This window comes from Pelmatolapia mariae, linkage group LG9 (assembly GCF_036321145.2).
Source record: "Pelmatolapia mariae isolate MD_Pm_ZW linkage group LG9, Pm_UMD_F_2, whole genome shotgun sequence".
Classification (NCBI taxonomy): domain Eukaryota; kingdom Metazoa; phylum Chordata; class Actinopteri; order Cichliformes; family Cichlidae; genus Pelmatolapia; species Pelmatolapia mariae.
Genome location: NC_086235.1, coordinates 15940409 through 16071191, shown reverse-complemented (window position 1 = coordinate 16071191; position 130783 = coordinate 15940409). Strand labels below are relative to the sequence as shown.

At 41.2% G+C, this 130783-nt stretch overlaps 4 protein-coding genes and 1 long non-coding RNA gene across 5 annotated transcripts; 4 read left to right on the top strand and 1 right to left on the bottom strand.

The window, feature by feature from the left end:
- Window positions 1–12536: 12536 nt before the first annotated feature.
- otulina (OTU deubiquitinase with linear linkage specificity a) lies at window positions 12537–15173 on the top strand. The gene is made up of 3 exons (XM_063483831.1): window positions 12537–12717; window positions 12917–13038; window positions 14572–15173. Exons 1-3 carry the CDS (start codon window positions 12604–12606, stop codon window positions 14972–14974), a joined length of 639 nt encoding a protein of 212 aa, XP_063339901.1. The 5' UTR covers window positions 12537–12603; the 3' UTR covers window positions 14975–15173.
- Window positions 15174–16212: 1039 nt separating this feature from the next.
- Window positions 16213–38606, top strand: LOC134634508 (uncharacterized). Its single transcript, XM_063483750.1, has 11 exons — window positions 16213–16505; window positions 19183–19474; window positions 20156–20722; window positions 23757–23975; window positions 24216–24524; window positions 24910–24995; window positions 25128–25234; window positions 25350–25493; window positions 28787–28918; window positions 34078–34347; window positions 34821–38606. Exons 2-11 carry the CDS (start codon window positions 19323–19325, stop codon window positions 35028–35030), a joined length of 2196 nt encoding a protein of 731 aa, XP_063339820.1. The 5' UTR covers window positions 16213–16505; window positions 19183–19322; the 3' UTR covers window positions 35031–38606.
- Window positions 38607–39907: 1301 nt separating this feature from the next.
- ankha (ANKH inorganic pyrophosphate transport regulator a) lies at window positions 39908–52649 on the bottom strand. Its single transcript, XM_063483489.1, has 12 exons — window positions 51944–52649; window positions 50701–50917; window positions 50371–50489; window positions 50140–50223; window positions 49885–50055; window positions 49638–49772; window positions 48962–49054; window positions 48783–48875; window positions 43602–43731; window positions 43366–43489; window positions 43075–43174; window positions 39908–41297 (listed from the first exon to the last, which is right to left on the bottom strand). The coding sequence occupies exons 1-12, from the start codon at window positions 52037–52039 to the stop codon at window positions 41169–41171; spliced, it is 1491 nt and encodes a 496-aa protein (XP_063339559.1). The 5' UTR covers window positions 52040–52649; the 3' UTR covers window positions 39908–41168.
- Window positions 52650–71226: 18577 nt separating this feature from the next.
- Window positions 71227–73940, top strand: myca (MYC proto-oncogene, bHLH transcription factor a). Its single transcript, XM_063483472.1, has 3 exons — window positions 71227–71473; window positions 71816–72539; window positions 72898–73940. Exons 2-3 carry the CDS (start codon window positions 71849–71851, stop codon window positions 73509–73511), a joined length of 1305 nt encoding a protein of 434 aa, XP_063339542.1. The 5' UTR covers window positions 71227–71473; window positions 71816–71848; the 3' UTR covers window positions 73512–73940.
- Window positions 73941–74713: 773 nt separating this feature from the next.
- On the top strand, window positions 74714–112069 carry LOC134634833 (uncharacterized). Its single transcript, XR_010094888.1, has 3 exons — window positions 74714–74822; window positions 104619–104912; window positions 111637–112069. It is a non-coding gene; the product is annotated as an uncharacterized LOC134634833 (long non-coding RNA).
- The last annotated feature ends 18714 nt before the right edge of the window (window positions 112070–130783 follow it).

The window sequence follows — 130783 nt, the reverse complement described above, 5'->3', positions numbered from 1 at the left end:
TGAGAACAAAGGGGAGAGAACATGTTCACAGTGGTAAAATTGTCTACTTTTAGATTTCACTAGGCAAGTGCCTTGCTTGCCTCAATGGAAATTGCACTGATGTTTTTAACATGTGCCGTTCTGACTAGAGAAATGTTTTCAATTTCACAAAACAGCTATCCGACACACAATTATGTGCAAACCCTGCCTGTAATAAATCTGTAGCAGGACAGAAGGCTGAGCATGAGCCTGAAAATTATGCTCAGGGGGCTTTTTATGGGAATTTTCTTTTGTATACATACTGTAATTTCCTGTCACCACCTGTTTTGTTCTTGGTCTCCCCCTGTGCCATACCATTAAAAAACACCCTGGAAGTCCCCCTTGATGGCAGATAAATTATCTTATGATGTAGAAAAAAAAACATTCACCTAACTTGACAGTAACTAGCTTAGTAATGCTGATTATGCCAGCTCTAAATATTGCATTATATTTAAATTGGCTGGGGATATTAAAATAGAAATAGGACAGCAATTTTTTTCATTATAAATTTAAATGTACAATATTGAAGTTTAATGCATTATTTAGTTCAGTCTAGGCAAGTAAGTGTTTTATTACACATTAATACAAAACATACCACTTTCTTTAAAAGCACTTTAAAAACCAACAACGAGACTGTTCAAAGAGCTATGCAGTGAAACCAAACATTAAGGACAAACACAGGCCAAGATAAAAGATATGGGGACGCAAAGAAGTTAAATAAAAGAGTACATAAAAACTGAATTAAAGTCACAGTCAGCACTGGGTCAAAAGTCAGGAAGTAATTTTTTTTATAACTTTATTTAATACACTATTATATCTACATGGCAGAAACTCAATTCATTTAGGCATGTAAAAACGGTAAATAAGACCTGCTGAAGTTCACACTGTGTATCAGAAATGTTCAGGGGATGAAAGGTGATTTAAGCGACTTGGTTGTTGGTGCTGGCCGCTCTGACTATTTCAGAAACTGCTGATCTACTTCCCACACAACCATCTCAGGGTTTAAAGAGGATGGTATAAGAGAAAATATCCAGTGAGCGTAGGTTCTCTGGGCAAAAACGTTTCATTGACATCACAGGTCAATTTCAATTTCACAACCTTAAAACAGCTGCTAAATTATCTGCAGGGGGGGGGATTGGGGCCTATCCCAGCTACCATAGGGCGAGAGGCCAGTCTGTCGCAGGGCTAACACAGAGAGACAGACAACCATTTGCACTCACATTCACACCTACGGGCAATTTAGAATCACCAGCTAACCTGTACCAGGAGAAAACCCACGCAAACACATGCAAAGTCCACATAAAACAGCTCAGGCCTGATGGTGGAATTAAATTCAGGACCTTCTTGCTGTAAGGCAACAGTATTAACCACCGTGGCACTGTGCTGCTCTGCTGTTAAATTAAAAATTCTAGCTAACCTCCAGCTAACGGCAACTAGCATAGGCGAGTAGCAGTTATAAGCCACATTAGCTTATGTCTTTAGTGCAATTTATGCAGTTTAGATTGATTTTTGCCTATTTATTTCCCTGTTGGTTAACCTGTTTGTTATTGTACATATTTTAATTGAAATTAGGTCATTATGGAGAAAAAAATGTAACAAGCTAGCAGAGGGTAGTACCATCAGCGACCATTTTGGCTTTGTAAGTACAGTTTGCTCTATTTTTACACAAAATATTTAAACGATACTAATCATTGACAGTAAATACTCTGAGTAAATGTAATCACGTTGAAACAAATTTTTTTTGTTACACTATATTTTCTCCCGAATACTGTTGAGCTGAGTATTTTGTGTTTCAGGGTACAAGGTGCTGTCGAGTTCAGAGTTTTGAGCAACATACAAATATTTTTTTTAAAAACATCTCTGATTCTCCTTTCATCTTTTCAAAGTCGGAGTTATTGAGAGTGCCAAATAAAATCAAACTTGTCCTGACTCTCTCTCTTTGGGAGGTCATGGTCAAGTGCATCTTGAATCACCCCGAACAAACTTCCACATCAGAGGTGATGTAGAGTTATTTGACCCGTTTGACCTATTGTTAATGGAAGGGTGGATGAATGCATGTAACTGGCCATTTAAAGTGTTTTGATGAGAGAAGACGCTGTAAAAAAAAGAGTCGCGTATTTTAATACTTACCTCTTTATTTACATTTGCTTGGGGTCACCAGAGAAGAATACGTGTCAGGTTTGCTTCTCATCAAAGCTTCATGTGTTCGCCTCACCAAATAACAACAAGACAAGTGTAAAGAAGGAGAAATATATAAATAAACAGGGAGAAAGCCTTTTGAAACTAAACTCAAAAGTTTGATACAGCTTCCCTGTCCATGATGCCTTTGAAAAATGGGCAGGCTGCTGAAAAGAAAGTAGTAAATAAATAAATAATAATAATAAAAAGCACAGACAACATAAATTATTAACATTAGACTGAAAACTGATGTTCAAGATGCTTTTTCGTCTTCCTTTCAGCCCTCTCTCTCACTCCCTCTCCGCCCTTCATTTCAAAACGCTGGATGTATTTTTGAGTAGCGATGGCTGAGGTGTACGCAGCTCGAGCGAGTTATTTGATATTCTTTTGTTTTCCATCCGCGCCATTTTCATTGTCTTTGCCATTAACAATGTAATTGTGCAGATGCAGCTCCTGACCCATATCTGTTTTCTCGAGCTGTTTGTATTCTGCTGCTGATAAAAGTTTACTTTCCATCCTCTCTCTGCAGCAGCACCACACGGCTTTTGATTGAAGTCTAACGGCTCAGTTAAAAGGAGCTCTCATCATATATTATGGAGTAAATGTCGAGCTTTTTATCAGTCATGAATCGGTCGTGAATAGGGTATGAATGTGTCACGCTGACAGGTTTTGTTCTTATTTGTGCACAATTTTTAAGTTTTAACCACTTAAATCTTGTTGAATCAAGAACGCTGAATCCTATTGCTAAAGCCTGTCTGTTGTTGATGCTCTTCATACTTTTTGTAAAGGGAATCAAACTATGTTCAGACATCATAAACATTTGAAAGTGTTTTTTTATTAGCTGATCAAAGGAATGTATACAAAGGAATCTCCTCACACTCACAAAACTGTTCAAAAAATGATATGAATAAACTTGGAGCACCTTTATTAATGCTCTTTCAGTTTCAGCTTAGGATACTGTATGTCAGAATAAGACAAAATAGAAGATAAAAGTACAAAGAAAACAGCAAAATCAAAGGTTAAAATGTACAAAGCTGATCATCTTCATAAAACAACCTCTTTTTTATACGCTTGCCAGCCACTTTTACCTGTTCAACTGCTCATTTACGTAAATATTTAATCAGCCAGTCACATGGCATCAGTTAAATGCATTTAGACGTGTGGACATGATCAAGATAACTTGCTAAATTTCAAACTGAGCATCAGAAAGGGAAGGAAAGGTCATTTAAGTGCTTTTGAACGTGATGTGCTCCAGTAAAAATATCCAGTGAGTTGCATCTCTCTGGATGAAGATGCCATGTTGATGTCAGAGGAGAAGAGGTCAAACTGCTTCAAGCTGATAGGTTGGTAAGTCAAATAACCACTCGTTGTAACCAGAGTAACAAATAGTTATTTGAGTTTGTTACAAAAGTAACAAGTGGCATCTGGTGTGGTCTTCTGCAGCAGCAGCAGAACACCACACCAGATGCCACTCCAGTTAGCTAAGAACAGGAAACTGAGGTTACGATTCATTATGGGTCGCCAAACTGGAGAGTAACACATTGGAAAATCTTTCCTGGTCTAATGAGTCTTGATTTCTGCTGTCACATTCAGATGGTAGAGTCAGAATTTAGTGTAAGCACGAAAGCATGGATGCATCCTGCTTTATATCATCGTGTAGGGGATATTTTCTTGGCACATTTTGGGCCCCTTAGCACCAACTAAGCATTTTTAAAACTCTACGGCACATTGGATATGAAGCCAACCTATCTGCAGCAACTGTGTGATGCTCTAATGTCAATATGGACCAAAATCTCTGACAAATGTTGTCCAGCACCTTGTTGAATCTAAACAAGGTTTAGAAATTAAGACAGATCTAAAAAAAACAAAAGTGCCTGACCAGGTACTAGGATGGTGAAAAATAAGGTAGGTTTGGTGCCCCTGGTAACTGAGTATGCAATAAAGCTGAAACAGTTAGTCAAAAAACTAATAAATAAGTTATTGTAAAATGATTTTTGTAGATTTTTAAAAAACAAAAACTCCCATAATCTAACCTTTTTTTTCCAGCTTCCTTTCTAACTTTAGATTTTAGAAAAAGACCAAAGACCTAACTGATTACATGGATTAGTAATGTCTTCATTAAAAGTATATTAAAATGATACTTAAAAATTTAGTTTGAACATACTTACTTTAGTGTGGGTCAAGCTTCTGACATCTTTTATATTTTAAACTTTCCAAACTTAAGAGTTGACAAATATAATTCTGTACTGTATTTATGTTTTTTACCAACAAACACTTCTGAGCGTTTAGGATTTTATCGTAGATTGAGTTATAAGCGAACTCCTCTGAGTGTCTAATGAAGGATATTAAGCATAATAAGTGAAAATGCTTTTGCAGTGTTTCACAAACTCTCTCTCACATGCCCAAATTCATAAGCCAAAAAAAGTTCACGCTCTCCAATTTTTAGCATTTGTTAACAATAAAAAAATCATCTAAGTTGTGTTTTTTGGTAAAATATCATTTTGTTTTCCCTTCAAGTTTTACCCCCCCAGTCATCCACGCCCCACTAGTGGGGCCCCTGCACCCCACAGTTTGAGAACCACTGGCTTGGAGAAATACACAGTAAAACAAAAGGAAGACTCAACACGTATTTTGAAGAAAACTCTTGGAAAACCTACATTTGATTCTTTTCTTCTTTCTTTGCTAAGATCTAAGTGCAGAATACAGTAGTCAGAGGCCTTTGTGGTCTGTGATGTTTCTAGTAAAGACAGTCGCCCAGTAAAGACGAGTTTTGATCTCTGAATCTTTGTGAATTATTGTTTTTTATATATGAATATATATATTTATTTCTGAACCTGCAGAAGCTAGCAGGAGCAGCTGAGGTCTCCTTAAGAAGAATTTAAAGTAAAACTGTAAGTCCTGTTTTTGTATCTCAGTTTTTTGGGGAGGTTTTTTTTTTGTCTTCTGAGCAGATTCAAAGTGAAGACTCTTGACTGTCTGACTGGTTGAAATAAAACATTCCTGTTCAACCTGCAGCCACCTGAAATTGTCCTGAATGGGGAGAGGGAGCAGAAATATAATGACATGTCGGCGCTCCAAATGGATTATGTTTCAATATCAGTCAGGACACAGAAACAGAAAGGTGGAGGGAGAGAGTGCATGTGTTGGATGCAGATGGTTTTAAATTGCTGCCTTTGTTTTCCATCAGGCATGATGCATTCACTTTCCTTATCTTTCAGACAATGCGCGGTGGGCTGATGTTCTGGGTAAATGAACTGTCTGTATATCCCTCACCCTCCGCTCCTCCGCCTTCTTGTTTTCACTTCCTCCTCGGGGTTGAGATGTTGGTACACTGACTGTGAAGCCCGAGCTGCTCAGGCGTCTCCCACTTTGCTGCTCTGCACACCCAGATGCCTCTGGGGGTGCAATTACCAATCCTCACATGCAATCGAGGTTGGCCATGCATATGATCCCTTTTGCTTTCACTCTTGTTTCTGTTTTGGGTTTTTTTTCCACTGCCCTTTTTTTCAGCGTTATTAGCAATGACACAATGCGAGGTATTTGCAGGTAGAGGAGTTAATAGCCTGGTCTTTACAGAGACACCTGTCTGACTTGAGCAGCTGATTGCATCGGCCCATTTAACTTTCTAGCAGCCCGGGTTTTGAATGCATGTCTTTAGGCTGTGATGTCTCTGTTTTAGAGCGGGAGTGTGTTTGCAAAGTACCACGAGCAAACCTGGGGAGAAGCTGCAGCTGCGCGCCTGCTCACTCTGCTTCCCACCTGCTTCACACAAACACGATCTATAAAGAAAATGGTCAATAACGCTTCGATGAATAGTTCACATCCAGCTCTTTGATACAAGCTTTTAGACGTAAAAATACAAATACTGAATGCATCACTTTGAACAGAGTAAGCAGCCAAACACTTGGATATTTGGCAAAAATAAAATAAAATAAAACCTTTATGTGTAATATAGCTGAAGGCCCCAGCACTAACTCATTTTTGTTCCTGATTAAATACATAATGTTACTTTGACCTTGCATTATACTTTATTATACCTTTACAAACATTTTTGAAAGAATAGGTGAGTGTAAAGAGCTCACAATTCAAGTGTGGAGCTGTTTCAGGGTGCTGCTCTTGGAACAAGTCAGTTTGTGAAATTTCTTCCCTTCAGCTGTAAGTGGTGTTATTGTAAAGTGGAAGTGTTTAGGAACCACAGCAAATGGACACAAAACTGCAGATCACATAAAGTTACACAGCGGGATATGAGAGTGCTGAGGTGCATAAAGTTTTTGTGCATTAACATCAGCACAAAAATTGTGTGCAGGGAGCTTCATGGCGTGGTCAGGCAGCTCCTGTAGGTGTAACAAGTAGGTGATGCAGTACTTTTGAAAACAGAGTAATACATTCAACAGTATGCAGCAAAAAGAAAGTGGACTTACACCAATCAGGCATAAGATTATGAAGCGAGTAGGATATATTAGGGAGCAAGTGAACGTTTTGTCCTCTAAGCTGATGTATTAGAAACAAGAAAATGGGCCAGTTTAAGGATTTGAGCAAGTTTCACAAGAACCAAAAATGTGATGGCTAGACGACTAAGTCAGAGCAACTCCACTGCAGCTCCTGTGGGGTGTTCACAGTCTGCATTGGTCAGTATCGATGAAAAGTGGTCCAAGAAGGAAAAGTGATTAACCAGAGACAAGGTCATGGGCAGTTGAAGCTCAGTGGTGCAAGTGGTGAGCGAAGGATGGCCCGTCCGGTCCGATCCAACAAATTGTTCTGATAGAAACAATAGAAAGGTGTCAGAATAGACAGTGCATCAAAGGTTTTTGTGTATGAGGATGCACAGCTGGAGACCAGTCAGAGCGCCCATGCTGACCGCTGTGCAGCACCAAAAATACCAACAATGGTCATGTGAGCATTAGAATTGGAACAGGGAGTAATAGGCAGGTCAGTGCTGTTCTGGCAGCAAAAGGGGCACCAACACAATATTTGGCAGGTGGTCAAAATGTTGTGCCTGATTGGTGTAATCCTCCAAACTTTAAACAAATATATCCAATTTTCTTTGTTTGAAAAGTGAAGTTAATGTGCCAGCAGGGGGCGACTTCTGTAGGTGCAAAAAGAAGTTTGATTGATGACAAGATGTCCCTGCTACACACTCGGCCTATGACTTTAGTAAATACTAGTTTCACGTCCTTCTGAACATAACATGTTATCTGTTTTTTTTTAAATATGGACCCCACCAGAGTCCAAAAAACAATAAAAACAATAAAGTTGGGTATGCTTTAAGATGGGACTACAAAAAAAAGGTGAGTCTAAGGCTTCATGACATGACTTCACTAACTGGCGGATGATGTCACAGTGGCCATGTCCATCTTTCGTATACAGACTATAGCTCATATGCTTTGCTCCAAAAAATTCACTCATAATTTTACAATTTTAATGACACAGGTGATCTCTTTGAAAATGCTGTTACTCTGAATCTGGTGGCATTCATTTAGAAGTTGCTGGCATAAGTAGTAAGACAGATATTAAAGTGGACAAGTAACACTTTTTCTGAGCAGGTTTAATTGTGTAATAAGTCAAAATCAAATGAAATAAAACATTTGGTCACAAATTTAAATTGCTGTATCAGTTATACAGCAATTTCAACTGCGGACCAGACAACAAACGACGGAGGCTCCAGAAAAGTGCAATCAAACGATGAGTTTATTAACACAGGAGAAGAAACATCAGCATATGTCTTCTTCTGACAAAAATACAATGGATGCAGGTTTTATAGCAATGAGGATCACGCCCCCACATACACGTCAAGTACAGGTCAAAAATACATTGTTGACACAGTATATCTCTTATCTCAATGGGTTAGGACTATTTATATATATACTGTATGTAAATAAAGCACTTAAGATCTTGCCACCTTAATTATGTCTGTACAGTCTCTTAGAGCAGAAGCCATAGCAACGCTGAGGGCATGCATCCTTTGTCCTCTGACAGATGCCTTGGCAACTAAGGGAAAAAAAATAGTTTATTTCTCTAAACATCAGATTTTCTCCAGAAAAAGTCACGACTACACTAACCGGATCTTTCTTTTATTTAAAATGGATAAACTGGAATTTAATCCAAATCAAGATTTTTTCCTTTTTTTTAATGGAAAGAAATCACCAGATGTATGAGCACAAGCTTTTGCCTTTGCTTTCCATACTGAACACCACCCCCCCCCCCCCCCCCCCCCCCCCCATCTGTATACTGGAAACACTGGTGATTTGGATAACACATATACCATATTTATGCATAAAGAGTTTGGGGACTCATAGTATCCATTTAGCACTAGGAAATGTGCTGCAAACTTGTGACCTAATCTCATGACCAAACAGAAACGCCGCTCCATATGTTGCTTGAAATGGACGACCATGAGTTACACGCGGCAGATTAAAAAGTGAAACAGTTTCCCTTCTGTCAGGTAGTTTGTAAGCAGCACGTGAAAAGCCCCTCTGGCAAAGTGCAACTCTTCTGCGCATGGGTCATCGCAGCTTTAAGAGCTAGAGGAAAATGACTGGCCCTGCCCTCCATCATCCTCTCATCCCACTGACCTCTACGTAGGGTATAGTATACTTACAGCACACACAGAAGGGGAGAGGGAGAGAAAAGAGAATGATTGCATATCTGAAGGCATCAAGAGAGCGGATATGGATGGGAGAGGAGTGTGACATGGTCGGACACATCTTTGCTTTCTTATTAGTGAAGGCCTGCGCGGACACTTTGGGCCTTTTTTATGGGGCCATGATGAAACCCCTCTTCGTGCATCTGCAGAAAATGGCCAGGGGAAATCACAGATGAGAATCACTCAAAGACAGGCAGATGTCAACAGGCCCATAATGATAGCTGATGGCCCCAGAACACTCTCCCTTCTTCCCCTCTCAGCCTCACCTGCCCAAGTTGCACTATCCTAGAAAACATAATTAGAGGTAAAACAGAGAGACGGAAGCTTTAGCTCTCTGTTTTCTGTAACCAGTGCTCTTTGTTTTATACATCAGGGAGTCCTTTTTTTTCTCCCCCATTCCCAATCTCTCTTTCACTTCGTGGAGAAAAGGAGGAGGAGGAGGAGGAGGAGGAGAGCTCCCTCTGTGAGACGCCAAGGTGCTCCCAGTCCATTGTGCTGCTGGCTGTCAGGTTAAATTAGGGAGTACAGGCTCCGTGAGTGTAAAAAAATCAATACTTGATGGAAGATTGCTCCCCGGAAAATCTGTTTTGATTCCAGGATTAATTCTTGACCAAAGGCTCCTGCAAAATGACATGCCATTAGCCTGAAAATGAACACATTCTGCAGTGGAAATTGGATGGAAATGTGTCAGGTGATTGCCCCGGCTGGTTGTTTTGACTCTTTGAGCGAGGGGGACTGAAGGTGTGGCTGCCGCGAATGAGGCCTCCGGGCCGACTCCATTTCCAGAACAGAGACAACTCCACCGTGGCCTCAGAGTATTCTCAAGGCCATTGTTGTCCACGGCTGCAAATGCACTCCACCAAGGTGAAATGCATTTACCCGCTGTCCACTCTCTCCTGTGTTTTCCATAAAGCGTGGCATGAAGAATGAGAAAATCTGAAAATAAAACAAGGGGCTTGTTTTATTTTTCCCCCATTTCTCCCACTCTCTCTTCTCAACAGTGGGAAAAAGGGAGGTGAGATGCATTATGGATGAGTGAATAATGTGTTTGTCATGACGGATGACATTTCTTTCTTTGAAAACTTAAACAGGAAGCTGTAAAGATGCACCGGACTGTGATTCGAGCAGCAGCGTCTGAGTAGTTTCTCACACTCTGAAATTATGTTTTATTGTGAAATACACAAGATTCATTTATTTTGCATTTATATTGTTCCATATTTTGCTAAACAGCTGTTTTTTAAATGAAAAAAAGAAGAGGTGGGCAGATCGATCCAAATAATGATAGTATCGATACCAATGCTGATATTGGTATTAGTTCGATACTAACATGATAAGATCGATACTTTGTTTCTGTCCTTGAAGATCTTTTTTTAATAAAAATAAACCTTAAACAGACACTATGAAAAATGTCTGAACCATTTTGTGTTGAATGTCAGGTCTACTTTATTTATAGTATGTAGCACATTTACATTCACAGTTTTAAAAAGCATGAACGGCTGAAAGGTGTGTTTGTGGTAAATAATTATTGTGAACATTTTAAATCACAGGGAATTAGCGGTCAATCAAATGTGTTCACAATTTGCAAATGAATGATGATTCATCTGATAAATCATAACACACTGCTCTCACCTACATAAGCTGGTTTCCTAACTCAAAAGTGTCAATATTGGTACTGGTATTGGCAATAGTGCTCGGTATCAGATCGATACCAAAATTTGCAGTAATGCACAGCACTAATAAAAAGTCCTTTACAACAAGTCCTGAAGAGCTACATGGAAAATTACATTATTGTTTATTTTTCCTTCTTTGTGTTGTTCTGGTTTTTATATGATCTTGCTATATGCCACATATAAGCATATGCCACACCCAAGCCACGTTTTGATTTATTATTTGATTTAATTGGGATGCTGTAAGAATTTTCACTAATTGCTGCCTCTCCAAATAATCCTCTCGACAGTGCATAATTACAAACACTAAAGAAACGCCCAAACCCATATTTTTAATCCTTCCATTTTATCTTAAAAACCTTGCAATCAAACATGATGATGGTTTACATACTCAAGTATGTATAAGTATGTTGCAGTTATTAAGTAATAAAACAAAATAAGCAGTACTGACAGATGAAGCATCCTCTGTGTAATTATGATGATTTAAAAAAAAACCAGATAAAAATATAAAAAGAATTAGAGGACGAGAATAAAGCAAACAGACTGCAGGAAACCTGAGCTGTACCACAGTGATGATGGTGATGATGATGGTCTTGATGTAGTGTGTGGACCACACTCAGTTTTAAAGTAGGTCTTCAGCGCCCTCTGCAGGCTCAAACTGTCAGTGCCTGCTGGGTAAAATCACTAGGTGGCAGTGCGCACCCTAGGCTGTCATTTTACACATCAATACCACCGAAGAAGAGTGTTCTTTAAAGGGAAATTCCACCCTTAAAATAAGACCTTCTTGAACTGACTTTTGGTTCAGGTGTATGCATACAAACCATCACAGACAGGCTGTCAGTGAAGCAGAAGCTCAGAATCTTCCTTTGCACAAATTGTTTCCTTCAAGTAAAGCAAAGATGTAACTATGCAGAGCATGAATGTGAGATCAGAATAATTCATCTTATCTGTAACTTGCTTGGGATAGACTGGTGACCTATCCAGGGTGTGGATAGCTGTATTTTTTCTTTTCTTTTTTTCTTTTTCTAATTTTTACATTTATTTATTATTGGTTTTCATTATCTTGGAATTTTGTGTGTTTTGCGTTTTGTTGTTGTTGTTTTTTAACTTTTAGTTCTTAATTTTAAGATCACGCCCAGTTTGATCAATATACTTTAACTTTTTACTTTATGTCACAATCACCTGTGTCACTTTCTGACATGACATTTTAATGCAAGATGGACAAATAAACGTTTTCCTATTAATACATATACAAAGACTTGTATAAAATTTATCCTTTTATACTCTTCTTTTTTTATTGTTTTCTTACAGGTTATTGTGGTGGGGTTTTTTTTGTTTTTTTTTGTTTGTTTGTTTTTTTAATTTCCTCCCGCAGCTCCTGAATTTGGACACACATTGGCCCATGAACTAAAATTAGTTTGGCACTCCCAGAAGAGGCGGGCGGATTAATCCAGATATCGATAGCATTGATACCAACAATGGTATTGGTATTAGATTAGTGTGAAAGGATTAAAACTTTGTTTCTATCCTCTAAGCTTACTATGTAGCTCATTGAATTATGTTAAATTATTTCTTTTGGAAAAATATACATATACCTCAAACACACACTATGAAAATTGTCTGAACCTTTCTATATAGATTTTCATGTGTATTTTGTTTATAGCCTGTAGTACATAATCTATACAAGTTGAACCAAGGTGCTTCAGGGATGGGTACATTTACATTCCAGGTCTCCATATAACCCAGCTTCAAAATACATGAAGATCTGACAAGTGTTTTGCTATGTTAAGTAAGTACTGTAGAAAGTAAAAATCACAATGATTTAGCGGTCATTAAAATGATGATGATTATCTCATCATAAATCATGACACACTGCTCTACCCTACATAAGCCGCCTTTATAGATTAAAAGTATCGGTATCGGTAGCACTGCCGTTGAATTGCATGACTAACGGCTTTTTGTACTCCAGGCCAGAGGGTGGCGCGCACGCACATACAGTTTTCCACCGAGGATAAAGCGCGCTTGCCGTAGAAGAAGAAGCAGGAGATAGCTTAGATGCTAGTGCGTTTAAAACGGTGTTTTTGCTCTTAAATCGTCATGTCCTGGGTTAAAGCTCTGCCTTCGAGCGGAGAAGATGTCTTCGACGAGAGTGCGGACGAGCTTAGTTTACAGAGTAAGGAGTGGACCTCCAACATGAAGAAGCGACTGAAGGTAAAGTTAGCTCACATCAAAAACGGATCCTGAAATGTTCACTCACACCGGCTCTGCGTGCTAAACGTCCTGTGTGTGTGTGTGTGTGTGTGTGTGTGTGTGTGTGTGTGTGTGTGTGTGTGTGTGTGTGTGTGTGTGTGTGTGTGTGTGATGTGGTGTTCTGTCCTTCTGTGTTTAACTCGCTCATGTTTTCTCTCAGGACGGGTATGTGGACGGAGTTGATGCCGGTGAGGAGGCCTCGCTTCAGGTGGGATTCAACCTGGGCTTCAAGGAGGGAGCAGCTCAGACTGTGGCTGTGGGACGACTCAGAGGAATCGTCAGGTAAACCATCAATAACATCATACATCTGCACCGCATGTGACTTGTCACGTGATATTGTTTTCCTTACAATAACATCTAATAAGATGTCACATATTAAAGTGACATCATTTTAAAGGGGTTATACACGTGTCTATTTAAAACTTAATGATATACATGGTTTGGGCTCCTTGATTGCACATGTATCTCATCCAGCCATTGTCTTCTTCTTATCCAAAGTTGAGTTGCAATGAGAGTAGGTAGGGCTAAGCAGGGTATCCCTAGCTCCTAGTCCCCAGCCACAAGTCCCAGATCCTCCTGGGGGATTCTAAGGCATTCCAGGTCAGACAGATATGTAATCTGTCCAGCCCAGTGTATTCTGGGTCTACCCTGGAGTCTGCAGACTTTTTTTTTTTTTTTAATTTTAAATCTGTTGCCTTATTTTATAATTCGTGGAAACGAATTATAGTTTTGATTAAAAGTTTGATTAACTGTATTGCCCCATACACGGTGGCTTGAAGTTGTGATCATATGTCACTGTCACACCACTTACTGGTGACCTCCTGAAGTCAAGTATCAGTAGCTGCGTTTACATGGAACAGACTACTCTTATCATTGTCCACACACACAATTAAAGAGGACTCTTTTTTTTTTTTTTTTAAATAATTGGGTGGTTTACACATCTGATCAAACGATAGAGACCATACCTCCAGGTTCTCTTCCACCATCTCCCTCCTCTCATTACAGAGACTCCTGCCTGACCTCATCTATCAGTCCATCCACCAGTATTGCACAAATAAACATTAAATTAAAATGACAAAAATTGGCAGAGACTGGCTTGATGATCTCACGAAAATATCAAAAGAACATCCAAATCCAGGGACTCAATTCATGAATTCTGTGGAGGGAATTTTCACCCTAAGCTCACTGCCACGTTCAAGAAAAAAAGAGTTGAGGTGATTTGAGCTTTGTGGCATGGTGTGTTATCCTGCTGGGTAAACACAACAATTTAAATGTTGCTGGTATTAATAGGCCCAAAGTGTGCCAAGAAAATGACCCATGCTGTTACACAAGCAGCAGCCTGAACACTTGATAAAAGGTGGGCTTGACTCAAATAGGATGTGTATAAAGTAGCCAATAAGGCACCAACAGGAATGGACTCTGCCTATAATCATGTAGTTTAGAGTCAGTCATTGTCCCTGCCAATAGAAACTGTCCAATGAGAAATTTTTACAGAGTGATACTTACATTTTTCCCCCTCAGTTTCTAAAAAATCATGAGATTGTAATAAATAAAAGTTGTAAAAAAAACAAAAACATACAATATAGGTGCTCAATGAAGGAAAAATTAAGGATAAACAATCAAATATAACAGACAGCATCCACAGTGAAATCTCAGTAATTGAGAAGTCCTCGTTCATGCCACATGGAAATCCTCTCAGAGGTTTCAGCCTCATTCTTGCACAGAAACATCCTGAGTCTCTTTTGTACCGACTGTCATTGAAGTGTCCTTTGTGTGCCATTGAATGTGACTCTGTTGTTTCTTTGTGTCTCTCAGCGCTATATGGTGCTGGTGCCAGATCCAGCATCCGGAAAAGCCCGTCCCATCCTCTGTGACTGACCTTCTGCACAGGGTCACACAGCATGAAGACAAAATAGCGAACGGTATCAGGAACGCTCTGGAGAATCCTCCGCCCAGTGTGAGCGACGTCTCCGAGAGCATGGAGGACCTGGAGGTGGAACGGGCAGACCGGGGCTGCTGCGAGCAGCGCTGTGAAGAGTCGGACTGCTGTAGGAAGGGAGAGACAATGGACTTGGACTTTCCTCACAGGCCAGAAAGGATCTGCTCGGGGTCCACTGAGGAGCTGCTCCTCCTCATGCAGTCCTGCGTTGACGTGGTGTCAGAACTGGGAATGCCACAAGAGCTCATCGGCCACATAGAGGAACTGAGGAAGCTGTAGTGACTGAAAGGGTTCGAGTGATGACTGAAACTGTGACGCTAAACAGGCTTGGTGTGAAGTTCTTTCTCACAAAAAAAACATGAAGATGTATATAATGTTTTATATACTTATGGATTTTTATATTTTATCTAAGATATTTTAAAGTGTTTGGAAATAAACTGAAATTTCCTGCTGCATGTTTGGATCGTTGCCTCTAAAATGAAAATAGTCTATAGAACTCAGTTTTTAGGAAATAATTCAGTTAACTTTCAGTATCCCAGAATGTCTTAGCAAATGAAATGACAGAGATAGAGCCATCAGTATTGACCTCCATGTTTGTTGTTAGGTAGGGGTGTCAAACATATGGCTCCAGGGCCAGAAATGGCCTGCCGAAGTCCAGCCAGTTCTGAAAGAAGTCAAGATTGTGGACTTTTTCCTGTATTTTTATGATTTGACAGCCTTCTTACTGACAAAGACCTCACCCATGACCTGCCTAGCAATCAAAGTAATGGACAAACCATGACATTAATAGAAAAGCTCTCGTGTTTTCACCGTTTTCAGGTTGTTTTCTTTGAATTAACTGGATAGAGTGCAGCTAATGAGCTGCCAGTGCCTGTTCTGTAGTTTGATGTGTTTATTTCGTGCAATGTAATGCAGTAATGTAGAGCTGAAGGGTTTTCTTAATTTACTAAAACACCATTTCTTCATTGTGCGGTAAAAACTGAGAGACATTGTTAAAATCATTGCACTGGTTTTTTAAAGACCTCTCATAAAAGTAATGCATATAAAAGTTATATATATTACTGTGTATGTATGAGTTAAAAAAGGGTTTTTGTCTTGGCGTTTTCAAACAATTAAAGACTGAAGTGAAATTTAAATCAATTAAAAACAAAAAGCCAATAGGAAATAAACATAAAAACTAATAAGATATAAACCATAGCAACTCTGGTCCTGAGAGCTGTCGGCGATGCCTTTAATTGCATCTTGCCTCTGTAGTTCGAAAGCATAACCTTATCAAATCGGCTTTGATATGAAAACAAAAGTAGCACGTACTCACATTTAAACACGGTGAATGGTAAACGTTTGGCCTTTCTGCTTGAAAGACTTAAAACGTTAATTTTCTGTCAAACTTTTTGATGAGTGAAGACTAAAAAACGATTTGCACAAGTGTTCCGAAATTCCTACTTTCACCTGAATGCATCAAAAAAGAACTCTCGGCGCACACGAGCATGACGTCATGCGCTCGGACCAAGCCGTGACCCGCTGCTCCTGCTAAGCTAAGGAGGTTCGTACCAACAGATGGTCCGCGTCAAACGCTCCGAAAACCCGCTTTCCTATAAAATGTGCCGCATTAAGCGATAACGGCGCAGTCGTAGGAAGAGCTACCCACCGCGGCAGCAGCGTCTTCAGTGAGAGCCAGTCACTCTCCGGGAACGCATGCTTGTATTTTAAGTTTACCGCAGCTAGCTGGCTAGCTCGTCAGCTCACCAAAAGTGAAACAGGAACGAGACTGAAAGCTCCAGGAGTTTGACTTCAGCACAACCAAAACAAGGTGTGTTTTCATGACCTGACCTTGTCTTTTATTTGTACCAGTTAAGAAGTGTGCAGCCGTTATTATTAACGTTACTTTGCCGTGTTTGACAGGTGTAGCTGTGTTCATTTAATAAAGTCGTGTGGTTTAAAAAAAAAAGAAGAGAGAAATGCCCTCGCGACAGGAGTTTTTAGCCATATTGCTACTGCGTTGTTTTACTGTGCTTCATCACAGGCTGCCAAAAGGTGTTTTTGTATGAGGATCACACGTTTCCATACTGTAATGTATTCAGTCTGTAGTCCGAATGATTTTCAGTCGGACTGAATTATATACTGAATGATATTCAATCTCTAGCGAGTATAGAGAATCCCATATCAATATTTGTGTGTCATTCTTTTATGTTATATGTTATTGATTAGCTTGAAGACATGCCATGACTGTGCACCCCCAGCTGTGGACATTGGTCTTAGGGGCACACTGTTGGATCACATCACTTCTAAATGATAACAAACATCTATTTCTGCAAGAAAAGAAAGTGTTTACACATACTGGACAACATGGAGTGATGGTCAGAGGTTTGCATGCACTCATCATGTGCATAAATGTCACGTTAAATCTGGGCTTTTAATGATTTCTTTTTCCAAGGTGGAATGATTGTGCAAAAAAACAAAAACAAATCCAAGAATCGGGTGCTCAAAAGTATACATTCAGCCTCAAATATATGCATCGACCCCCATTAATATTTGGTAAACTGTCCCTTAACAAGTGGCACCTTAAGCGGATCTTTTTGGTGGCCATGAACAAGCGTTTGACTTAATTCTGGCTTGATTTGTGACGCTCCTCTTGTCAGAATTCGTAGAGTTCTTTTAAATTTGTTGATTTCCTGGCATAGACCTGTTGTAGTCCACGAATAGGATGGAGATGAGGTATTTGGGAAGCCCGTTCAGGAAGTTTAATGTTAGCCTGCTTTTTCCTATCTAAACGTATGTTTGGGATCATTGTCCTGCTGGAGCATCCGACTTGTGTCCAAGTTTCAACCGTCTAGTTTTTGAGCTGAGGTAGAGTTGAAGAATTTGGAGGTAGTCGTCCTACTTCATAATTCCATTCAGTTTGTGCAATTTACCACTGACATGAAAACAGCCCAGAGCGTGATACTATCACTGCCATGCTTGACACTGCCATGCTGGAAGCTTCACTTTTACTCCTCCACACATACCTCTTATCATTGTGGAGAAATACTCAATCCCTATCTCGCCTGGCCATCAAACATGTATCCAGAAGGCTTTTGGCTTGTCTACGTGGGCAGTTGCAAATTTCATTCAAGCTTGAAGGTGTCAATTTTGGAGCAGGAGCTTCATTCTTGGACGGCAGCATCTCAGTCCATGGCGATTTAAAACTCTTCACGGTGGAGAATGATGCTGGTTTTTCAGCAATTTCCAGTTCATGACAGGCTTGAGCCTTCATGGTTCCTGAACATCCAAATCAATTTCCCCTCATCTGAGGGAGTCCGTTTGGGTCGTCTTCCAGACCTTGGCAAAATGGTGACATATCTGAATAACTGGTACTTATGTACAACTGGTTGAAGTGATGATCTTGGAATCTGCGGTTGTTTAGAAATGGCTTCAAGAGACCTTCAGTTCCTTGGACTTTCCTGTTGTTCAGCGTATAGGTCAGCTCAATGAGTGCTGTCAAACAAATCCTCTTTATGATGACAAAGAGAAACTACCGATTGTAGTCAGTCATGATCATTAACCAGAAGTTAATGGGCCTTGGCCTTGCCAATTTAAAAGAAAAAAAGAAAGAAAATCCTAAATAAATTCAAACTTTTACATCCAATTCTTGTTTGTATTTTTTAAGTCATAAAGATCATTAAAAGCCAAAAATCATCATGACATTTGTGCTCATGATGAGTGTATTTTAACTTCTTTATGCGACGTAACAATATAGCTGCGATTGACCTAATAATATCTGTCAACAAATTCATCAGTCAGGGGATAATTCTGGGGTCTTTTTCTTGGCTCAGTCGGGGCCTTTAGGAGCACACTCATTGGTTCAGATATAATTAGCACAGAGTCTGCTACCTTAGGAAAGAGTGGCTTATTCATTTTCCTAATTTTTGGTGATTTTATAAACAAAAGTAAATTAAACCTCACTTAAAAAAATAAGAGTTGTTGTTTATTTATTTATTTTTATCACAGTCTGGCTGGGTGCCATCTTTTTTGCCTCATTGGGCAACATTTAAGGAGTCTTGAGCTTTTCCATATAGTTTATGCATGTAAACATGAATACTGTGGGGTAATCATGTTTGGTTATATCTCAGGGTTTTTCCATGTTGGATGTGACCTTTCGGGTCCACCTACAGTAAATACAATAAGTCTTTGTTGCCTTATTTAACAGAAATCTGTGTGTTGTTGTGTTTCCTGGATGTTTGAAAAACAAAATATTTATCGTGTTTGAGAAAATGAATCCCCGTTGAACATAAAAGCTTTATCCTTCATAATGGACAAAATCTGCATGTACCAAAATATTGTATTTTATTAAATAAAACAAATTGTGTAATTACAGTAGCGGGAACTTGTTACATAAGAAACTGTAACGTGTTAGATCACAGCCAGTGTGTTGATCACTCATTCTGTGCTTTTAGCTGTCAACACACTTTTTATAGGACATAAACATGGTTTCTCCCTTGCGTTAGCAGCAGCTTATCCCTCCGTCATCATCATGGAGTCCTGAAATCTTCAGGCTACGGCGACTCGCCAGGTCGCTTGTGGTTGCTTTGGACCAGAGGCCTCTTCAGCCTACAGCCTGTCCGACCTCCCAGGCTGAGGGAGCGAGCAGATGGGGAACTGGTGCTGTTGTCGCCATGAAAGTCCCTGCGGCAGTTTGGAGGAAAGAAGCGGTTTGCTGACCAGTGACTCGAAGGCCACCCAGTTCACAGGTTGTAAAGCTGTGGCTGGCAATTGCGGTCCTGAAGGAGATGATTGCATGAGGTGAGATGACTGGGAAAACACAGACAGGGAAACTCAAAGTCTGAGTGTGTGAAGGGTGCTGGGTGCTAATAAGACTTGGTGACCTAATCTGGTACAACAGACACACTTTCACAGGATTTCCCAGCAGTGTTTCGTTTCTCAGGTTCCTCCATAAGCAGCAGACCACAAACAATTTTAGAGCTGACTCAGAACACTTTCAGCTGAGACTTTTAAACGCTTGAAGAAAGCTTTGGAGTTTGCGGTAATATTGGATTTAAGCATCTAAAACACGCAGACAGTACGTGCATGTGTGGTCACAAAAGCACCATTAAATGCTGGAAAATGGGTGAAAACAAAATGACGATTAGATTTTCCCCTGTGGGTTGTGTAGGATGCACCATGTGACCCAATGACAGCACAAAACAGAGTACTGAGATCAGAAACGGGGTGAGGGGGACTTCCAAAGGTCTTAAAGTGTTTGTGGAAGTCAAAACATTTGTCATTTCATGAACTAATGGGTAATCAAAGAGATAATGTTTTGAACAAAGGTTATCTGCTTCCTCTCCACCTACAGGGTTGAAGGAATCCTGAAACCTTTCAACAGCGTCTTATCTTTGGTCACAAAACATTGTTTTTCTGGGCATGAAAAGGGTGTAGCTGAGGCTCTGTGGCATTGCTAATGAATACTGTGTTGTCACTTAGGGATGAGGAGCAGAAGATGAGTCCTGAGACCGGAGAGCAGGAGCCTAATAACACTCAGGAAAATGGACCCTTGAAGCAGGAAGTCATTCAAATAGAGATGCCTCCGCCCTGCAACATGTCTGAAGAAAACGCCACCGGAGTACAAGATACAGAGGAATCTCCTGCTCACAGTCGTCAACTTGCAACGCAGTGCGCTTCGGGGTCTGTCCAGGATGAGCACACCAAAGCTGATTCTGAGGTTTTAAAAGCACCAGAGATAGAAGAAAACCCCCCCACGCAGGACAAAATCCCAGATGGCACCTCTCTGACACCTGAGGTGGTCTGCTTTGAAAAAACTCCGCATACTGAGGCAAACACAACAGTAGAGCAAACTGCAGCGAGCACAACTCATCATGACGAAGAAGAAAAAGTGACTGTTGAAGCTGCAGCTAAACCATCAGGGGAGTTTTCTGAAAATCACCAAGTGTCATCAGTGTTAAACATGCTGCTGGCTGCAGCAGCCCCGGCAGCCCAGCTGTCATCTGTGTCTGTGGGAAAGCAGGAGCCTGAACCTGAGCCTCTGACATGGTGAGTTACATGAAATTAACCTGTATGCTTAGAATTCAGCTTCCCTTTTATAATGATTTTAATATTTATTCTGAAGAGCTGGATAGAAAGTTCCAGTGCCAGTGTCATATGTTGTCTGTATTTCTTTTAGAAGAAAATATGAACTTCTTAAAGCGCTTCTTTCTTGGTAGTGTGCACATAATGGTGTGCTCGTTTTACCATGACAGGTTTCCTGCATTAAAAATATAACGCCTTACTTAAAAGTACCACGATATCTTAGCACCTGTATAATGTTGAATACTGTAAGACTCCCTCTAACAGCTCCAGTGTCTAAAATTAAAATATTGTGACACAAATGCGACACGTTCTTCTACACGTGGTGGTTGTTTAATCAAGTTTCGGCAACACCAAACATTTATTTTGCTTTTAGTGGTTGGACACATTGATATGGCAGTGTATTGTATCACTTCCCTTTGCCATACAGGTGTTGATACATTGCTGCCAAATGTAGTTCGTTTTGCTAAAACAGGAAGCTGCTCTAAACGTCTATCAACAGCTTGACTTACCGGAGGATCTGCTTTATGACATAGCTCTGCCAATGCTGTAAATTCCTTTCATACCAAGCAGATTAGTTTGTCTATTCTTTTTTTTAATTTTAGTTTAATATGAATTTAATGAATTGTGATGTCAAGTGTCCAATTTCGTCACACCTAGCAGTGGTGTTTTGAGTAATCCTGCAACAGAAAGACAAACTGAACCGCTCCTTTGGAGGTAAGGATTGAGGATAAACTAAGTGACTGGTTTTTATATAGCCCTTTTCTACTTGAGCACTAAGAAAGCAGTTTATACAACATGTCTCATAACCCATTCGCACTCCAGAAGATGTATCAGGATCAACGTGTGGTTGAGTATCTTGCCCAAGGATACTTTAGCATGCAGTCCACAAACCTTCCAATTAGTAGTACTGTACTACCACCTGAACACAGCCTCCAAGTGATTAGGAGTTATAATGAAGAAGAAGGCAGACAAAGTACAAAGATCTTTACTTGAATTAACACACTGTTTAGAGTGAATATTATCATTACATATATTACAGTGAATAAACACATTGTTACTCCTCTCAGCTCTGAAAAGCTGATGGGGTATTGAGATCACCCTGCCAGGCAGGCGGGTGGCTGCGAAGCGTGGACACAAAAGTTTATGAATGCAGTAACTGGAGAAGGAGGCAACATAGTATTTCGAAACTGATACCACAGATGCTATTTAAATCTCAGACGAGTGTGAATCCCGGACATTGGAGTCAGAGGTCAACTTTTCAGATTTTTCAAATTTATACCATAGGTGCATTTATTAGGAGGCTGAGGGTAGCACTGACAACCGCTGGTATTTTTTTTTTCTTCTGATGTGTTGTTACACATATGTCTTGCAATATATAAAGTATTGTAGAATCACTGGGGATCAAAGTACTGTGATAGTATTGTGAGTTACTCTATGACTCCATACCCTGCTTGCTGCAGTCTTATTTTGGTGGTTTACTCAATTATAATAATCCAGATGAAACAGCTTGGCCTCCTTAAAAATGGTTTAAAGACAGAAGACTGTCTTATTGTTTCTAGAGGATTGTAACATTTTCTAATCACATCTGTGTCTGGTTTGGACAGCTGCTAATTTCTTTTCTTTCTTTTTTTGTCATTTAAGTTTTTATTTGTTTTTATAACAAACAAAGGAATAACAAATCTTAAACATAAAGCAGCCAAGCCAGCGCTTACCATACCATTCATGCATCTGATCGTCCCGGTGTTGCAAGAGAGAAAGCAGTCCCAGGATTTCTTGAAGTTTTCTGTATTGTTATTTAGCTTGGCCAGCAGGTGTTCATATGACACTTTCGCCAGCAGGAATTCCAACCAGTTTTTAATATCTGGAATAGAAGTGGTATTACATAATCTGTATAATCTGTGTCCACTCCCACCTGTATCACTGTATTTTGGTGTTTTAATATTAGCTATTACTGTCCGATTCCCCCAGTAGGCATAGTCTTGGTAGACATGGGTATCACCATGCCCAGCCACTTTCTTATGTGTTATAATTCTATTTTCCAAAATGGGGAAACGTATTTACAGTCCCAGATTGCATGTATAAAGGTTCCTGGTTCTGCTTGACACTTCCAACATAAATAATTGGTAAGTAGACCCATTCTACGAAGGCTAGATGGAGTAAAATAAAATCTGTACTATCTTATAATGACTCTTTAATGTTTCCTATTATGTGACAGTATCTTTAACCATTCATCATCATTATTTGTACAGCCAAGGTCCCTCTGCCAGATAATCCTGAGACCTTTACAGACATCTGTTTGTATGCTATTAAATAATTTGTGAAATGCGGATGCCTTGTGTTTGATACTGAGTAGATCCATACATTTTTGTATTCAGTTAAAAGTATGTATGAAATTGTCTTTAATAATGGAGCATCTAATTTGTAAGTATTTCCAAAAGTTATCTTTTTGTTTTTTAACGTTATATCTAAGCATGAGTTCTGAAAAAAATTTAAAAAAAAACACCCCGCCTGTGTATATACATCACCTATATTGTGTGTCCCCTTCATAAGTCACTTTCCAGTATGCAGTTTATTCCCAACACAGATAAAAAGGTTGAACCATAATGAGGAGTACGGCTGTTTAAAATGTGACATGGCATGCATCCCGTGTCTCTTTTCTTTCTTTGTGTTTGCTTCTTGTCCTAAGTTCACCATCTCTTTAATCATTGACCTCCTTTTTTTTTCTTTGTAGATCTGTGGTTGCATTAGACCATCAAACTGTTACAGAATCACTGATCAGGGCCGTTTTATGACCATGCTGTTAACGCTCTATAGGCCTTGACTTACTACTTTTGGTTTTTCAAGTATGACATATGGTGATAAGGGCTTCTATGGATAGCTTTATTACTGAACATTATTACACATGTACGACTGTTGTGTAATCACTTGCTTTTACATTTGTGCAAGCAATAGTCCTTTTTTATTTTTTTTTTTACCTTTCTTATTGCTGTCTGCTCAGTGCCGGGACAGATGATTCAAACAGCAGGGAGCCCAGTCCTGAAGACCCACAAAGCCGTGATGTCTCCCAGTTGTCTTCTGGATTGGAGCCCTCGGAACTCGACCACAGCGGTGAGGGACAGGACTCTGCCAGCTCAGTGAAGGAGCCAGAAACCACAGCTCCAGCAGACGCCAGAGAGAGGCCAGTGGGTTCAGAGTTTGCGATAACAAAACAAACAAGGTATTTGTTTACGTGAACTCTGGACTTGTGGCGGCAGAGTGGCACTGTGGCCACTAGGGGGCGAACTCTTACCATTGCATCTTCGATGACAGTCAGCCCTCATCATTCCTGCAGTTTTCATACAGCTAAATGTGTGCTTTACATTTCTAAATACGACTTAAGTTGCACATTTGCAAGTTTGAGTTTAAGACATGAATGGTAAACTTGGCTTTATACACAAAACATGCATTTTCTTTTCAGCTTGCCGTTAGATGAAGATAAAAGGTCAGATGTGGAGCGTACACCTTCAGTGTCAGAGGACCTCGCGTCTGTGGAGAAAACCAAGCAGGAACCAATGTTAGTGCAGGATAACGATGAAGATCTCCCCAAGGTCAAGGGGAACGATGAAGAGATAAAAGAGGAGAAGGTAGAGGCAGAGAGCGTGCCCACTGAGGCCGAGACTGAACCTGTGAAAGATGCTGAAGGAGAGGAGGTTACAGGAAAAAAGGAGCAGCTGGCAGAGAGCGCAACCAAGAATGTTATGGCTGAGGCCACGGAGAAGGAAGACAGGTCTGTAAAGATCACCTCTGTTCACTTTATAGTCCTGAATTGAATCACAGCATCTGTTGAAAGAATAAAGGAGGGAGGTAAAACCACTTTTACCCAAGAAACAGATGGGATTATGAGACAAAAATGTTGCAAAATACACACAAATTATGTGTTTGGTATTTATAGTCAAGTTTGTTATGTTTGTTTATTTTTTTTTGCAAATGTCACAGAAAAATGAAATCTGGATTTACACTTGAGGTGCAAGTATTTTTAGTGAGATTAAGTTGTCCCTGTCCCAGTTGGGATTGACTTAAAATTGCTCAATATGGAGATCCAGGACCAGGCTTTGGATACACAAAAATAACTTGCTGTTTGATTAAAAATAAGTGTTTCTGTTTTATCATAGTGAAGAAGATTTGTACAGAGGCGAAGAGGAGCTGTCTCCGTCACAGAATAATAAACCTGGACCACCGCCCGAGCTGGAGACAAAACGTCAGTACATCCTCCGCTTCTATTGCATCAGTGATTTTCAACAAGTGCAGCTTTTGTCTGTCATTTGAAATCTGGACAATAGTCTTTTTGTTCTGCCCATCGTCTCACCTTTCTCTGCTATCCCTCGCTCAGTTTTAAAGGTGGAGGACAGATGCAGTTTGTCACCGGCGGTGAATATTCTGTTGTACAGTGAGAGGGAGTGGAAGGGAAATACTCCTAAAAGCGCTCTCATTAAAAAGGTTGGTGCCTGAAGTTTCTCAGAAGAATCATTTCAGGTTAAATCCAGTTCTTATTTATTTATTTTTACATTAATGGCTAGGATGTTTCCTCTAATGTCCCCGTGTGTTGGTGCAGGGTTATAAGGAGATGTCCCAGAGCTTTGCCAGCGTACGAAGAGTCAGGGGGGACAACTACTGTGCCCTCAGAGCCACGCTGTTCCAAGTGTTGTCCCACAGCACCCAGCTGCCTGCGTGGCTGCAGAATGAGGACGTCATCATGGTAAATTTTCACTTCTGCATCTTTTTATCGTTCAGAGCTCATGCTGAAACCAGCCCCAGCATGGCCAAGAGTTGAAACCACTGCTGTCAGCGACTGCTGTAAGAAATTGCAGCTTCCACATTTTGTCCACCCGCCATGCTCTGTGCAACTGTTCAAACCTGTTTGTGTGAGAGCCGGTTCTCCAAAGGCAACAAAGCAGAACTGACTTTACACTGGGCACAGCAGCAGTGGAAAAGAGGAATTAGAAAAGTACCATGTACCGTAAACCTCAGTCACACAGGCGCAGGTTGGCGACTCCATGACAACCATTGGTTGCTAAGGAAAAATTGCTGTTCCCCAATGAAAACTAAATGACAATCTGAATTTCAATCATTTAGCAGTTCCTGGAAGTCACAAGGATTTACCAGGGGATCCCATGTCACTTTGGCTTTAGGTACTATGTTAGTGCTGATTACGGTGATAATTGGCTGCTTTGAGATTCAACATGTTGTGCGTTCAGAGATGCGCTTTCACATCTCTTGCTTGTAACGAGTGGTTATTAAAGTTACTGTTCGGAGGAGTCTGGCCATTCTCCTCTGACATCAACAAAGCATTTTTCACCCAGAGATCAGTGTCTGTTAATCCAAGAGATGGTTCTGTGGGAAAATCCCAACAGATCAGCAGTTTCTGAAATACTTATACCAGCCTGTCTGGCACCAGAAACTACGCCACCTTCAAAGTTTCCCCATTCTGATGCCTATTTTGGACTTCAGCAGGTCGTCTTGATCATGTCTAAGTGCATTGAGTTGCTTTCATGTGATTGGCTGATGAGATATTTTTCTTAACAAGTGGCTGTACCTCATGAAATGGCAGGTAAGCGTATGTAGTTTGCCTGCCATGTCACTGTACCTCAAAGCAGCCACTCATAATACATAACTTTAACTGCTGATGAAGTTTAGATTAATTACTTATCAAATTTGCCCCTCATAAAAGTAAAGGGGAAATTGGCTATAGACCAAAACTAGGTTTCCTTATGCGCAATACTGAGATTGATTATGTAAAATGGTTGTTCAAAGACTGGAGAAATTGTGGTTTTATTATTCTTTTAAGCTTACGTGGCTTTCCAAGAACTTTGGTTGTAATTTAACTAACAAGCTGAATAAACAAATTTAAGTTCAGCCGAGGTAATCCTGCTACAGTCTGAGGAGAAGTGAATGTGAACTTTAATCAAGGGGTTAAAGTGCACAAAAAGTGTTGAAATGCATAATGTAAGAATTATTACAAAACAAAGGAGCACAATAATCTGTCTCCAATATGTTGTTTTAGTAAATGCTGGAAGCTAAAATTGTATTATTTTTTTCTTTTTGGAGACATAGCATTCAGCCTCAGGGCTTTGAGGGTAATAAAAACCACCTATACCTATAAGCACCTCTAAGGGTAGAGCTCAGTATACACCAGGAAGTGGCTTCATTTGTCATCCCTAGGGTTTGTATGGGTATAATGTCATACATGACTTAACCATCATGACGTGAGTTAACCATCCATCCTACACAGCAGCAGAATGGGTTTTTGGGGTGTGACTACTCCTGCAAGCTTGACTGGTACACATATAGTTAAAGGTATGTTATTTAAAAGAAAAAAAGGATACTGTACTCATAAATATACATAGAACTGTGTGTAATTACACCTTCCAACAACTTGATGCGTTCTCATAAACATATAATTAATCGATAAAAAATACATAAAAGTGGGCATTTCCCTTCTGACATCTTCCTTCTTACCCATGGTGTTTTACATTTGGGGCTAGAGACCGGCCACATAAGTATTGTGCCAAAAGCAGAGAAGTAGAGATGTCTCAGGCCTTAGTGTGCTCTGAAAGGATTTATATTTATATTTACATTTATATTTGTTCCTGGATCTTCAGACTCAAGGCATGGAGCATCATACCTCTTTTATTTTCAGAGAAGGGGCCCCCTTCAGCAAAGAACTGAAAAACTGAAGGAAAGGGACAAATTTCTGTCCTCTTCCTCCTCACCTCAAGCTTCATCTCCTGAACTGAAGTCAGAGCTCTAACACACAAAAAGAGTTTATTCACTAAGTGTCAGGATCCAGCAATGTTGACACCAGCTAAAAGTACCTAACTGCAGCTAACAGAGGCTTACCGGAGTAAATAGCACCTAACGGAGGCTAACACTAGCTAATAGCAGCAAAAACAGCAGCCCTTACTGGCAGAAACTTCAGCATATCCTCAACAACTCGCCTCATTATCACTGTTGTTGGTCAGAAGTGAGCTTGTCTGATTCATGGAGTCCTTGCAGGACTCATTTCACAAAGTGCAAGAGCCTCTTGCAGAGTAAATAAAGGTGGATGCATCTCACCGGGCATTGATAGCTGAGGTAAAAATAGAACAGCCTTCTACAGATGGGCAAAAACCTCCAAGGTGGCTCCGTATCCAGTGTTTTGTTTTATTGTTGTTGTTGTTTTTGCCTGTTTTTATTACAAAAGACTTTGTGGTTTTTGACCTGTGAAAGGTGCTGTATAAATAAAGTTTACTTACTTACTAGTAGAAACAGGCTGGCTGGCCGTGCCCGTTACCGGGTACAGTCTAAATGTAATTTTTTTTTTTTTTTTAATCTGTCTTGGCTAACTAAAACTTATTTGTCCTACAGCAGCCACCATAGCTAAGATTATACACTGTAGTTATTCTGTCTTCCTTCTCTCTCCCCAAGCGGTCGCGGGAAATGGCCGCCCCACCCTGAGCCTGGTTTTGCCGGAGGTTTCTTCCTGTTAAAAGGGAGTTTTTCCTTCCCACTGTCGCCAAAGTGCTTGCTTATAGGGCGTCATATGATTGTTGGGTTTTTGTCTGTATGTATTATTGTAGGGTGCACCTTACAATATAATGCACCTTGAGGCGACTGTTGTTGTGATTTGGCGCCACATAAATAAGATTGCATTGAAGTGAATTGGGAGGAATAAGAAAACAAACCTCGGTTGACTGCAATCTGCAATATACCTAATCCAACAGTGAAAATTTTACACAGTGTAACTTTAAGAATGTATCATCTTAGTTAACAGTTTTCAATTTTCTGCGACTTGTGTCCATTTTATAAACAAAAAATGCGTTTTATGCTGACAACATAGTCGCTGACTCCTTGGTCTGAGAAGTCACGTTGCTAATATCGAATGGTTAATTATATACAGCTGTTGGTAGAAAAGAACCAAAAATTTACTGCAGAAGTGATCATCGCCCTGTCAGTGGTTTGGTTCTTGTAAACACTGTTAATGTTACATAATGTAATTGTTTGTGTTTACAGCTGCCGAAACAACTGGAGGCTCAGGATGGGCTGATAAGTCAGTGGACATTTCCTGGAGTGTGCCTGCAGAGAGACGGGACAGGAGATGCCGTCCAGCAGCTTAAAGGCTACATGGAGCTTCTCCGTAACACGGTACTGGCTGCAGACCTTCACAGAAACTCGCACACAGCAAGAAAGTATTTCGAAAACACAAGCGTAAACCACAGCGCTATTTTTATGCCATTTGTGGACACTCGAGGGTATTGATATTCACCCATGAAGGGTTGGCTGATTTCTACCATATGTTAAAGGGAGGTAGTTTTCTAAAGGATGTGTGGCTTCTTTTTCCCTGTGTGTCATTAAAGCAGCCTGGTAATGCTCTGAGGGGATTTAGAGGAATAGCAGGAACTGAACTGATAAAAGCACTTTAACAGTCTGAGGCTTGGTGTTGAATTTATAGTCAGTCGCTGCCTGGTAGGATGAGGAATTCTGGTGTTTACAGACCTCTGTTGTGTTACGAGATGTAGCTGTAGCTGTGTATCTGACAGTATAATCTGTGGTCTGTCTCGTAGTCTGCGCAGTTTGTGTCATGTACATTTAAGTGTATAGGGGAAAGACACTCAATACAGCAGCTTTGCGATAGATAAAAATGGTGAAAAAAAAAATGGTGATATCTGATTCTGTAGTGTGTATCATCATAAAGGAAATAACCAACAAAAGATCCTTTTTGACCAGATCAGCCTGGGGACCAACGTCAAGAACTGATCAGTAACTACAAGCGTAACTAGACCCATTTCCTAACATCGTTTCTTCAAAGTCTGGATGCTTATGATAATGTGCTGATTCTGAGGTAAAATCATGAGTAGTTATTTGGTGCCACTATAAAAGTAAAATTTACTTAGGTCATCTAATGTTGGCAAAGCAAACCTGTTGTGCAAAGAGACGGGTTTGCTTGACCAACCTTTTTCTCTTAAATTTGCCACTTTAATATAGAAACTTTCCCCCTTGCAGGCCCCGCCCTGTATTTTTTTTTCTACCTTCAGCGGCCCGTCGTAAACAAATGAATGTGTCATTATGCAAATAAATAAATGTTTTCAGCCAAGATATGTCAAGTGACAGAGTGCGTGCAACACAGTAATCAATTTGCTCATTGACAAAGACTCATTCAGACTGATGGTGGCTACATGCTGACATTCTGCCTGCATTTATGAATTAGAAAGCAGTTATTTGCAAACCTGCAAAAATCTCTCTGAGAGCGACTGCAGTCAGTCCAAGTCAGACTGTGACTGTTTGCACAAAGGTTGCATTCCCTTTAGGTGCAATCGGCTTGTGATCAAAGGTGCTCATGAGTGTGCAACACCCTCAAGCTCTGAGCAACCATTTAGTCACCACAAGTTGCAGTCAGCTACAGAATGTGAAAAAAATTCAATACACTCACCAATCAGAGGCAAGGAGGATGCTTTTTACCCATGTTACTGAGCCGTTGGTGTGCTCTGAATTAATATGTAGTATTTGAGTTTAACTTAAGTAAACTTTAACTGTCCGGTGTTGGATTGCTTTTTGGTTGAGCTGAAGTTTGCTTAGATAATGTTATCTGCTTGAGATGAGTCCTCTTCTTCATTGTTTCCCCAGAGTTTTTTAATTATTATTATTATTATTTTTTTTTTTTATAAAATTTTGACATTCTGGTGCCAGTTTAGCTTAGTGGATGAGCAAGTAATCATCTGCCACATGACCAGAGTGCAGCAGTGTGTTCGCTGCTCCACTATCCAACAAAGGTGAAAATGCCCCAAATTTTTCTGGTCTGTACGTGACTTACTCGACCTTCTGAGCCACAGCCACCCTGATACAGAAACCTGAAGGACATACACACATTTTAATAAATGTGAAACTGCAGGGAAAAAGGGGTTCCTAGTGCAATTTGAAGAAAATTCAAAGATCAGATTGTTTGGAGTCCAACTACAAGTGACAGGCTCATCGGGTGTGTGTGTGTTACCCAGAGATCATTACTAACATGCTGAACATTTGCAATAAGAACCGTTCTCCTTGGCAGGTGCAGACAGCAAGTGTTAAATAGTAACAGTAATTATATGAAATGGAAAAATGTTGAGTGTAAAGTAATGCATTGTCATAAAGGGCATCAAGCTTTTTTATCCTTAACACTTAACATCCAGGTCCTGGACTATCGTCAGCTTACACTTTGGTGACTAAGTGTGCCTTTGTTCCACTGACTCTCAATGCTATCTTCTTGCTGCTTGTCAGATTGACTGTTGATATTTGACCTGTTGCCTACTGGCAGGTGATGTAATCTCCTTTGTAACAAAACATTCAAACAGCTGTCTCCTGATGGCTTCAGGGCACTAGACATGTTCCCACTATTCTTGTGCAATAAACCCTCTATTGTTGTGTCGGGTTTGGAAACACAATCACACAATCTGACCAATGATGTACGTCATATTTCTTGGCGATTTCCAGTGGGGAAAAAAGGGACAGTAAAACGTCAACAAGTAAGTCCAACTGAAGTCTTTGTATGATACTGTCTGACTGTTGTTCCTTCATTCCACAGTTTCACCCAACTATACTGGCACCATGATTCTCGTTTGCTTTGTTTACAGCTGTACACTGCTGACCGGTTTTATTAAAAAAAAAAAAAAAAAAAAGAAGCAGCAAACAAAAAAAACCACTCAAAACAGAACCATTGTAGAAACCTCAAAAGAAAGAAAATGTCCCAATATTCCTGTCAGGAAATCATGACTGGTCCTAGATTTAGTGTTCCATTGATCAGCCATCATGACACCTGTGTTTGTTCTTGAGTCATAATTGCATTGATATTAGGTTCTGTCTGGCCAAAAATGATTACGTACTATTATGGGAGGTGATAAGAGAAAGAGGAATTTTACAGTGCTTTTCTACTCTAGCACTTGAAGTCAGTTAAATTATGTGTTATTGATCTGGTCAGTGAAGTGGCAGAGGGGGTTGTTAATTAGTTTCAGCTGCTTTAGAGTTCATGAAATTACCAAGAGGCATTACCAGTGCCTCTTGGTAATGTTTTGGGGGTAAGACAACCCCCCCAAAATTTTTCCCCTCCTCATCTTCTCTTAGTTTTTTCCACTTGTTTTGCATTTTTCAAGGTGTCACTACTGGTACCATGAGGCGATACCTGGACCCTACAGAGGTTGCACAGTAGTTCTAACTCTTGCAGGATGGCACATCAATACGTGCCATTGCCAGAAGTTTTTTGTGTCTCCCAGCACAGTGTCAAGAGCATGAAAGAGGTTCTATGAGACAGACAGTTACTCTAGGAGAGCTGGACCGGGCTGTAGAAGGCCCTTAACCCATCAGCAGGATCTGTTTCTTCTTGTTTATGCAAGGACAAATAGAATTAGCCTTGCCAGAGCTAGAGCAATGACCTCCAGCAGGCCACCCATGTGGGTTTCTGACCACGTGGCTGAAACAGACTTCATGAGGGTGGCATGAGGGCCCAACGTCATCTAGTGGGCCCTGAGCTTACTGCCTAGCACCGTAAAGCACGATTGGCATTGGCCATAGAATACCAAAATTGGCACACTGGCCTGCTGTGCTTTTCACAGATGAGTGCTGGTTCACCCTGAGCACATGTGACAGACGTGAAAGCGTTTGGAGAATCCCAGGCATGCATGCAAACCCATGGGGGTCACACAAATTACTCAGTACCATTTTAAGCTACAGCAATGAAATTTTGGCAAAACCGACTAGCTTGACACATCATTTTTTCACTTCAGTTTTCGGGGACTCTTTGAATTTAGCGCTCTGTAGCTTGATACTTCTTATTTCCATCAAACAACATGGCATCCTTTTCTTCCTAACACATTACCCAGTCTGTACAAGTGTAGATTTTTCCCCATGGATGTTTGATGTGTTTTCAAAGTATTCCTTTAACATTTTTGAGCAGTGCACTTCCATCTTACACACACTCTCTGATTGGCAGTTTTGAGGTTCAGCATCCTGACCAGCGACACTTCGACTGACTGGAGGATCTAGTTACCCCCAACCTTCCAAATAGCAAACACATCCCTGTACCTCCTTAACCACAGCTGCCCCATCCCAACAACTAGGGATGGACCGATCCGATATTACGTATCGGTCCGATACTGACCTAAATTACTGGATCGGATATCGGAGAGAGATAAAAAATGTAATCCGATTCATTAAATATCTCAAAAGCACCTCACAAAACTTGCGACCAGTGACTGTAGAAAAGGTCATTGCTTGCGACATGGCGTAACTCAGCTCATAACCCTAGCATGTTGGAGCAGTATGCGTCATGTGATAAAGCGGCTGTGGCGTGTGAGACCTCTCGGCTGGTAACTGTGCAGGGGCGGGTCTAGCAAAGTTTTGCCAGGGGGGCCGATAGGGCATGAACAGGGAAAAGGGGGCACAAAGACATACTTTTCTTTCTTATTCTCATTTAAAATGTCTAACTTTTAATAAATAATTAAGTGAATTAATAATAATTAAATTAATAATAATAAATAATAAATATCTGAATCTTACACCCAAAGTTTTAATCCGACGTAAAATGTATAGAAGTCCATTACTGTATATAGTAACTATTAAGTCTAATATATATACCCTAGTAAGCTACAGTACTTTTTCCTTTGGGAACCATCTGTGCAGTCTGCAATTCTGTTAAAGAAAGATGTTGAATCTATTTAATTATTGTAGAAAAATAATTGATTTCTGTGCATTTTATTTATTTATTTTTTTTACACGTGCATTAAATTAAAGTTGATTACGTCGATTAAGCATCACGAGGCAGAGGGTGGTTCCCTATTTTTTTTTTTTTTTTTGTTGGCAACCCTATTAGTTAGGTTGTTTAATATTTCTGCTAAGTACTCTTTAAAATACCAGAATAGGGAGGATGGTGTGGGTTTAAGTTTATTAGCTCAGTATTGCTGAACTATGAAATATTTTGGGTGCAGTGTATTTTTTGCATACAGGTTTATCAGAATAGCTTTAGTGTTTTTTTGGGGGGGTTTTTAAACATGAGTATGAACTTATACAAAATGCAGCAAGATATTAAAAAAACAGTTTTATTGATTAAAAAATACACTATATCGGATTCATATCGGTATCGGCAGATATCCAAATTTATGATATCGGTATCGGACATAAAAAAGTGGAATCGTGCCATCTCTACCAACAACCTGCCCTCATTATCTGAGCTTTAAGTTCCATAACCTGAAATTATGTCTGAAAAAAGCAGTAAATTCTCTTGTATAGCCAGCTGTTTTAGTCCTCTTCAGTGACTGATACACTTTATTTGTCTCCAGTGGCAGGCAGCGGTGGACTGTGCCACCGACGCTGAGCGTCAGCAGCTCTGTGAGCGAGTGTTTCAGGGTGGAAAAGAGGAGCTCGGTCTGCTGGAGGCTCTCAAGCTGCTGATGCTGAGCAGAGCGGCAGAGCTGCACAGCTGCATGCAGGGCGGTGAAGACGTCCCCCTCTTCTGCTGGCTGCTGTTCGCGCGGGACTCCTCCGACTGTCCACGCTCTTTCCTCTCCAACCACCTCAGCCACGTTGGCCTGACCGCAGGTCTGGAGCAGGTGGGAAGCGTCTCTGTTGTTTTTGACAACTTTATGGTAAAAGGTTGCTGGGAATTTTCTTCCCACTGAGTAAACATCTGTCGCACTCAGTAACAAAAACAACAATTAGGGCTGAACATCACGAGGCGGGTGTGTTAACATTTTTGTCATGTGAGAGCCGAATAGTAAAACATGCCGGCGCTTGCTCTGTTTTTTTGTCTTTTTTTTTTTTTCTGCTTGTTTTGAGCGATGGTGGCGCTGCACCATTGGCCCCGGGGCGGAGGTGGTTTTCAACTGCTGAGCGTTTTAATTGTTATTTTCATTTTTTGAATAAAAGATTTTACAAGCTCTGCTTCTAAAGAGAGACTCCACCCGTAAATGTTTTGTGCTGAAGCAGCTGATCAAACATGGAGCTGTTTGAAAAGTCTGCTGGAGTTCCTCTGTAACCGTGCAATTATCCCCCCCCCTCCCTTTGCGTTTTCTCTCTTGGGCAGGTGGAGATGTTCCTGCTGGGCTACGCCCTGCAGTGTACCATTCAAGTTTACAGACTGTACAAGGCAGACACAGAGGAGTTTGTCACCTACTACCCGGACGACCATAGGGACGACTGGGAATCTGTGTGCCTCGTCACAGAGGATGATCGCCACTACAATGTGCCCGTTGTAGAAGCTGCAGAAACACAAAAGGAGCTCGCCTCCAGCTGATTGCCACTGCAGAAAAACCTCCTGCCATACAAACACCCCTCAGGTTGATCAAGATTTATCAATTAAAGGTATAGTTTTGGGAAGTGTGCTTATTAATTGACAGCCAGCAGTAAGTTTGCTTAGCTTACTACAAAGATTGGAAGTAAAGGTTACAAACATACAACTACCAGCACTTTTACTTGTTTTTTTTGTTTGTTTTTTTTTTAAACTTTATCCACACAGAAATCAATGACACATTATGATTTTCTTCTTCTCTGGACTCCAGTCTAGACAGAGGTGCCTCGCTAACCTTTCTCTATTTCCTTATCTATTAACCTTTTGTGGTAATCAATGATTTTATCCTCTTGCTAAATCAGTAACAGGTTATATAATTGGCTTCAGAAATTTTAAGCCAGGCTTTTGTTAAATTTCACATGTAAATTTCACGTAACAGAGACTAAGCCAGCAAAAACACACCCATGCTGTTGAGGAGAGCAGAACAGGTTAGACAGACACACATGCATCAGCACGAATCAGCTGCTGCAGCTGTGCCGAGCATGGATCACATCTGTCTGGACTGTTAGATGAAAAAGGGATCACAGATCTGTTGCTTTAAATTATGAGCGATCTTTATCACTGTGCACACACTCCACTAGAAGTAGAGGTAAATGCACGTTAACAGCCCAGTCTCAGTTTTAATCTCCATCATAAAAAAGCTGTTTAAATATCAGCAGGAAAGAGAAACAACACAAACTCTTCTGTTGTGATCGCTAGTTGGCTTAAATTAAGATGCTTCTGAAGGAAAGGTGCTGGTGGGAGGACGTTCTTACCTTTGGAATGAGTGGTAACCTGAAACCTGCAGACCTCCACAAGAGACTGATGATTTTTGTTTTGGGCCTTTTATTGGAGACGTTCCTGGCTAGTCATCAATTCTAAAAGGCAAAAAAATCACTCAGAAAACTTTTAGAATTGAGCAGACCTTAAATCAGGGATGTCAAACTCATTTTAAGTGGGCCGGACAGATGAAAATCTCCTTTGTGTCAGCGTGAAGAAGTTTAACTACACATTAAATCTCAAAATAAGAAGAAGTGCGATTTCAACACTGCGTCTCAAAAGAAATGCTGCTGCAGCAGACAAAAGAAATCTGGGATTTGATTACAAAAAATAAATGTTACAAATTACAGAAAAGTTCTGGTAGCTCATTGCCCAGACTGTCCTGCAATTATGAAGCATACGTTTTTATTTTTAATTTGTATAAAATGCCCTATTTTATTTATCAATTTTGCTGTGGACACGCTGTAAAAAAGGAGAAACTTCTCTAGTAGATGGTGCAGCTTTTCTGTCATTTAATTGGTTATCCATTACTCAATTACTATCGTGCAGTATGTGTGGCTGTGGATCTTAATCAGTAGGAAAAGCAGTAAAACACACAAAAAAAAACAGTCCAATATAAGTCCACGATTTCTTACATTGTCTAAAGATATCCAGTTGGCCAGATTGGAGTCTTTGCCAGGCCGATTCCAGCTCCCGGGACTAAATTTGTCAAGTTAAAAATTTGACATTCTGCAAACATTTTGCATGTATTTTAGGATCTACATGAAAAAGTCGATCACATTCCGCGTTAATGAAAAGGTCCTGTTTTCATCCATGCAAGCACACCCCGGTGCAGAATGTGGTTAAACCTGGCTTTAGCTGCTTGTTTAACCAGCTGTTTCAGCACCTGACGGGGGGGGGGCAACATTTAAATAACTAGTCAACTGGTACTGTTTGACAAATATTATGGTCTGCTGTGTAGTAGGGCCCATTCAATAAGTTTTTGCTGCAGTTTTAGTGAGTTACTGCCTGAATGTCGCACTGATTACGGAGCGTATCCGTCTATGCACTGCACCCATACAGTCTGTATGTGGAGCTTTCTGGATAACCTTGCGAGCATTAGCTGACACGTTGACACATCTGGCCCCAAAAACCAAAGTGCTTAAGGCCATTAAGCAAACGTAACATCACAGTGACTGTGTCCATCTTCTGTATACAGTCTATGCTTTTGGCAGAGAACTGCTAGCTGTCCCCCCCCCTTACAGTCCTTATGCTAAGCTAAGCTGACTGCCTCCTGCTTCACATATCTAACTCAGCAAATAAGCACGTCCCAAAAATCTTGGCCTATTCCTTTAAAAAACAAAAAACAAAAAAAACACACAACAAAATGCTGATTCAAGACCACGTACAAGATTTGGTTTACATGTTCTTGTACACACTGTACTGTATACACAGTTTTCTATTTGGATATGTGTACATATCGGATATCCTGTGATTATCTCAGATAGACGCAGATTCCTTTGCAGGGTGTCATTTTGGAAGGAAAAAAAGCAAATTTTCTCAGAAGTCTTTTTTTTTTTTTTAATGTAAAATTTTGAGTGAAGCTGCCAACAGCGCCAAAAACTTTAGGTGATGGTATTTACACTGGATGTTGGGCACTTTGAGTATTAATTTATTGTTTTGTTTTTTAAAACAAGTGTGACCGTCTAAATTCATTAAGTGAAGCAGCTGAATTAGTCAATGAAGGGTTGGACGATTTATCAGGTTCAATACCAGATGACGATCAGAAGATTACTCGCATCCTCTGTGTCAGAGGTGTGATTTGTGGCAGTCTGTGTGTGCATGTGTGTTTGACTTTGTGTGTATGTGTGTGTTAAACTCAATGTGTAACATGCTGCCTTTTAACCAAGCTGTTCTGAAGGGAAGAAATGTGCCAATGTTGCTGCTAACACTGGCAACAGACCCAACCACCAGCCGCTGGACTCATAAAAGGCTCGCTTGGTCCTCCATGTTGCCTTAGAAATAATGCACAGTAAGAATGAATGTTGGATATTGGTGATAAGAGGCCATTTATGTCTTAATTCCAGAGCAGGTAAAGGTGATTAACGAAAAGAAAATGTTATGCCATTTGCAGGAATGTTCTTGCACTGTCAAAAGTTTTGGACAGCATTTAAATAAAATGATTTTTTTTGGGGGGGTGGGGGTAAAGTTCTGGATTGAGGTCTGTAGACAAAATAAAACAGTGTAAAAACGTTCTTAAAGTGGATCTTTCCTCTTTGTCTTATGTATACTATTACAATAGTGGATGCTCATTTAAAATAGGGCCAGTGTGCTCGGCGTATGCACAAGTAATCGTTTTCATCCCATTTAAGAGTTTTCTTTTTTCTAATCTTGGCTGCATGATGTCAGTGAGGGAGAGGATATCTCTAATATGGTCATCTCACAAGCTCCACCCACAAGTTTGCAAGGGGCAGCCAATTAGAATAAAGTTGTGTTAAACAGGATGAGGATGAGTTTAAAAGCATCTTAAACTGGGGCTTTATGCAGCTCATCCTCTGTGCGAAACAGGCCATCTCTTTAAGGCTTCCATATTTTAACTCTTCACCCTCGGATACCTTCTTGGGGTCACCCTTGTTTCTCTTTCCTGAACTGGTGTCTGACCTGCTTCCAGAACAAAATGACTGGCTACGCATCAGAGGTCTAGGTATACCCTTGGAAAAACCTGGAAATTACTCTTCTTAACTACGAAGCCACATCTTTGTAGATATATACTGAGTTGTCAACACTGGCCATCTAGGGCAGCGGTCCCCAACCTTTTTTGCGCCACGGACCGGCCTTTAAGGTGTCGCGGATAAATACAACAAAATAAAACTAGTACCGGTACCGAAAAAAAGATTTATTCATAACACACGTGAAAAGACCCAGGAAAACCGAGTTAACGATTAAAAACGATAACAAAATAACGCTGAAAACCGATAAAAACCATACATTTCACACCCGAGCCTCAACTCTCGCGGCCCGGTACCAAACGACTCACAGACCGGTACCGGCCCGGGGGTTGGGGACCGCTGATCTAGGGTACTGGGGGAGGTCATCAGATGTCTTTATTTCAAAAAAAAGAGTAAAAGCCCCCTTTCTTCTGATTGGTTGCCCTTCGCCTGACTTCCTGGTGCTTGTGAGCACTGCTTCCTTCGCTTGCCAGCGTTTTTATTTTGTTAATACCAAATTCAGATGTGGAAAAGAACAAAAACATTAGTTTGTAATCACAAAAATTTTGCAAGTTTGGTCAAATTTGTCAACAGAGCCCGCACGATGAGACTTGCACAGATTTATGAAAACAGTGTTTGTATTTTAATACATGTTTTAAACTTATTAAATCTCACCCCTGACACGAATGTCATATAATGAATTTAAAAAAAATCTAAGCTGAAACAGTCCAAAATCCACTATAAATTCAGTTCCCTTTAGTTTTTAAAGCCAAAAATAAAACAATACAGCACTAAAAAAAAAAATTCTGCCATAACCGAACTTGTAACCAATAAATGACATTTTCTCGGATCCATTCATACACGCTCTCTGACGGAGTATAATGCAGATTTAACAATGGTTACCTGCTTATTGTGGGAGAGAACAGTAGGTTTAACTTTCACTCACTGGTTGTGTGAAACTGCTTTTATATTTCTATTAGCGGGCGTTCATGTGGGGACAAAGGCTGAAACGTCAGCTCAGTTTGAAAACTTTTGTTCTCTGAAAATACTGACGCCAATCTAGTGAGTGAAACTTTACTCTGCCGTCACAGAGTCACCGTCTGGACTCTGGTCACTGAAAACTGAGCTCTGAAGTTTTATTCTGCTACTGAATAAAAACATTTTCCATCGACAAGTTAAAATTTCAGGTCAATTATCTCGAAATATAGAGATTTGAATCAAAATTTTTCCTGGGAATTATTGTTCAAATGTATTTTTTCTGTGGCAGAAATGAGCTTCCATACAAAACAGTCTCCCACGCACTCTGTTTGGCTTTCCTAAAGGAATAAACACAAGATTAAAATTTATTTCACAACCAAAATGGCATTTTTAATTAAAACCCTCCAAACTTGCAGAGTAGTGGGAATATTTTACAAAACCAAATTTTCTGACTATATAACATGGACTTGTTTACACATTTGACAAGTGAAAGGCTGCTGGTTTGATTCCAGCTGAAGACACAAATCCCCTTGGGGTTGTATCAGGAGGGGCATCTGGTGCAAAACCGTCAATTTAAACATGTGGTGCGACCCTGCTCCCGAGGAAGTGGCAAAAAGGTAGCTTTTATATGGAAACCCCCTTTATTAAACTTTAGCAACACACAAGAGAAGAAAAAAAATATATAATTTTTGAAGTTTTTAAACCCTCATTGATTACTTGTACATAGCCCAAGCTTCAAATAAGTACAGTGTATCGATACTGTGAGCACCCACCACTGTGTACATGACAAATGTATAACAGATCCACTTCAGGGGGAGAAAAATAAACATGATTTTGCAGTGGTATCTGTTAGACTCAAAGAAACAAGAAGGTAAAGCCAGTTCCAGGTAAGCATGAAGATTATTAATAAAGCAATTTATTTGCCAAATAAGAATGCCTTTACAGTATATACAGTACATATGACAGCCTGAATACCACCAGGAAAATGCTGGGCAAAACAAAAGTGGATTGACTCCCAGACTGCATGGAAAGAGAACAATCATAACTATTTTTTTGGTGTTTTGGTTCGTTTTGAAACACGCAGTGATATATAACGAGGGATTCCTGACCCCCCTGGGCAATTAAATATACACGATGCATTACCTATATAAAACAACAATAATCTGTACACCGTTGTATGGAAAATACGATTGCACAACCCAACAAGTCCCACAGTATGTCTATATCTGAATCCAAGCAAGGCCTTGCTGCTTAATCGTCGATTAAAGAACATAAAGAACTCTTTTTTTGGCAACTCCACCACCACTCGACAGACGCTTCCATTCTCGCTGCTGAGGAGGAAGAGCTCTCCCGTGTCGATTTCCCTTGTTTACCAACACATGAAAATGATTATTACGCCCCGCAGATTATGAGCACTGAAGATCGGAAGACGCTAACGGTATTTACATTGATGGATGAACACGTGGAGGTGCATGGCTTTCTTTACAGTGTGCGCATTAATGGTGAGGTGGTCGACGTGAAGAAGAAGACCTCAGTTCTGTCGAGGGGACCTCTGAAACCAAAACCATACTCGGGGTCCCCTCTCTCCTCTCCTCCAGCACCGTATGTCCCACATTGAGCTCGGCTTTACCTTCCTCCTCCTCCTCTGCTCCCTCGGATCTCACTCCTGTTCCTCCTCGTCCTCCTCCTGGAGCTCCTCGATGGCATCCATCTGATTCCTGGAGCACACCTCGCTCATGGGGGCCGAGTTCTCGCCCTCCACCACCAGCTCGTTGGACATCTCGTTTTTCTGTGGACAAAGCAGACGGGGGAAATGGAAACTAAAAATCATTGCTGTGCTGAATCAAACGAGTAAAAATGAAGCCACTGTGAGTCCAGAGGTTACAAAATCCATCCAGCAGCACCTCTAAAGTCTCTAATTAACACCTTACATTTCTGTTTAATCTGGATAACAACCGTGTAAAACAGCAGTTTGCAGGTTTGTGCCTGATTATTTCTTGGCTGAGCACAATGATTTCACCATGAAGCTGCCTGGCTCAAACACCAGGAGGGCACAGGGTTTTAGCCAAGAAACACCACGGCCTTCTGGCTATGATCTCAGCCTGTTATATGTTATCCAATTAGGTGTTTTTGTGCGGATCAATGAGCTGTAAGGTGTTAATCAGAGAGCTTTAGCCGTACTTGTAGGCAGATTTAGTTTCCTTTAAACAGGGAAAGACCAACTTTCCTTCATGTCTTCATGCAAAGCCAGGCTGACTACTGATTCATAATGAGTAGAAAAATATGATGCACCATTCATGAAAGACATACATATATATTCCTTTAAAATAAAAAGCAAAGCTGGAGATTGTTTATTTGCCTAAAATGGATTAGGATGGATCATATTTTTTTATTCTAGAATTCTGCTAGAGGAGCTTTGCATAACTTACAGCTCAAAATAATCCTTCATAATAATCATGCTGTGCAGCCCCTTAGTTCGACCTGTCTGCAACAAGTCGTTTTAGCTCCTCCTCCTTTGTGCAAGCTTTCTACTGCTTGGCTGCTCCTTGTAAACAGAAACATTAAACAGTGGCCGGGAGTTCTGTACCTGAGGTGACTGTATTAGACCTCGGTCACAAAGGCCTACAAACCGTGACCCTCGGTGACCTTCGTTACTATGGAAAAAATTACCTGACAGGTCACAAATCACAAAGAGTGCTTCTGCACTAAAAACCTCCTTGGACTGCTTTGGTAGTGAAACCATTCACCTTCAAATTAAAAGCTGAGCTTGACCTGCAAGCAGTAAACTTTTATTTTGAAAGCGAACTTTCTGTTTCCAATTTGTATTGGACTTCACAGTTTCAATTTAATTTGTTGCTTTAAATTAAAAACAAATCACAACAAGGCTCTTTATATTATAAGGTAATGCAATTTTCAAAATTAGAGATAAAATCCAAACAATCAGATGATCCCTTATGACCAATCACTCATCATCCTGTTAATACTCTGGTTTAACAGGAGGGCAGTGCGTTTGCAGACGTGTTGCTATCTTCCCAACAAACCACGGGCCACTCTGGTGTTTTAGTGACCAAAGCAATGACAAGGAGGATATATTTTTTTTTGTGCAGCGCCGTCTTTGCCAGAAGCCACTTGCCAACTGGTCTGGGAATACAACTTGTGGTTGCTAACTAATCTCTAGGAGTGCAAGACTGAAGCCTGAGGGATGGCCACTGTCACTGACCTCACAGAGATCAGTCTGAAGCCTGAGCTTGTGGTTCACCAACATGTTATTTCAAACTTTGGCCAAGTTTCATGTGAGCATCCACCAGTAATCCAACAGTAATGAGAGAAAGCTAGGAGAAGCATAGCAGGTCCACTTTAAGCCCATGCACAGGGATAAATAAAAATGCCCGAGCCTTCTCCTCACATGTGTGTTTTGACGGAAGGATAATGACTAAACAGGAAAATTATAATTAGTGAGGAACACACCGTCTGTTCACAGACCCATAAAGAGCAAAAAAAGAAAAAGAAAAGCAAAAAGAGGTGTGTACTCATGTTTAGAATGACCTCAGTCCAGGTGTTCTCACCTGTTGTCGATAAACATAGCAGGCTGCTATAGCAACCATTGTGGACTCCCCTATGAAACCAGCGAGGAGGGATCCGACCCCGAGCGTGGCCCCGTGAACCCTGAAACACACACAAAAAAGGAGCAGATTAAGTTTTGAACACCTTGAATTAAACATGGACCAGTGCAGACGTGAATTTGCCCATCAGGAGTAAAAAGTGAGAAACCGCAGCTAAGTATTGCATAACGGTAATCCTGACTCGCAGCGCTGACCTCTGTGAACCTCTCAGTGCTCTCTGAGGTGGCAGCTTACCCCATATAAGGCAGCACAACTAGACTGGTGATGAGGACAATGATGCGCAGAACGGAGCTGGGGGCCAGCACAAAGGTCTTTTTCAGGGTCATGAGCCATCCAGTCAAATGAGCCCGAACAGTCACTGCAAACACACAGAAAACAGAAACACTGCCTCACTTGTCCGAAGGAAACACCAGTACAAACCACAGCTGGAAGCAAAAATGAAGCTGAAAGAGAAAAAAGGTACGTCTTACCTGGCAGGGGAAAAAAGGAGAAAATCCTGAGTGGGACCACGCACAGCTTAGCGAAACTATCCTCCACTCCAATTACATCAACCAGGATCTTCTCTGACACATGAGGACTCCAAAACACCACAAAGCAAAGCTGTGCAGGAAACGAACAAAGACTAAATTAATTTATCCCCCGCTATGCCTCATTAGATTTCACTAGTTCATTAGCTCGAGGGGCTTCGGACCAGACGCGGGCCCCTTTGAAGCTCCCACAAAACAAGCAAGCGAGCGAACGCATGATGGACGGCGTTACAGTTCCTAGAAGGCGTTTCTGAAGCACGTGCAACATTACTGTAGCCATCTCAAAGCAATTACCCTGCGAGCGGAGCATTAATAGTGTTAAACAGGACAGCAAACTGATCTGAACATGAATAATACATCGCTTTGTTTCGAATTGTAAAAACAGTTTCTCTGCACGCCGCACTTGGACTTAGATCAGAGGGGCTCTTCTATAAAGAGAGATTAATGAGTGAGGGAGGTATGTTGAGCCTAAAGCCAGGGTTTTCAGTGTCACAACACAAGCGCTCTCTTTAATGTGGCAGGTCATCACAGCTAATGCTGAACACATACCGTGGTCTGGGAACAGGTCGTGTGTGTTCAGTGATTCTTTCAGCTTAAAGCATGCCTTAAAGGTCATGCAGATTGCAACATGCAACCAGTTGAGCTGAATCCAAGTCACGCCAGAAGGATGCTGCACAGTGCAGCAAAATGCACTGCACAGTCAAATGAATTCACATGCAGAAAATAAAGATTTTTATGCTCAGTTCCTCCCCTTTTATGTGAGCGTGCTCAGAGCCCGAAACAGGAAGACTGGGTTAACAGAGAAAGCTGATAACAGGCTATCACGCCCGTGGTTATTGCTGACTGGGTTTTTTATGTTTTGTCTAAAAAGTCTGACCTTGTCAAATTTGCTTCCTAGCTCACCCCTCTGGAGTTCCCGGAGATGCATTCAAGTTTTGACTAAGTAACAGCCACTCTCCATTTGTTACCAACTACAAATACTTGCCGTCCTCCAGCTGTTTTTCAGGATTCCTGAAATGTCTCAACTTGGAACAAAACACTGATGATCTGATCATCTGACAACCAGCATGTAAATAAAATGCAACACTCGATCACCTGGTGTCATATTTAATCATCCTCACTTGCTCCTCGTTCACCTCTACTTGCTTTCCTGCTGCTTTGTGTAACTACTTCCTGTCACATGCTATCATCAGAGCCCTCTCTGAAACCTGAATGAGTGGAGAACAGACTATTAATTCTACATGGCATTCCAGCTTCCTCGTACACAAATTTGGCCTTGCTGGGTGAGGCGGTGATGCACACTTTGAAACAGTTGACAAATGGAAAGCAGAATGATATAGTCACACACAATAAATATCTCCAGTAGGGCTCAATCCCCACAGAGTTCACCCACAGGTGAAAACTGTCAATCTAATTCAGGGTCATGGGAAGTGACTCGAGCCTTCTGATGTGAGGTGCACTCTGGACAGGTTGCCAGATTGTCACAGACCTAACACACTAGCTTAGAGTGATTTTTCCCATCTTATCACTCTAAACTAGTCTCAACAGATAAATGTAAAATGCAACACCAGCTGAAAAAACCCCACCTGTTACTGCTCTAGTTTTCATCGCTCTGTAAACCTGCCTCTAGCTCAGCACCCATCGACCCAGATTCTCTCGTTCAGGTCTCTCTTATGCCATCTAATCTGAAAATGAATGATGACTAATCCCACCGTCACGGAGATGCAGCGAACTCTGGGTTTAAACTCCAGTCCTGTGTGGTGCACTCTGTGGAACCAGAAGTTTCAATATTACATTATTAATACTACATAGCCAGGATGTTAAACATGCAGTGCAGCGGATGGCTGTGAAAACTGAAGAAGGAGGGAGGATGACTTTTTTTTTTCCCTCCTAACTTAATGAATAAAAAAGGTACTCATTGTTACTTCTTCTTACCAAAACTAGTGTTTACTCTTTTTAGGCACTGAAAATTACACCTCCACATTCAGAAGAATTACACAGTAAATGTTGTGAAATTACACCCCAAGTTGCCGACTGGATTATAAAGTCCTAACTTTTTACACACGAAAGGGGCTCAGTCTGGAGACTTTTAAATTAAAGTTATAAGGCAACAATTTTATAATTTAGTTAGGTTCTGTGGTCAATGATAATTGCTCTCAGTCAGCAGCATTTGACTCAGCTCACTTATGGTAAGGAACGAGTAAAAAGTCACTTTTCTGTTCACTGACATGTTGAATGGAGCCTTTCAGAGTCAGTCATGATATTTGTCCCTACACACCTTCACAAAAATTAAAAATTAAAAACTGTCAAAAGTGCAAGATTGAATTGATTTTCTTGCCCAGTAAAAACACTTCAAATAGTAAAAAAACAAAACAACAAAACCCCCACACAACAACACCTGATGTTCCAGCAGTTGTGATCGCTCAAACCTGCCACTAGCTCAGCACCCACCTACCCAGATTCTCCCACTCAGGTCTTTCTCATGCCGGCTAATCTGAAAATGAATGACGACTAATCCCACCATCACCGCAACCAGTCCACTTTATTTAAATCACTGTTTATCTATGCATCACTTTAAGCCTGTGGCTCACCATCATGGTGCTTTTCTTTGATTAATGGCTGTTTGGGTTTGTGCCCCACATTAAAAAAAATAAATAAATAAAATAAGAGTGAAGGAGACATAGTAAGACACAATGCTCTGCAGTATATTCAGCATCGCAGGAAGTTTCTGATCCTCTGAACCAAAGTTTGGGTGAGGATTACTTCTTTTGATGATTTCACCTGGCGTCGCCTCACCAGTTATCATTACTTTAGCTAAAGAAATTTTGAGGCGAGCAATTTATCTGGCCCGAGCGAAGCCGCCAATCTCCCCTGACTCAACCGTGGTTACTTTAAACAAGGTGAGACACCCCAGCAAGGTCTGTTTGCATAAGATGAAATTATCCGTTACGTAAGGTTAGTCACTCCCCTCCTCAGATACGCCTCGTCTACCTCCTCCCGTTGTTTTCACTGTGCTGCGATTCCTGCATGCGTAATTAAAACAAGTCCGAGCATGAGGGCTTGTTTTTGACAAAGCACAACAGGCCGTACCTATCTGCCTGTGGTGCTGTGCCAAGCACACACCCTCACATAGATGTTTACAGCTCTGGGATTCCACATCTGGTGTGCCATTCTTCTCCTCCTCCTTCTCCTCCTTAAAAAAAGACCCAACCTTTGCCACAAACTTCCTGTTTTTCTTATTCAAGCTGTTAGGACAGCTAACTGAAGAAAAAGCTCATTCTCACTCGTCGCATTAATACCGAACAGAAGGCGAATATGAGCAGGAAGAGCGTTCTTGCTGATTTAAAGGCATTTAAAGGCCTTTAAATCAGGCACTGTCCAAACATTTAGCAGAGAAACAAAAACAGTGCGCAGCAGCGTGCATAATGACGCAGGAGCACTCATTATTTAGCAGAAAAACATACCTGCAAGGGGCTTTTGAAATGTGTTCTATGACATGTTTTATGTGAATGCCCATTTTGTGATGCTCTTAAAACTTGGGTGGGACTGGGGCAAAAAAATAAATAAATATAGGCCCTTAGCCTGCTCACAAATTCCACCCTAATGTGTATCCCTGCAACCTGAAACCAAGACGGCACAGCAAAGGAAGAGTACATATGAGTCATTAAAAAGTCGATCACGCTGAACCTTAGTGTAGAGCTGGATCCCAAACAGGGTTAGAGACATGCAAAAGCCATGTTGAACATGTTTCTGCATAACACTGAACCGGTTTTGTTGGTCATGTTGGTCTGACTGACAGCATCTTTAACCCGTGATGAGGCAAGATTAAAAGTAGGCAAACAAGGCAGGCGGCTGCCAAGACTTTTTCCTTTAGGGCAAAAAAACAAAGAAAACCCCCCCAAAAAAAAACAAACAAAAAAAAACAACACGCAAAGGTTAGTGATGTTTGCACCTTCACATTCAAGATTAGTCTTTGAAAGACAAACATCAGGAAATGCTGCCATACAGATTTGCATGTTTTCTGTGTGTGAAACAGGAATACCTGGCTTGGGCTAGGAGCTTTTTTTTTTTTTTGCAGGGCAGCACAGTAATGATCAGCTAACAGGAGAGGTCAGATCAGCAAACAGCACCTCACACACTGGAACTCAATACAAGCTATCAGTTAGAAATGTGAGGCAACATGTTTGAGTAATAGTGGGACTAAATTACAGCAACGCCTGCAGAGCAACTAGGTGCTTTTTTTGTTTCTGAGCTACAAACAACAAAAAAAGGACGTGTTAAATCGCTTCAACATAATCCGGTATGGTGTGCAAAAATCAAAAGTCGCCTTTCTTTTCTTTATATTTTGAGAGGAAAATGAGAAATAGCTGCAGCCATTAATTGAAACATGTGCAAACACACGTGGAAAAACAGTATATAAGATTCTAATGAACTCTCTTTAGCATACCTTGGTCTTTTCTGAGACCATTTCTGATGAGGCTTTAGTAACCATAGATGGATCAACTGGAGGGTCAGATGTAGATCTTGTGTCAGGCCTTCACTAGATTTTTTCCCCCACATTAGACGACACTTCCTTTGTCCTTCATGTGTCCAATTTTCTCAAATTTTGGCACAACACACCAACACATGCAGAGCTTTCAGCTTATAGCTGTTTGTGAACCTTCTTGTTTGTGGAAAAAAAAATTCTGTCCAACTGTGTCATCTTTGCCATTTTTCATATATTTAAGTTAAAGCACCGGAATAAATGATGTTTCGTGACAAGCTGCTAGTAACAAAATCTAGCATTGGTTGTTTGCCAAGCGGTCTGTTATGTTTAGACACAACAAGTTTGTTGAGTTTGGTGCCTTTTCCTGTTTGACTGATTTATAGCTAAGCGTCAAGTGGCTTAACATTCCTGTGAAAATGGTCAGGTACAAGGACTGGACTGAAAAATATAAAAAAAAAAAAAAAAAAAAAAAATGCAGCCAATGTCCAAAAAAACAAACAAACAAAAAACCTTCAGAAAGCCTGGCAAAATTACAAGTCTGGCTCCTTGGAAGCAAATTATGATGAAGTGAGGGGTGGCTCAAGACTCTGCACTGTGCCCCCCGCATAAAAAAAGAAAGAAAGAGCGCGAGATCTTACCGTGAGTGACAGCGCCAGACAGCAGAATGTAAACTTCTTAATATGCGACTTGGTGACAAGGCTGCCAGCGTTCAGCTTGTTGCTGGGATTGTTCTACCAGTGAGAGAAGCTCATTAGTGTTCTAGACAAAAAGCAGACTTATTTCTACTGTAAACACTAGCAGGGACAGTCTGAGTTACCTTGTCAAAGGCTGGGTACACTGCTCTCAGTTCAGTCAGCCAACCGTAGGGCATGTGGCCTACCGGGTATGTGGCTGTGAGCACAGCAACGGCCTGGAATGACAAAGACACGACAGCTAGAAGTCATCAGCACATCGGCGCTAGTGCTGAAAATACCACCCGCGCCACACACACGGCTAAATTAATGATAGAGGCCTAACAATAGCCGACACGAGAGGAGCACATGCGTCTCTCACTTTCCCAGCAGCGTTCGTGTTTTGAAAAAGTTTACGACCGGCTTGAGCTTGTTATTGTGTCCCGAACAACAATGAGCAGCGAACAGTACAGCCATGGAGGAATGTTTTCACTCAGTGTTATGAAGCCCTGAGTTTCACATGTACATGGTGAATCACCCAAACCACTGGCAGCCAGTGTTGTCAATGATTTCCAGTTCATTCTGGTAAACAGCTTTGTATTGTCTCTAGTAGTTGGGGATCTCTGTAAGCCAGAAAGCTCCAGAGGGAGTTTGTTAGCTTTACATCTGCAGTAACTTGAGGGGGGGGATTAGACTGCGAAAGTCTCTCTTTACGATCCTGTGAAAGCATCACAACAATTAGCATAGAATAGCACCATATGAAGCAGTTTGCAGCAGGTTCGTAATTAAAAGAAATACAATAAACATGAGTGATACGCTCACCTCTGTGGCATCAGTGGTGCCCTTGAGGTCACGAGACACAAAGAGGTTGACGATGGGTCGACTGATGCGCTGAGTGGCCAGGATGAGGGCGAGAGGCCACCAGAAACTCAGCATCTTTTTGATGGTGGCGTCGCCCTGCAGGGACAGAGAGAGGAGACGTGCTTGAGACTAGTTTTATTATTACAAAACATGCAAGAAAAAAAAAAGAAAAAAAAAAAAAGAAAGAAAGAAAAAGGTCAGCACATACCCCCACGTCAAGCCCGCTGGAGTCCGGGATGTTGTCGTGGATGTTGCAGTAGTAACCCAGCCCGACGATGCTGAAACGAACCAAAGCACCCATATACAGCGAAAGTATCGGGATGAGTAAGGGCTCCACACATTCCAGGTTACTGTGCAGGAGAATGGCCACGAAGACGATCTGCGGGAGAGGAGAGGGATCACGTAACACGCTCACGGGTGAATTAAAGTTTGATTGAAAGCGAACGCGGGTGTGTCTCGTCACCTGAGCCACGACGTCAGAGATGGATGCAGAGCCGACGATAACGCTGTACTTGTGCTTGAGAAGGATCCCTGCGTGAATCCATGCCTTCAAACAATATTGAGAGGTCAGCCCAAGACACAAAGCGGCATTTTGCCCATTTTTCTGATCGCAGCCGGGCCGTATATTAGTGTGTTGTAGAAAACAGAACAGAGTTGATTAAAACCCGCCTGGTACGTTTAAACCCATGCTTACCATTGCATCCAACAAAGGGAACGCAGCCAGGTACAAGAAGGCCTTCCTTGTCTTGTGCCCCACAGATTCATCCACATGGTGGAGCTTATTAATAATGTAGTATCCTAAATCTGTGTATGCTGCAGGAGAAAAGGGGAAGGGGGCCACAGGTGGGTGAGAAGAGGTTAATGAGACGATTTCTTCCCACGCTCGATTGTTTTGTGAAAGCTGCAGTAATGAAGTCTTTAGGTCTGGCGCGTACAGACACACAAACACCAAAACGTCGCATTTTTAGGATGCGGTTTAAGCACAGTGTGTCATCAGGCATCCACAAACAACCCTTAAACACACCTATCAAGATATGCAGGATGAATGCGATGGCCCCGGCCGCCACCATGCAGAACACAGCCTTCCTCCGGTCCCGCTTGCTGTTGACAAACACCAAGCCCACATTCTTGAAGTCGCTCATTGGGCCGGTGAAGAACTTCATCAGGGAGTAGGCCAGACCGTAGCTGGCCAGCATTTCCACTGCATCCTCTTTGACTGTGGCTATGCCCCTGTTGAGGGCCTGGAAAAAATATGGCATGGAGGGAGGGAGGGGAGAGGAAGAGGTGAGACAGCACGTGAGGCATGACCAGCCCGCATGAGCGTGACTTGGTCTAACTTTATCTCTAGCCAGACAGCACCACAGCCCTTAACCGTCCTTCAATTTAAAAAAAAAATAATAAGTAAAACACACAACAAAACAAAGGAATATGTGCCTGTCCTTTACAAGCGATCACACACAGTCACCCTGAGATAACACAACTACAGCTGCTTTCTCTTTTTGCAGGACTCTGTGCTATTTACAGAGCCATTACATAAGCTTAATCCTGACATCTCCAAGCCTCTATGTGTGTGTGTGTGTGTTTTTAATTCTCACACTATCTGCACAGGCTCTCTGGGGTAAAAAGCAGCCATGAGATCAGTCATTTGGCTAAGAAAGAACAGGAAATGTCCAGACAGGAAATATGACAATTAAAGGAAAATGCTGGGTGCGTTTTAATCCGTTCTCTATCATCTGCAAGTGGATCAGATTGATTGATAAATGACAGGAAAGGAGCGTGCTGTTAATAACACTGACAGCTCAGTGCGTTTCACGGCAGCAATGGCGACCTTGTTTTTTTTTCCAGAATAAAAAAGGAAGAAGAAGAAAAAAACATCAGGCCCTTCGTATGAGTGAGAAATCCGCCCCTTTTGCTAAATAATGTACATAAACCTAATGGATGTCTCGACAGTCACATACACGGCACCCCTCACGGCTAAGCTAGCCGCAGTTGAAGCCCCAAACCAGCCGTTTTGGGGGGCTAAACGAGACTCGAAATGACTGGTGTCAGCTCGGGAAAGCGGTGTCGGTGTTTTCTGGAGCCATTAAAAAAAAAGGCTAAATAAATAAAAGATGCTAGTTGGCACACCGAAGCACTCTCCCCCTCACAGCGGCGGAGTAATAAAACGGCCGTTAGCCGCCGCTAGCGAAGCCAAAGCTGCGGTGCCGTGAGTCTTCCTACCCCCCTCCCCTCCCGTAACCTGAAAACAAGCCAGCCGAAGCCGTTACCTGTTCTCCGAGGTCGATGGCAACATTGGTGATAGCCAAAGGCACCAAAAAGCGGATGAGAGGCCAGTAAGGACTGAGAGATGGAAACTCCACCATAGTACAAGCCGGGATGACAGAGCGAGGGGCATCTGCCTCGGTCTTGATTGATGAGGAGGAAAAAGCAGAAGATTAGCGGCGAGGAGAGGCAGTCGGAGCACCTGTGTTTCTGCCGTTGGAGGGGGGGTTAAGTGGGGCAGCGGCGGCGGGAGGAGCCGGGGCGCTCCGGTAGCGGCTGCGCTTCACGAGGCTGTGGTGCTGCTGAGAGGATCCGAAGGTCAATGGAAATCTCACACCGGCGCATCTTCCTCGCAAATCATCATCATCGAGGGGGTGGAGAGGAGAGGGGGGACGAGAGGTGACATCAAACAAAAAAAAAAAGGAGGGGACTGGGACTAACCGAGGTGGAGATTAGGATTTTTTTTAAAAAAAGAAGAAGGAGACGCGATAATCCGGAGCAGCTCGGCTGGATTATCAGTTTCCGACAGCGTCGTGTTTGATTTCACTGCGCCTGTGCTGGGGCAGTCCGGCTGCTTTTCGACCCTCCCAGAGGCTGCAACCCACTGCTGCCCGCACGTGGGCCTGGCATCCCGGCCGTGACGTCACCGCCGAGTATAAATCTGGCTTTTTATGACGGCGGAGCACGCGACACACAGGAGAGCCAGCAGCAGGGGGTGGTTCGGTAGAGATGAATAATCAGTTCACAACCGTAAAAGAAAGTAAATCTAACTGGACCCTGGAGGGCAATCACATAGTAAAGCAATCATATACACCTACGCATGTCAGGTGTATCTCCACGAGGGGAGTTTGGTCTCATAAATCCTTCTATGTTGCACATTAAACCTGCTTTGAAGACACTTAAGTTTACGCAGCATAAACGGGTAAACGTACAAAGACATACACTGCCACCTGCTGGACAAAGACATTTTAATGCGCAACTGGATGAACAGGGGTGTACCAACAGCATTCTCATGGGGTGCCACTGGCTCACTGTGCAATATATGGGATGATAATATTAATCGAATATGGTGTTTGCAAACGTAGTCAACATTTGATTCAATTGAATGCACAATCCAGTAACTAATTAGCAATTTGTTAGTTGTATGACCTGTTGTAGTGTCTAAATATGATTCAAAACGAATAATCACATATAAATTCAATATAATACACTCACTTTCAGAGTGGACCCTTTAGTTACCAAACGTGAGTCCAAGCTTGATCATGTTCAGCAGAATTTTACGAACAAGTCAACAAACAATTTGTGACAAAACTGATAAGAGGGGAAACATTGCTCTAAACCAGGGGTGTGAAACTTAAGGCTCAGGAACCAGAATAGACTCAGCTAATAGTCCAGTCCAGCCCACTGGATCGCTCTGGAAAATGTGAAGAAGAAGAAGAAGAAGAACCCGTCTCGAATGCCGGTGGTACTATACCAAAGTCATTAATTGATTGATTCTTTGAATCAACAAAAACTTTATATATTCTCTGCTCAGTCTGAGCAATGAACTATTAGAACTTTATCTGTAGCTTTAAATTAAAAAAATCTCTCACTGCAGGATTAAAGCAATAAAAATATGAATGAGTCAATATTTGTTATCCAATAAAATATTGCATATGGTTCTGTGTGATGAATACTTTTACACTCTCTCTATATATATATATACAGGGTGGGCCATTTATATGGATACACCGTAATAACATGGGAATGGTTGGTGATATTAAAGTCCTGTTTGTGGCACATTAGTATATGTGAGGGGGCACACTGAACTTTATTCTTTCATGAGTTATTTACAAGTTTCTCTTTGTTCACAGCCATTGACATGTCGAAGAGGTTAACACGTGAGGAGCGGATCGAAATCGTGTTGATATCTGGTGAACGCAGTAACCGGGTCATTGCAGCAGATTTCAATGCAAGACACCCTACGAGACCACCCATCTCCCATGCTACAGTTAGCAAACTGCTTGCTAAGTTTCGTGAAACTGGTTCAGTGTTGGATTTGCCAAAATGTGGACGCAAGAAAACTGTCACTAATGAAGAAACATCAGTGGCTGTCCTAGCTTCATTCAGCAAGAGCCCACAGCGTAGCACTCGCCGCATGTCACTGGAGAGTGGCATTAGTCGAACATCCCTTCGGCGGATATTAGCTACTCACAAATGGCACCCTTACAAACTCCAGCTACTGCAGCATCTCAACGAGGATGACCCAGATCGGCGCACAGAATTTGCAGAATGGGCAAAACAAAAATTGGAACAGGACCCTCAGTTCACGCAGAAGATTTTGTTCAGTGATGAGGCAAACTTTTATGTGAATGGTGAAGTTAACAAACAAAACCACCGCTATTGGTCTGACACTAACCCACATTGGATGGATCCCTCCAAGACTGTTGGAACAACAAAAGTGATGGTTTGGTGTGGTATATGGGGTACAACGATAGTGGGTCCATTCTTCATCAATGGAAACCTCAAGGCCACTGGATATTTGAAACTGCTACATGATGATGTGTTTCCCTCTTTATGCACTGAAGCTGGCATGTTCCCTGAGTTTTTCCATCAAGATGGTGCACCACCACATTATGGGTGCCAGGTCCGAGCATTCCTAGATGAACAGTTTGCTGGAAAGTGGATTGGTCGTCGTGGGCCAGTTGAATGGCCCCCAAGGTCTCCCGATCTGACCCCCTTAGACTTTTATCTTTGGGGTCATCTGAAGGCAATTGTCTATGGTGTGAAGATACGAGATGTGCAGCACCTGAAACTACGGATACTGGATGCCTGTGCTGGCATTTCTCCTGCGGTGTTGCTATCAGTGTGTGAAGAGTGGGAGAAGAGGGTTGCATTGACAATCCAACACAATGGGCAGCACATTGAACACATTTTATAAGTGGTCAGAAACTTGTAAATAACTCATGAAAGAATAAAGTTACGTTGAAACCAAGCACACCATTGTTTTTCTTGTGACATTACCAATAAGTTTGATGTGTCACATGGCCCTCTTCCTATTGAAAAAACAAAAGTTGTATCCAAGATGGCCGACTTTTAAATGGCCACCATGGTCACCAACCATCTTGAGGAGTTTGCCCCCTCACATATACTAATGTGCCACAAACAGGACTTTAATATCACCAACCATTCCCATGTTATTACAGTGTATCCATATAAATGGCCCACCCTGTATATATATATAGAGAGAGACAGAGACAGAGGCAGAGATAATTTAAAATAATATCCCACTCACCCTGTGGGGTGGTCTTTATTCTTCAAGCTCGGCTCCTCTACCTGAGGCCTGGGAGCTGGTCAGGTCCTATGACTGCACTTTTTTGGACAGAGATCTCCGATGTGTTCATGGGATCTGCTGGAGCCAGTTCTCAGGGGCGTCTTGCCTGGTGCAGGAATGTCTTAAAGACATAAAGACCTGGATGGCCTCTAACTTTCTGCTCCTTAATTCAGATAAAACTGAGGTCATTGTATTCGGCCCTGAAAATGTTAGAAATATGGTATCTAACCAGATTCTTACTCTGGATGGCATTACCTTGGCCTCCAGTAACACTGTGAGGAACCTTGGAGTGATTTTTGACCAGCATATGTCCTTCAATGCAGATATTAAAGAAATATGTAAGACTGCTTTCTTCCATTTGCGCAACATCTCTAAAGTTAGAAATATCCTGTCTCAGAGTGATGCTGAAAAACTAGTTCATGCATTTATTACTTCCAGGCTGGACTACTGTAATTCATTATTATCAGGAAGTCCTAAAAACTCCCTGAAAAGCCTTCAGCTAATCCAAAATGCTGCAGCAAGAGTACTGACAGGGACTAGAAAGAGAGAACATATTTCTCCTGTATTGGCTTCCCTTCATTGGCTTCCTGTTAAATCCAGAATTGAATTCAAAATCTGCTCCTCACATACAAGGCCTTAAATAATCAGGCCCCATCTTATCTTAATGACCTTGTAGTACCATATCACCCTATTAGAGCACTTCGCTCTCGTACTGCAGGCTTACTTGTTGTTCCTAGAGTATTTAAAAGTAGAATGGGAGGCAGAGCCTTCAGTTTTCAGGCCCCTCTTCTGTGGAACCAGCTTCCAGTTTGGATTTGGGAGACAGACACTATCTCTACTTTTAAGATTAGGCTTAAAACTTTCCTTTTTGCTAAAGCATATAGTTAGGGCTGGATCAGGTGACCCTGAATCCTCCCTTAGTTATGTTGCAATAGACGTAGGCTGCCGGGGGATTCCCATGATGCATTGAGTTTTTCCTTTCCAGTCACCTTTTTCACTCACTATGTGTAAACAGACCTCTCTGCATTGAGTCGTATCTGTTATTAATCTCTGTCTCTCTTCCACAGCATGTCTTTATCCTGTCTTCCTTCTCTCACCCCAACCAGTCGCAGCAGATGGCCGCCCCTCCCTGAGCCTGGTTCTGCCGGAGGTTTCTTCCTGTTAAAAGGGAGTTTTTCCTTCCCACTGTCGCCAAAGTGCTTGCTCATAGGGGTTCATTTGATTGTTGGTTTTTTCTCCGTATGTATTATTGTAGGGTCTACCTACAATATAAAGTGCCTTGAGGCGACTGTTGTTGTGATTTGGCGCTATATAAATAAAATTGAATTGAACTGAATTGTGTGATAGACCTCAGCCTCTATGAATCTTGTGCTCAGAGCTTGTTCCTGTGCTGCCATGATTAGTGCCTCTGTGCTGTCTTTCAGTCCAGCTTTGTCCAGCCACTGGTTGGATTTCTGGATGCCAGCCACTTACTCTATCTGCTGGTGGTACATACCATGCAGGGGCCTGTCCTTCCATCATGGTTCTTCTCATTGTTCCTCTTCTTTCTCAGGTTTCTGCTGCCTGAAGTATTCTCTAAGCAGGCGGTCTGTTGTGGCCATCTTCGTGATGTACTCAAGTATGTTCGGCTGTTCGTCTCATCCTGGACGGTCGTTTTGACACTGACTAATCCTTGGCCACCTTACTTCCGCTAAGCTTACAGTCTCAGGAAGGTGGACTTGGGGTGACGGTGACAAAAACACAGGCCAGACAGTCTCTGCAATCCCTTTAAAAGTAAAGGCTCCTGATAAGGGGGAGACATTTCACTTTATCATATTAATATATTACTCCATATTAAGCTGTCAAATGTGGTTACTTTTTATTTACACACAGTGTCTTAGTATTTATATTAACAGAGTCAGCTTCACTATAATCAGTCCTTTAATTAACTGGGAAAACCTGTAACACAAAGAAAAAAAATCTATTTTTGCCACTTTAATCCAGGACACATACAGTTAAAAGGAACAGGCCTGTGCGATGTGATGCTTTTTTCAGCATGGAAACAGAACCAAACCTTGAGGTCACCTAGCTTTGGTTTAAGGTTTTCAATCATAGTTAATTAGACTTGCTCTCATTGTCTTTTTAAATTCCTCAGTTTTCTTGCTTACTTTGTTTAACCTGTAATGTCAAGACTCGTGACTGAAGCCCTGCCTGAGTAATCCTCAGTCAAAGAACACAAAAGTTGTTTGTGCCTTTGATTGGTGCCTGAGGGAGGCTCTGCGGTGGTTCTAAGAGTTGACACAGCCATTTACAAGCAGACATGCCATTCCCATGCAGCCGTAACTAGAGTCAGATGTTTGCTCATATCTGCAAGTGCACTTTGTATTTGGATTATGTCATTACGTCCAGTTCTGTCCACGTGATTCTTCGTGATGATAAAACAAATCTGTGGGTTTTTATTTGATAAAACAGTAAAGAAATGTATTCCCAACTTTGTACTCTGACTCATTAAGTGGGTGGGATAACAAAGGACAGAGTGGTCACCAGGTAAGTCTGAGAATGTGTTTGAGTATTACTTTGTGAATGCTGCAACCAGGCCTGGACTGAGACAAAAAAATCAGCCCTGGCATTTTTGGTCCAGGTGGCCCACCATGATCAGTCAAAAAGAAAAAAAAATTAACTAGCTAGCAACAACACCTTTTTGTGACTGCCAGGGCTTTATATCAGCTGTTCCTGGTACTACTGTTAACAGTGCAGCAGCTAAGATGATGATTCATTTGACACATTTTGCTCAATCTAGTTTCTAATTTTCTAGTTTCTTTTTCTATTTCTCTCTCAGCGTTTCAGCTCCACATTTTCACTTTTGTTTGTCTGTCTTTATCAGCCACTTCTCCCACACTGTTCAACAAGGTGCATGACCGCACAGGGATAGTGGGGGAGGGGCTGGTCAAGTTAAGAGATTTGACTGGGCAACCATACTCTGATTAGTAACTCTATAGTACTGTGATAAACTCTAGGTGCACCGATTTATTGAACCGTGCAAACACACATGAAAATACAGTATGTAAGGTAAGAAAAACAGCGTTTTTACCATTTTAAGGTGTGTGAAAGTCAATATTTTGTTTGTCCAACTTTATTCTTCAACACAGCCTGAACTCTCTTAGTCAAGCTTTCTTGTCATTTCTTTAAGTAGGCTTCAGGAATAGTTCTCCAGGCTTCTTGAAGGACATACAAAGCTCTTCTTTTTGGATGTTTGCTGCCTTTTATTCTCTTCTCTGTCAACATGATCCCACACTGCTTCAATAATGTTGAGGTCCGGGCTCTGGGGAGGTCAATCAGTGACTGATAGTGTCTCATTGTATGTTTTTCTATCTTGGTATGGGTTCACTGTATTGGCAGTGTATTTGGGATTATTGTCATACCGATTGTCAACTGTTGTCAACCAGCTGTTTGCCAGATGGTTTTGCATGGTGGTTCAAAATCTGATGGTACTTTCTTGCTTTCATAATTCTTGGTGTTGGATCAGATCTCCAAATCATGACAGAGCCTCCACTGTGTTTTACAGATGGCCGTAGACACTCACCATTTGAACTCTTTTACTTTAACTGAGTCATTACGCTTCCACTGAGATAATTTGTGATGAGGCTTTGGTGAACATTAGAATAATCAAATAAAGGGCCAGATACATTCATTAGGCCTGACACCTTTTTGCTTGTCCTCCATTTGTTTAGTTTCCTCAAACTTTTTAAGGACTCACTGCACTACATGCTGAGATATGCTAAGTTTTTACTTATATCTTTTTGGGAATCACCATGTTGGTGCAGAAATACTAACTTATTCCTGTCAAACTGTGTTTTCTTTTTCATTTTTCCATATATTCAACTAAAGAAACTGGAAGAAACTGTGTGTTTTGTGACAGGCTGTTAGTAACAAAGTGCCTAAAGAGACAATGCATACATACACAATAAATAGGTTCTTTCCTAAGTTGCCTGTTATGTGTTGACACAATACTGGTTCATCTCTTGAGTTAGGTGGTTCTTTTTATGCTTGAATGATTCATAGGTCTGTGTGCAGTGGTTTTACAAACAAGAAAAACACTCCTGTGAAACTGGCCGAGTACAAGGGCTGAAAATGAGTGAAAAAGCAACCATTGTCCAAAGAAAACCTTTGAAGGATCTTCAGAAAGCTGGAGAACTAAAAGTCTGGCTCACTGAAAATGAACTATAAATAAATAATGGGTGACTCAAGACTTTTGCACATTACTGTGTATGAAAATACTGGACCTGGTTTCATTTAGTTCAGGCTGTGGTTTGTTGCTGAACAATTTGGTGACTTTTGATGTGATCTCTGATATTGACATGAAGACAGTCCTTTGACATTTATGTACCTCCTGCGACATTAATTCTGTTGCTTGGTAGCTCCTGTGTACATATAAGGGTGATAAAGTTTATTTATATAGCACTTTTCAAAACAAACATTATAGAAAGCTTTACACCCACACACAGTGCAACAAAGTACATAGTCATGTGTAAAAAAGGCAGGCATGGGAAGTGCAAAGGAAAATAAATAAATGTAAAATTATGGGTGCACTGTAAACATAATAGAACTATGCAAGAATCAGAAGAAATACATTTTCCATACTTAACACTCATTGGTTTTTGAGATTTTGTGCAGTATGACGCTCCGAGCACAAGTGACTAATACACTTTTTTGGGCTCTTTTCACACATAAACCTTATATTTCTTTGCTATCAAACCAAATCAAAGTCACCTAAGATGAATTTTAATGTATATTTACAGGAAAGAATTTAGTTGTGGTGCATTGAATCGATGTGTCTGGGTTTTAACCTCCTAATGAGCTTAGATCAGTTAGGAAGAGGAGTAAATGAATGGACGGATGGATGGTAAAGTTAAAGTTCGCCCTCTAGTGGCCACATTTGGAGCAGATGAACTGTTCTGAACACTGACCTGACTGAAATTGTTTAAGTCTTGGTCCCACACTCAACTTATTTTATTGTTTTGCATATATTAGTTTAATAACTTTTATTATTTATTATTATCATTTATTTTAGTCTTTATAACTTATTTTGAATTCGCTAAACTCTCTATAAGTGGGTTTAAACTACCTTATTGTACCTTGTTATTTGCTAGGAAAATATGAAATGGGTGCAGCGATTCGCTATGGTCACCTATATTATTCAACACAGCCTGAACTCGCTTAGATAAGCTTTCTTGTCTTGATTATACTTTTCTGCTTTCATATTTCCATCAATTTTGATAAATTTTTCATGTAAAATTGTCCCCTTGTCTGTGTTAATGCTGACCTGGCTGAATGGAAAGATCCATAGTATCGTATTTTGTCTCTATATAATCTTTTAATACAAGATATACTTAACTACATGAGCTATCTTGTGCATGTGATGTTCTGATTGTGATTCTGTAACTATGGTGGGTCTCTGTAAATGACTCTGTGCTTGTTATTCTTTATTAAAAGTTACACAGACTGGTGTTGCTCTCTTTTGTTAAACCTTAAAGACACATGAGCACAAACTGTTGTTGTTGTTGTTGTTTAGAATAGTTTTTCAGCTAATAGCTTTTTGGGAATCACCTTGTTGGTGAAGAAATACTTTAGTGCCTAAAGATTCAATTTGAAACTTTGAAACAAGAAAAACATTCCCTAGAAAATGTCCGGTACAAGGACTGGACTGAAAATGAGTGAAAAAGAAGCCAATGTCCAAAGAAAAAGAAGGCCTGGAGAACTATTTCTCACAATCACCTTAAAAAAAAAATAACAAGAAAGTCCAGCTTCACAGCAGCAAAATATAAATGAGGGTTTGAGGGGTGGCTCAAGACTTTTACACAGTACTGTATACAGCATGAAAAATGTAGCTTCAAATCTATGATAAAGTCTAAGCGTGGCAATGGAAACCCGAGCTTCATCCAACTTCACCAAAATATCTAAATTTAGTATGGAAAAAAATCAGCTGCTGTTGAATGTACAGCGGGCATTAACGTCACTGCATGTTAGTCATGCACTGAAATACACAGAGGGGAACTACATGTTTGACAAAGATAACTGAGAAATGGGTAAACAGTGTCAGCTCTCTCAATCACTACTGGAAAATTAAGGTTCATCACTCACCTCTCTCTTCCTCCTCCCCTGTGTTTACATGCCTTTAATCTTTCTTGCAATTCATCACCTTCTGACTTTGTGTGCGTGTGAAAACTAAACCAAACAAGCAAAATGTGATAGCTGGGATCTTTATCACACCTTTATTCACAACCCACATGAACAACAACTTCACCTCCCTCCAGAGAAGAAGTTAAAGCTCCATATGAGGAATTTTGTCAAGCTAGCAGACCCGGTTTTCACTAAAGGTTGCGCACTCATTGAAATGCAGAAATGACCCATTGTCATGTATGCTGCATCCACCTTGCCTAGAGGTAAAAAAGCCATAAAGTGCAAAGAGCAGGGAAGCTTGCATTATTCAGACCTTTATAGCTGTAGAAAATGTCACGCTTTTATAAATCCTATCACACAACAAAGCTAAAGCTGCTGCAATGATTTGCAAGAATGTTACTGAGGTGCAAATTGCACAATGCGGTTTCGGGTGCCATCTGATTGCACCAGTCTTGTTCGTCAGACAAGAGAGTGAGCAGTCATGAATGCTCACTGGTGTTTCACTCACTATAGTTAAAGAACGCTGCACTCTGGCAGCAGTTTTGATTTTAGATCATTTAGCAGGAGTCTAAGGAGCTTGGAAAGAAAGCAACTGGACTTCTTTAAGTTACGTGAAGTTGCCTCACCCCAAGAGGCTTCCTCAGTTCTAAAACCAAAAGGTTGAGAGTCCCAGATATTTAAACTCTGGTGGGAGCCAATATGTAAAGAAAGGCGTGGGTCATTACCGCCAGAGGTTTCTAGTGAAACCACTGCGATACCTTGCCTCATGCTGTCAGATGACCTCGATGTACGTGGAGGGTGGAGGCGCCTGAGAAGGGACTCTCCACCTTTTGGTTTTAAAACTGAAGAAGCCTCTTGGATGAGAGGTGAAACATCTCCACAAAACTTAAAGAACTCCAGTTGCTTTCTTTCCAAGCTCATTACACCGGGCCCTGACCTGGATGACTGAGAACCTACACAGACATATTTTAGCAGGACTCTTAAATGCGTATTCCCCTCATTTTGATTCACAGATCTGTTAGACTCACAAGTTAAACAAGAAAAAAAAACATTGTCTTTTTGCTTCCATGCACACTTATTCTTTCTTACTCTTAATACCTGGGTCAATTATCCAGAGCAGGTGAAGATGAGATTTAGGGGTGATTTGTGACAGGATAGCAGCAAGATGGTAGTGAGATCTGCTTTGATGTACAGGAGCATGACCTTGAAGGTCGCAGAGCTGAGGATGTTGAGATTTCTATTGAGAGTGACCAGGATGGATAAGATTAGAAATGAGTAGATCAGAGGGACAGCTCAGGCTGAGCGATTTGGAGACAAAGACAGACGAGGCTGAGATGGTTCGGACATGTACAGAGGAGGGATGGGGGATGTATTCAGTTTAATTCAGTTTTAATTTAGTGCTGTCAGCATTAATCTCGTTAAAATGATGTTAACACCATAACCGCATTAACGCGCCAAATCTCCGTTAGCGAATTAACGCGCATCGCCTGTGCGTGGGGCTGCGCGGCATCAACGCTAATGGAGATTTGCCGCGTTAATGCAGTTATGGTGTTAACGTCATTTTAACGAGATTAACGCTGACAGCACTATTTTAATTATATAACACCAAATCCCAACAACAGTCACCTCAAGGTGCTTTATATTGTAAGGTAAAGGCTGTACAATAACACAGAGAAAACCCCAACAATCACATGTGCCCCTACGATCAAGCACTTTGGTGACAGTGGGAAGGAAAAACTCCCTTTTAACAGGAAGAAACCTTCAGCAGAACCAGGATGTATAAAAATCCCTCAGATAAACACACTGACATCCTACATGGTGGTATGATTTATCTATTATTTATTTGCTTCTCGATTACTTTGTATTCATCTGTTGTCTGGGTTTGTTTTGAAAATGTCCATGTGAGGAATGATGGCTCACCTACCTGCACAACAAATCCACCTTCAGGTTACAAATAAAGTAACATGAACCTGCACAGGAGTTTGGGTCATCATTTTTTCCAGTGCAAAAGAAAGAAACAATGACTAAGCCACAAAAACACTGTGGTTTAGCTCTCGCAGGCTACGTCAATAACCATCCGCTGTCACTGTTAATAATTGATGACACAATTAGCTCTCTAGCTGTCTGACACATCTGCTGTCAACTCATTGTTGACTGCTTGGCTGGCAACCTGCTCTCACCAGCTAAGCTGCACGGATATCGATTTCCCGCCTCGTTCCGAATCATCATGCTGAATGGCATCCCGGCTGCATGAGAAGAGAAACACATGCTGGATTTATCAGCGCGTCTGCTGTTGGGTTTCTCCAGTTATTTGTGTCAGCCCGTCTCTTTTTAAATCTCTTAGTGCAGTTTTATGCGTAGCGCCGATCAGACTCCATCGGTGTTTCACATCTGTGGATTTTCCTTTGTGTAGAAAACAGCATTTTTGGTTTCCTGCAAAGTGACGATGACTTTTCTGTATTATACTACGTCACACAACCCCAAGATCCGATATAAAAGAGAAAACAGAACTGCTGTTAGATCCACATTGTGGACATTTTATACTCTGTCTTCACAGCCAATGTTAAACACACCAAGTATTCAGTGACCTTAAATTGTACGTAGGTGTGAGTAGCTTTCTGTGTTAGCTCTGCAGTAGACTGATGACCTGCCCGGAATAAGCTCCAGTCTGTGTGATCCCAAACTGGATAAGTGGAAGAAGATGGATGGATGGATAATGAACAAGTTGCATTCTTTAACTTTTACAACCATTTATTGTTCCAGCATTTTGATTTTGAGCTAGCTGTATTAAAGTTTTTATTGATTTTCATCATGAATCATGTAACCAAAACTGTAAAATGTAGGCAAGTGAAGTGAAGTCCAGGTAAAGGTTTATACTAAAGGAAATGCTCCAAGTTTCCATCAAAGCTTAAACTCCAGCAGATGTCAACATCGCCGCCTCTGCTGAACGCGCTGCACGTGAGAGTGAGCAGATCAGAAATGAGGTAAGCCCAGAAGAGCAGGATGTGGGTCACAAGAAGGAGACCAGTTCTCACGATTAATTCAACAGTTAGAGTAAATGAGGCGTCTGTGGCTAGCACCTGAGCCGCAGACACCTCCACTTATTATACTAGACTGTATATCTAATAGACCCAGGGCTCCCCAGCTTTATAAACAAATGGAAATATTTGCTGAAAGACTCGCAGACTCGTAAACATCGATGCCTGTTTTTTGTTGTTCGAGGCTTATGGCCGTGCGGTTGTTCTATCATTGACTTTCCGTGTGTTATTTTTGTGATCTTTTGCATGTAACCTCCCAAGGGACTGTAGGTGCAAATTAGCTTTACGCTAACTCTGATACAATGGATCAAATATAACCAGATAGATGAATAAATAAATAACCTGGCCACTGGAAGAATTGAAGAAGCACATTTTTTCACTCTGTGTACATAAAAGAGAAATCATATGAAAATATGAGAAATTTCTGGGAGGGCAGCATTGGACTGAATAAATTCATCAGGCAGGCTGGCTCTGTGACTGGCTGCACACCGGGCACTTTTGGAGATAAGGTTACTGAACAAACTGTCATCCATCATGGATAATCTTGACCACCCTCTGTCCCACTTACTGGACAGGTCACCAGAAAGCACCTTGTCTAACAGATACGAGGACAGATAGAGGAAAGCTTTCATACCTCATGCAGTAACTCTATAATGCGACACAGAATCATCTTGTATGTCAGCCCTGCACTCTCACAACATGTGAACACACATTATGATACCTTACTGCACTGTCCACTACGCTTCACACTGTTTTATAGAGAGCCACTTAATGCCATCTAATGTTTGCTATTCTATTTTTTGCTATATTTATTAAGCTATTAAGATTTTTAAGATCAGGTAACACCGTCTAAGGTCGTACCTTTAAAACTGGTGGGGATTGGGCTTGTGGACATCTCTTCCACGGTCTCCACACTGTAAAGACACCAGTGACTCTTGTAAAAAGCAGCTGAAGACATTTTTATAGACAAGCGTTTAATTAAATTGTTGTTTAAGTAGCATTCTGCTTTACACTGTTGTGATATCTTTTATTTGTTGTTTTATTGGGGAGAACTTTGTGATTTTTTTTCTAAAGGAATACAACTTCTGTGCTGTTGCAGTGTATTTCCTGGCTAAAGGCGACCTCTATAAATTCTGCTTGATGTTTGCTCACAGATTCACAGATGTTTGTCTGATTTACTAGTAAACACAATTCAGGATCTAAAGGCAGTGATTCCCCTGATATTAGCCATTATATTGCAGAGATGATACCCCAAGAAACCCACGTTTATACAAAGACAGGTACAGTGTACAAAAGAACCAATATTTATTCTGAACCTAAAGTGCATACCTGAGAATTTTGGTTTGGATTTATGTAATTTCTGTGACGTGAGGTGACAAACTCTTACAGCATAAATCTGACCAGAGATTTTCATCAATTGCTATGTTCAAATCTGACTCCCACTTCATTCTAGATTAAAAAAACCCCAAAAATAATACATTATTGATTTGTTGATTTTCAAATAAATCAAAAACCAGACAGACACAGAGAAACACGCAAGCATTTAGGCCCACATCCACACCTATGGCCAGTCACCATAATGTGCATGTGTTTGGTCTGTGTGAGCAAGCTGGAGACGAACCGTGCAGGCACATGGAGGATGATAATAATTAAAGAGCAAAATCTGGGTAATGAGCTGTTAGCACTTCATCTGCAATGTTATAGCTTCATTTCCTTAAGTGTGTTTTAGTTTCTTTGTAACGTAGAAAAACTGAGATGCATTATTGTCCTTGAGCCACTTAAGGTTATAGTCACCAGTTTGACCAGTTTAGTCCACTTAAGCTCAAAATGGGCTGATGTTGTTTACGTTACATCTATGTTTTTATGGTGACATTTTTATACTAAAAATAAGCAGATTTCTTAGTATTAAATTAATAGTAGATATGTTAAGGCTACAAAATAGACTCTCCAGACTCAAATTAACATAACCACCTCACTTTCAAAGAACTAGGGCTTGACCTGTGCGGATCTTCCATCCTCAAATTCAGACTCTTTTTGAGGAAAAGCGATTTTTATATATCAACCTTTTGCAGCTGGAGATGATGAAGAAATAGTTTATCAGTTTTTATGTGTTTCTCTGTATACTTTGATGGAGTTTAAAAATGAGTTACTGCTAGCTTAATTCACATGGTGTCAATAAAACCCCTTGGTCAGGGGGGGATCTAGAAGGGTGGCATGGGGTGGCATGTGCCACCCTAAAATGATCTCTTGGCACCTCTAGTGTCACCCTAGTTTTGCATATGACAGTGTTGTTTATTAAAATAAGATACCATTAACACTTTGAGTGCAGTTGCAGTTAACAGTGAATATAAATTCTACAAATGAATTTATTGCACAGTGTCCCCCCCCCCCCCCCCCCCCCCCCTCCACAATTAACAAATGGTTCAGCCCATAGCAGGATGGCTTTTTTCTTGTTTTCAGCAGCAACCCATGCCTATGATTGTGCCAGAGCACATTTCAACAACACCGCCCCATGTTGTGTAGCTTTCTGGATTTTATATGTATTAGGCTACATATTTATTTATTATACAGGCTACACAGTACATAAAGTCAAAATTCACATGTTTTATGTGGATTTTTATGTGAAACTAACATGTTTAATTATGTGGGCTAAAGAAAATAATTAAGTTATAGACTATATTTATATGAAAAGCATGTATACTGCATTTGAATCATTTTAACCATATGTAACCACCTGCATATGTGTTTGAAAAAAAAAAAGGCTTTGATTTTGCCACCCCATTTGATTTCTCTGCCACCCTAAGAAAATTTCTCTAGATCCGCCCCTGCCCTTGGTCATGTTTCTGTTGGTAAGATTTTGATGCAATATCAATGAGAAAGCATTAAGCATCATTGCTGTAAGCGTAGCATTTATTGGTATAATAAACAAGAACCGTCAGGCATTGTTTTTGCATTTAAGGTAGCAGAGTGGTAGTATGACTGTAAATGACTTGAAGTGCTGGAGTAAGCTATAGCTAAGAGCCTCTGCCTTCCCTTAGGCAGACAACCTTCTCGGTTATTTGAAACGCGTAACGCTTGTGTTGCAGGTTCTTGCCAGTTGTCCTAGCTTGAATGGATTCAGGTGTAGCTCAGAAGGTAGAGCAGGTCATCTACTAATGGGAAGGATGGTGGTTGGTGGTGTTGTGTGAATGTTAGATATGCTAAGCATAGAAAAAAGTTGCATAGACGGAATTAAGGTAGAGCAGAAAAACGCTATTTACCATTTTAGTTATGTTCTGATTTAAGCGCTTAGTATTTAAACCTGATATTCAGGTTTAGAAAAGGATATTAAAAAAAGAATGATATAAGGTGAATTTAAACATTTTCAGTTGAACATGACCTTCTACATAATCTTCATTTGTGTTTAAGCTGAACTTAATCATGTCAGCTTAAAGCAATGCGACTACCTGCTTTGGCTTTTTTAAAAACAAAACAAAACATATAATTATAATTATTTGTATTTCACTTTTAAGATTTAAACAGCTGAGTTTGTGGGTTGCCATGACTTGGTTAAGTGAATGCAACATTTCATTTTTTTAGAGTGAGTAGACAATGAAAAATTGTGCATATCTCTAAAAATCATAAGATCAATAAAAATGAGCACATATACTGAACGCACTGCCGTGCTCCTAGGAGGAAAACTCGTGTCAGATGTTTGAGTCTATTTATCAGTTTACCAAAGCCAAACTAGATTGGATTCTCTGCCCTCGCTGTCTAGATCCTCTGCAGGTTATTCCATGTCAGTCAGGGTCCGTGGAGGAAGTTTAACCAGAAAGAAAACACACACACACACACACACACACACACACACACACACACACACACACACACACACACACACACACACACACACACACAATCAATCAAAACCTCTCCTGAGCTTTCAGTTATCACAGGAAACCATTCCAGCCGCTCTCAAAGCTTCCCTCTGTGTCTCCATGCAGGCGCTCTCAAACACGGTAACACAAGAAACATCCGGAGCCGATAAACGCCACGACCATAACGCCTGAACCTGGTGGTTATGATCGCTATCCTCCACAAGCATCCCACAGCGGGGAAAGGAGAGGCGTGAGAGAACGGATGAAGAAATGAGTACGAAGGGAAGGACGGAGGGTGTAGTTTCAACTTGGGGATTTTCTTTGCTTTCCCCCTCCTCTTGTCTCCTTCTTCTTTGCTTATGTGGTTTCTTATACATTATTTAATGAAAAAGGAAAAAGTATACTCGTGTAAGTGATGCTGTGGGGTTATCTGTGCGATTCATTTAAATGTAAGGCCTCACAGTGACACAGCGTCCATGGCGATGTGTTTAATTAGCTAAGTGTAACTTAGATCAAAATGAAACGCTCAGAATTCAGTCCAGACGTTTCAGCTCCACGGCCCCGACTGATTTCAAACAAACTGAAAATAATTTGTTATGAAGGGGAAAAAGCTGCAGTGATGATGTCACTAAACACATAATCACAGATCGTTTTCATTAAAGAGGTCTTTTATGTTATAATCAACAGGACTCTGGTATATAAGAAGTGTTTAAAAAAGAGTAAAAGGGCCGTTTCCAGCGGTAACACTCAGAGCTGCTGTCCTGGATTGATAAAAGTATGTTTTTAAAAAGTGCAAATTGCACCATGTAATTCAATTTAATTAGATCTCCATTAACTGGGTCACATGAGCATCAAGAGCTGCGACCTTGGAGTTTTCAGAGTTATGATTTAAGGCAGGGGTGTCAAATATAAGGCCCGGGGGCCAGAATCAGCTCAGCAAAGACTCCAATCAGACCCATTGGACGGTTTTGGAAAATGTGATGAAAGACGTTAATTTGAGACTTTTTACTGCATTTTCATAAGTTTTACAGCTTTTCCACTTCCATTCACTATAACAGAGTAATAGATAAACAAAAAAAACACAGAAAAGTTACAGTTTTTTCATTATTTACTGTAAATGTTTTTTTTTGTTTTTTTTACAGAAACATGACTTAATTCCAATGACTAAAATAACTTTTTGTGTAAATTTGCACTTTATTTATTCACACTGACAGATTTCTTTCATTTACTGTAGCAGCATTTCTTCATCATGTAGAAAAGCGGAGACATACTGCGCTTCATTTTTTTGTAATAAAAAAGAAACAGAGAAGTGGAGTAAATGTGTAGGTAATCACATCTACTGCAAGACTTTAGCTGTTTCAGCCCAGTTTTAATCAAAGCAAAATGCAACAGTGTTTTAAAATTATTGTATTTTCAAGCACAAAATACCTTCACCGTTTATGCTTTTGTCGTTTCCTATAATTGCTGCTTGTGTCCACAGCCTCGTGTTTTAAAATGCTTCTTAATATCTGTCATGCGGGATGAAATCCACACTCTGCTTGAGTCCAACTCATTGCTTTAGCGATTTGTTTAGCAGGATGTCTGACAACAGTAAGAGAGAAAGAGGGAGGGAAAGCATTTTTAACCAATTAACTTTGTCAGAATGGCAGGAGCTGGTGTTGCCATTAAATATCAAATTGCAACCGACTTCGTCAAACACAGTGCATTGCTAATTAAATGTGCCATTTACTGCTTCTCCACGACTCTATTTTTTAATGAAGTGACCCACTAACCCCAATAAAGATCTGCACCAACCCACTGAATTGGGCTATTTTGTCCCTGACCCTTTTATAGTTTAACTCACTCGACCCTGTTTTTTTCCCCTTTCAACTGAATAATAAAAGCAAAATCTTAGTTCACGCATGATTGCAGGATTTGTGAGGTTTATGCTCACCTCTCTGAAGCTGTAACCCTCCACCCACCTAGCTGCTGTCTGCTCCTGCAACGCTTTAAACAGCAGAGGGCGCTCTAAGCCCGTAAATCTCCATCCACAGCTCCTGTTACAGCAGGATAGATCCATCCATCTGATTCCTTTAATTGCTTCCTTCCTGTTGTTAATTGGTGCCAATCTGTCCAAACTCAGCGCTGCATCACGCAGTCCGCAGGATTTGTATTGGACTTTTTCTCTGTGAGTCTGCGTGCGTGCGTGTGAGTGGGTGTGTATTAACTCGAACTCCAAGATTTTAATTCTTCACCGAGTCCTTGTTGTAATCAGCTGTTTGAACCGGTTCAGAGCTGTCAGTGTCTGCAGCTCCTGCTGCACCTGTGAGCTTTTATTGTGAAATCAAAAGGCACAAACTGCGCAAAAGTACGCGGCACTTGCCTCATTTTTACACATTTTTGCACATTTACAGTTTAAAAAAGCATTCCTGCTGTTATGTATTGTTTTGTTTTTTAAACAATATAATATAGTGTAAGGCCGTAATCCGGATCTGTGGACTGATTATTTAGGGATTGCCGTGTGTGCGCTATGACGCTCAGTGTTTGCGTATATTTCTGGCGCAGTAGTAGTAAAATAACTCAGCCCAATTATCTGCCACTACTACATGCATTAGTATTTTCTCTATGCAGTCAATGAAAGCACTACTCTACTCCACTCTGACCCCTCCCACTTGCAAAAAAAAATAGACCCATCTCAGAGAAAGAGGGCAGAAAATATGCAAAGATGCATCCACGGTGTACTTTGGACGCACGCGATTCTTATTTGACGCAAACGGCTGAATAATTGCGCTGATGGGCAGAGGCTGATATCGGGGGGTGCTGTGTGTTGTGTTGTAGTAGGAACACTCTCGCGGATGGATACAGACAGAGAGAGAGTGCGAGATGCGGTTTACTTTATCGCGCGGTGCTCAACTCTCAGCTGCGATTCTGACGGTGCTGATGACAGAGTGCGCGTCGCTCTTGCCGGCTCGCCTCTGCAGCCTTTTAACTTCACATGCATGCTTCACCCGCAGGCTGACAGACAGCCGCCGTACCGCCTCTGTGGAAGGATTTACTGTCACTGCCGCACTGGAATAACTTTGCTGCTCCCTCGTTTTTTTTTAATTTTTCCTCCTCTTTTTCTCTTTTTGCGCCACTCGGCTCGCTGTTTTTGCTCCCGTCTTTCGCCTACAGTTGAAAATCTGAAAGGTAAGGGTGGGGAGTGGGTTTGTGCAGCTTCGGTATGAGTGTGATGACTGGAACAGTTCAGTGAAAGTGTGATTTATTAATTTTTTTTTTCCTCACTCCGTCTCTTGCATTATTTAAATTACAATCCCAGTTAAGCACCTGCAGCAGTGGTGCATGCATGCATGCAAGGCGTGCACAGAGGGAGGGGGTGGGGGGGTGTCGATGTTGTCTTTTTTTTTTTTTTTTTTTTTTTTTGGAGGGAGTTGACCATGAAGCGGTTGCTTACACTCGGTGTTGCGGGCAGGGTCACGCTCTCTGCTCTCTGCTGTGAATCGACTAATCGCTCCGTTCTGTTTTCGCCAGCCTCGCCGTGAGGAGAGACGAACCAAACACACCATGCCGCGGAATCCAAGTTTGGCGAGTAAGAACTACGACTACGACTACCTGCAGCCCTATTTCTACTACGATGACGAGGAGGAGGATTTCTACCCTCAGCAGTTCCAGCCTCCGGCACCCAGCGAAGACATCTGGAAGAAATTTGAACTGCTGCCGACCCCTCCCCTCTCCCCGAGCCGCCGGCCGTCCCTGTCCAGCCTCGACCTTTCCATCGCGGATCAGCTGGAGATGGTGACCGAGTTCCTCGGGGATGACGTGGTCAACCAGAGCATCATCTGCGACTCCGACTACTCCCAGACCTTCCTCAAGTCCATCATCATCCAGGACTGCATGTGGAGCGGCTTTTCCGCCGCCGCCAAGCTGAAGAAGGTGGTGTCCGAGCGGCTCGCCTCCCTGCACGCCGCCCGGAAGGAGTCTGCGGCCGGTGACGGCGCAGAGCCCTCCGGCCCCGCGGCTGCTGCCGCCGCGGCTGCCGCCGCCGCTACTGCGGCTCTTCCTGCGTGGAAGCTGAACAGCAGCTACCTGCAAGACCTGAACACGTCTGCGTCGGAGTGCATCGACCCCTCGGTGGTTTTCCCGTATCCCGTAGCCGAGACGCCCAAGCAGAGCGCAGGGACCCCGCCTAGCAAGGATTTGGGACTGGACACGCCGCCTAACAGCAGCGGGAGCAGCAGCAGTTGTAGTGATTCAGGTGAGCTCTTATTCATTTATATATAATATATTGCCTGAGGAGGCACACCCCTCAGTGCAATTAGGGATTTTCTTTCTGTTGGCGGGGACATGCATGACATTATGACTGAAATGAGGCACATTCTTGCTTTTCCTTCACACGAATTGCAGGCAGGAAGGTGGATCCTGCTGCCACTCCACCCCATGTCATGCAGTAGACTGCTGTGAGATTAGCTGGAGGGAATGGCTGCATGTTAAGCAATCAACTGATGTGGCAGAGAGGGAAAGCCTGAATGGACTGCAGAGATGCTTTTAGAGGAGGATTACAACCCCGGTGTGGCAGCAGAGTGTGTGACTATGTTGTTTTTGCTCTTTTGCAGAGGAAGAGGATGAAGGCGATGATGAGGAGGAGGAGGAGGAAGAAGAGGACGAACAGGAGGAAGAGGAGGAAATCGACGTGGTCACTGTGGAAAAGAGGCAGGTGGTGAAACGGTGCGACTCCAGCCCGCTGGAGACAAGGCACCCCAGCCCACTCGTGCTGAAGAGGTGCCACGTCTCCACCCACCAGCATAATTACGCCGCCCATCCATCCATGAGGCACGAGCAGCCGGCTGTCAAGAGGCTGAAGCTGGAGAGCAGCGGTGGAGGTGCCAGCAGCCACAGCAGGGTCCTCAAACAGATCAGCAGCAACCGCAAGTGTTCCAGCCCGCGAACGTCGGACACGGAGGACTACGACAAGAGAAGGACTCATAACGTGCTGGAGCGCCAAAGGAGGAACGAGCTGAAGCTGAGCTTCTTCGCTCTGCGGGACGAGATCCCCGAGGTGGCCAACAACGAGAAGGCGGCTAAGGTGGTCATCCTGAAGAAGGCCACAGAGTGCATCTATAGCATGCAGTCGGACGAACAGAGACTCCTCTCTCTGAAAGAGCAGCTGAGGAGGAGAAGCGAACAGTTAAAGCAGAGACTCGCACACCTGCAGGGTTGCCGTGCTTAAACTTTGAATCATAAACTTTTTTTTTTCTCAAAATAAAAGTTCATTACTTGGGGGTTGGGGGGGGGGGGTTGGGTGTGTACAGTTGTTGCTGCATGCAGATGCAAAACGGATTAAGTTGTTTTGGAATCTGGTTTGATTACAATGTAAGAAGAAGAAAAAAAACTGCCTCATCTGATGAAGATATTTAAAAGTTTTATTTTATTAATAAAATGTTTAAAAAATGTGGCTCACTGTTGAAAGCCTGAACTAAAATATGGATTTTTATGTTGTGTTTTTTTTTTTTTGTTGTTTTTTTTGTACATAATTAATATTTCCTAAGAAAATGTATTTTTGGATTTCGATTGTCTGGATGTTCAGACCCACTGTTTGTTTTGTTTTTTTCATTATGTTCATAGATTCTTTTTCAAATATAAAACAAAAACCTGTTTCTTGAGCTTGTCTCTCATTCTTCACCACCATGACTAGCCACTCAGTCACACCTGAGTAGGGGGCATCCACATGAATACATTAGAAAGTGAGTGGTTAGGTAGAAAACTTATCTGAGCATTATAAAACTTTGAGTCACTCCTCTTCCTCTGACTGATGGAAGGTAAGGGTCAAAACGTAAATAAGAGTACACACCCTTAAATAAAGCAACACCAAGAGTGTGAAAGTCCTGCTGCAGTGAATTTTAAGTGAAATCTGCATAAATGATTTAAAAAAAAACGTTGATCACGTGTTTTGTGCAGAAAAGAGGGAATTCCTCTTAAGACTTAGAAGCCACCTCAGCTCCTTAATACGAGTCCTGGATGCTCGTGGAAGCGCACAGAAAGCTGGGAAACTGCATGTCATGTTTAAACGCAGGTATAGTGAAGCTGTGTTTTAGATGAGGGCTGGTGCATTAAACGGCACATCTGCGATCACATTTCTTAAAGTAGCACACTAATAAAAGTGTGGCACGGGAACTCAAAAGCTCGTTTATACTCTAAAACCACAGATATTTAATATATAGATATAAATATACGTTATATCTTTATATTTAAATGTAATATGAACTGTCTACGTTGGAATAACTGAATAACGTGGTGAAGTTTGTCTAGTTAGACCGTGGTAAAACCCCACCTGTTCCACCGTTGTCTCGAGCGGCTTTCCAGACTCGACGTGACGTCACACACGCCGTATCCCGAGCGCTCCCCCCCTCCACCTCTGAGCGCGTGGTCCTGGTCGCGAGCACATGGAAGTGAGGTTTGAGATTTGTGTCTGAGAGACGCGCGAGCGACTGTCGGGAAAACGGAATATAAAGTGAATTAAAGAAGCAGCCCGAGCAGCCCGGTAAGAGCTCCCCGCGCCCTGCGTCCATCTCTGCTTTTATATATTAAATGTTTATTGTTATTTTTTGAATTTAGGTGTGATAATAGAAGAAAGTAAATGTCATTCATTGTTCAGCCTGTCTTGTGAAAACTTAATTTAAAGGCGAACGGGATTTCTGGAGGTTTTAATTTGCTGTTAATGGGACAAAAACAAAAAACTATTGTTCTCTGGACAAGTGTTATTTTCGTCTGGTTTTTCTATTGTCTGTCCAACTCCTGCAGTTTTGGGGCTGTGGGATGTTTGAAGCACGTGTTCTGTGAGTCTATTGTTGTTTCAGGTGACCACACTGATCACATGCTTTGTTTACCTTGTTTGCTTGAGCTCACGTTTTGTACTTGTGAGCCTTTATTCTCCATGGAGTGCTTGCTTCCTGCGTGGCTTTATGTTTGCTGTCAGTTTGATGGTACAGTTGTTATGAAGGACAACAAAAGGCGTCTGTGATTGCTTCATGTATATAGGCGTGGGGGTCCTGGATTTAGGGGCTGTTTTGTGCATCAAGTGGAGAAGTTTCTGAGCCGTATTGTTTATGTTCCTGTTTGTGACTGCACATAAAGGCAGTTTTAGGCTGTGATGGTGGAGCAGCATGTCTGAGGCATGAGGTGCAGCCACGCTGAGACATAGGGAGGACCACAAAAGATGGGATTAGTGTGGATTCATTGTGTGGGCTTTCCCAAGTGGGCAGGGCTGTGTGTTGGGGTGTTGAAGACCTCATGCACCAACCCTGCTGCTGTCCAGAAAAACACCACATCCCTGTTAGAATAAAGGTCCTCGTATAATTTCTGTGTGTTATGCTTTGGGCATCAGCGCCCAGTGGCGTGGTTTTGGTGTGAAACGGGGTAAAAGTAGGCTAGATTTCACGAGTATTTGTCCTGCCTTGGTTAAAAATAACGGCCATTTTAAGCCACGTTCCTGTGGCTGTATTTCAGCGTGCAGTTCGAATCTGCCACACACACAGACGTTGAGGTTTAGCCCAGTTTTATTAAAACCCTGATGCCTTTTCACCTGCATATCACAAAAATGATGCCTAGTGGGTGTGTGAGGATTCAAATGGCTCACAGTATTTAAACTGGATCACACAGATGTGGTGTTTCAGAAATTTCACAACACTGCTGGCTTAACTCTGCGACAGTCTATCCTTGAGTTAAAGAGTATGACTCTTAAACGTTTGTAATAAGGCTACACTTGTCTTAAAGGAATACACTAGTCTTAAAGGGCACCTGTTGCACCCATTTTCATTTCTGTTTGTATTCTTCAGAGTCACAAAGAGTCACTTTTTATTTTCAGTTCAGAAAAACCCTTGTCTATCTCCTATTGGCCCTTTACAACTCATCACTGAACGCTCCATCTGAAACAAACTCCTTAAAATCCAACAGTTTTCTGATTGGCCAACTTCTGGAAGCCTACCGAGGGGCTGCTGCCAGAACTTTCTGATTGTCCTCTATCTGTAGTAGCTGCCCATATAAAGAAATCCATTATTTAAAGCACTACTGAGATTTTATTTTTCTTTAAAATACAACACAGTAGGTTTAACAGGAAAAATGGCCTTCCTTATTTCGTCTGTAGACTTCACAAAGTCATTTAGGAGCTCTTATATTTGTTCTGAAGACTTTAATCACACTTAAAATATAATCTGCTCCATAATTAAGAAACAGAGCGAGGGGGGAAATTAACTTTGTTCCCAGGCTGCAGCTCATTAAGATGCAGTTGTAACTTTGGACGCTGGTTAAAAATGTTTTGTGTGCATCACTAATGATCTTTTTTTCATCCTAGTGGTGCAGTGGCTCAACAAGGTTTGGTGTTTTTCAATCATTGCTATAACACAGGAGAGGAGCAACCTGGTTATCATCTGAGACTAAAGATTGTTTTTAATCACCATTTAATCTGAACTTGTTTATTTAAATTTATAAATGATTATAAAAATAGGGGGGGAAACTCAGTTTCATCACAAAGTCTTGTATTCTCTAACCTGCCTAATAATGATAAAGATCGTGAAGTTATAGTGTAATAAAGCTCAGAGAGTACTAATGTTTAAGAATAGATAGTAATAAAGTAGTGGGAGTAAAAAAAAAAACGTTAACATTTATGTTTCTCAAACAACTGAAAAATTGACTGAAACTGATCGAATAGACAACCAATCATTCATACCTGGGTGGGAGTGGGCTGTATATAATAAGCCACACCTGTTCAGCTGCTTGTGTCTGTCTGGGTTCTCAGCCATCCAAGTCATGGTAATCCAAGGAACATGGAAAGAAAAGTGGTGGGACTTTTTTAAAGCCCCTTTTCTATTAGTACCTACTCAGATTGACTTGCCACGGTTTTTAGGGTTTTACCATTAGGTCATATTACCTGGTACCAGGTACTAAATGAGTACCTGCACAGCCGGGTTCCAAAGCGTTGTGAGCAGGTACTAAAATATGATGTCATCAGACTACCACCGATGCCAATTGCAAGCCACAGATTGGCTGGTCAGTAGCAGCCCTCATTGAGTTCACGAAAATAAAAACTGCCATTTTTTAAACCGGGCAGCGAGGAAATGGCTACAAAAAACAGCAGCGAGGTTTGACGGAATGCCACAGACTGAACAGCAGGTATATCGTCCCCTCGATGTCCACCTTTGTTCTAGCATTCATGTTGCATACTAATTAAGTCACAGGACGCTCGGCCGCGTTGCTATAATGACGACCACGCACATTAGATGGTACTAGATTGTAATGGAAAACGAGTCGATCTGAGTAGGTACTAATGGAAAAGGGGCTTAAGTTTCCTGAAGACGTTTGACCTCTCATCTGAGAAACTTCTTTAGTTATAAGACCAAGAGAAGTAAGATGGCCTAAAAGAAGGTTGAAAGAAGTCATCTGTGTCCACTGTGAACGACCAGCCTTGAACAGGTTGCTTATGACACCAGCTGTCTGCCATCTACAGTCCAGTTTTTAGATCCCTTCCCAGGCGCCTTAACGCCCACTCACATCTTGCATCCACATGATCAGTAAGTCATATGATGGGGTGAGGCAAGGTCTCACACTGGTTTCACCCAAAACTCATACAATGAGGCACATGATTAATAGTGAGCCAAAGACCCTCTTAAGGGGCAACTTCCACTATGGCTCAAATATCTGGGACGCTCCACCATTTGATCTTAGAACTGAAGATGCTTCTCGAATGAGCGGTGAAACGTCTTCAGGAAACTTAAAAAAGTCTGGCCGCTTTTCTTTCCAAGCTCCTTGTTAAGACAAACATCTAAAGAGACAATCTCCATGAGGAGAATGGGCAGACTGATTGGAGCTGCAGAAGAGCATCTCTGAATGCAGAAAATGTCGATCATTGACGCAGATGGGCTACAGCAGCAGAAGACCACAATAGATGCCACTGTCAGCTAAGAGTTTAGATTTAACAAGGGCTCAAAATGGGACAATAAAAGACCGGAAAAATGATGCACAGTCGGATGAGTTTCAATTTCTGCTGCAGTGTTAGGATGGAAGGGTCAGAATTTAATGTAAGTCACATAAAATCATGGATCTACCCTGACTTGTATCAACAGTTCACGTTGCTGCTGCTGGTGTAATGGTGTGGGAGATATTTTCTTGCCACACTGAGTAAAGTTGCTTTCTTGAACATTACAGTGAGTTCACTGTCCTCAAATAACCTCCATAGTCACCAGATCTCAATCCATTACACCACCTTTGGGATGTGGTGCAGCAGGAGATTTGCATCATGGATGTGCAGCCGACAAATCTGTTGCAACTTTGTGATGCCGTCATGTCAACATGGACTAGAATCTGACGAATCTTTCCAGCAGCTTTTTGGATGAAGAAGGCAGTTCTGAAGGCAAAAGTGGGTCCAACCTGGTACTAGCAAGTCGTACCTAATGAACTGTCTAGGGAATGTATCTGCTGCAATATACATAAAGATCCAGCCTCAGAAACATGAAGCATAACTGCTGACATTTGTTTTAAAAGATGTGACCGCTGTTGAATATGAGTATCACCCCGAGGAAGTCAGATTCAAAAATATTTCCTATTCCTCGAGTAAGGAATGGAATTCCATTTGCATTGCTATAATTACATCAGCTCTTGGCTTGTCTGACACACTGAGACCTTGTACCTCTCACTGGAGCTGTTTTGCAGTAAACGGTGTGTGTGTTGGACTGTAACTTGGAGACCTGTGTGATTTCCAGCCAAACTCAAAGTGAGCCAAACTCCACCGCAGCAACTGCACACATACTTAGAGGCCCAGGGATGCACAGAGGTCTGCTGTTATGTAATCTGTGTTTTTCAGTCTTGGAAACTGGAACAGATTAAAGTAAAGCAGCTGATTCTCCTGAAAACTTTACTTTGCTGCCAGATTCGGCTTTTCTCTCACTTAACAGCATGGTTATTATCAGATGACATCACCTTCCTCTTTGGGAGTGTGCAGCCTTGTTTGCATTCTCTCTTTCTGTGCTGTCAGTGTGTTTTGATAGGCACCGAGACTGTTTAGAAATATGTTGATGAGAAATATGAGTCACGCACTAGATGCAGCATGGCCATCTATACAACCATCCATCTAACTGTAAAATAGTAAGTGATTTAGCCCATCTTACTGACGTTATCAGTGGTGCCAAGAACAGTGTTTTCAGACCACATTTTTTCAAATCTGTGGCGCCATTACTCATCCAAATGTAATGAGTGCATGAGTTTCCTTCCATTAGTTGTTAGTTATTGCTTGGTGATATTAATTGTGTGTTCACATGGACTTCTTAATGAACAATGATGCCTCATTGGTATTTGTTGCACCTATTTTTAATATTTGTCAGCATAGTTGAGGTGGCTAAGCTATCATTACAATACCATTTCTTTTCTGTGTTTTTTACTGCGTTGCAGCTTATCCTTCTCTGTATATAAAAGATGGAAGTGGCATCCGGGAAAAATGAAGCCAACATAGAAGTTCTTTAAACTGCGTTATTTTAATGTCAAACAGAAGGGCCACTCCTCAGATTTCAAGAAGGAGAGCTGCTCTTGTATAGACGTTTATGGGAAATGGCCATTGTGGCTCCCTTTCTCTGTGACCTCAGTGAATACTTTCGTGATGACTGTATGGATTCAGTTACTAGTTTTAGGTCTTTCTAAATACAACATAAAGTCCATTTTGTAAATTCTTAAATTAAAGACAGCTGGATTCTTCAGTGTATGGTCATTAGCTCACTGAATTAAAAGTACTGTGCTGCAGTGGTAAATGGAGTCTTCTTCACAAACTAAGGTTAATTATGGAGTTCCACAGGGTTCCATGCTAGGACCTTTTCTGTTTATATTGTAGATGTTTCCCTTAGGCAGTAATCATTCAAAGTTATAGCATATATTTTCATTACTATGCAGATTATACCCAGCTATCCGTCCATGAAGTCGGATAACACACACCAATTAGTTAAGCTGCAGAAATGTCTTAAAGATATAAAGGTTCATGGGAAGTCCCTCAGGAGCCTAAATCTATTGCAGCATAACTCCGGAAGGATTCAGGGTCACCTGATCCAGCCCTAACTATAAGCCTTCTCAAAAAGGAAAGTTTTAAGCCTAATTTTAAAAGCAGAGAGCGCATCTGTGTCCGAAATCCAGACCGGGAGCTGGTTTCAGCAATTACACTGTTAATTCTTGCAAATGACAAGGACACAGCTGTCCTGTCTTTACGCTGAGACATACTCTGTGACTGAGACGTTATAGTAAAAAGGAGGTCCGGTTTTAGTCATGCTGAACTGACCAGACTGAAAACTCATAGCAAACATACAGAAAACGTACTCTTAAATCCGTGCTCTGCACATTCTCCTGTGATTTGAACCATGACACAACATAATATATACAAAACATAGATCCACCAGGGTCACTACAGTTTTATCCAAATAAGTACAAAGTTTTACCACATCGATAGTAGTTTATTGGCCATCTTCTTAATAATTTTACTGTTGCTTGGAGATTTGAGGTCAGTGTCCTTAGAAAGGACTGTTGTGGGTTGCTCTCTGCTGTGTCTGGCTGTTATGTAACAGTATTGGTCACTCTAGTAAGTGATGTCATCGACTATGCTTGTAAAATATACATTTCTAAAATGAAAAGTTTTAGAACGCAACATGATCCAAGTCAAACAGATTCCAGCCTCCTCTCAGTTCACCAAAAGTGTCTCCCTTTGTCACAGTGTAGCTTTTCGAGCTGCTCTTCAACCCACATTCAGATGGAAAACAAGCTGCTGAATGCCGTAGCTGGTCAGCCTTTGTATTTCTACACGCAGAGGACATGAATGCATGCTGTAGCAGAGTGCGGCAAGTATTGTCATGCGCTGCTTTGTTTACAGCAGTCCTCATCAAAGCAGGATGGACCGGCTGGATTAGAGCTCGTTCTCCCACAAGAGTTTGATGTTCCACACAGGGGGCCAAGAAGAGGGCAGGATTTGAAGTTAAGTCTTAGTGCAGGAGAGGATTGTGTAGTCTACTGGCTTTATAGACACAGAACATAGAACTATATACTTCACATGCTGATCTTATTATCTCTGGCTGTTAGCTGTGCTCCCATTTCTAACTCATGTCACACCATAGATCTGATAACTCTGTGATGGACTAGTAAGTAGTTGGGATGGACTGCAGCCCTCCTGTGAACTGGATGGATGATTGCAGAGATGCGAGATCTGAATATAATATTAAGCATGGAAGCTTATGGATGTTCCTTATGAGGATATTTTAGTAAACCAAGCAAATATTCAGTGATTTCAGCTAGTATGATTTAAAAATGTTGCGTATGTGCTCTGTTTTATTTTGTCTTTAACATTAAATCTGTGGGGGTTTTGGCTTTTGGAATAACAAAATAAGCAATTTGAAGATGCCATCTTGTGCTCCTGAATACTGGTGTTGATAATCTTTTGTTAATGGGGGCATCAACTTGTATTTCTTGGTGCCGGAGTTTTGATTAATGACCCTGGCTGCAGAGTTGTAACCTAGATACCAAAAATACCAGTGACATGACAGAGGAGACGCTGACTTATGTGGGACTGATTTAAAGTTGTATCTGTGTTTCTTATGTTAAATAGGAATTATCCTCATTAGAAAGTCCGAGGACTCACCAATCAGTGTTCAGATGCGTTAAAATCTCCCTCCATTCAGACCCTGTGTTGCAATCAATCACACTGATGAGCTGTTTCATCCACAGAGAAAGAAACAAACATCTGACCTCTGGTTTTAAAACGGTCCCATACACTTTTTTACTTTTTAAATAATTGGCTGCAAAAGTAGAAATTTATTCCATTTTGGGCAAGAAAAAGGTTTAAGGCTGGTTCTAAAACTGAGTCTGTCCTCTATGGTTGCAACGATACACCGAATAACTCGATTACACAAAATCCTCAATGCAAATTCTTTGCTCCGATGCTGCGTTTAATCCACGACTCTGTAGCATTCAGTTGTCACCATGTAAACATGACTGCTTCACCCACATTTGCAACTAAAAAACAGTAAAAGAAAATGTTTTTTCTAGCATCCAGGGAGGCGTTCGTTACTGTAATTACCATCAAAACTTACGGTACATTGGGAAAAGGCTGGCAGCAGGCCTTCAACAATCCACCACCTGTACAACAAGCTCCAATGTGAAGGAAAGATTACTTTTTATGTGCTCCCATCCACCACCGTTTGTTTTACACTTTCAGTAAAGCTATAGAAGTTAAAATAAACATGTATATATGCAGAACTGTCAGTGTAGTTTGGCAGTTTTCTGAAAGCCGTCCCACTTTTTCTACTGCAGTGATACCTTCAAAAAGCAGGGCCGAGTCTAAAGGGGGGGGGCATGGGGTGCACCACACCGTATTTATTTAAAGGCTTTAGTAGTCTTACTTAGATTAATATAAATATAAATACATTATTTAAATTGTAATAATATTTAAAAAAATATGGGAGTTTTAGTCTGGACACTGAATTATTATTAATTATTAAGATCTCTACCATCAGTACGTCTGTTTTCTGCAGCAGGAAACGAGTGCAAGCCTCAGTTTTGAAAATTTTGATATGTGCGCTTTTCTTCATTTGTGGCCTCCATGTGCTTCTTTAAAGATTTGCAGACTCACAAATTCACTCATGCATTAGCACGCTTAAACAAACGGACACACACATAAACTCTGCCTCGCTGATACAAAACTTTGACAACCTTCTTTTTTTCCCCCTTTGCTTCCAGCTGTGTAAGAAAGTCTTTCAGGAAAGTAGAATAAAGGACATTTAAGTTTATTTAGTTCAGGTTGTGTGTGTACCTTACTTTATTTTGACACTAATTTTTTCACTTAAAAATTATTTTTGTATTTAAAAAATGTAATTTTTAATATGGGAATTCATTCTTTCGGTTGGCGTTGTATGCACTCAAACTATTAAAAACATTGATTTCCATTTTAGACAAACCAATAAGTTGTTCATTCAAACCAGTCTTTTTTCTCTTTTGAATGTTCACTGTTGCTCATTAACAGGACAAAAGTTTTATGATCCAGTTACTCCATTGAAACACTCAGTTATATAGCAGAAATAAACATGTTTGCAGTATGGTAGAAAAAATCTGTTTGTCTCTGTGGAGCTATCAAAACAGTTTAAATATTGTTAAAGCTTTAAGTTGTGCATTATTAGAAGCTTGGCTGCTTTGAGTGACACTGCTGCCTCCACGTCAGTCAAACTGGGCCACTGGTACTTATATAGAGCTTTTCTACTCCAACTAAACAGTCAAAGCATTTTTTTACTACACGCCTCATTATCCATACACATAAATACATGCTTTCTAACGATAGCACACACACAGTTAAACTCTGATGGATTGGATGAGGTTCAGATGCTTCCAAAAGCACTCTGATGTGCAGATTGAGTGAGCTGGGGATGGAACCTCCGGCTCTGCTCCTGAACTGATACAGCTTTTGGTGCCTTCTGGAGGATTTTCATGCAGTTTTTTGACTGCTAACATGGGTTTTTATGCAGTTAGTTATGCTAAATGTTTATTCATATAGTGTGTGGTCCAGTTTCGGTGAGTGAAAGTGTTTTTGGTTTTTTTTTACATTTATTTGTGTATTTCTTTTATTTATATGTGTGTCTGTGCATGCCCTCATAAAGTCTATACACGTAGCTTGTTAACTAAGTTCTCACAGTAGTGGCTACGCCCGTTTTTTTATACTTTAATCTAGGCTTTATTCTTTGTGTCAACTCTGTTTACAGTATTCACTTATGTACACATATGTATCTTTTATTATCAACATTTCTTCCCACCAGAACACTACTTATTCCTCAGCATAATTAGTCCATGTCATGTGAAAATATTTGAGAAAACTGCTTAACGCTCTTGCCTCCGGAAACACTTCTTACTTTAAAGCAACTGCTTTCAGCTTCTTCCCATTGATATTTAAAGGTTTAAATAAAAGGCTTCAAATGGTAAAATAGTTCCTAGTATTAAAGCAGCATATCCAGTTAGGACCTACTTCATCTTTCAACTCTTGAACTCCACCATGAATTCCAGGAGTTTATTTAAAAAAGTCCCTTAAAAGACTGAAATGTTTTTTCTTTTTTACACATTACATCTCAGAGTTTCATTGAAGCTTTCGCACAGACGCCAGACTCTTACAGCTGCAGCTTTTATATCAAACAGAAAACTCAACATACTGCTTTTTTTAATGTGTGTGAGTCACTGAATGTTTTTTTCCCCCATGACACACCTCTCTTTCTTATTTCTCCGCTCAACGCTAGCAGCCCGACATCGTTTATGCCCCTAAATGATACACGGATGTAAACACACCCAGGAGGTCCTGGGAACCTTGGCTGCTGTCAGTCACATCGACAGGTAGACGTTGGTAGATTCAGCAACTGTAGTGCGGGGAGCAACTTCAGGGAGCAGGAGGTGAACCTTGTTCCACTTTCCCAGGTTCTCCTGGAGAGATGAGTCACACTCGGCAAACAATGTGTTTGGTTTTGCTGTCAGCTTACCTCAGGCGTGGAGGGAGAGAACAGACGCAAACTGTTTGACTGACCTACATTCTGTGTTTATGTGTCCTGCCACTGTGCTGTGGAAGGTCTTGCGTTTGAAAGGAAACATGCCCACACGTTTAATGAGCCGGTTTCAGAATTCCTTTGTTGAGCTGACAGAGGCGAGGTGGAGCGGGAGACGAATAGACACCTTTTGTTTGCTTGTAGTATTTAAAGCTGAAGCCCACATGCGTTCTGGTGACGCTCGTGTCAAATAAAATGAGTAATCGGGCATGTCTTAGCAGTATTGTCATAAGCACAAGGAGCCGCTGTTGGTGGCCTTAACCCAAGTTCTTAAAAGCTTCAGTCCCAGATTATTTAAAGCTTATTTATTTTGTTGTAAAGTATTTTATCACTTCAGAAAAGAAACAAGCTGAGCCACTCAGCACAGTACCTGAACACCTCAACTTCCGGGTTGCTTTTAAGTAAAATGGTTTTATTGTCTCTCAAATGTGTCTGTTCACATACACAATTCCGGGTGGACAGAAATGCTCCTGTGCAGTCGTACAAAATCCTGACTGTGTTTTGCTAGAAGCAGATGACGTGAGCGTTTGGAGGGTGGTTGGCAAGTGGGCCGGAACAGATCAAAAATAAAGCATGAAAAGCACTCGGGGACTCCAGTGCTCACTTTTCATTGTTTTTAGCACTTGGTTTCATCTCAGCTCTTTGTATGGTGTAACTTTGCATTCAGGCCAACAAAAGCACTGAGACCCAAAGAGTGGCCCACAGACCCTCCGTACTACATACTTTGTAGACCCCCTCCATCTGGCAACAGAGCTCACTGCAGGCAAACGGGCCATCCCCAGATTGGAGCGGACAGCGAACACGCCACCTCATGAATCCAGCTGTAGTCTCTGGGGGATCCAGTAATATTTACATATCAAATGGGTCCATTAACATGTAGGCAAAGACAAAATTACCATGTCGCATGTTTCTCATGCAAATTCCTTGGTTCACCTTGAAGGTTTGTAAGACTGCCCTAAACAACAATAAAAGGCACAAAACCATTTTACTTTAACAATTTTGCTTCTATTGTGTAGTAAGAAAACACATTTGTTTAAAAAGCACCTTCACTTTTTTCCCCCAATGCAAGAGAGGTTTTTCTTTGAGTCTGCATGGAAGGAGAGGGGGGTAGTTATCACTGACTCCAGCCTACACAGAGACCTGTGATAAAGAAGGCTTTCACAGGACTCTCTGTGAAAAACTAAGTACACCCAGTTTACTTACTGAAAACTGTAACTTGTAACACATTTAGCAGCAGTGAGTAATGGCTTTCTATATGACTTCGTCACTTTCTCACATCATTTTTGGGGAATTTCGGCCCACTTCTTCACAGCGTTGCTTCAGTTCATTGAGGTTTGCAGGCATTCATTTATGGACAGCTCTTTTAACATGGATGTCTGTCAGGTTGCGGTCTGGACTCTAACTGGACCATTGCAGCGCTTCGATTCTTTTCTTTTTCAGCCATTATGTTGGAGATTTTTCACTGTGCTTTAGATCAGTTATTGCTAAGCTTCAGCTGTCAGACAGGTGGCTTCAAATATGACTTTAGAGTACTTGGGGATACAGAGGAGTTCATGTTCAACTCAATGACTGCAAGGTGCTCATGTCCTGTGGCTAGAAAACAAGCCCAAATCATCACCCCTCCACCACTGTGCCTGACAGTTGGTATGAGGTGTTTGTGCCAATATAGTGGTGCAAGCCATTGTGACCAAACGCTGTCTGTAACTGCATGCTCATAGTGAAAGTGCCAAAGAGAACTAAACATCAAGCACCACTTGAGCCATTGTTAGCAGTTTTTTTTATTTTTGGCAAATACCTGCAGATGAACTGGCTTTCTCAATTAATTCAGTGGGTTTATTTGGGTTTGTGGATCACAAGCAGAAGCAGATGGTGTTAAAAGGTAACAAGTGCAAAAATGCAACATTATAGAAAGCCAGAAATGTGCAGTTGCACATTATGTGACAACATTGCAGCTGAACAATGGTGTGTTATCTCTCAGGTTGGAGTAGTGAGGGACTTATAACCTTATTTTTCAGTAAAATGACGGCCTGTAGCCTCATTATTGACCATCATAAAGCTGACTGATGGTTGCACTGTACATCTCAACAGCATTATCATTTACTCACATTATTGTAGACTTGTTAATAGCAGCCCACACATTCAATTTTCTTTCTTTCTTCTTTGATATTAAAGTAGGTGGCTTTGGTGCTTATTGTCAGAGCAGATCTTCCTGAGCGTGAGCCAATAAGAACATTTCCATGAGATGGCCAGAATGCATGGCTTTGCTTTGTAGGTGTTATAAGCCTTAGAGGAACAGCAGCTTATGCCGTCTGGCACACGGAAAAACATTAAATGCAACTAGGCTGAGTGATTGCGGTCAATATACATTTAAAACCATTGTATGTGGAAAGAACTCAGACCAGATGAATGACTTTAGAGTTTTTTTTCCTGCAAAGTAACATAAAACAACGTAATAGCTACGCTTGTTGTGGTTTCAACTTATTTAAATTCTATATGAAGTATTTTCTGGATAACGTCAGAAAATGTCACTGTGCTTTTTTTCTCTCTGTTGTTTTGCTGAAAGGCGAAAAAATACCAAAATGCAGTTTTATATGCTGATCCATGCCCTTTGCAACTTAAACATCCTCATGCTGTACAGATGTTTTTTTCCCACAGCAATGAAAAGCCAATCAGATTACAGCATCCAGCTCCTATCCCCTCCCATGACTTACACTCATCTGTATTTATGACACAGAGGAGCGGGCGGTGTAACACGTGTTGAGTTCACGGTGCAGTTTAATGATCATTAAAGCACTGCTAATGAAATATTTATGGTGTCTTGCCAGTGCCAATTCTCTCCATCACTTGCTCATCAGGGGTTGGAGGTCAGCTGCTGTCTGCCTGGCAACACTCATTAGACTGATTAAAAGTCCTCGCAGAAGGTTAATGTAGTTTCACTCCCGCAGTGTCGCTAGCCTGCGTACTGTCAACGCGTGCTTCGCCAAATGAAAAGTTGTTTTAGTAAAGAGGTGAGAGGAGCGGCAGGCTTTTTAGCTTTACGTGGAAACACCTTTCTCACACGTTGGTGTTTTTTAAAGCCAGGGTGAAAGCTGCCAGTCTCCAGTAACAAGCACGAGCATGTCTGTGGCTCGCACACTGTGCTTAGGTGTGACAGGACTCTGACACTTCGTCTTCACTACCTATCGAGACAGGTTGTCGCTCAGGATCTCCAGCTGTCAGTCTGGACGATCACTCGGAGGTGGTGAAGGCTTAATGCAAGGTAGTAGCTAACTTCCGTCGAAGTTAGTGTTTTCAGTGACATTTAAAGGTTTTATCAATAAGCATGGCCTTTAAATAAAACCTGTAGACTGAATTTTGTGGTATTTTCAAGCACATTCACCTTATTTCCCACTCGGGTCTGATGGGGAGCCTCAGGCACTGTGATCCGGCTCCCTTTTGATGTGCTGACTGTCCGTCCCTGGGGTGGTTTTGATTGCCTCTTTACTCCCCTCCTATGTAAGTCAATAGGAGCCGGCCTGCCATCTGTGGGAATTGATACCTCTGCTGAATCATACTATTAAAGTGCACCTCCATCTTTCCACTATCTCTGCCTGCACCCTCTCACCCCTCTCTTCCCCTCCCCCTCTCCCTACTGAAGCTGTGTTGAGGGGACACGTCTTATCTTACTTCTAGAGATGCAGGAGACGTGTTTGCCAACTGGGGCCAAGGCCGTGTTCAAGCTGGAAATAGCACAGCGTTACAGAAGTCTGAGCGTTAGTGGTGGCGGTGAGAAGATGAAATACTAACGAGTCAGATTTGAATAATCATTTAAAGGCCTCTCGGATGCCAGAACGCTGCACAGCATTCCCTAATGTGACAGGATTGTAGCGGAGATGGGGAAATCCTTGCTGTCTCGGCTTTAATGACTGCAAAGCCAACCAGAGAGGAAAAAAAAAGAAATACTTGTAACACATTCTTATGAATTTGACTGGTGTATTTCCAAGCTACCTTTCAGTGGGCTCACTGAAAATAACCTGACATGGTGCCCGGATAGATTTGAAAACGGCGTTTTCGTCTGAAAACGCTCCGCGTCCACACTAGCGTTTTCAGTCGTTTTCACAGAGTTGTGCGTCCACATTGAAACGGCCCAAAACGCTTATGTTCCAGTCCTGCGCATGCGCGAAAGCGAGTGAGAATTAAAGAATTTGAAGAAAAGCTATCTGGAGCATGTACAGACTGATATTAATCTTTTTTAGGGCTGTCAAAATTGAGAGCAAACAAAACAACTGCTGTATAATGCTCTCCGCTATCTTTGTTTAATTGGTCACATGACTGCATCACATGACTGAAATGCGTCATTGTTTTAGAAAGTCTGCATTTTCAAGTGTCCACACTGCGACGGGGCAGCTCCGTTTTGAAATGTATGCGTTTTCGAGAGCGTTTCCAAAACGCAGCGTTTTTCCTTGAGGAAAACGCCGTCTCAGTGTGGACGGGAGGCCAAAATGAAGACGCATTAGTGTGGACGTAGCCAGAGACAGACAACCATTCACACTCACATTCAGTCCCGCATTCACACCTATGGGCAATTTAGATTAATCAATTAACCTATCACCACAAAGTTGATTGTGAAATTTCTTTCCTTGTAGATATTCCACAAACTAGCTTGTTGCAGTGTTTTCATGTTATTACAGTGAACTAAAAATGCCAAATTCTGCCACATCTCAGTATCATTTGCTTCTGTTTCTAGTCACATGTTTATTATAGTTGGGGTTTGGACTGTTTACCATTGGTTGTCCATTTAAATCAAGGCTGTGGGTATCTGAGAAACAATAGTTTGACATTTCTCACAATATTATGAAATCTCATAGGAAAAGTGAGTAATTGTTACTAGCAGGCCTAAAGTGCATCTGCATCACTCGTAGAAACTAGCTGAACCAACACTCATCTTGCTCCAGTAATTAATAGAAAAATTAATAGAAAAATTTCTGGACATCACACTACAGTCAAATGATTTCTTGTGTATTTGTTACTGTAGCACTGTCAAACCTTATATAAATGTGGGGTTTGCAGTCATTTGTTTGGCTGGATTGGAAGAAGCTCCTTAAACAAATGTTTATTTTTAGTTGGGATTAATGACAGCCTGTAAATTGTTACGCTCCTCCTGGTTTGCTTTTTTTTTCTGTTATTCTTGGAGGACAGTTGTGAAAACACTGATAGTGACTACAGAGGAACAGGAGTGGCAGCCAGCTGACACCTCCCGTCTCTAATGGAGATACAGTGTGAGGAGCAGGAGGGGATTTTGTGCCACTGCTGACTTGTCACTGGAGCTCACAGCAGGCTCATCCTGCTCCTGATTAATGGAGCTGTCTGCTGAGCCTCGAAGGGGGGAAGAACAGCGCTGTTGTCCCATTCCCCGTTTATTTGCCCACAACAGATGGGCCCCCCGGGGCCCCTGGCTCGTTTACACCTCTCCTGTATTATGTCCTCAGCATCCTTCATCTTAATCAGTGAACAGGTTCCTGCGCAGAGCCACCTAACCTACAGGTGACCTCTGTAACCTGTCCACCTTCACGAAGATACTAGATACTCTTAAAAACAACGGCTCATTACTCCGATATCCTCGGGTCTGACTGCAGCAGATTTTCCTCTTTCCTCTTTCCCTTTTCAGCCTTCACTCTGCTGGAGCATGACGCACAGGCAGAATGACACATCTGCTGGTGTGTTGTTGTTAAACAGACCCTCGAATGCAGGGTTTTTTTATGCCAAGGTTAGACTTCGGGTGCAACGCTCATTTATAATGAGTAACATAGGAGGAATGTATAAGTCCATATGCTTTGTTCTTATATACAGTGTTATGTACAGCTGCCTGTCTGAATGAATGGGAAGAGAGTCAAATCTGCAGTTTTAAAGGTCACCGAGATGTAAAAACTGCATTTGTAGAATTATTAGTTAAACAAAACTAAAAATCTTTTTAAGCTTTTTGACTTTGTCCTCAGCATAAGGTTTGGAAAGCTTATTTTCCCCCACAGGTTACACCTCTACTCTGAAAAACATGAAAGGAAACTTTTATAAAGGCAGTTTTGTTACTGGAAATATATGTCATGTACCTGCCACATTTGATGTTAAAGCATTTTCCCACATCCCATTTATTTATAATCTTCAAGTGACCGTCTTTTCCCGCAAGTAGTGTCATTTGACCAAGGTGTTCATGTGCTCTGTTGCTAGCTGCTGTTTCTGGAGGTTGTGCAAATCTCATTTTTTGTAAAATGGCGTGTTTTGCTGTTGGCGCCGCAGCTGTGACGAAGACACGAGTGTTCGATTGTGTCTGTTTTTACCGTTTTTCTATAACTGAAGAAGCTCAGAGATGTTCCAGTAGTTTGAGACTTTGCTATTGTCCTGCTGGAGGTTTCTTCCTGTTAAAGTGGAGTTTTTCCTTCCCACTGTCACCAAGTTTTTCCTTAAATGTGGTTGTCTGATTGTCTGGGTTTCTTTCTTCTTGTGATTTGGCGCTACATAAATAAAAATGAATTGAACTGCCAGCTGCTAATACTGGCTTGACTGATTGTTGGGGCGCACTGATCTGAAATGCCATTCAGTTACCACTGATGCCTTTTAGTTACTGGACGTGATCGATGAATGTCATATTAACATTCAGAGGTTCAGTGATGATCTGGCAGCTCCGCTTTAACCACCATCATCATCACTGCCTTATCATGTTCTACACGAAATAATAAACAATAAGAGATTTAAAGTATCAGTATCAGTAAAGTATTTATCTTATTTAAAGTATCAGTTAACACTGAAATAGCAGGCACTGCATATCTTACACTTGTAGAGCACAAAATAGACAAACAATAAAATCCCTCATAATGGGGAACACTTTAACACATTAATTAAGACATATTAAATCCTAGTGTAGCGCTGCGATTGGCTGGCAGCATGTCCAGTGTGTACTCTGCTCTCACCCTATGACAGCTGAGACAGGCTTCAACCCCCCTGCGACCCTGAATTGGGTAAGTGGGGAAAAATGGATAAATCCTAGTTGTGCCTTGGGCACAGAATAGTCAAGCGCTCACCCTGAATATGAATATAAAAATCATTGACTCCTGCTCATTAAAAAGAAGGATCTACTGCCGTTTCCATCACATATGCTGGTAAACTGATTATGTTTGGATCACAATAAGCTATCTAATGATATCACATAGCCTGAGTGGGGTTAATAATGGGTTATGAAAATGAAGGCCACAAATTACAAATTTTTTAATATTTGCTGTCAGGTAATAAATAAAATCTTTAAAATGAGACTCAAAGCTCAAAGGAAGAGCAAATATTCACATGTGGGAATCTGAAACAAACAGTTTTTGTTTGTTCTCAAATTACTGATTGAAACTTAGAAGGGGTTCGTTTAATTAAAAGAAGCCGTCTCCTCGTCTGCTCATGGACCGTTTTGAGGATTTTCTCCTCCAAGCATCAAATATCCAGGCCAAGATTTCTGTGTGTTTTCTTTGATCATCACTTGTAAATTCAGCAAGAAGAAAAGTCCTGATTTGAAAATTAAATTACGATGGCACCATAGCCTGCCACACTCCATAGTTACCATTTTGCTGCATTCAACCAAGCCCTGATTAGCATGATTTGTCAAATGAACTGAGACTTCAAACAGAAACCAGAAAATTTCTGTTACCAAATTTTTTTTTCTGGTCCAGTTTCTACATAGTCATATGCAAATACAGCTGTTTAGAAGTTTATACACTCATCATGTGATAAATTGGGGCTTTTTGTGAATTCTTTGAACTCCTTTTCCAGGGTAGAGTGACTGTACAGATTGTTTTTTGACTTCAAAAAACAACAAAAAAAACCCAAGAGGGTGCACGTTTGAATTTATTAATTTATTAAATATTTTCTCTAATCCATACAGTGTCAAAAGTATAGATGTATACATGCATTCCCATAAATGTTTCATTCAACGTCCCTTAGCAAGTTACCCAGACCCTTTTGGTAGCCACCAACAAGCTTCCGGCCTAATTCTGGCTGGATTTTTGACCACTCTTCATGACAGAATTGGTAGAGTTCATTTAGATGTGTTGATTTCCTGGGACCGACACAGCTTTGAGACACAGTCCACAAATTTTCAATAGGGTTGAGGTCAGGTCCGTAGAACACCAGCTTCACTGTCCACACAGTGAAGCCAGGAGCCGACCGAGAACCAAGAAAGACGCCCCTGCTCCAAAGCCGAGACCTTCATGGTTGACTGAAATTTGCAGCTGCTCACACCGACAAGCCAAATGCTTTCTGGAGAAGAGTTTTACAGCACAGGATGAAAATGGAGATAATTGGCCACAATGAGGCATATGTGGAGAGATAATGTTGAAGCTTTCAAACCGTAGAGCACTGTAGCAGCTTTCAGGCATGGTGGTGGTAGCATGATGCTCTTGGGCTGCTTTGCTGCCAGTGGTACTGGTACTGATAAATTTGACAAAGTGGATGGAATAATGAAGGACAAATTTGGTGAAACCACCTCCGAATTCTTCGTCACCTCAAATCAACAGCCAGATCGTTGACACTTGGACACAGCTGGTTGTTCCCAAACATATATCAGAACTGGTTTAGGAATGAATAAAGCAAGCTAAGACTACTCTTAAATGCCGAGTCTGTGCCAGGAAACCAAACCAGTTAAAAGGAACTCTTCCAATTCTGCCAAGAAGAGTGGTCAAATATCCAGCTAGCATTATAGTTGACTGTCAAAGCGTCTGGTTGAGGATCAACTTGCTAAGGGACAGTATTAGTAGGGGTGTTTTTATATATTGGAGCCTGTATGCGTACTTTTGACCATGTGGGGATAACAGAAAATACAAAATAAATTCAAACAAATTCCCATCACATTCATGAACATGATGGAGTGTACTAAACTCACAACTATGTGTTTACAGACACCATATAAAGACATACATTTATGTCCTACATGGTGACAAGGAAACCGCTTTTAATGCATGTAATCCAAACATGCTTGCAGTTTTCTTTGTAAAGACTGACACTTTCTGTCCCCGAGGATTAATTAATCAATAGAATTTGGCTGTGTTGCAGGTGCACTGAAAGTAGTAAGTTGCTCCATCAGCCATCCAACTCTCACAGTTTTCAATGCATTTAGTATTTTTAATGTGTGCCAGATTTTTTATTTTTTTTTGTCTGATTACATTTATGGACTTGTGAATCTAATCATCAGGTTCTGCCAAATGAGACAAATTCAGCACCAGGCTGGAAAAATGCCTCGTCTGTGCTCTGCCACGTCTCGTGAGCCTTTCATTCACACAGCAGATTGTCTGCGCTTGTCTAAGATTCACGAGAAATTGTGCACATCTCGGATCAAGGCGACGGTTTAAAACTCCCCATTAATTGTTGTAAACGTACAAATGGAATCTTTTGTTTCACACTCGGATTTGGAGAATTGAGCGTGCCTCATCCTCCCGTGGTGACATTGGACATTGTTTCCTCTTCCTGCTGATGGCTGTTGTTCTTTTCACTATCGTAGAGAAGCAGGCTGGGACTTTTTTCAGTTGCTGCTGATTCACCACAGATTAGATTGCTGTTCTTATGTGTGAGATTGCTCAGTTGCACTGTAACATTACACGAAGCCCCGAGGTGTAAAGGAAGTTCTCTTTTTTATAGCTGTTTTAACAGCAGCACATAAAGAAAAAGACTCTTTGATGTGTTGGTTTACTTTGATAAGCCGTGTCCAAAGCATTCGTGACAGATTTGGTGAAACCCCAACAGCTGATCGTGTTTAGTAGCTTACTTCCATTGATCATTTACCCCCGAGGTTAAACTCTTGGTACTCTCTGACTGATCTTGGCACTTTTTCGACTTACTGGCAAGAGAAACAGATGCTTAATTTATGGAGAATTAGCAGCATCTCCAAATGTAAATTGATTAAGGATTAAAAAAACAAGCGAGTAGAGTCCCTTCACTGCTCAGATGCCTTTGTCCTCTCAGTCTTACCCCCCTCCCCCTTTTTTTCCTTTCCTGCAGCATGCCAAAACTCTCAAATTCTCACCCATTTTAGCAACTCTTTAAGCTGCCAAATGATTGAGATAAAAAAAACTGTCACAGAGGCAGTTTTGTTGCTTTATTGCAGAAGGAAGCAGCTTAAATGCTTCAAATGCAGTCAGATTTTCACAGAAGTGTAGACGTCCGGCACCGTTTTGCTATTTAGCTGTGTTGCTTTTCAGTTGTTATTTCAGTTGCAGGAACACCAAAGTCTTCATATTTATATAAAAAAAACCTGTGAGTCAAAGAAAAAAAAAACATCCAGGGAAATCCATCTCCCTGCTTTTATTTCTTATATTATGTTGAAAACAAACACTACTTTTCTTCTTTCACACTCATGAAATGTAGAATTTTTATGTTTATGTTTTTAAACATATTTTAACAAAAATGCTTAATTGTCTTTGCAACAGCGCCTAGAAAAGTGAATAATAGTAATGACCTTCTGCTAATAATTTCTTCATGTTGTCCTCAGATGTTGGTATCAGTCAACTTTGTAATATTAAAGTTTCACACATTAGCCAAAAATAAAAATAAAACAATGGCCAAGCTTGTCATATTCAGCTTGATTCAGTTTTATTTGTTTATTGCCAAACCACAGCATCCTCAGGGCACTTTATATTAGAAGATAAAGACTCTGTAGCAATATACAATCCACTGATCAGGAACTTGGTGAAGGTGGGAAGGAAGAATTCTCTTTTAACAGAAAGAAACTTCCGGCATTACCAGGCTCTAGAGATGAGGAAACAAAGGACAGCAAGACATACACGCTACAGGAATGAGTATAAAAAAAGTTAATGACAAGCAGTACAGGGTGAGAAGAGATGCGTGGAAATGAAGAGCTCAGTGCATCATGGGAAGTCCCCACAGGAACCTGAGACGCAGCATAACTGAGGGATTGTTCAGGGTCACCTGATCCAGCCCTAGCTATAAGTTTTATAGAGCCTGCATTCTCATTTGGGGACATTATATTTGGGCTTTTCCGTACCTCAAACTTCATTGTGTTCTTTTAGCTTTTGTGCCCATATTAGGGCATAATATTAAAAACAACAACAACTTTTTATTCAAAGATGATGTTTAGTTTTTAAACCTATCAAGTCCAACTAATCAAAAACCCAAACAAGAGCTCGATCTCAGGAGGATATCTAAAAGGATCCTAAGAGTAGAGAGGGCGCCTGTCTCCTTTGGTGTTAAAGGAACTTAAAGTTGAGTAAAATTAAACAAAAAAATAAAGGAAATTCAAGACGCTTGCTTAAACTCCAGGACCATCTTTTACTCTCTTGCTGTTGCAGAATGAAATGTGAACAACATTGAGTGAATGCAGCGACGAAAGCTGGATTTACTGACTTATTTATTTTTATTTTTTTTTAATTTTTATTTTTTTCACCTGTCCCGTTTGGTTCTTATGCCATCAGAATTATTGTCTAAAGGCGAAGAAAGATGCCCAACGGATTTACTTTACCAAATGGACCATCCCAGCCTTGCCGTAATGGTCTATTTGATTCACCTTTAATTGTTTATTTTATTTTCACTTGCTGAATACGGGACAGACTTGACTGGTGGAAAGAAAGGGGAGAAAGAAAGAGGGAAAGAAAAAAAACTGAGAAGAGGGACGGGGAAAAAGGGCAAAAAACAAAAACCAACAGAATAAGCAGACAAAAAATACATATATCGATCACCTGGATCACCTGTTGAGAAAGAAAAAAGAAAGCAAGCAGAAGAAAACGAGTAATAAACAACATCACAATGATATATGAGAATATGACAGTAAATACTAAATATTAAACATTATTGTGCAGCACGTGAGATCGACAGCGCACAGTGTGCTTTGAGGTAGGAGCCAAAAAGGGTGTAGTTTGTGTGTGTGATCACCTGTGTGTACACCTGGGAGCATGGACGCGCTTGTTTTTTTTTTTAAAAGGTTCCTTCATGTAACGATCTGCTAGAGGGTGTGGGGGGCCACTGCCCCGTCCTCCAGGGCATGAAGCAGGTATGGAGGAGATCAAAACTCCAGACATCCAGAGGCCCTCAGAACACAAGAGACCAAGGAAGACCAACAGAGGGGCAGCCGCGCCACTATCCCAGAAAGAGCTGAGGAGAGTCCCAGATGAGGGGTCACTCAGCAGCCGCGGAGCAGAAGCCAGGGGGGGTTGCAGTGACGTGCCCGTGAGCTCCGCCGGCAGCCAGCTGCGCCTGAGTGACTGAGTCCCGGGCTGAGAGGCCGAGGGCACCCCATCTCCGAAGTGGCCCGAGCGAGCCCCAGGCTCCAGGCCCCGATAAGCAGCCGCCAAGGAGTGAGCCGGTGGGTACCTGGGCGCCCACCCCCGGACACAAAGAACCACCAACGCACCGATGTCTGAGGGCGTCCGCCACCGGCAGGGGAAGTGGTGGGGGGAGATAGGCCTCCAAACCTTGGAGGGCCTGAGATGGATTTACTGACTTAAAGCTGCTTTATACTTCCTTCCTGATTCATTTGAATAAAATTTTGTGATGGCCAGAAAACAAAACCCACCCTGGAGTACCCGCATGCTTCACGTTTCTCCGCACTTTGGATATGTAGAGCACGTTCAGTATCGTTTCTGTTGGGTTCTGACCAACATGATTGTAGTGCTTCTCACTTTACCTGGATGGGCTGCCCAGGTATATTCTTGCATCATGTTTCACTACTGTTCGGCTGACCTGGTGACTCTTACGGTAGTCCTGCATGTCACTGCAGAGAGTCTCTCCCCTCTTATCTACAGAAGTCCTTGTTCTGCTTTGGAAATCTCTAACCAGAACCTGCAGGAGGTGAGAAGTGGTTCACTTGCTGCTGTGCCGAGCTCTCTGAGGCTGCAGAGCAGAACAAGGACTGCTGTCATTTCCTGCTGTTCAGCTCAGTGGAGTTCAGGGGAAGTAGCTTTTTTTGTTTATTGCTGTGCTGCTCCTGCCACAAACTCAAATAAGGACAAATAATATGAATCATCTAGACTTTCCAAACGTTAGAACCAAATGGAGCAACTTCTGATCAGCAAAGGAGTCACTGAATGGAGTTAGCAACCCTCATAAAAAGATTTCACAGTTTTTCAGCCTTTTTTAAATGAGGGGGTTCAGTTTGCATCGCATGAGAAATTTGGATGTTGTAGTAAAACTGCTAGTTTAGCCACTTTTCCAAACTCAGCGTATACCAGCTCTGTTCCTGAGGACTTAAAAGTGTGTGCTTTGTGGACAGTAAGCTACTTAGCTGAGCAGATTATGGTAACAGAGCAGAGAAAAAAAAAGTTTTAATCACTTTCTTACACTTTTTCTTTTGAAAAATGTAGAAATAGACGACGTCCTTGAACCTCTAAATGTTGAGTGTGAGTCTGCTAATAAAAGGCTTGGAAGAGTTGCTGTGTCCACTTACTGTATATATTGCTAAAAGCTATGATTGGATACTTTGAGGGAGGGGTTTAGGAAAGAGCCAATTAAGAAAGAAAATCCAGAAACCTCAGTGCTGCGTGCCTTCATTCTTGCGTCCTGATGAACGCTGTGTTCGCAGCTCATCATATAGCTCGTCGTCTTTGTGTGTAATGCCCTCGGATGGCGGTCTAGCCCACCTCGGTTTAATCTCTTTGGCCCTGAGCCAACTCTAAATGCACAGATTGCCTCCTTTCACAGAGACAGCAGCGTCAGCAGGACCCTGCCTCTCCGCTGAGCCCCCCCTCCCGAGCAAACTCCCCCTCCCCGGGGGTCGCCGTCTCTCATGTCCTGAAAAGGAGGTTGAACCTGTGGGGAGCCTGTGGGTAACTGTAAAGTGGCCTGGTACTCATCAGCTGCTGGAGGTGTTTTGTCTACAGCTTTTTCATTCATTTACTCTGCAGTGTGAGTGTGCCTTTAACATTAAACAAGCAAAGGCCGACTTGTAAATATTTAGCCTTGCATGTTCGAGAGAGTTCAAAAGAGGCCGAAGAAGTGAATGAGAGGACACACTCCTACTTCTGCAAGTCGGATAAAAGAAGCGAAGTAACGTGTACGTTAAACCTGCAGCGCGGTGGTCGAGAGGCAGCAATTAATCATAGCTCTGTGTCCTTATTGTTGAACAGAGGACACAGAGCTTCCTGTTTCACATGTCTCTTGAGTTGTTGATTAATGCAGTGCCTCCAGCATCATGTGAAGCCAGGTTAGTTATTGGTTGTTGCTTAAAGCAGCAGGCTTGCAGCAGAATGAGGGTCTTTGAGTGACCGCCAGCGGATACTTGCTATAACTGCTTTAATGTTTGGATCAGTTTGTTGGTGACAGTGAGATGATTTGAATAAATTATGATTTTTTTTTTTTTTGGATCCAGTTTAGCTAGCAGGGTGACATTGGCCCCATGGCTTAAATGCAGAGGCCCGAGTTCGAGTCCAACCTGTGGCCCTTTGCTGCATATCCTCCCCTCGTTTCCTGTCTTCTCTTTACTTCAAATCTGTCAACAAATGCAAAACCCATCCAAATTTTTTAAAAAAAATTCTGTATAAAATTGAGCAAATTTCAGTTAAAAGTTAACATTTTATCTCCATATCGTGAACATTTTTCCAGTTACATCAAAGTGTGCATTTGCCACAATTTTCCATAATCTAACAAATTTGTTTGACCAACTTTGAGCATTAATATCGTAATAAATCATGCTTTTAATAGCAAAATGTCACCAATTTAACGGTTTAAAGATCGAGTCATGAATTCTTTTGTGTCTATTGAACCTAACAAATTTAAAAAAAGAAATAAAATATTAATTTGCCTGAGTTTTAATTTGTGATATTTTCTTCATCCAACTGTTGTTTTTGTTATTCATTGCTTAAAATCTATATAATTTTTTACGTTATTTGCGATTTTTCAGGTGACAAAGTAGGAAAAATTGATGTAGAAGTATCAAATGGGATACATTTAGCATCAATCCGCCTCATCTGTTGTTTTTGACTCTTAAGGATTTTTGAAGACTGGACTTTATTGTTTTGTTTTGCAGTGTGATCATTAAAAAATGTTTTAGTGAAAGTTCGACATAGATTTCTGAGTTTATGAGGTGAACCTGAATACATTTTCTGTTTTTCACAATCAACCAAAGGTCTGCATTTCAAAAGTGACGTAGAAGCATTTTTAGGTGGAGATAACATGACCACACCTCTCAAGAATAGATGGTGTGACGTAACCGAAAGATAAAAGACAGCTGGGGTAGTTATCTATGCATTTGTGAAGCATCACTGCAAACGTAAGACAAACATGCATTCGTATATTAATGAGAAAAGTAATCTGCATGTGGTCACGCCTCCAACGGATCCAAAAGAAAAAATCATGCCTGAAATTTCACATTATTTTCAGAGCACGTCAAGCAGCATCTTAAAATAAACAAGAATTTAAAAAAGCAGAAGCATGGTTTGAGTAGATTTCTCTCCAACACCACCACTGTTACAGCAAACAGGAGAACTAAAGGCCAATAAATGATGCTCGAAACAAAGGAATAAACCAGAAATAGCTATAATCTCGGCCATTTTCTTTAATTGCTGTAACAGTCTTCAACTCTCCTGCCTTACCTAACCAAAAACATTTGTGAGCTGAGATTATGAAGTAATTTCAAATAAAACCCATGTTTTATTTGAGCTATCCACATTATGTTGGGTCTTTTTAGCCAGGTGGTAACACAAACGGTGGGAAAATATATCCCTGGCCCCAGTCTCCTGAAACTAGTAGACAAATTAGTAAATCGATTGCCTCAAGACTAATTACATGTGTGCGGTTAACTGCACACAGTCAAACTAGCATCACAACAAGACACACAAGGTACAGTGAAACTAGTGAACGTTGATGGCGCTCACAGCACCAAAAGTGATGGCAGCAGGCTGCTCACACTGAATCAGATTCACTCTGACTGCCGAGCTGCTTCTTTTTATTTGGCAGAAACGGCAGTGAGGAGGAGACGTCAGGAGGGGCAAACAGAGGCTCCAATCCTGGGTGGAGGTTTGAACCTACTGGTTAACACAATGAAACCAAGGGAAGGTGAATTTCTGCCAGTAGATGCAAACTTTATTATTCGCACTCTGGGGAAATTCACATGTACAAATGTTTTAAAAATCACTCGATCTTTTACACACTTAGAGAAAAAACAAAACTGCCTTCTTTTAAAAAACGCTTTTTCATTCATTTCATTAGAAGAAGAACCTTTGATACCGTTGACATCGGGAAATTTTTAACAGTAAATCTGTATGCAGACATATGTTGCACAGTATGTGTGGCCGATAAAATCAATGAATGAATAATAATTTTGTTTGCTTGTGTGCTTTTGGTTTGCATGTTCCACATTTTATCTAAAGTCTGTCATGCAGTCCACTGATTCACTTATCGGACGGTGCGGTCAGAAGGTCATGACCCTTAAAAAACACTGGAACTACATTAGAGGAAGTTGTGCAGCTAAACTTAACATTTTTACTGCTTTATTAATTCATAAATTTCACATCAGGACATATGTGGCTTCTTTAGATGCTTTTTTCCTCCCCTTTGGCTACCGCAGCGATCCTTCGTTATTAAAATCTGAGTAATCAGATCTTTCATCTCTTGTGAAGTTCATTTGTCATGTGTCACATTGGTATGAAATTCATGCCTTGACTGCTTCCGCTTTATTCCCGTGTCTTCCTGAACATGCCCGGCTGAAGCTGCTCCTGCTGCTTTTGCCCTCTGGGCACAAAAATACATGAAATTCCTCATGACGTTGGGAAAAATCAGACATGGTGCAGCTTCATTATCTAAAGCATCACATGGTTCACGGTTGGGTCAATCAGAAGAACTGACATCATGGAAAATGTCAGAGCTGATGGTGAGAAAGAGAGTTTTCATGAAAACGTTTTCTAAAGTTTGAACTCTTTAAGTTCATGTTTCTCCTACGTTAGGACATTAGGGGCCTAAAAGCAGTGGAAAGACCCAAACTTAATTTTATTGCTGGTTATCTGAGGATGATAATGGTGTCATTCTTAAGGCAGGAAATAAGCACTGTTGCATCAGCATGCTAATGTGAGGGCTGGTTGTTCCTTTATTGGATTTGTGTAGGACGTTTCTTAATGACTGGATGTGGAGATGAAAGGAGAATAAACAGGAAGAAATTCCATGAATGTCGCCGGGAACAGTATCAGCGTGACCATATGAATCATATCCCTCTTACAACTATTTGTACTGTGTCATAGAACAATTTCACGCAAATGTACTCATTAGCAGAGGAAGTCAGCAAAACAACGCACAATGTGGACAAAGCCAGTGGTTTGTCAAGTTAGATTATGACCCAGCGTCCTCTAGGTGACCCCAAATCTGTAGTTTGGCTTTAAAGATTCTTGGATGTTTGCTGCATTATCCACGTATGTTCAGTTAACATTCACAATAAAAATAGGTTAATAAAACATTTCCTGAAGCATGAAAGGGTCCTCGTTTGATCCCAGCCATCATGTGAAGCTCTCACAGGAAGCAATAGATTTGATTTTTAGTATGCTGGTATCTCAGTTTATGCATGTTAAAGCAGCTTTTGCAGGTATTCTGCTGGTCTGGAGAAGTGGCACCTTGACACGAGCATTAATCCTTCCAAACAAAATCGTCATCATGCAGACTTACAGTATTTTTGGCAGTTAGAGGAGAGATGGAGACCTGAATCAGGTGATAAAGAATAGGGAAGGGAAGCTGTACGTAAACCTTCTGTTTATGAGTTCTAGTCCTGAACTTTGAAACAAAGTTCAGACACTCGATAGGTCTGATTTATCCCTGAAGTATGGAGTGCACACAGCTTATTAAGCCCTACGCCAGTGTGTTGTGGGCTTTGTGACAACTATACATTATTACTGAAAGATGGCAAGAGTTTTAGAAAATAGTCACATGAAGGAACAGATGGGCATGTGGATAAAAGGAGAAGTGAAACGTCTCCTGGCTTCTCCACCCACCTCACAAACTCTGCCATTCTCTAAAAAACAGTAGTTCTGTCTCAGCTGTCAACACTGCCATAAGACGGCTTTTTCGTAACGATGAGACACGTCACAGCAGCACTGTGTGACGCTCCTGGATGAGAATGCATTTTTTTTTCTGTATTCGCAGTTGCAGCTTGGCACATGAAAGATGGCCCATCACCTAAAGAAAAGCGGAAAAAAGTGAGTAGAGATTATTGTGCAAGCAACCTCAACCGGACTGTGTCATCTGTGGGGAGAAGCTGGGCAGCAGCTAGTTTGCACTTGGCGTTTTCGCGCCAACGGTGACGTCACAACCGCAGTTGCACGCCATGTTTTAGTGTTGCTTCAGCTAATCCTCCACCTGAACACAACCTGGTAATCAGTCAAGGGAGGAGATGGAAGGCAGTTAAGGTAGAGGTGTTACAACAGATCTGTTGGTGGGCATCGCAGTAAACACATGCTGTAAACTGGTGATCGTACATGAGACACAAACGTCTAATGATTGGGAGGCTTTTAGCTGAATAAGGTTGCACGTATGAACTGCAAAAGAAGAGAAAATAAACTTTAATCAAAGTGAATCTGGGCTGATCGCGGCAGACCCTTGTGCTTAATATTCACACAAGATAGATGTGGTTTGAGATGTCACCTTAAGGAGAGACGCTACAGTTTATCCACACAAATCTCTATCAGTGCAAAGTTATTTTCAAAGGACAGCTTAAACTAATATCTCAGACTGCGCCGGCCGACTTTGAGTAACGACGCTGTGCTGTCGAGTAACGTGGAAATAAATGTGGATCAGCAGGCAGATTAATGATAGAAAATCCCACCCGACAACAAAATAAGCATTCATGCATTATTCATGTGCTCCAGTCCACACTGGAATATACAACCGCGATCACTACCATATACACTGATGATCACTTTCATTAGATGCAGCTCTGGTGTCATGTCTGAGCACAGTTTTTCCTTTTGGTTTAAATCACTCCGCTAAGGTTTCACTGAACACCTCATGTTTCCTGTATGTGTCAGATAGGGATGTTTGGTTTTGTTTTATTATTATGATTTTTTTTTTTTTAAAGTAATGCTCCAAAATAAGACAATCCAAGGTTTCACGAAGGACTATCGCTGCTTGAGTCTGAACACGCCCGTTTCACCCCCTCTTTGTCCTTGCTCGTTCTGAGATTGGGGGGAAAAAAAACCCGGGTGACCATTCATTCTGCTCCTGCACCTGTTTAGTGGCGCGTCTTTCCCGTTTTACGTCTTGAATTTACAACCTTCAGCTGGAGGGACGACCTTTCACTCGGCCTCTGTGGCAGAGAGGCAGCAGCTGCGGTGACTTCACTGGCTCCTCGTGTAAAGAGAAAAAGATGCTGAAGGCGGGTGTTGGGGGTTCTCTTCTTACACCTTGAACTTGATAGCAGCTCGATATGACACACACTGCCTCCATCAGCTGTTAGTATCTATCTGATTGAGCTTTCAAAGATATGAAAAAGGCGCATTCATTCCTCCCTGTGGTCTCATTTGTACCCATTCATAAGAGTCAAAGAGAGGCAGGAAGAGCTAAGTGAAATGCCCACAGTTTTTCATATGTGTGGTCCCCCTTTTCTTTTCCTTTTTTCTTTTTTTCTGTGAGAAGGGAAACATTAGCAACGCTGACTCATTACAAAGAGCAGCTGAAAAGTCTGAGCCAATTTATTTCTGGTTTGGCAGAGAAAGGATAGTGTAGCACACTTCCACTGAAATTACAGCGTCACAGTGTGAGATGAAGCCTCTGCTTTGTGAAAGGGTGATTTTTTTTTTCTTTTTTCTTTTTAGGAAGCGCTCTCTCAGCCCGCTGGCTTTCCTCTGGAGCAGCTGTCGGTCAGCGTCAGTTGGTGTATCTCGGAAACACAGATCGCTAATGAGGCTGGAGCTCTCGAGGACTGCCTGGCCCTGAACTCAGCATCACACGGTGCTAAGTGACGAGGATCCCCTGCTGCACCCGGGGAGGGTTATGCATCTGAAACGTGAATATTATATACGTCACATCGAATCAGGAGACGGGTGCTCTCGTCTGGCTTTGAGATCTCGCTGTGCTCGGGGTGGTCCTGCAAACCCAGGAAAGTCCAGGTCAGACCTTTCACCTCCCCCGGTGTCCTCCTGTTTCGCAGCTCCACTCAAGAGGTTTTTGGGTAATGAGCTTGTTGTCGGTGATGGATAGGTCGCAGATCGCGCTGGCATCGGCACTCCTTTACATTCCTGTCGGTTCAAGTTACAACAGAGACATTAAGCAGCTGGAGTGGGATGAGTTTTAAGAGGCAGACGTTTCATTCGGGTAGTATGAAGCAGATGAACTTAGGTGAATGTGAGGGAAGAAAATTCAGTTGCCTTCGATTTATCTGTGATTTTTCGTTTTAATTATCTGTGTAGCCAAGTATGTACGCAAAATAACAAAATCAACATAAATCCAAGTTACTGACAACCAATTTGTGAAGTGTGTTAGAATCTGAATATCCTCCAGTGAGATGGGTGAGATCCAAGCAGCTGTGTAGGTGGATAAACATGAGTAGCTGTTGCTATTGAGACAACTGAAGACATGAGTCAAAACAGAGGCAAATTCATAATCCGTAATTATGGAAAGATTAGGGATTAAAACACAACTTCAGACTCTGACTGGACCAGAATCACCTCAGAATTAAAGCTGTTTGTCACCAGATGTTGGCTGTGATACAGTTTTGTTCTTTACTATCTTTAAAGGTAGCAAAGAAGAAGCAATTTACATGATTTTTTATGTATTTTGTTTTATGTAGGTATGCAGTACTGTACAAATGTTTTGAGACACCCCTTATTTCTTGATATGTTGTTTGGAAAATGGGAAATTGGAGCAGCAATTTATTGAAGCATCTGCAAATACAGGATATCAGGCAGAGTTTGTACAGTTCTGATGAACTCAAAAGTCGACATTTTGTAAGACCACCTTTGTTCTCTTAGGAGAACTTTCTTGTAACTTCTTTAAATAGTGTTTAGAAATAGTTCTCCAGGCTTCTTGAAGGACATTCAAAGCTCTTTTTGCTCTGTTCTCTGTCACGGTGATCCCACATTGCTCCAATAATGTTGGAGCAGTGTGGTAGAAGAAACACACTTCTTCTACCCATGTATGCTTTTACCGAATTGGCACTGTGTTTGCGATCAGTGTTGTTGCATGGGATCTCAAAATGTGATGGTAGTTTTCTCTAATTCCACTAATTCTGACAAGTTCTCCGACACCACTGCCTTAAATGCAGCTCCAAACCATAACAGAGCCTCCACCATGCTTACAGATAGCTGTAGACACTCACTGTCGTACCTCTCATGACCTCCAACCATACTGGCGACAATTTCAAAGTTGGATTCATCAGTCCATAAAAACTGTTGCCACTGATTTTGAGCTCCCTGTTCTTAAGAATAGGTTCTCGACAGCCACCCTTCCACTAAGACCGTTTCTGATAATGTTTTGATGGTTAGGGTGGATGAAAGAAAAACTCTGAGGGAACCTCAGAAAGTCTGTAGAACTATAATAACAACAGAAAGAATAACAACAGAAAGAAAGTCTGGCTCCTTGGAAGGAAAATATAAAATGAGAACTGGCTTAAGGATTTTGCACAGTACAGTAGAATTGATGCTTTTTTGTTTTTAATAGAGATCTGATCTCATAGTTCAGTCTTTATTTTAGAAACATATTTCTCTGAGGACCATAAGGACTCGTAGCATCAGAAAGATTATGATGAGACACGGCACTAAAACAGTCCTTAACAGAAAACTATAGAAGAGTTGCATAATGTCTCTTTGAGGTGTCCTCGCCCAAAAGAGACAATCAGCAGAGGAACATATAATGTTGCTGCGCTGACAGATGTCTGCTGAGTGACAAGACTCTTCTGCACGCAATGATTCTTAATTATTAGACTGAGATCTATTCTAGCTTTTGTAAATCCTTTAAAAGCAGAGTCACAAGGTAAAGAAATTATCTCTGACATGGCGACAAAGAAATCAATTGTAGCGAGTCCTAATCTCACATTTTTGAAAATACGAGGGTCTGAAGAGTAAGTTATCTAGCTCATGGCATCACGCAACCAAACGTAAGCCTCCTTAATGGCTTAAAATTTGATTATAGAGAATTAATCTGTCTTCTAAACGACCTTCATTTATACATGAAAGATGAAAATAAACACATACAAGTAAAACCTTCTAATAACTTTCTGCTAATTAGTTTATTTATTTAAGGTAGAGAAGCAGTGTGCATATTGGAAGAACATATTGGAATTCCATTGCACTGTGAGGCTGGAAGCTTGTGAATGAATGTTCGCCTTATTAAAAGATCAGTTTGATTTGACAGCTGATGTGCAGCTTGTAGCGCTGACTAGTCCATCCATCCATCGGGCTAACACAGAGAGACAGACAACCCAATCTAGAATTGCAAATTGTACGGCACTTTCATTTATGCTCTGAGGCAATTTATACTTTAAGCAGCAAACTAACCCCACGTATAAGACTGAGGTAAATGTCTTTGTACTGTAGGAGGAAGCTGGAGTTCCCAGAGGGAACCCACACAAACACAGGGAGAACATGCAAACTCCACACATATGGTGGAGTCAAACTCAGGACCTTGTTGCTGTGAGGCAGCAGTGCTAACCACTGCGCCACCGTGCTGCCCGTGCTGAGAACTCATAGCGCAGAATTTGACTTTTGGTGGATCTCAGCCAACTAGTTCTCTCTGTGACCTATTGTAGACGTGACTCCCTTCCAGCGCCACTGTTATCAAATGACTGACCTGGTTTATTCAACATCAGATGAATGGGATTTCCCGCAGTGCAACAAAGTCACTGTGGGAAATGTCATTCAGGCTGCATGCCTCAGTGTTATACCTGCGGTTAGTTTGCTGCTTATAGAGTATAAATAGCCTCAGAGCATAAATGAAAGTGCCGTACACCATCAGAGCCAGATATGAACACGCAGCGCCAGCCTCTCCATAATGCTTACTATAAAGGTACATATGACACTCTGCTGGTGGGATCACTCAGCTGCACTCAGATACCAAACTGCAAATAGGGGTGAGATCACGTGAAGAGGCAGTGGGGCACGGTGCCAGCCGGGTCGTGTTGGTTACAACCTCGCCCACATTCCTTTTAACACTCAGTCACCCGCTGGAAATACATTTTCACTGACACGTGGCTTTCCTGCTTTAGCAACCGCTCAGCTGCCTGGGGAGCCAACCACTGTGTGAACCGTGTAACGCTTCTATAACAGGGCAATGATGGAAGCACCGAATATGTCAGCGTGACAAGATCCTCTGTTATTTAAGTGCTTTTAAGGCATAGCTATAAGTTTAATCTGATGTCACCACACATTCACTCGCTTATCATTTCAGATAAAACTAAATAGATAAGGGGAAAATGTGTGAGTTTGTGTGCATATTTTTTGATTTCCTTTCTGCTTATTAAAAAAAAACTAATTTGGCAGGTGTCTGTGGGCTGTAGTGATGAAAGTGGTTAGGTAGGTTAGAGCCAGACCTTTGATGATTACACCAGTGCTGTGCCGCGTTGACGTCTAACACCAACTAATCATGTGGTGGTGTCGGTTTTATTATTTTAAGGTTTTCTGATGTGTGAGACATATTTACACCAGTTGTTTTCGTGAAACACCCTCTATGGACAAGCAAGACTGTTTATTGTTAGTTTTTCCATTCGAAAGAAAAAAGGTGATGTCCCAGAGTGTTGTTGTTGGAGTTTTTTTTCTTTTAAGCAGCCTACTCAAGCTTATGGTGACTCAACGCCTTCATCATGTGATTGGCAGATTTAGATTCCTGAGTAAATGTCCCATCAGGGGCAGTGACAGGAAGTGGAGGAAGACTGTGGCAGTCCCAGCAACACTGTGCTGCTTCTTTTATAATGTTGCCTTCAGCTTCATGCCTAGAAGCTACACGAAACTGCCTGCCTGAGTGCTTGTTCGCCAAATTCATTAGTTTATTTAGTTACAGCTGGAGAAACGTTATTAGAAGCTTTGTCCAAACACAAAGAGCTTCGGTTTCACTCGATCCTTGAGCTCATAAAAGTCACAAGCGTGTTTTGAACTTTAAAGAAATGCATTTAAAATGATGCAAATGCCATTTAAACAATTCACATTTGATTAATTCGTGCATTAAATGACCTTATAATGAGAAATCTTGAAAGCAGATGGTTTATTAGGGACTTATAGTTGAACCTAATGTAGTTTTGTCTAGTAATACCAAAGATGACAGCCTCCAAAGGAGTGCACAGTCTAATCAGTAAACAGATCTTGTCTACAGGTGTGGGGTTTTTTAAAGCAGGGATTTTACACTTTCATGATAAGAAAAAAAAATGGGCGGATCGATCCAAATATTTCTAAGATCGATACCAGTGCTGGTGAAGGTATTGGATCGATACTAGCACAATACTTTGTTTCTATCCTCTAGAGCCCATTTCCATTAGCATCTACTCTTACTTGGATCGACTCGCCACGACTGGTTTTCCATTATAATCTAGTACTACCTCATGTGCGTGGTTGTCATCATGGCAATCCTGCTGAGCATCCGTGATGTAATTAGTATGCAACACAAACGCTACAACAAAGTTGGACGTAGAGGTGACGATATACCTGCTGCTCGGTCTGTGGGTTTTCGTTACACTCGGAGGACCACAGTTTTTATTTTCATGAATGAGATGCTCTCATGACTCATCAAGTGACATCATTGACCAGCCAATCAGTGGCATGCAGCCTGGCAATCTCACATTTTAGTACCTGCTTGAATCGCTTGGAACCCCGGATTGTGAAGATACTAAAAATTACCTGATACCAGGTACTGTGACCTAACGGAAAATCCTTAAAACCGTGGCGAACCGTGCAGAGTCGATCCGAGTAGGTACTAATAGAAAAGGGGCTGAAGTTCTGTACGTAGCCAGATGAACTGCAATAAATTTATAATTTGGGGGGAAATTAATGCTATACCTCAAACCTGCGCTGTCGAAAAAATGTCTGAACCTTTTTGTGTTTACTGTCACATCTATTTTATTTAAAGCCAATAGCAAATTTAAACAACAGATGCCGACCCAAAGAGCTTCAGAGGCGGGCATATTTACATTCCAGGTCTCCAAAAAATCCAGTTTCAAAATACATGAAAAGATGAAATGTGTGTTTTGTGTAAATAAAAATCACAGAGTTTTAAATACAATTTTTATCATAAAAAATATTTACTAATGTTCAAATATTAATATTAATGTAAACACAGCAAAATATAAATAAAATGTATTTTATTTTTCTTTAAAAGCTTCGCCAAACAATTTGCAAATTCCAAACACAGAGCTCCCAGGAAAATTAAATTAGTTCTACGCGTTTTTAGAGAGGATGTCAAGTATTTGCGAGTGGTTGTGGTCCATAACCGCCGTTGACTGTACTGTACTAATGTATCTGATGTAGCTGCCAAAGCAACGTACAACCTTAACCATTTTAAGACACTGGCCAATCAGAAGAAATCAAACAATAACACAGTGGACAGTCTGACATCAAAAAGGCGATAAAGTAGCGCACCGTTGGCGTTGCGAGACAGTCTCAGTTTTCCTTATCCACCTGTGAATGCAGTTTCTGAAGATCTTCACACCGGCAGGAATTTTTGAAAAGCTCCATTTTCCATGCCCTGAAACAGCGTTTACATGTGAAGTAATGGCCAAAACGTATAGAAAATGCTGTGTTTAGGGGCTTCAAATCGTTTAGACTGGATTAGTTTGATGTTCATAATAACCGGCCAATAAAAAGCAGATCTCAGTGTATTGGTTAAATCATGATTCAAGAGCATTATACAATCATTTCAACACAGTCTCACGGTAGTTTGTGAAGTAGTCAAAGCCTCTGATCTACTGATTTGAGTGTCAAGACGTGAATTTCCCACCCTATTTGCATGTCCTTGAACACAAATTAGTTTTTATCTCTCAGGTCTCATCTGTACTGATTCATATCCATGGTGGTGTAGCAGGTCACGCTAGAGACCCAAGTCCTGCATGTCATAGATCTATATTACTTTTAACTTGTTTTTAATTTTAAAGGACTTAGATTTAACAACAACTGATTACATTCAGCCACTGAAACTTCCTTATGTCTGGTATTGAAGCTAAACTCAAGTTTGGTGCTGTTTAATTGATGTCAGCTGACATAATTGACTCATTTGATTGGCCGATTATCTCTGCTTACTTGCTTCTATGCATTTTTATTGCAGGTACGATTTAATTAATGTGGTTTTGGCTTGTCTGGACAGAAACATCAGCAAGGACACTGTGGACATAAAATGTAAGATGTGGCGGTGCGACAGGTTAATTGCAGGAAGCATATCAGGGTGATTTGGGTTCACCAGAAGTCAGAACTGATGTATTTTTAGCCTGTGTGAAGATCCCGCTCAAAACAAAGAGGTGACACCTGCAAAAGGAGGCTATTTATTTTCAAATTCTGGCAGTTTTGTGACCCCACATTTGAGCTCAACGCAGCTTTAATAGTTCCCAAAAAGAAGAGTAGAGCTTAACTTTATTTAGATCATTGTGCTAACTGGAAACCTTAAAGCCTCGATCTTAATCTTGTGTACTGTTGGACAGATAAACTGAGCTTTGGGTAAATGTGTGAGTGTTAAACTTTCCCCGCTCTCATCTGAATTTCACAGCAAATTTAGCACTGACTCCCGAGTCATAATGAAAGGACAGCTCATTTACAGAGTTGAAAGTTTTTTTCTTGATAACTTGCATTATGAAACTAAGGTTTGTCCACAAACAGTCACATCGGGACTCTGACTCGCTTCTGTGTGCCCTGTGTTTTGCAGGCTTCTGCTGCTGCTGTGATGGTGGTGTTGCAGACCCCCCATGCAGGCCAGATCTTTCTGCAGCTTCTGCACCGACACATGATCTGACTAGGAAGGATGCAAAGGTGGAAGCAGACCGTGCTGGATTCAGTTTCACAGCATCTTACTGGAGCAAACACACACAACATACTGCAAGGTTTTCAGTAGTATCTACTTCCCCCTTTTTTTTCTTTTTTTTTTGTTTGAGAGGACACGGATACACCCTGACTGGGCCCCTGTAGTGCTCTACATTGTGGTTGGGAAGTACCTAGTTTTACAACTGTCATGCTGGCCTGCTTAAAGGGACAGTGCTGATCAATTCGAAGCACATATTCAGGGGTCTTTTAGTCACCCTAACAAGGTCACATGGATGTTTGAGTCGTCACCTGATATGTGAGGAATGTGCAGTCAGAAGAGCCGTTTTATGCATCTGCATAAAAATACTGATTGATATTTGTTAAAAGAATGTCTTTAATAAAAAGTTGAATTGAATCAGGTGTGAGAGTTTCCTGCTTTTGAAAAACGAAAGAGAGAAGACTCACAGCTCTACAGGTTCTTTTTAGTCTGAATGCATAGTGGATTTGTTTTGAACTGTTAATGAAATCCAACCATTCTGAGGTGAAAGGGAATCTGCCATGCAATCATTTCTAAAATCACAAATGTGTGTTTTCCAAGTGTTTTCTGGCACTTCACACTGTTGAATGGTTGGAAAAAGCTGCACACTTTGTCTGAATAAATTTCTCAGCGTTTATGAAGCCAGAGTCCAAAAAAGTGAGTTAAGTGCGCTCATTACATTGATGCCCGTCCTGGGTGTTCTGCATCACTGCCCTCTGTTTACAGCTGCAGAGAGTGAAAGTACTTAATCTGTACATGAACTCTCTGAACTTCACCATGAGGGTCATTTACACACAATGGACACCGGGCACTGTAACAGCGCTTACTACGAAATCCTAAACGACACACACGGAGAACTTCAGGAATTACACGTTGTCCTGCAGAATTCCCAGAAGAGGTAAGGTAAGGTAACTTTATTCATACCCATAGGTAAGGTAAATTTGCTTTACAGAAAAATGATAGCATCGCAGTTGACTGAGGTCCTGGCCAGAAATAGTTCCTGTGTTAAAGACTTGGCACCTAATAGATAACACATCTCCTGATAGCAGTATAAAAAGAGCAAATGCTCATCATCTCTGATGGAGTAAACCCAAAACATTGACACCAAATGGGGCTGCTTCTCCTCTATGGCTACTTTTAAGTCGGGAGACGTCATTCCCATTAAAAGTAAGAAGCATGAACGGTTCTTCAGGAAAACGCAACAAATGTTCCAGATTGTTGCCACTGTACCACACAAATGCCTATTTCTTTTCCTTTTTTAAAAAAATTATTTAGCTACATGCTTGGTCTGTGTTTACAGGGTAGCAGCAAAGAATGTGTCTGACTCGGTACACCACAGATGATCCATGATAGCTTTGCCTCTTGAATCCACGCGACGCCACATTTATGAAATTCTGAAGGTTTCTTTTAAACCAGTTTGATAGCGATGGTAAAACTGTGACTCAAAGTCTCTATTTGAACATTTTTTTCCAGTTTAAAGAACGTAGAGTTTACCAAGCACCAATTGTCAAAGCCATGTTAGATTTCACGCTGCAAGCGATTATTAAACATTACAACCACTCTCATTTTCAGTTTCAGCCTCTTAAGTGGAGCGATAATTATCTGGCTAAATGTGTTTTCAGTCTGTGTGATTGTCTTACGCTACAAGACAATCATTTTGAACGCTACAAAAAGAAACTCAAGGGAAAAGTACTGTCATCAATAACATGCTTAAGAGAAGTAGGACAGACTTTAAACATCTGAATGGGAAGCACCTAGATGTTGGTAAGAAAAGAGTCCTGTACTGTGCAAAAGTCTCGAGATACCTCATTCTTTAAAATATGCTACTAGGAAAATGACAAACTGGTACAGCAGCTTATTGAAACGTGCAAACATACACATTCTTCAGCACAGCCTGAACTCTCTTAGGGTTTCTTCTCATTCTTGAAGGACATTCAAAGCTCTTCTTTGGATTTTTCTGCCTTTTGTTCTCTGTCAAGTTGATCCCACATTGCTTCAGTAATGTTGAGGTCTGGAATCTGGGGAGGACCATCAATGATTGATAGAGCTCCTGTGTGTGTTTTATGCTTGTAACTGCTAGTGTGTTTGGGATCACTGTCATGCTGAAAAGTGAAACCACTGCCAACTGGTGGTGGATGGTGAAATGGTGGATCAAAATCTGATGAGATGCTTCTGTGTTCATAAGCCAATCGATTACGAGATCTCCAACACCACAGCCCCAAACCATGACTTCCCCTCCACCATGCTTTACAGATGGTTATAGATACATTTTCAGATTTGAGTTAGTTACTCAGTAAAACCTGTTATAATTTGGCATACCTCAGTCTTCGCCCACCTTTAGGAATTGCATCTTGACAGCCACCCTACCACTGAGACCATTTATGATGAGTTTTTAGCGAACAGTAGATGGATCAGCACAGTGGCATGGTGGTTAGCCTCACAGCAAGAAGGTCCTGAGTTCAATCCCACCATCAGGTGGGGATCTTTCTGTGCAGAGTTTGCATGTTCTCCCCGTGATGGATCAAATGAAGGGCCAGATGTATCTCCCAGGTCTTTGCTGGATTTTCTTCTGTTTCTTAAGGATAAGACTTTGTTAATCTGCTGTAGATATGTTTTTTAGTTGTGCTACCTATTCCTTTGTTCTCCACTTGTCTAGTTTCCTCAACTTTAAGGACAGACTAAACAACATGGCCCATTTTCTGCTATCTCTTTAGGAATTACCTTGTTTGTCAAAAATACTATTTTATGTCTGTCACACTGCTATTTTTTTGGTATTTGTCATAGATTCAAGTAAAGAAGCAGTGTGTTTTCTGACAGGCGACTAGTAACAAAGTTCCTAAAGATAGGAAAAAAACCGTCTCTTTGCTAAGTTATGCACAGAAAGAACAATGATTCATTACTTGAGTTTTATGGTTTTTTAATGCTTGAATGAGTCATAGGTCAGATCTAAGTGGCTTCACAACAACAACAACAAAAAAAGCATTCCTCTGAAAATGGTTAGGTACAAGGACTGGACTGAAAATGGGTGAAAAGGCAGCAAATGTTAAAAACAAAAAACAAAACAAAAACAAAAACCTTTAAATAACCTTAAGAAAGAGTACTTTTTTGTACTTTAAATCCTTGGAGTAAAAATATTTTACAAAATAAAGGATTCAGACTGTTGCACAGTTTTATATTTATTGCCCAAAATTAGCAATTAGTTTCAAAGCACATTACAATGTCTGTAGTATATTAACTCGCTTGAATAAAGGAACTTCCTCCCCAAAAAACAAAAAGAAATCTTTTAGTAGGATTAAAATGGGAAAAACCGAGGGGGAATTCCCCTTTTAGTAGTTCATAACAAACTGAACAACTGAAGCTTAACATGAAATTAATCACCATGTGTTATGTTTATTTAAACCTTTCATTTTGAAAAGGAAATGATTACCACTACTTTCCTTTTGCTTTTGTTCTTAACGCTAAGCTAAGCTAACAGTTTAATGGCTGTCGCGTCATAATTACTGTACAGACTTGAGCGCTGGCTTTGATCTTCTCATTTTACCGTCAGAATCAAAGCACACTCTGGCTTTTATTTCCGGTATGTGTTGAGCTATTCTTTTAAACCGCACAGCTGGAGGTGAAGTGCCATGTTCGTTTGAATGGCCAGCACTTCCAGTTCCTTCTCCAGGTTTGACTGGAGAGCAGGTACGTCTGGCTCGGATCATCTTAGCAAAACATCCTTTTCTCTTCTCTCTGCCCCACAGAAATCTTTGGATGTGGTCAGCTAAGTAATGAGTAATGAGTCATGCTCAGTAGACTGTATATCCTTCTGTCACCATCACTTTTATCTTGTAACCGAACCCCTGTTTTGCATTTAGACCTCCCTACTTCAGCTTTCACTTGAACCGCTCCGAAGCAGCTTTGGTCGTTCTAAGACGACTGTTATGCGCGATTGCCACCATAAACCGTGCCGGGTGAAACTGCCTGATTTTTTTTTTCTTCTTCTTGTCAAGGTGTTGGATCTAGAAGAAAAGCGAGGAGGTTAAACAAACTCAAAGCTCATTGAAATAAACCTCTGTCAACTCCCACTCCCTGTTTCTGAGTATAGGAATGCGCTGTTGTTGCGCTTCACATCCCACGCAGAATTGCTGCAGGCCTTCAGGTAATGAATGAACAGGGGATGCCCACCCAGCAACCACCAAACAAAGAAAAGTGGGCACACTCACTCCCAGACTGGTAAAGGATGACTGAGTTTCCCACCACCGTGTAACCTCACCATGTCATTTGTCAGCATGTTTACTGCCCGTTATTCATCTTCAGTGTGGAGATCTATACTGATTGATTTAATCATTAAATAGTGAAATTTATCCCTTAAATTTTAAAATAAACCTTTTTTTCTAACTGAAAAAGTATCTAAAATAAATTTGTGAGTACAGATTGTCTAATAAAGATTGCTTAAAAATGGTTATGGTGTGATGTGAAGTATTTGGGATCATTTAATATGAAATCTAAATGATGGGTAGTAGCTGCAGTGGCATTTTATGCACTTGTTTTACAGTCCACTAAACTTTAATGGAAACCTGCTTAACATGTGATTATTATTTTTTAACTAGGTTGCAATAAGGGAGAGAGGTGAAGTAAAGGACAGAGCGACGGTCTCATAGAAATGTGAATAGTTGGACATAATGTGACAGCCCTACCGTTCCCTCTAAAAGCTCATCTACATGTTTTAACGTGTCTCTTTAAAACCAAAAGTCCTGCTTGAGGAAAGTCTTGCCACCCGGCAGCCAGTAGGAACAGGCACCCTGTAGAGACGGGTGGCAAAATGAGAGAAAAGTCAACATCACACGCCTGAATTGAATGATTTATTCAACATGAGTATATATTGAGACGGGTGGAGCAACGCTGTTTCTTGGAAACACGTTTCTGTGTAAGTATATATGTAAGGCGTGTGTTTGAACACTTAGGTCAGCAACATGTGTAATCATCTCAGATTTGTTATAAGTACCTACGAGTAGCTCATCAGATTTATTACAGTTCTTGAGGTAATGATGAAGGTACAGAAAACAAAACCTGTGTGCCCACTTTTCTCAACTCCAACAGCAATCCCAGCATCCTGTGTAAAAACTCCTTTATACATTTGCTGGACAGTTTATTTGGGATGAACTCTCTCCTGTTCCACCACATGTCAACGATGCTCTATTGGACTGAGATCTGGTGACTGTGGAGGTCATTTGAGTAAAGCAAACCTCACTGTCATGCTCAGGCAACCATTTTTAGATTATTTGAGTTTTGACACATAGTGTGTTATCCTCCTTTTGTCATAGAGTGATGCACACTAATATCCCCTACAGCATTAAACCAGCAGCCAGACAGAAATCAAGAATCATCAGACCAGACAATGTTTATCAGTCTTGTGTTGTCCAGTTTCGGTGAGCTTGTTTTAAGTGTTGCCTCAGTATCTTGTTCATAGCTGACAGGAGGTGCGCCGTGTGTCGTCTCCTGCTGTCGTAGCTCGTCTGCATGTGGTTATTTGAATTAATCTAGAGATGGTTGTATGGGAAAATCCCAGCAGATCAGCAGTTTCTGAAATACTCAGACCAGCACGTCTGTCACGAACAACCATGTTGCGTTCAAAGTTGGTAAAATCAATTCTCTTCTCCACTCTGATGCTCAGTTTGAACTTCAGCAGGCTGTCTTGACCATGTCCACACGCCTAAATGCACTGAGTTGGTGCAGTGCGATTGGTTGATTATATATTCGTCTTAACAAGCGGTTGAACAGGTTTGCCTAAGAAATCAGCTGGTGTGCACCAGTATCTTTGATCTTTGCTATTTAAGTAGATTTCATTCTGAGTATCTGGACCTCGCAGCTTTTCTGCTCTCTCTGATAATACACTGCAAGTTCCCTCTTTTTTAAAACCTTATAAAAACCCCAGTCTTTGTTCTTTGGCCTGTTGGCAGTTCATTCAACCACAATTAAGCTTTCAGGAATTTGTCCGTTTTATCGCCGAACTGACAAGACGATACCTTCATACAACACAAAATCTTTGTAAATCCATGATTTTTCTTCCCTAAAACCTTCCCAAGGCATGACTTAAATCATACAGAAAAGAGACGTACATAGTTAAATCAATGATTTCTTGCTTTCTATACCTTCAACAAAAAAATGCATTCTTTCCATTTTTCAAGGGCTCTAAAGATAGTGCTTGTGGCTCTTGGTTAAAGGACGAATATGTCTACAAAAAAGTTTTCCTTCTTTGAACTGAACATTTTTGAGAGTCTTGAGGAAATTACATTTATTTAAAATTGATTACAAAATAGAGCGAATTCCCAAGTATTCCTAGTTAACATCTTGCAGCCACTCACTTTCATGCTGTAACCCATCAGGAATCACACATTAACCACTGCTTTAGATCTAGAACAAGCAAACCAGTGAATGAATGAAAGATACAGAATCACCTTTGTCTTTATCAGGGCCTTCTTATCTTCTCAGAGATATTTTTGTTTAAATCTGCACAAATGTTATTCTACATGATAACAAGTTTCCTTATTGTCCACATCCAGAGTGTTTCAGGTCAGGAACATGTCTGACAGTCTGACCTTATCTGTATGTTCACGCCCAGCGTCTTTTGATGTGGCTGCTCTGTTTGTTCACCAGCGCCAGCAGTCTGCTCTCTCCCATTCAGCAAACTGCCTCCTGCTAATTCCCTCACTCTGACCGGGCAGCGGCCATTGTTTCAGTTCCACACCAGGAGCTGCGGTCTCATTCACACCTCGTGAGCTGCAGTCACCAGCTACAGAGCAATCTGCAGCACCGCTGTGTGACTTCTCACAAGTTCAACACATACTTTGAAGAAAGTGGCAGGTTTGTCATTAATGCTACTGGGAGCTAAAACCTGAAAGCTTGAGCTTTTTATTCAAGTGTGTTGAGAAAATCTGGCCAGCATTTAATAAACAGCGAGAGCGATTATCGGATGGCATTTTTTCATCTATTCTTCTAAATTTTATCCAAACCACGAGGTGCTCCAACTTGATCCTCTGACAATCAGCTGATACTTTTACCTTCATATGAAAATTGTTTGACTTACAGGGAAGTCCACAGGGGTGGGGTGAAATTTGGCGCTTTTTCATTTGCATTTTTAAGCCATCATAAGTTCATAAATACTGATATTTAGATTAGAATTTTAAGGCTAAAAAACACATTAAAGCTCAGTTTAAAACTGCAAACAAATCAGTTTTAGACCTTTTTCAAGTGTCACCACTCAAAGACGAAATGTTTTGTTCAGCACGACTTTTAGCTCATCCGTCTGAAGGACCGACGAGCTTATGCCGCGGTGAGAATCACTCCTCCTCCTGAAGCGTCGGTCAGACTTTAATCAAACTTAAACACACTGATCACCAAGTTGGTCTACAGCCAAAGTGTGCGATTTTTCATGTGCACTAACCTGTGAGGTGTGATAAATTGTGAGCCGGATGAGGTTAGTGCGTACCTGACCACCAGTACCATGGCATGTATCGTATTTTCAACACCAAATCTCCGTGATTTTAAAGTCTGCAATGTATTTAACAGAAAAAAGCACTGGTGCCCTGGGTGTTTTATCTGATTTCATAAGTGCATTTTGAGTAGAGGTTAAAGAGTCTGATCAGAACAAGTTACACCAAAAGAAAGGTCTCCTGTTTATATTTTGATTTCATTTCATTTCATCCATTCATTGTCATGATCGACTGGGTCATCTGCCAGGCTCATCTTCTTGCCAGGAGTCCCTCTGTGGCATGTTGCCATATTTTAATATTCATCAAATGTTTAGTTTGAAACTATATTTAGTCAAACTATTAAAACGATGCTAATGCTAAGTGTGTGACCGCTATACACATATACAGCATGTAAAAAAACATGTAGGTTGCAAGTTTTACTTTGACCTTTAGTTGATGTGATGACCAGCTTGCCCATTCTGGGTAATAGTAATGTCATTATAATAGGGTTTTTCCCAAAAGGTCATCATAACCATGTGAAGCTAAGCTGCCATAAAGTCAGTAGAAGAAGAAGAAGAAACGATCACTGTGACCAAAAAAATAATTTAATGGTTTATAACATTTGAACCTCGAGGCTTTAAACATTCAAACTATAAACAGTCATGTGAAAAAGAGGAGTTCATCCATCCATGTGAAAAACCAAGTGCACCTTTACTGCTTCCATTGGAATTAACAGGATAAGTAGCAGCCAGGTGCTGATAATGACTTACACTTGCTTAACTGGTTATCAGAAAGTGTGAGCATCTCTGTAGACAACATGGCAGTTTGCTGGTCTGGAGAATTCAGGTGTGTGTATAATCTTCCCAGGACTGGACGTCCCAGCAAACTCACCTGAGGTTAGAGCGTGCAGACAAACTGCAAAAAAATCCAAGTGGAGATGTTTCGCCATGATCCACAGTGCCATGTTTGGAGAAAACTAAACACAGCATATCAGCACAAATTTTTTAGTCCAGCTTTCAAGCACGGTGGTGGAGGGGTGATGATTTGGGACCAGGACTTGGGCATTTTGCAGTCATCGAGTCATCCATGAACTTGTATGCATACCGGCGTATTCAAGAATCAAATTTAAGGCCATCTGTCTGACTGATCATGAGCACAGCAGGAAGTCTACAACAGAATGGCTCAAAAAGAAAAGAATCAAGATGTTGCAAACCTCAACTCAACTGAAATGCTATGGTGGGGCCTTAAGAGAGCTGTGCATGAACAAATGCCTGCAAATTCAATGAACTGAAGCAACGCTGCACAAAGGAGTGGGCCAAAGTTCTCCACAGTGTATATAGAAAATAATTGCTTCATGTTATTACTGTTAAATGTGATTCTATAACGATGAAATCACGGGATACTTATTTTTTCATGGGACTGCAGAGTTTTCCTGCATACGACTGCACAATTTGTCAAAAGTTGCTGAGCAGTGCATTACACTTGCAGTACATTTAACTCCAAGTAATAAAAGACAAGATAAGATAGCTGCATCACTGCCATTTTTGTATGGTACGGTTAAATGAGCTGGAGAAGTCGGTGAAAATCTATTTTGCTGCAGTTAGCTTTCACTTTTTGACCGACTCGTTTTGGAAGATCTGGAAATTTCTCCAAGGATCGTCAAATAAGTTTGGTTAGAAGTAAGGAGGACCAGTACTTTGTGAAACTGCAACTGTAAGGGAAGCAGAAACTAACAGAAACCATGATTCACTCACATCCTACCAGTTTTCAAATTGCTCAGGAAATGGCTGACAAACGGTCGTGACCACAGTTCTGATGGTGGCTTATTTTTACCACCATCTTCCCAGTATTTGTTGAACTAAAAGTAAAAGTATGTTGTTGTTAACAGTAACTTTCCAGAGGTGCTTTTAAAATCTTTTGACTCATCAGAGACAGAAATGATATGGCCAGCTTACATGTAACAGTTTGGTTACTCATCAATATGCCTTTCAGACTGCAGGGCAGCAACTTAACTGAAGGGCCTACAGTGCACTGCTTATTACAGTTCAGTATTTACTGAATATGAGAAACAGCAGCAGAGTGGGCTGTAGGGAACTCAGCAGCTTTACAGTTCATTGACAAGAGAACAGTGGCTGAAACTAAAGCGGAAACTATCTAGCACCAACAGCTCCACCACCATTAAAAATGGAAGGAGTTTCATTCACAGATTTGCACTCAATGAACCCGAGACAGCACCCAGTGGCATTTGTGACACTGAGACAGCAAAATACACCGACAAACCACAGCAAAAAACCAAAAAAGGCTACATGCAATATACCCTTCTCTTTGCAGGATTGTTGCAAAAAGTGCAAATATGGGTATTGCATTAACAAATGGTTTTTTTTAGACTTTAAAAACATTTTTTAAACATGTTTCATGCATAAAAAGCTGCTCCGGTGCAGTCTGTTAGTTTGCATATAGTGTATTAAACCAGCATGCACCAATACATTCTGTTCCATCTTGTTCTGTGGATCAGATTTCAGAGGATAAAAAGACTTACTTAATGGTTTTAATATCAGTAACATAGCATACTGTGACTTTACTGCTCTGTATTTTTACTACTAAAGGTCAGCCAGGGTGTGGAAAGATAAAAATAGAGAGGCCATTTAAGCATTAGTATGCCCTCATCAGCAAATCTTCAATTAAAGTAACTGCGCAGACTGGCAGTCATTTAATCCCTTTATCTATAGGATCTGGTCCGCTACACCCGTGCATGTGTGTGTGTGCATGCACATGTCCATGTGAGCCTTTACGTTTGTATGTGACTGCATCGGGTATCTCCCCATCATCAAGTGATATTATACAGCCACTACACTACAGATTATATCGTCTATTTTTCCCCCTCAGTTTGCACAGGTCATAGAGGTGCAATACGTCCTGCAACTCCCCAAAGTTGCCAATCTGTAGATTAAGAAGTGTCCAGCCTTGCTGCAGGTGAGTGGTTAACCCTGCGTTCCCAGGCTGGGTGTAAATAAAATATAGTAAGGCAGCTGTGGGAGGTCTGCAACTTGGCAGGAGTGTGTTTTAAAAAGTCTGCCCACTCAAGAGTCAAACACCAGCACAGGCTGATACTTGCTCCTGTCCAACTGATCTGCCCGCCCACACATGGGAAAGCACTATCCAGGAATCACGCTCCATCGGTCTCCATGCCCAGTCAGGCACTTTTATTTCATTTAAAGCCATCACTTTGTTTGGGTTAAAAAGATTTCTTAAAATAACACTGCGCCCCGTAAGGCGCAGTAAAAGGCTATAAAGTTCCAACTTCAATTTAAACAGCGGCCTTTAATCAAAGGTTTGGCTCAGAGTCACAAATAATGATGATACAACTGAAAGTGGTTGTAATGCTGGGAGCGCACACTTACACTGCTGAACAAGTCACGGTATACAGAGCTGTCTTTTTGTATAGACTTAAAGAACGAGATATCAAAAGACCCAGTTAGTGAGCCCCGCTCAGTCCTGGGAATTGAAATATAGATTCTGTCACTGCCATGACTGCCGGGCCTTTCACTTAGGTTTGTATTCCAATGTGGAAGTTTAGAGTAGTGATGGAAATGTATCCCCAAAAGCGATACATCATAGGTAATGCAGGCCTCTGTGTTCTTTCATCATTTAAGCAGCAGAGAAACAGACCAAGGTTCTCTAGAGAATGAAATTATGCGATTGATGTGCTTTATGAGCTCTGGGGTTACTTGAAAATCCAATCTTAAGCTTGCGTCATGCTCATTGAAGAAGTCATCAGATATGAAGAGAGTAACAGAATCCAGCTCAGGGCCTGTATGTGTGGAGTTTGCATGTTCTCTGCGTGGGTTCTCTCCAGGTACTCCAGCTTCCTCCCACGGTCCGATCACTTGCACTTGGATAGGGTTAATCGGTAATTCTGATTTCAAGTACCTTCTTTGCGCTTGATTTCACCCAGCAAGAGCAAGCAATGTTGTGTAGAAAAATACACATATTCACAAACAACCAGAGGAGGTCACAGATCAGATCTAGGCCTGTGTGATTGAATTTATTTTCTCAACTACTTATCAAAGTCTGGGTCACAGCAGGGTTGGGGATTATCTGAGCTGTCATTAGGGGTGAAGTAGGGCACACCCCGGACAGGTCGCCTGGACTTTTCTGTCCATTTTGTGGGATCTAGCAGCTTGGTAACAATGGAACCAAGCTGAAAGTCATACGGTCTAGCTTTTATGAAAAACATTGTACTCCATCAGGAATTTCCTGACCTTTAAGTTAAAAAAGTACAAGCAAAAAGAGTTCAAATAAAAAGTGTAATAATGTTTATGAAAGTTAAGGTTAGTGCTTTTTCAGTCGTTTTTATCTTTTCTTCTGATTTACGTCTTCCAGGGTGGAAAGCATTGGGAGCAATCATATATGTAAACACTGATAGGTAGCCTTATTGCTAGGTTCACATAACACTGTAAATGGGTTAAAGGTAAACAGCTGACTTTGGGAAACACAGTTTGATTTCTTGCCAGAGAAAGGTGATAAGATCAGTCTGACTTTGTATGTAGTGTGTATGCAAAGTATGGAGTTGGATCCAAGAAGTAATTCGCTTAGCTAGCATAAACACTGAAAACAGAAGGAAACAGTCAGAGCGGCTCTACCACCAGTACAAAGATGTACCAGCGTATGGGAAGCAATACGTTAGGTATGTTACTAATTTTGTTTTTAGGCATCATTAGGTAAACCTTGGGATCTGTTTTTTTTCCTGCAGAGCTGCTTTAATTCTTTGTGGTACAGATTCAAAAGGGTGCTGGAAACATTCCTCTGAGATTTTGGTCCATGTTGACATGACAGCATCACACATTTGCTGCAGATTTGTCGGCTGCACATCTACTATTCAACCACAACTCAAACAAGCTCTATTGGACTGAGATCCTGAGACTCTGAAGGCCATTTGACTACAGTGAACAGTCTGATTTGTCTAACAGTTGAAAGCAGTACACTGTGGTCATAAAGGGATGGACATGGTCAGCAACAATACTCAGGTAGGCTGTGGCATTTAACTGATGCTCAGTTTGTACTGAGGTGCCCAAAGTTTGTCCAGAAAATATCCCTCACACTGTTACACCTTGTTCGTGTTTTTTGCGCTAAATTCTGACCCTAGCATCTGAATGTCAGAGCAAAAACTGAGAGTCATCAGACCAGGAAAAGTTTTTCCAATCTTGTTTCATCCAATTTTGGTGACCCCTTGTGAACTGCAGCCTCAATTTCCTGTTTTTCGCTGACAGTTATGGCATCCAGTGTGGTTTTCTGTAGTTGTAGCCTTTCTGCTTTTGGGTGTGAAGCATTGTGCATTCAGAGATGCTTTTCTGCATACTTTGGTGGTAATGAGTGGTTATTTGAGTAACTGTTGACTTCCCATCTGCTCAAAGCAGTCTAACCATTATCCTCTGACATCAACAAGACATTTTCACACAGAGAACTGTTGCTCACTGGATATTTTCTCTTTTTCTGATCATCCAAGTAGATCAGCAATTTCTGAAATGCTCAGACCGGCTTATCTGGTACCAACAAACAGGCATTCAAAGGCACCTTTCTTCTCTATTCTATTGTTCAGGTTGAACTTCAGCCATCATCTTATCATCTTGATCACGTCTACATGCCTTTGTCCATTGAGTTTCTATAATGTGATTGACTGATTAGTTAACGAGGAGCTGAAACTAACAAAGTGGACAGTGATTACATAATCTTTTACATGTGTTCTATTAATTTTGTTTCTATATAACAAAGTAAAGAATACCAGCTTCTAACAACATAAAAACACAAATTCTATAGCTGTTTCAACTCATGCAGAAGAAAAAAACTTCAGTCCAGATTTTTGTTTTAATTTAAAATATTTTAGACATGACCTGACGGCGGATCACAAAAATTAAACAGTCTGTGTGAGGTCTGATTGCATCCGTATGAGAAAAGCGCAAGTAACAGACTCCTGGCGGAACGAGTGGACGTCACGTGTCTCTCAATCCAGGAAGCGCCCTCGCCCGAACCAATCAGTGTTTCTCGCAGTGAACCTGCCTCCTGCTCAGGAGAATCTGTGCACGACACGACAGCTTCAGATGATGCCCTGACCTGATTCGACATCGTCTGGAGTTCATGCGCGAAAACAGTTTATGATGACAAACACTTGCAGTGACTCTTGACATGCATTTGCGTTTATGCTTTTTTTTTTTTCTGTCTCGAACGGGCTAAATGAAACTGTCACGCAGACTTTTGACAAGTCTACAACTGTCTGCATTACACTCATCTCACACCTCAGCCTAAAAGAAAAAAACCTCAAACATTGTCACACAATAAAACGCGACAAGGTATTTTTTTTTTTTTTTATTCCTCAGAAAGACGCCGTTGATGGCTGTGGAAAGTGCACAGCCATATAGGTATTGAAAAATTCAACTTAGCTTAATCTGTTTTGTTCAGCATCTTCACTCTGAGTCATGGTTAGGGGAAGTTGCTGCTCTCTTTATGCATATGTACCGGCTATGAAAACTAGTGCTGCTCTCACTCTTAATGATTTGTAAATGACATTGGTGTTTGCCTGGGGCTTCCCCTGGTAACCTTTCAATTCTTCAAGCATCCACTGAATATTTTGTACCCCTAACCTGAAACACATTATGTGTTCTACCCAATCACATCTGACTCAAGACTCTTCTTTGAATTACGCATACCAGTAATGTACATTCATATATCACCTGGTCCCTCCTTAAAAACGACAACTATGAGAAGTCCTATTATCTGGTAATAATAATTAACACAGAGGCAGCTGATCTTTAAGAGGATGTGCGCACTGACTCATCCTCTTTAAATCATCCTCTGCTCTTTCCACGCTCGCAGCAGGGAGGCCACATGCGAATTACCTTAGCGTTTACACAGATGCTGACATTTAGACAGGGCATGAGAAAGGAGAAAAGCGGCGATCAGGTTGCAGGCAGCGAGCAATCTCTGTGAAATCCAAGAGAGCCGAGCGTGTTGTTGAGGGCTGGTTTGTCGGCTCAGGCGAGGACGGGACTTCTCACGTGCGTGTTTACCTGCTGGGTTTACGTTAGTGGGTTTCCCTGCCGCTCTTCGCCCACCCTCCTGAGAAAGGGTCAGTTGGTACGGGTGTGTGAACACTGGTTAGGCAAACTAACATAAGTCAGAGCTGCTTTCTCAGAGCTGCTTTACAGCTGACAGAATGTGAAAGCAGAATAAAAACAAACACCCCCCCCTTTCACTTTAAGCCTTGTTTTGGGAGGGGGGCGCATTTAGCAGACAAACTGCTGTTAATCTTAAAGGCTTGAGGTTTAACATTTAAATTGCACAAGACTATAAGGAAATTGCATCACTGCATTTTCAGAAGGAAGTCAGCGTGCCTAAAAAAAACTTGTCGCTTTAAATATCACAACTTGAATGAAGCCCTCGCACGTTCATCAGCTCTGACACTTCTAGGAATGATGGTTGTCGCGCGTTCACAGAATGCAGACCATATTCTTCGTAGCGCGGACCTAAAATAAAACTGCAGTTTCCCCTTTGTGCGTTTAAATCTTGAATATTCAGCATACTTTGGTCCAGGCTCGATATGACGGGGTGAGAGGTTAACATACAGTATTAACCGTAATAAATGGAAAAAAGGTGCATGAAATATTCATCAGCAAAACACACAGACTAATTTGGACAAGAATAATTTAAGAGGCAGTTGCGGAGATATTTTTTAAGCTCCCTTGTGGCCAAAGCTCTCTGTGGGTGTTGTCAGCTTTTTCTGAGGTATAATTGAGGAAAGCTTGCAGTACTAGACACCACTCACCTTTCCAAGTTATATTCCCCCAGGGCGCCTTAATGCGCCCATCTCCCGTCTTCGCCAAGTATCACTTATCAGAATTGCAAATATTGGGCAGACTACATCCTTAATCAGAATTATTAATGACCAAGCTGTTTGAAGTTTACCCAGGGAGGCTTCACTTCACAGACGAGCACCACAGTATTTAGCTCTGTGGGCAGGTTAAGGCGGCATGTTTCTGACTTGGTACAACTGTAATTTAAAAGCAAATTATGACCCAATGAAACACTGAGGAGTCAATGCCAGTTATGCGCCATCCACATCTGTAAGTGCATGAACATCGAGAGTGTAAATACATGAGCAGTGTATGTGTATTGAGTATGACAAAGGTTCCCAAAGTGTGGGGCCCGCCCCCTAGGGGGAGCGCTGTATGAAAAGAAAAAAAAAAAAAGAACGCTTGGACATTGCTAGCATAATGGACTGGTTTTTGACGGGGCTCCCACACAAACACAAAGCAGGAGACGAAGCATCGCTGAAAATGTTTCCAAACCAACTTCCTTTCAAGCCAAAGACTAGAAAATATGGTGACGCATATCTTCCCTTTGGTTTCACCTGCACAAGTGCCAAGGTAGGTCTCTGCGACAGAATTAGTTTTCCCTTCGTGGGGAGCACGCGCTGGGCTGTCCAAATCACGGACAAACAGTATCCCACATTCTTGATTTTTAGTTCACAAACACTTCTTGTAATGACTAACTACTCCTGACATTTTGGAGATGTTAGCTCTTTATACAGTAAAGTTACAGTGGGATACAAATAACATCAGGCTGTTCCTGCCACGATTCGTTCCCCCTGTCTAAATCACAGACAAACAGTATCCCACAGTTGTTTATGTTTTTGAACCCATTTTGCACAGAGAGGCATTTTTTGAAAAATGTATTGATAGCAATGTTGAATATTATTACACAGGAAAAAAACAACTACACGTAAAATAATTACACCGTGACGCCTCTGCCTTTCTAAATGGAGGGACAGTAACTGCGTGTGTGTATGTAAGTGTGTAAAACCTGAAGATAGTCAGATTAACAGTAACAGTATTTTGTCTCTATCTGCCATTCTGCAATTCATCTCATGTAAACAATAACCGTGGCGCACAGCGTGACGTGAAAAAAAACACATACCTCTGACACTGCGTGACGAACTCTGTATTCCTCGTCCACACGTAAACGCAAAAAAATGGCATTTTAAAAAAAATCGTTTTCAGTGATTCGAAACGCCGTTTACGTGTGGACGAAAGGTCCAAACGCATAGAAACAGCTGCGTTTTCAAAAATACCCATTTAAGTGTGGACATAGCGTAAAAGAGTTAGGACTTTATTTTATTACTACCTGTAATTTATTGCAGTTTACTTGTATTTGCTTAATTGTTTACTAAATGTTTGAGGTGTGAAATAAACCGCAATGGAATTTGAAAACAAAATGTGGGAGTGTGTGGTTAGAGGATGTGTTTAGGTGCTGGCGGGGGCGCGAACATTTTTCTTGTAAAACAAAGGGGGGCCCAGCAAAAAAAGTTTGGGAAGTACTGCAGTATGATAACTAGAGTCATTCATTCATTCACTACCTTTCTTTATAGCAGATTTAATCTTTAGCGTTACAGTGGTGAGTAGTAGTCCATCTACGTTTAATGTCACCGATAAGGGGGGCAGTGACTGCGCCCTCAAGTTACTGATAATCTAAGATGGACATTTCCCATTTGCGAGGCAGATTAAATATGCTTAAGTGCTGAAACTGAGGGGGGCATTTGTCGTAAAGCAGCTATAGGAAATGCTTAATCAGAGGAAGCAGTCGTGGCGGGCTGTTAGATGAAGAGCTATAGGGCGACTTCATGACCTTTACTGTGTTATGGGTAGCAGTGTCAAATTTATCTTCTTTGTTGCTGTTATTGGCTCAGGCTTTATTAGTAATACACCTTGAGTACGTTTGTGTCTGCGTGCATGCACAGACGCTGGTGCTGGGCAACAGCGACATTTTTAAGTTGCTTCACAAGTGTTTGCTTATGTTGCTTTGTTCATAATTCATTATATAAATATGTATATATTAGGGGTGCAACAATATTCGTATCGATATTGAACCGTTCGATACAGTGCTTTCGGTTCGGTACGCATGTGTATCGAACAATACAAAATTTTTTATTTATTTTATCAACTTCTGACGATGCTGTCTGTGTTGAGAGCTCAGTGGATCTGCGTTCGACTACTTCGCCTAGGCTGCACTGTCGAGCGCAGATCCACTGAGCACAGCGCAAGCTAGCGAGACAGAAGCTAAGCTCTTTGCAACATGGCAACTGCCTCAATGCTAGCCGAAATTGAACCTCCCCCACCCTCATTCAGATCTGGCGTTTGGAACTATTTTGGTTTTCATGTGAGGCATGACCCTGATGGTAAGCGCGTCATGGACAAAAGTAAAACAGTATGTCGGATGTGCCACGCAATGCTCAATTACATTGGTGGGAACTAGTGCATTAGCGCAGTTAGCTCGTTAAAGTGTTGAGGCCATCCAGCCCCACGCACGGGGCGATCCACGGTAACTCATTAACAGAGATTTGCGGCGTTATGGCGTTAATGTCATTTTAACGAGATTAACGCTGACAGCACTAGTGGGAACACAATGAATATGACTGCACATTTACTCCGACATCATCTTAGTGCAAAGACAAGTGGAAGCAGACAAAAACAACAAGCACGCATGCTACAAACTTTACCCGAGTCATTTAGACAGCCGTTAGCACATGATTCTCCTTATGGGGACCTGATATGTTTAATATGCTGCTGAGAATATAGCCCAGAAGAAGCGTATAGTATAGCTTTTATTTTGGAAAGAGCCATTTCTCTGTAATAAACTCTCTTTTCCAAAGATGAGTGATTTCTCAATCAGATAGATTTTTTTTTTTATTATTTTGTTGTTTCAGCAACATTACATTTAAAAACTGTACTTTTGAGTAAAAATATATATTTATAATTTTAATAAATGACAAATTAAAAAGGCATGAACATTTTTTTATATTGAAAAAAAATCGAACCGTGACACCAAAGTATCGAACCGAACCGAACCGTGAATTATGTGTATTGTTGCACCCCTATTATATATATAAGTTTTATATTCATATACCTTGTTGTCAGTCTCCCAGTTTGAGTCAGTCTGCTGAGGAAAGCTCTCAGATGTGAAGTTTTTCTAACCTCGCTTTCACCGTCCACACCACTGCAGCACTTTAAGGCCCTAAAATACAGTTACTTTTGGAAGTGATGCTGACACCCAAATATTCTGCCTACCTCAATCTTTTTAATCTAATAAATAAATGCATAAAAATTAAAAAATAGAAAAGCATAAATCATCATACCTGTTGTGATTCCACCCATCGTGTCACTGCTTACCGACTGCAATTACTTCCGTTCACTGATGATATTGCTCTAATAAGCGGTGACTCACAAACACCATTTCCCGCCACCATGGCCTCCCTATACTTATGTGTGACTTTCAGTAAAACATGACTATGACTTTATACGTCTTACTTTTGCCTATGCAATTTATTCTAGGTAGTATTTTCAGAAATCCCTTCTTGTTTCGATTGGTAAATATATGTTTAGGGATCTGTCACGTGGATTTCAGTCTCTCCAGCTGAACCAAAGCATGATTCAGAGGTTTCCCATCCTTTTAGCATAGAGTTGGTCCTGAAATCTTGAAAGAAAAACAGTTGCTGATCAACTTGACGTGTC

Excerpts from the sequence above, each read along its gene's own strand:
- LOC134634508 (XM_063483750.1), top strand. The coding sequence starts at position 19,323 with ATGGGGAACTGGTGCTGTTGTCGCCATGAAAGTCCCTGCGGCAGTTTG. Across the intron at positions 20,723-23,756 it reads GAACCTGAGCCTCTGACATG|TGCCGGGACAGATGATTCAA; the intron begins GTGAGTTACATG and ends CTGTCTGCTCAG. Across the intron at positions 25,235-25,349 it reads AAAGCGCTCTCATTAAAAAG|GGTTATAAGGAGATGTCCCA; the intron begins GTTGGTGCCTGA and ends GTGTTGGTGCAG.
- myca (XM_063483472.1), top strand. The coding sequence starts at position 71,849 with ATGCCGCGGAATCCAAGTTTGGCGAGTAAGAACTACGACTACGACTAC. Across the intron at positions 72,540-72,897 it reads CAGCAGTTGTAGTGATTCAG|AGGAAGAGGATGAAGGCGAT; the intron begins GTGAGCTCTTAT and ends GCTCTTTTGCAG.
- ankha (XM_063483489.1), bottom strand. The coding sequence starts at position 52,039 with ATGGTGGAGTTTCCATCTCTCAGTCCTTACTGGCCTCTCATCCGCTTT. Across the intron at positions 49,773-49,884 it reads CCAGCGGGCTTGACGTGGGG|GGCGACGCCACCATCAAAAA; the intron begins GTATGTGCTGAC and ends CTGTCCCTGCAG. Across the intron at positions 41,298-43,074 it reads GCTATGTTTATCGACAACAG|AAAAACGAGATGTCCAACGA; the intron begins GTGAGAACACCT and ends CTTTGTCCACAG.
- otulina (XM_063483831.1), top strand. The coding sequence starts at position 12,604 with ATGTCCTGGGTTAAAGCTCTGCCTTCGAGCGGAGAAGATGTCTTCGAC. Across the intron at positions 12,718-12,916 it reads ACATGAAGAAGCGACTGAAG|GACGGGTATGTGGACGGAGT; the intron begins GTAAAGTTAGCT and ends GTTTTCTCTCAG. Across the intron at positions 13,039-14,571 it reads CGACTCAGAGGAATCGTCAG|CGCTATATGGTGCTGGTGCC; the intron begins GTAAACCATCAA and ends TGTGTCTCTCAG.